General features: G+C 37.8%; 1 long non-coding RNA gene across 1 annotated transcript; it reads left to right on the plus strand.

Moving 5' to 3' along the window:
* The first annotated feature begins 284 nt into the window (after window positions 1-284).
* Window positions 285-89157, plus strand: LOC140608379 (uncharacterized). The gene is made up of 3 exons (XR_012010394.1): window positions 285-399; window positions 86224-86347; window positions 86467-89157. It is a non-coding gene; the product is annotated as an uncharacterized lncRNA (long non-coding RNA).
* Window positions 89158-144179: the final 55022 nt, after the last annotated feature.

A 144179-nucleotide genomic window follows, 5' to 3' on the forward strand; every position in this document is an offset into this window, starting at 1 on the left:
TCTAAGATGCTAACGCAGTATTCAATGATCGGCTTTATCCTTTCCTTTTTTTTCCTTTCTGATGTCAACGACTCCTTGACAAAAATCTAAGTAGTTTGTTTTTAGTTCAGAATAGAAAACCTGTCATTTTTGGGGAAAAGGTAATAAAAATTAGACCCATTCGTTGGTACTCAGTCCCATCACCTGCTCTTGTTGTTTGTGTGTTTTGCCACCAGATAGCAGAATTACTCTTGTTATAATCTTTTTTTGACTTAGTTGGGTTTGCTTTTTAGCAACTCTTTAACAGAGAAATGAGAGAGAGGAAGTCCTCCTTAACTTGTTACCTGAGAATAATTCGTACTGGAGGAAAAAGCTTCTGCAAGTGCATCCACTTAAAAATGCTGGCTGAAATGTGGTCAGGTAAAAATGGCTTGCGTGGGCTTTTATCATGACCAGTAAAATTAGGAATTATAAAAATATGTTCAGCTGCTCATACTTTTTTTTTCAGCTGCTCGTACTTTTAATCAAATTTAGATTTTATTTTCAACTATACCAAAAAATGTATCCGGTGTTTTTCTTTTGGGCAGAATCCAGTTCGTGCTCTTTCTGTTCAGCTCTGTCTCCTGGAGGAAGAGTTGCTGTCTTGGCTTATTTGCCTCGTATGATTATATAAGAAATCATTTTTTGGAATTATTTAAAGACTATCAATTTTTGCAAGGGTATCCCCTGATTCTTTGATACTTGAATCGATCTCTTTGAAAACATTTGTTGTGTCGTCACACTTGTTGATATTTCTCTTCTTTGTTGACTAGCTTAACACTTTCTGATTGTTTTGGTTGTTGGCTTTGCCTGTCGTATAGTCTTATGAGAGCACTTTCTTTGACTTCATGGAATCCTGGATTTTTTTGTCAAGTTTACAATTTCATTTTTTAAAGGCACATGAACCCAAAATACGGGGCAATGTAGTGTTAAGGAAAAAAGAATTGTTTTTCTAGGAGAAGCTTTATTCATGTTGCATTTACATAATCAGTCTAAAATTAATGTGTGTGTGTGTGTGTGTGTGTGTGTGTGTATGTGCGTGCGCACGCTTGGGGTTGTTACCATTTATCGAAAGCATACAAAAAGCCTGTGTCAGTGAGATTTTGCTATAAATATATTGTATAAGAAGCCAGTGCCAAACTCAGTGGTTTAAAGCAACCATCATTCATTCTCCTGGATTGGTAGGTTGTCTGAGTTTTGATTGATACAGTGAGTTTGACTAGGTTAAGGATTTTTGAATGAGGATTAGTTTTGTAAGAGGTCTATTCATTAGGGAATTTCTTGGTACAATAGATTTTCCTTTTATGAAGCAAACCTCAACATCTTCTGGTTCTGATCCTGGTTCTGCTCCATGCAAACTATGTTATCTTGGACAATTTACTTAACCTTTATTTGTTAAATGGGGGTAACAGTAATACCAGTTTCATTCATTTTTATGAGGACTGAATGTGATAATGAACCTAGTACGTATGGAGTAGTTACTAATCTTTAGCTTTCCTTGTTATTAAGAGAAAAAGTACCTCTGATTATGATTAAAAGGTCAATGAATTGGGCAGAGGGGGAGGGGAAAACGTGGAGTTGGAGCAAGAGGTAGGGTTTGAATTTATCCTCAGTTCTCTCATGCTATAAATCAAGGAAGCTGGTAGAACCAGGATTTCACTTTATTTAATAAGTACTTACACAGCGCCATTTATTATGTGCCAGACTCCTTCCAGGAGCTAATGAATATTAACTCATTTAAAGCTCATATCAACTCTAGGATACAGATATAATTATTTTCTCCCTTGTATAGATGAGAATATCCAGACCCAGAGAGGTTGTGTAGCTTCCCAAGGTCACACAGCTAGTAAATGGCAGAGCCGGGATTCAAATGCATGGCAATCTGGCTGCAGAGTTTGTGGTCTTTTTTTTTTTTTTTTTTTAAGATTTTATTTATTTATTTGACAGAGAGACAGAGATACAGAGAGAAAGACAGAGAGAGAGAGAGAGAAAGTGCAATCAGGGGAACGTCAGAGGAAGAGGGAGAAGCAGCAGACTCCCCACGGAGCAAGGAGCCTTATGCAGAGCTCGATCCCAGGACCCTGATATCATGACCTGAGCTGAAGGCAGACGCTTAACTGAGCCCCCCAGTTGCCCCTAGAGTCTGTGGTCTTAAGGCTGGAGGTGCTTTTCTGTCACAGGGAGCAACACAAAGGAAGCCAGGCTGAGGTGAGATATAGTCCTGAATATAGATATTTAATTTATATACTATGTTTTGAGGATTTGACTTCATTGTTTCCTTCTGAACTGAAGGATTTGAAGCAGAACTCTGTTCTGTGTCCATTTTGTCTTGTGGCCTCTCTGGAGCTTATTCCAGGATGGGAAGAGACCCCGAGCGCTAACTGCAGGCTGCTGGAGAATCACTTCCCGAAGACGTGAAGCCTTCCTGGGCTTGCCCACTTCTCATTCTCCTTCACATGAGGCAGAGAATCAGGATCACCCCATCAGGCTGCTTTTGCTCTTGAGTAATAGAATGTTTATTGCTAACTTAAAGGATATAGGATGAGTGAAAACAAACTGGGTTTTACATCTGGCTCTAGCCCGTGCAAAGATAAACACACCATGCTAATAAATCTCCCATACTAAAAATATATCCACACGGGGCAAAGGATGATGTTTGTAAATCTAATTGAATTGAATTTCACTTTTGTGCCTTTTGGGGGGCATAGTTCAAGCACGAGGAGTATGCAGCTCTGAAACACGATCCTGTGGGTCAGCATTACAGGTAATTGCCCATTTTAGCTCTAAGATGATGACTTATAATAAACTTAGTTGAGGCTCTGAAATGCTCAGTCATATAAAACTGCAATCGTCACGGGCAGGCTCGTCACCATGTGCAGTGATGCTCAGTATTTGGAATTATGTATTTTTATTTGGTTTTGTTTGTATCTCAGCTCAAGCGGCTCTCTGATCCAACAAAGATAGGGTGATTTTATTAAAAATTTAACATGTATCTCATAGCAATATTTACTTTAATGTGGTAAATCAAGAAATTCCTCCTTTTCTGAATGAGATATGTTGGTAAGATAAACTCAATGCTCTAAGATAAATATTAACTTTATAATGAAAACTAGAGAATGCCTTGTCGGGTACATTGTAGCTGTATTTCTCTAAGGAGATGGAAGCCATCCGTGCTTCTTGCTCTACCTTGTATGAGAGGGAATGGTTTAGATTTTAATCCTTAATTATCTGTCCGAGCTCCTTTTATAGTGACATCTCATCCTGTGTGTTCTTCAACTTCTCATTTTAAAAATATTGAATATGTTTGCTCATGCAAAAGACTAGCTGCTTCAAGAATTATAAAAAAGTACAACCAGTTACACACAGTAGTCCATGGAGGAAATGTTAACTTTTGTAGGTAAAATTCATTAGTGAAAAGGAGATTTTGAAAATCTCGAAGTTAAAAAAAAAAAAAAAAAAAAAGCTCTTATAGGGACTCTGGTGAACACAACCAAAAATCCAATTAGAGAATGTTTGAGTAGAGTTCAAAGGACACCTGTGATAGTTTTGATAAAGTTACTGCCCTGGAAAGAACTGAGATATACTACTTTTCACCACGGTGATTGTCCATGTATGGGTACCTTCACGCAGTGGCACCAGTCATGAATCCTGTAAGTGACCTATTAATAACCGCAATATGAATGAAATGTGCTGCCTAGAAAATGAGGTTGCCTGGCTCTCATAAAATACCATTTTCTTTTCATAATTTACGGGATGTGTTGTCCAAGGAGATGAAGTATTTCATGTTGGTCAGTTTGGGCTCTGCATAGGCCTAATACCATGTGGAATATTTTTAATGGTTGACTGATAAAACATTGTTTCCTGCAACTCAGCCCTTTTCTGATTACAAACATCAAGGCTACAAACACAATTTCTTACTCGGTTTATCTCTTGAAGAGTTACAAATACTATCAGAGACCTAAATAAAGCAACCAAGCAAGATTTTCGTTGGTGTTATTTAACCTGTGAACGATTCGGAATTAAAGGCGTGGTCCTTGCTTTCAAGAGGCTGATAGTCTTGAAAGCAGAAGGTTAATTCCCTGTAAACATTATTTTGATTAACCACTTTGAACAATTTTTCTCATACTTAATCATACTCAGAGATAGACAAGCTTCTAATCTTTCCATGAGGCTTATGCATGCTGAGTTATTACTAGTGGAATGCATGCAGTGGGAAGAGGGGAGGGGAGATGCTTGGATTACTTGGAGGTCATCCACTGTGCACAAGAGGGAAATTTTCCACCTTTTAAAGTATCATTTATATGTTGTCAAAAACACATGGATGCTCATATGATATCCATTCTTTGAGATTTGCAAGGTGCAGGACAGAACGTAAGTCATACACGCAAGTTTATAAGAAATCTATACGAAAGAATGTTGCAAAAATCCATTTGACATCCTGCCTGTGCTTGGCCTTCGTTTCTCCTTTGGCACACACCGGCTCCTCTCTGCCCATGCTGTTTGCTGCTTCTTCTATGGCGGGGCAAATATTGGCAAATCTTTTTGGCTTTTCAATCCCAAGCCTATTAAAGTTATGAGGAGAGTGGTTGGGGTCTCAGACAGGATGAGATACAGGAGGACTCAGAAGAGCGCATGATGTGCTCTCTTCTATCTGTGCTGGGTTTTGGGTAGACACAGGAAGTGAAGAGATTTGGGCTCACAGACAAGTGAAGAGATGTGGGCTTACAGAATTGTGACTGGCAAGGTTGGAAGGGGGCTGGGCACACTCACCTGGTGATGTGAGGACTCCCCGTATGGCAAATCTGTCTCTTAATTGGGGTTTATGTTTGTCTTTCAGTCTTCACGATCATACCCTGAGCTCTCCTTTGGAAAAACGTATTTGTCATTTTGTAGGTCAGACAATAGTCCAACATCAGCAATTTCAAATGGTTCCGGTGGAATATAATGTGCTGCTTGAGCTGGACAGAGGCTGAATTTTCCCCACCATCTCCACCCCTCTCCAGCAGTGTGAATTTGGATAAGTCTTGTAATCTCGATTAGTCTTACTTTTCATGGAAAGTGGGGGCAAAACATACACTTTCTCATAGGGCTGCTGGGAATATGAAATTATCGATAAATAACACATACGTATTTGTGCAATGTAGTAAATACACTTTAAGCGGTGTCTATGACATTTCTTATTTATTGCTTAGATTTCTGAGTCTAGCACCATCCATGCTTACACTAGTCACTCAATAATGTTTGTAGAATAAAAAAACACCAAGTTGAAGCCTATGTTATGGTAAATGCCCAACAAATACTTACTGCATGAGCGAGTGGTTCTTGTCCTAGATCAAATGGCCCAGAGAACCACCTGGGAGTTACTCATCTCAGAGTTAGCTCTGAGGATTCCAGCCTGCGGGAGCTCTACTTCAAACAGGGATTCTCATGAAAAGCAAATCAAAAGTGAATTTGAAGGAGAGGCAAAATACATTGTTTCTTATTAGGCTTGCTGTTTGATTTTCATTAGGCATCCTGCCTGATTCTTATTAGGACTGCCCTGATTTCTTTTAGGTCCTGGTCATTTAGGGTCAGTGCTCACGTGCTATATAATGATGTCATTATTTGACTTTATTACATACATGATGTAGGTAATGATTCAGGGTTTATTCCAGAAAATAATCCTAAGCACCTAATGCTGATTGGTTTAATGATACAAAAACTAATTTGGAAAGAATGGAAGGTTTCCTGGGGCACAGCTGATGATGTGAATGTGAAAAGGCTTCATTTCCCACATTTAAAGAATGGAAACAACATGCAATTACGTGTTCTTCGATGAGGTGTTTTCTTTGAAATGGTAGAACTTGGAAACTGTCCATATGAGAAAGGTGGAAAAATTTAAGCAACTGTGCCAAGGTCAGTTTTCCTTTTTTATTTCCTTTATTATTGTTATATTTATTCTTGGCTATAAACATATGCTTTCTCACTTTTTTTTTCTCTTTCTTTTAATATGAAAACCTAATGGGGAGACTGATGAGATTGGCCAAGTCTGTGAAATGAAAATGAACTTTGTAATTTTGTTTATCAGCTTGGGGTCAATGACATAGAAATTCTGTAAGTTATAAATGTAAATATGAACATGAATTCCATGTGCTGAATTCATTCATGCAGAAGGCGGGCCCATTCCACTCCTTGCCATCACCCACCTCCTACCAGTTAACAATTAGCTAGTTAAATAAGCCACGTTGGGGTTCTTTGTGTCTGTTTTACTCGGCACCCTGTGGTGCTTATCCAAGCTCTTTAAGAGAGATTTGTGCTTGGATCTGATCCTTGTGATGCATTAAGAAAGGTGAGAAACTGGCCATTTCTTCCTTTTAATGCTTTTCTTTGGGACGGGATGGAATAGGAGCGCACATCGAGTGACCCTAGTCACTCACTCCTAGACATCATTTCAAGTACCAACTGCACTGACTGAGCTTTTAAACTGGCCTTAATTAGGTGAGTAAATTCCCCACTCTCTATCATTTTAATTTTCTGAATCACCTTTATCTCACAATGCCTGATTTCTACCCACTCACTTATCCACTGCTTGCAGTTACGTACTCTTACGAGGTGTTGTTTAATAAACAGGAAAAAGACTAGCCCTTTTGACACTTAATCTCATTAGTTCCTTGTTCTTACTCGTTCTTCCATTTTTTTGCCATGGAAATTTCCCTCATCAAGGTTATGTTTATACTGGAAAGGGGAGATTATAAATATGACAGTTGAACATAAGGACATTGTGAGTTGTTTCTTCTATTCAATTATTTTCCTCCTCTGAGGAGGCATGATCTGCATCTCGTCTCGCATATCCTTTACCAGATGCCACAATGGCTTATTCCCCAAACTTGATCAATTCCCTTCTTACTGGTTTTTAAGCTTGATGTTCTGTCTCTGTTTGTGTTTGTCAAAAATTAGTTTTGCCCAATTTCTATGTCTGTTCTTAAGTGCTATAGGACAGAAAGCCAAGTGAGCCTAATGGAGAAAGGAGAACAGAATCAGGAAGGCTGAGTCCAAGCCCTGAACCTCATTGATTTGCTGGATGCCCTTGGGCCAGACTGGACCATTTATGTCCCAGGGTCCTCATATATACAATGAGAAGTGGGGCATCCAGGGTCATTTCTGTTGGAGCGTGGGTATTTCCTCACCTATACAATGGCCATACTAATAACATCGGCCTTATGGAGATTCAGGATTAAATCAGATTTTATGTATATGTTCTACATGGTGTCTGTCCTAGAATAAGAGCTCACTAACTCAACAATAGCGAACCTTGCAATGGAGCTAATTGGATCCACTCCTCTGTCTAGCTTATGTTCCCAACTAAAATTCTTTTCTTCTATGGAAAGAGTCAGGGGAGGGGACAATGAGGGCAGATGGGGAAAAGAGTTCTCAAGGAAGTAAGTCCCTGACGGGGTGGCCCCTGGATTCCCAGGATCCTTCTAGCCCAGTCACCTTGGATCAGACCAGCAAAAACAGCTTCCAACTAAGCAGCAGAGTCCTAGAATCACTGCTGCTTAATCTTGGGAGTTCCAACCAGCCAAAATGAGTAGAGTCAGTGTGTAAGACAAAGTGGGCCACTCCTTGCAGACAGCAGCCAGCAGCCTCTGAAACAGGATGGGTTTGGCTGCCAAACCTGGGATTACCCAGCTGGCTTTGTAGGCTCATCCCAGAGTCCCTTGGCTCATCGTGCAATGACATGACCCTGCATTTTGTAAATTTCAAGTTTTTAGACCACATTTATCATAGTTAGATTATTTCTGGGTGAAATATATTTACTAATATATTTAATATTGGTTTCTTTCTTTATGTCATGCCTTGTGTCTTAGATTTAGAATCACTTAAGACCGTTTTGGTTTCAAGTGATAGAAGTTTATCTCTGACTGACTTTAGCCTTAGAGGATTTATTATGTTAGATATTTGAAAATTCAGGCCTAGCTGCCTCCCAGGGACTCAGAAAAAGTTAATTAGAGCTTGGTTTTTTCTTCTTGTTTTTGCCACACCCCTTGTCAAACCTTTCTTGTCTGTGGATTAAAGTCTCAGACAAACTCTTACCTTGTTGTGGCCTTGGTAATTCTAGTCCTTTACTCAACCAACTACAAATCTGGCAGATATAGAATTTTTCTTTGGTAATTGTGTCTCACTCTACTGCCTAGGGCCACATGACCCCTCCCCCAATCAGTTCATCCAAGGGGATGGAATATGATTGTTCAATCCAGTCGCTGCCCCACTCCTAGTTTGAGGTCATCCCTACCTGAAGCCAGTGGACAAAAGTAGGGACAGACTCGTATTCCAAAAGGAAAGAGGATTCTTCTACCACAGTCCTCCAAAGAAGAGGGAGTCAATGCTGGACAGTCAGAAAGAACAGATGCTCGTCACAGATCTCTTTACTGGAATTTGGAGCTTCACAACAAGAAAAAAAAATGCATTCAATTGTTCACTCGAACATTTAGCATAAATCCTAGTTTCTAGATTGAATGCCCTGCAGATGCTGGCATTTAAAGTGGTAATTATAAACATGGAAACCTGCTTGTGGTATAATGATAGGTAGAAAAACAGAATATAAATCTTATGTTCATAGAGGTCACAGTTACATAGATAAAATCTGGAAGGGATGTTTAAAGTGAAAATAGTTTAGATTAGAATGTTTATGGATACTTTTTCCTTTAAAAATACTTTCAATTTGTTTCTATGACTTTTAGTTAAAGAAAAGAGAAAGTTCAGTGAATGAAAGTTGACCTCATTAGATAGGAATGTGGTACGTGTGTGTGTGTGTGTGTGTGTGTGTGTGTGTGTGTGTGTGCAGATCTTCTTGACAACATGACAACTGCCTTTAGCATATTAGTAGTAGTTTTGAGAAGGATTCCTGTGTCCTTCATACCATAGTGCCTGGGTCAAATGTTCCACTTTCTCTTTTACTCAAGACTGGCCCTGCATTTCACTGATTTTATACATTACCGAGATAATACACTTTTATTCAATCTTACTAGATATTACTAGATATTAATCCTTCACATTTTCTAAACTTGATATCCCTCACTTTGATTTCTGTTTTCTTCCATGACATTGAATGAAATTAGCCAATCGCTTCCCTCTACCTTTGCTTCAAGGTTGCATTACTCTGTGTGAGTCCTGCATTAGGGGCGGTTGGGGATAGGTGACCCAGGATCAGAATGGCTACTCCAGCAATGCCCCCAGGTTCCTGGGATCTTTACACTTTTTTCATTCTGCCATCTTAACTTAAGAGTTATACTTGAAGTCTTGCCTATTATTTTTTTTGGCTATAATATTTAGCTATTTATTTATATTTAGGGTAGCTAAACAGGTCATTACTTATTTTGAAGAAAAAAGAAGACAAGTCAACTGATTTTATGAGTAAGCCATTCCAATATTTAAGAACTAAATTGCTAGGAGATATATGCTTTTATATTATCCAAACTATTTTTGTGAAGTAGTCTATGCTATTTTTTTCTGGGAAAAGGAAGAGATCTTTTGCTAGAGGGAAGAGACCTAAAGAGACCTAAAGTTTGTTATTATCTGTGGTCTCTATATTATCATCTTCACGTTGAATCTTAGCCTATGTTTCTTACCCACAGTTAGTCTCATGAATTCCCCTCATCTGTCCTCAAAATCTATCTCTGCATGTATAGATGTGACAGTGGCACTTTGATAGTTGTGCTAAAACGGGGCTCCACTGCCTCCCCAGGTGTCTAACTGTGGCCTAATCACTCTGAGTCTTAGTTTTTTCAGCTAAAAAAGGGATCATTGTGTCTACTTTTCATGGCTGCTGAGTGCTGTTGAATGAAAAGTATTGGATTGATTATAGAGAATTGCTTGTGTCTGACTGATGAATTTAAAAGGAAGTTTCATGTGGTTCAAGCTAACATTTGTAAGGTCTAATCACCATGCCATAGGCGGTGGCTCCATAAACAGTATTTGTTATAGTGATAGTGGTAGGAGTTTCATACTTGGCAATAAGGAAAATAAGATGTTGACTTGGCAGTTGCAATACACAGAGCCTCTCTCTAGTTCAAATCAAGTTAAACAGGACAGTTCATCCTGGCTCTAGGCCAGACTGAGGCAATATTCAGTGGCAAGGAGCTCTTAGCTCCTTAGCAAGTTGGAGGGTGCAGGGGAAGCCTTGTCTTGAATGAAAGACATCCAAGCCTTCAGTCTTGGATGAAAGCTTTGAGCAGTAGGTAGATGAGGGCCTCTCATGAGTTATTCCTCATCATACTAAAGCTATAGAGTTCTCCCTAACTTTCTCACCCCAGCAATATCAGGGTCAAAGGCACTTTAGGGATCATTTATGTGTATTTGTGCTTTGAAGGAGTCAGGGGGTGTGTGTGAGAAACTTTTATGGTTCTTGCTCTACACAGATTCTTTTGATTGAATTATCACAGAGGTAGTGAAAGAGAATCAATTAGTAACTCTGTTCAGAGAGGAAAAATTGTGCTTACAGTTTGAATATTTGCAGACAGAAAGACTGAGACCTTTTCTATGTTAGAATGTTGAATCAACTTGGAAGGGAATTGGCTATCATGTGATGGAGAAAGGAACTGTGGCAGATAAAGTAGGGAGGACCGGATGTGGGATAAAAGCACCAGATCTAAAAACAGAGATGCAACCTGAGTGTCTGTTGATTAGTGCTTCCATAGCTCCCCAAGACAGAAGGGCTGGTCATTAACATCAAACCTACACTGCAGTGATGCTTGAGTTGGCTTGTAATTATATGCACATTTAAAATTAACTGTTGGGAAAGCTCTTTGTGGGTTTTTGTTCTAAATGACTTTACAGCTTTTTTTTTTTCCCTCAAGGTTCTGTTTTGAAAGAGGTATACTCTACAGATAAACTCAGCCCACATTTGAGGTTAATATCCAGGTGTATGCTCAATCTACACTCCTCTGTCTCTTCAAAAGACTTCTCAATTCATTGATTAATGTCAGTGATCAGAGGCTAAAGTCAAGAGTTATAACAATGATTGAGTGAAACCATAAAAACAATCATTAATAACAAGTTGACAGTCTAGTTGCAGGGGTGTATTGGGGCATACACTTAGGCACCCAAGAGGAAAAGGGATGGATGTTGGACATGGATAAGGAACAGAGGTGAGGGAAACTGGGAGTCCTTTTTCTTGCCACGTCTCTTTATCTATAAAGCTTTGTCAAGAAAAGACTGAAAATAGAAGAAGAGGAACCCAGAGAAAAATACCGTTTTCTCCCCACCTCGAGACCTTTGATCTGTTTGGTAAAGAGCTTTTTTTTACCGATACCTCATTTGACTCATATAACAACCTAAAAATGTAGACTGAATAAAAATAATTAATTTCATGTGACAGATGAATAACTAAGACTCAAGAATATTTAGTGATTTGCCTAGTTTGAGCTTAGATTGTAACTTAGGTCTTCCATCTCCCGGTATGCTTCTGCTTTTGCTAAGGCATTTATTCATTGTGCATTCTTTGACATTGAACTACTCTTTTTGTTACTTTGTGCTATTAATGTCTATTAAAAGGAAAATTGGAATCTGGGCAGTGGAGCAGTATAGGATTAGAAATCAAACAATATATGTCTAATTAATTCAATGAATACTTGATTAATATTTGGCAGTTGCATTTTCATTACAATATAATTAATTAGAATTTCTAGATAAACAACTTCACGCAGTTGCTGTGAGAATTAAATGTGATAATGTATGTGAAAGTGTCTACCACAGTGACTGGCAGTTAGAAGGGACTCAATTAGTTGAATTTGAATCTTATCAAGACTAATTTTCATGAGGATTTCTTTGAGGTAAAACTTTCCTTTAGGATAGAGCACTAAAAATGGAGAAATACCATTTAATGTTATCATTAGTTAACGAACTTCTGAAAAGTGAGCCTCAGGATTTCAATTTGGAATTTATATCTGTATACCTCATCAGAATCTCAAATTCAGCATCTCCAAATTGTCATGTCCCCCCCACCCCCCATGATTTGTTTTCTCTCTGAATCCTTCCTTTTGCTAGTGGTCAGCCAGGCTCAAAGTCATGAGTCTTCTCTTTTTTCAAAGCCAGCCACCAAATTCTTCCAAAATTTTATCTGAAATATTCTATTTTGTCTTTTTTTTCCCTCTATTTCTCCTAATATTAATTTACCTAGGTTTATGTCAACTCATAGGAAAATTGCTATCTCCGAAATGGTCTTCATCTCCTTGATCTTGTCCACATTAAAGACCTTTCTTGAATTAGTTTTCCTAATACCCCATTTTTGTTATATTAATCCTGTGATTAAGAAATTTCCAGGCAAAAAAAAAAAAAAAAAAAAAAGAAATTTCCAGGCTTCCCAATACCTCATGTACCAAGTCTAACATCCTTTTGATTTTCAATTACCTTTATAATGTAGCCTCTCTTAAGTTTTCTAAACACTATCTTAAGTCTCATTTCATCCAGAAGCATGAAAATCCAAGCCTACATTTGGTACCTATTTTCTTTTTCTTTTTCTTTTCTATTTTCTTTTAGTGTTTACTTAGGCACTGTTCTATATTGTTTAAGAATTGCCTGCCCAAGCTTTATTGAAGTATAATTGACAAATAAAGGTTGTATATAGTAAAAGTATACAATTTGATGTTTTGATATACATTTACATTATAAACTAATCATCAAGCTAATTAACATTTCCATCAACTCACATAGTTGTCATTTTCTTTTTTTGTGTGTTAAGAACACTTAAGATCTACTCTTTTAGTAAATTTCAAGTATAAAATACAGTATTAACTATAGTCACATTAATCTATAGAATTTATTCATCTTACATAATGGAAAGTTTGTACATTTTTGACCAATGTCTCCTCATTTCCCTATCTCCCCACCCCTGGCAACTACCATTCTACTCCCTGCTTCTATGAGTCTAACTACTTTAGATTTCACATATATGTGAGATCATACAGTATCTGTTTTTCTGTGTCTGGCTTATTTCACTTAGTAAAAAGTCCTCCAAGTTCATCCATATTGTTACAAATGGCAAGATTTCCTTCTTTTTTATGGCTGAATAATATTTCTATATGTATTGATTCCTATGTATATTTATATAAATATATATTGGATATATATCAGATATATATATTGGAGATATATATATATATCACATCTTCTTTATCCATCCATCTGTTGGTAGATATTTAGGTTGTTTCCATGTCTTGGCTATTGAGAATAATGCCTCCACAAACATGGAAGTGCAGATATCTCTTTAATATACTGAGTCCATTTCCTTTGAACATATACATAGAAGTGGGATTCCTAGACAACAAAGTCGTTCTATTTTTAATTTTTTGAGGAACCTCTATCCTGTTTTCCATAATGGTTGTACAAATTTACATCACCACCAACAGTATACAAAGGTAAACATCCACATTTTCTCCACATCCTCATCAACACCTGTTCTTTTCTTTTTGATAATAGCCACAAGAATTGCTTCTTTTGTTTACTTTTCCATCTCAATTGTAAGCATCTTTAAGATAGAGAGTCCTCGTGCTATATGTTTGTGTTCCTAACATAATTTAAACCAGTCCTAAAAATATAGTAGTAACTCAATAGATATTTATTGAATTAAATTGAACTAATCTTTACTAATGGGATTTGGGGGTGTTAATAGTAAACTTACACAAAGTTGTCACCAGGTGGCGGTAAACATGGAAAAACTGCCTAATGTCTGACTTGTTTAATTAAAGAAAAAGAATGCTCTTTACATAATTTGTATGCAGTTTTAAATTATGATTTTATACTGTTGTTTTTTAACCTCTCCAGTTTTTTTAAATTGAAGTATATTCTGAATGATATAAATGCATTAGTAATTGTGTAATTGTTATGGTGGGGAAAGGTATTATATAATCTTTTGAAAATTAGAGATCTCAAGGGCATGATGTTAGATAAACGTATTTTAGGTTTAAAATGGAAAAAGAATGCCAATTTTTGTTGATGTTTTAAAAGGGGGAATGTGCCTCAAATAGTCAAAACTTCTCTGAAATTGGGAGCCAAGTAAGTTTTGTCATACGATGTATAGAAACCTTACCATAGTGTGATTTTTGGTGAAATTTCTGTCATTGGTCTTTTTCATGAATATTTATTTAAATCCCAATGGAAATCATTGCTCATCTGAAAGGGAGTTAACAATGCTTAATAGCCTCTTCTGATTTGATTGATGTTTTTGTCACTTTCCTTGAAGTAAATAGGTTCCATTAGCATACCAAATATGCTATCTGTCCTTTTACCTCCACAGGCACTTAACTGACCACTCACTTAAGATTTAAATATCCCACCTAGGGTTTTGTTGTCAGTTCAGGGTCAATTTTTACAGGAAGAAAAGGAAAGAGCTTTAACTACTTAGCTAGTGAGTAGTTTCAAAATGGAGGAAAAATAGTTTTCCTCATAGTAAGATTTACTTCATTTGGACTACTTATTTATTCTGTCTTCAAAGTGTCTACAATCCTGAAATAGCTAAGATCATTGAAATCAGTGAGTATTGAGCAAAAAGTAAAAAAAAAAATATTTGGAACGATTAGGAAGTGGTTAAAATGTTCAAGAAAGAGTCTCAAATCAAAGAGATGAAGATACTTTTTGAAACTAAGGCATGGCATACAGAAATCAGTAAGTCTGAGTGAAGGATGAACTCATACATATTCTTCTAGTATGTAAATAAATTCCAGGGAGACATATGTGGGATTGTGGTTACTTTTTCAAGCCACTAAAGTTCATAGTTAATTGAACAATGCGGAGTGGCCCACAAGAGACTTGAGACGACCCCAATTCTTCCAAGGCACTTGGGTACCATCAGATGTGGTCAGGGTCAATAAGGAACCAGAAGTGTTTTACAATCTTAGTTTAACATATTACACTCTTTCCCTTCATACTTTCCTTTCTGATCAGATTGCATGGAGAATCTGAATATGTTTGCAATGGTCATCTATTTGTGATCCTGGGCCTTGGTACTGTGATCAGGAAGGGGCTGCGGAGGAGTGTGAGAAAAAGTCAGGGAGAGTCCAGAGGGGCCCAATCAAGTTAGCGAAAAAGAGAGACTTTTGATGGATCTGACACTCTTGGGTGTGGAGAAACAAGGTTAAGTTCATTTATTTGAACAATTATAAAAGTTCTTAGTAGCACAAAACTCTTAAAAGACCTCAAAGCAATGAGTAAGTTTTTAATTACAGAGAAGCAGAATGGTTTGTGGAACAAATAACTCTGTGCTTCAGGTTGGAAGCCTTTGACTCCCAGGTTCTGATGCCTTAATGATGTAGACAATTTCTGAGTTAGTTCCTTTTTTAGAGAAAAAAAAAAAAAAGAAAACCCAAAAGCTGTGAGGACAATTGAATGATATAATCTAATAACTTTATAAATCATAAATTACCAATCAAATAAAGACTGCTGTTGAAATAAGTTTCTGGGTCCAAATTAGAGTTGTTCCTGCCTGGGATGCCACATCAGCAAACAGAAAATTAGATCACTCCCATGTCCCTGTAAATGCTCCTCTTGACCAGAATTGCAGTATATCCATACAGTCAACCAATCTGCCAATGCCAAGCCAACTCTGGGTCCTGTATTTATTTCCTTATTCCTTCTCAACACAAAGTTGACTCTGTGGGGCCCCAGCCAATCAGATAATTTGTGTTTCTCTCCTCCATGTTCTTTATTCTTTAGCCTGTAAGAGCTCCCTGTCTTCTGCCCCATTTCACAGTTCTGTGAAAGGAGACTGCCTGCCTGCCTCATCAAGTGGTAAATAAATTTTGTTTGTGTCATCTAAATTGTCCTCTTTAATCATTATTTAATACTACCATTTAAAAAATTCTTTATTTTGAAATAATAACTTCAGATTGCATTAAAGTTGCATAAATTAGTACAAAGAATTCTCATGTACCTTTCACTCTGATTCCCCAAAATGTTAATATTTTACTACATTTGCTTAATCATTCTCTCTTGTCTCTGTCTCTGTTTCTCTCTGGATACTTTTTATCTCAACCATTTGAGAATAAGCTATAGACATAATGCCTCTTTCCTCCTAAATATTTCAGCATGTATTTCCTAAAATCAAGAACATTATCTTGCATAATCATAGTACACCATAAGGAAATTAACAGGTAGCACGGTACTATTATTGCATTTAAGGGGCTTATTTAAATTTCACCAATTGCTTTCTAATATCTGAGATTTACTACTATTAAATGGCCAAATTGTTGGATACATTTATAAATAGTTATAAATGTACATCGGAACACATTTGATTCCTAGGTGTCAGAGAAAATGGAAAGGAAAAATAATGAAGAAAACAAGTGTAGTAGTTTTACTCTGAATAAAAGCCAACTTTTTTTTTTTCAACATTGCTCCTATAAATACTGTCTCTATCTTTGCATAGGTTGCCAGCAATGGAGAAGTGATCATGAATTATTCACTAATTCATACTTCATGAATTCAGTGAATGTTTATTGAATAGCCAATCTAGGCCAGATACTCTGCTAAGTGTTAGAAAAACTAAAATATGGTTTTTGCCTGAAAAGAGCTCAGAATCTGAGAAGATACTGTTTTCAATATAGATGAATAACTGAGATTCAGGAGGTTATGAAGGGGACAGAAGAGAAGGCAAAAAGAAATCTCCCCGTCACATGATTTTAGATGCAAAAGAGAGAATGTAACTTCATAAATTGTGTTGTTGACACACAGTTGGGACATGAGTGAAGGATCTTTTGTTTCCCTGGCAGAAGGAACACATACTTTTGAAGTCTGTAAATCTAGAAGTCATGTATTAACTCACTTTCTATTTCTGTATTTATTATTGAGAATTATGTACTTATCTGAATCAGTAGATAAGGATCTTAAAAAATTTGGATAAATATTATTTAAAAAATCACAATAAACAACTTAATAGACACAGAAGGCAAATTTTTAAATAAATTTTCACAGTTCTCTTTTGTTGTTGAAGCTAAGATAATCATTTCTTCTAATTAATTTTTCTTAGTTCATATATTAATTTAGGTAGAATATAGCATAAAAGGAGAAACATGCAAAATAATTTTTGACAATATATGCATTTCCACTAGTGAAACCTACTCTGGGAAATAAAAACATTCTAAAATAATCCATTTTTGCAAAGAACAGGCAAGAAACATGATACTGAAATGAAAGTTGAAGTAAAAACAAAAACAAATTCAACTCACATACTTTATTAATGCTGATGTGGAAAACTGTAGATTTATTATAATAGTACAAGTGATACATGAAAATGGACAATTATTCTGTATCAGATTTGAGGGAATTATGGTTATCTTCCAGGTATGAAGTACATTTGTACCTGGCTAAGTGTCTATGGGGTGCTGATATACAGCAAATCACATACACAGGAGCAGAATGATAAATAAATAAAAAAGAAATATCTGGATAGGATTTAGGCCTAGAATACAGTATCAGACTTTAGGTACCTCAGAACAAATAATTGGAAGAAAATTGGAGCTGGGCCAGGAGAAATGATTAAGAGAAGGAAGAGATTAATTTATAAGAAAAGATCTAAGTAGATAAAGATATAGCTAGGCAGGTAATGACTACAGGGTAAATTATAAGATTCTACAAATATTTGAAAGTTAAAAAGGTGGGAGTAGAATTATTTAAAATGATACAAAAGAGTAAGTTACCAGGAGTAATTTAGTAAGAAGAACTCTTTGACATTGAAAATCATTCGTTTTTGGAAAATTCTTCTAATAGGAAAAGTAATCTATTCTTTTTGAAGATTTGAAACTATACAAGACATGATTCTTGATTGTGATTGGTTTCCAGCAAGTGGAAAAATTGATCAAGTTATTTGACCCTTCATCTTTTTCTCTGAACAAAAAGTCAAAGATATTAAATCTAAGGTTGGTTAATATAGTGTCTACCAACTGCTCACGAGTTCATGTTAGTCACTAGTGCCTCAATTACATTTGTAGATTGGACTGTGTAATTAAACTCTCTGTTATATACTAACTTCGGCAGCTTATTCTTATATTTCAGGGGGTTAATAATTATCTTAGGGCTTTATACTTTCATCCCAAACAGAGCCTGGCAGTGTTGGACACCAATCATGACCTCCACACTACTTATATTAAATAGAAAGTTGTATTTACTTTGCAAGCAGTGTTTATGTTTGAACTGATTCCAAAGAAAAGAAATCTGAGGTGTTTACTTGTCCCACTTCTTATTTGGAAGATTTGTTTACATGTGTAAAGAGACCTTTTCACTGCTCCACGCTCCACAGATTGGTTGCCACATAAAAAGGTCTATGTCCACCATCCCATCTTCTCAGTTCCTATTTCTGCTGTTTTCGTTCAGATCCTTTTCATTTCCCAGGAGACTGAGGCAAGCACTAACCATCATTCTAACCTCATTGTTTTCCTTTTTCCATTCTTCCTACACCTTGCTGCCAGAGACCTCTTTCTAACCCAAATCTGATAGAGCTACCAATATTTTGTTGGCCCAAAACTCAAAAATATTCAGTGGATCACAATTACCTACAGGATAAAGTTTAAACCTATTCATTCATCCTTCCAGGATCTGTCCTCAATTTACTTTTTCAGCCCCACCTCCAGCTACCTTCTGTGCTTCGGTTCCCACAGAGACTACAAAGCCCTTCCCCCACTCATTTCTGCTCATGCTGTTCTTTCTGCTAAATCCTTCTCATTGGCCACAGTGGCACTCAGATGTCACTTTTCTTTACGGAGCTTTTCTTTTCTTTTTCTTTTTCTTTTTTTAAAAAGATTTTATTCATTTATTCATGAGAGACACAGAGAGAGGCAGAAACACAGGCAGAGGGAGAAGCAGGCTCCATGCAGGGAGCCCAATGGGAGAGTGGATCCCAGGACCCCAGGATCATGCCCTGGGCCGAAGGCAGACGCTCAACCACTGAGCCACCACCCAGGCGTCCCTATGGAGCTTTTCTTAACGCTTTAGGTGAGATTAATTATTCAACTTTCTGTAGTTTGGGTAGCATTTATGTCACCAATATGGCTCAAATTCCTTTTGAGTCTCCTTTTACCATCACAGCACATTTCTTTGAGGACAAAACCTCGATCTTACCACATACATTCCTGAACATATGACCCTGTGTATAGTTAAGTCCTCAATAGATTTTTATGAAATGAATGAAAAGACAGTGCACCTCATCTTCATGTGGGATAAATCCCACAGACTACCAATGTGGCAAAGCAGATGTGTTTTTCCAACCATATTGGATTTTTCTGGGATTCTCTAATAGTGTAAGGTATTATACACATTTTTTTAAAAGGTTTTCTTAGTTTCCAGATTTGACTTAACTCAAGCAACATAAGATATAACGTTTGACTACACATTTCATCCTCCACTCTGACTCTTCAGCAGTTTGCTTTTTCCTTTTTTTAAGAGAGAGAGAGAGAGAGAGAAAGAGTGAGTGAGCCCATGAGTGGGAGAGGGGTGGCACAGAGGGAGAGGGAGAGAGAATCTTAAGCAGACTCTGTGCTCAGCTCAGAGCCCAATGCAGGGCTCAATCTCATGACCCTGAGATCATGAGCTGAGCTGAAATCAAGAGTCAGATACTTAACTTACTGCACCACCCAGGCGCCCCCGCAGTTTGCTTGTCTTTTCAGCCACTACCACCATGAGACATATTACATATTATAATTATTTTATTAACTATGAACTATTTTCTATCTTCTCACTCTGGAATGTAGACATCACGAAAGCAGTGCTTTGCTTTTGTTTGTTGCTTTATCCCCATTGCTCTCAACAATTTTTGAAACATAGCAAGTATTCAATAAATGTTTGTAACATAAATAGGCGAATGTGCATTGTGTTAATAAAAAGAACTGCTTTTTTTGGTGTCAATTTTGAGACTACTAGATTTGGCATTTTATGAAACATAAAGCATAATAGCAATAAATCAAGTCATTCAGAAAATTCTGATTATTCAGAATTTAAGGTTTTATTTGGGAAATGATTGACCATTGTTCACAAATGTTAATAGTTGTTAGTGGCAGTCTTGTGACACAGAAAAGCATCTTATAAAACATCTTACAAAGAAAAACATCTTATGTGGTAAAATATATATACAATGGAATATTACTCAGCCGTCAGAAATGATGAATACTTACCATTTACATTGATGTGGATGGAACTGGAGGATATAATGCTGAGCAAAATATGTTAATCAGAAGAAGGCAATTATCATATAGTTTCATTCATATGCGGAATATAAGGACCAACGCAGAGGATTATACATGAAGGGGGGGAAAACTGAATGGGAAGTCATCAGAGAGGGAGACAAACCATGAGAGATTCTTAACTATGGGAAACAAACTGAGGGTTGCTGGAGGGGAGGTTGGTGGGGGGATAGGGTAATTGGGTGATGGCATTAAAGAAGGCATGTGATGTGATGAGCACTGGGTGTTATACACAACTGATGAATTACTAAACTCTACATTTGAAACTAACAATGTACTATATGTTGGCTAATTCAATTTAAATAAAATTTAAAAAATTAAAATAAATTGAAAAACTTCACAGATTACCCCAATATTGAATGGCTTAAAGCAACAAGAAAAGAATCTTATGAGGCCTGATCTATGCTTTGGAAAATGGTATAAATGTGAACTACAACCTAGCTTCCCAAATTATTGTCTGACTTCGGGGCTAATGATGAATCCGATTTGATATAATTTTTGGCACATTGTTGTACATCATTTGTGTTTCACCATTTTTGTTCTTTCCGTGGATTGTCATTGAAAAAGCTGTTCCAGTTTCTTTTTTGCACTGGAATATCCTGCCAGACTGCTGTAGGATTTTTCAAAGGCTTTACACGTTTTAAGAGCAGAAAATGTGCAGCTGAAGGAAGAAAGGGGGAATGCACACCTGCCTTAAACTGTGTAAGCCAGTGACTGAGTCCGGGACCTTAGATTGTTTTACTGACTACAGTGCTGCTGTATCCTGTACTCTGCTCCACCCACCAGTGCACAGATGGATTTTGTTAAAAGACTCTAATAGTGACTATATTCAATTAGCCCTTTTTTTAAAAAAAATTAAGTCAACACGTTCTCTGCCTTTTCTCTCTCTTTTTAAAGACCTGAATGTCTAAGGATATGACTGTGAACTAATCTTGCATTGCATTTGTAGGAAAGTGAAATAAAATGAGATGGAAATTTTAGTTAATATAGAGAAGTGAAGAGTCACATAGGTTGAGTTTTAAGATATTTCTCAAGATTGAAGGGTATTATTGTTTGTCTTCTTAGTATTTAGAAGGAAGTACTGAATTTTCTTTAAGGAAATTGCTTGATTTTTTGCTGTTACTACCCCCCCGTGTGTATGTACATATGTATGTGCCTGTATGTGTGTATTGTCTTTTTTAAAAAATAATTTATTGATAACTTGAGGCTTCTATATACTAAAGTTTCTCCAGGTAAAGAACAGCATTTTCTCAGGATTCATAGGATTTACATAGTTATTAAAACTTTAGGGTTAAAGCCAAGCATAGTAAATGCCTAACTGAGGAGGACAGTTTTTATTTTTATTTTTTTAAAGAACAAAGCATTGATTTGTACCATTTTACAGATTTTCTCAATTAAAAAACACCCAATGCATGATGCACAATTCTCAGGAAATACTAGATTATAACCTGGTTCTCGGTACGCTAATTTATAGGTAAATTTGCCAAAAGTTTGGACAAATTTGAGACGTATTATTAAAAAGGGATTGGAGGAGATTTTGAACTAGAGAAAGTACAAGTTCTACTCTGAGTTTTGCTACTGGGGTTTCTATGATCTTGGCAAGTCACTAGCTCCATTTGTCTTAGTGTTCCCATCTGTAAAATTGTGGTCATTATACCTGACACTTCCTTTCTTAAAAGGGGATGTTATGAGGATGAATAAGGTAATGCTTTGTGGTAAAATGCTTTGAGCTCCTTAGAAGAAAGATGCTACATAAATACAGAGTATTATCTCATATGAAAAATAGCTGCAATGCTTTAAATATAGCTACTAAGAGGCACAATCAACTCCTCATCTATTTTTTTCTCATTGTGGAGAATTCCTTATATTAAAAGAAATGATGTTCATGTATTGATTGGCAAATACATCATCACCTCTCTCTATTATTGTGTCACTAATATACTTTTAAAACTTAAATAGTTATCAAACACATGATCAATCCTTCCTGTTTCTTATGCTGGAAACTTTGGATTCATCTTCTTTCCTTCTCTTTCTCTCTTTTTAAAAAGATTGTATTTATTTATTAATAAGAGACACAGAGAAAGAGGCAGAGACATAGGCAGAGGGAGAAGCAGGCTCCCTGCAGGGAGCCCGATGCAGGACTCCATCCCAGGACCCCGGGATCATGACCTGAGCGGAAGGCAGATGCTCAACCACTGAGCCACCCAGGTGCCCCACTTCCTTTCTCTCTTTGCCCCCTAAATCCTTGTAGCTCTTTCTTGGTAACTTTTATTATCTCTCTTTTCTTTGTCTTTATATCCCTAGACACCCCTAGTGAGTGACAGTGGCTGAGAGACCAAATTCAGGAGCCAAAGTCCTTGGGTTCAGATCTCAGGTTCTTTATATAAATTGCAAACGTGGTCATATAATGTAATCATCCTATACCTCAATGTCTTCATCTTTAAAATGGGGATGGTAATATCTATCTAGACAGGGAGATATAACTAAGTTAATACATGCTAATCTACTTATAATTATGCTCAGCACATAGTAAGCTTTCAGTAAACTTTAATTATTTTATTATATGAACACCTGCAATAATCATTGCAGGTCATTTATTATTCTTCGGACTTAACGAGGCACTTACATCTTCCAATAATCTGCCTTTACAACACTATTTGACTTTCTTTGCTAAGTAATTCCTTTTCCAATTTAAAATAAAATCCACCCTCCAAAGCTCTCAATGATCATCTTTAAATTCCTAATCATGAGCTTAAAATTAAACCTCTAACGTTCCTTATGAGCCACTGCATCCATCCAAACTATCTGACCTCACTGTCTATAACACACAGGAAGGCATGCTCTTCAATCAGGTAAATATTCCTGTCATTCCTCAACAATGTAGCATTAGTTTTCATGCTTAACATTTTCATTTCTCTTTTAAAATATACACCCATCCTTTCCTTGCTTCAAATCTCTGCTTCTCTGTAGAGCCCATTCCAACGATTCTCCTTTTCTTCTGATCTATCTAATCACTTCAAGAACAATAACACTTCTCCACTAATGTATAACTGAATTTGGTTATGTAGTCGGTGTGTTTATATTTTTATGTACAGTATACCTTTATATTGCTTTTTGAATCAGGGTGAGGTATTATTCATGCCAAAGAGAGGAGTCTGGAGACCTTTTCTCCCTTCAATGGGTACTGTAAATTAGGCTGTAATGGGTATTCTATGTATAGAGTTCTCTGACAAGCTTCTGAAATTATCCTTTGTTGATTTAGCAGTTCCATAGCAGACAGCTCCTCTGACTTCCTGTTTAGTCTCTTAGGTCCCAAAATTTTAAATGAACTGCTTACTACTGCAAGTTTCGAGCTGAGTGGATATCATATGTAAATACATTGTTTTAGGGAGCCTTAGAGAAAAGTTCTAAGCAAACAGTAATAACTACCCATAGAATCATTGAAGCTCAAGGATAGAAAGGTCCTAAAATGTCATCTATTTTTCGAGACCAGGAAATCACAGTCAACACGGTTTCTATTAACTTAATAAGGGAGAAAGAATTCTGGAGAATGATGTGATGTTTCAATGTCTCCACAAAACAGTTATTTTAAATATCCCTCATTTCTTCTTTACATACATTGCATCATATAATCATAGCAAAACTTAGAATCAGTAAAATTTCTGACTCGTGCATGAGAGTGGGGCATGTGATGCCCAATGCTGAATTTGAAGTTAACTGTATTTTACAACATCTATTCTTGTCTCAACTCTTCCTGGCAACTTTAGTAAAATCTATTCTATTTATTAATGTTGTGCGTGTGTGTGTGCGTGTGTGTGTGTGTAGGACAGATTGGTATGGGATAGAGGTTCACATCATTGTAAAAATTGTGCACAAAAGAAACAGTATCTATAGAAGCAGGTATCTGAGAGGCTGCCTTAAGAATTTAAGACTGAAAATTTGCCTTCCCAGAATATACAGAAATCTTTAAGATATTTTCAGACTTTAATATGGCCAGGTTTTGTAATTTGAGTCAACCTTTCTGGGTCTCAAGGGATAGGCCAACCTCACCTTATATATGGCTTAGACATATATCATTATAAATAAATAAGGATAATTTTCATTCAGTACATTTAAAAGTATCATTATTTAGAGCCACAGACTATCTTCAATAGAATAACATAGGATTTTGTTAAAATACTAGGCCCCTGGCCAGACTTACCAAAAGAATCCCTAGGGTTGAGTGCAGAGATTCGTACGCATATTAAAGTTTAAGAACCACTGCCTTCGAAGCATATCTCCTATTTTGTGTATATTTCCCCTTTAGACTATAGGTACCTTGAGAGCCATAATATTTTATATTTTTGCAAAATTTATGGGATTTCTATTTAATTTGTAAGTCCCTTGGCAATCGTCCCATCACAAATGCTCAATAAATATTGTTAAAATGGAATGGAATTACAACAAATGTATTTGCCATTTTATACACTTCCAGAAAATCCCACAAGATGTCAGAAAGAATGTAACTGTATAAAAATGCCTCTTTTCTTTTGAGGTTCCCAAGCACCAATGCCTTAGGTGACAGCTGCACTAGGACTTGACTTGACAAAGTCATTATATGGTTTAAGATGAGTATAGTTTCCTTCCACGTCTTCAAGATTTAAACAACTATAAGCTTTCTGACCCTAGGGAAGGACTTCTGCCCCAGGCACGGTAGTAAAATTTTAAGAAGAGTGAGACATCACAGAGCTTCATGTCTAATAATCTTCATGGTGTCTGGTGGTTCTCTCCACTCCAGACCCATATGTCCAGATGCCTTCTCCTTTACTTGAGGTCTAACAAGCACCTCAGACTCAACTCCGCTTTGTGTTCAGATCAAAGTCCTCAAACTCATTCTCAACTACTTTCTCTTTTGGATTTCATCTTCTCTGTGAGCAAGTGTTTTGGCTGTACCTTCAAAAAAAAGAGTGTGTGGAGGGGCGCCTGGGTGGTGCATTTGATTAAGCCTCTGACTCTTGGTTTTGACTCACGTCGTGATCTCAGGGTTGAGAGATGGAGTCCCTGGAGGGTTCCCACTTGGCGTGAAGTCTGCTTGAGAGTTTCTCTTCCTCTCCCTTTGCCCCTCCTGCTCGTGCTCTTCTTGTCTCTCTAAAATAAATAAATATATCTTTAAAAAATATGTGTGCTGAATACAGGCTCTTTTTAATTCCTTCACTCCATCTCTGGTCCATGTCTCCATCTATTTGCCCAAAATTCTCTCAGCCTCCCAGCTGATCTCTCCACTTCCACATGTATGTCCTTCAGTCTGTCCTCAAGGCAGCAGCCACAGTGAAAAACATTGACCAGATGATGTCATTACTTGGCTCAAACTCTCCAAGACTTCCTAATTCACTCAGAGTAAAAGCCGAAGTCCTTACAACAAAAACCGATTTTATTTTAGCAACATAGTTTAATTATATTAGAGGAAAGCAAATGCTGAATCTAGACAATGAATACCTGTTAACCCTCTTTCAGTCAGCTCTTGTGATGTGCGTTTTAAGAATAATTACTTGCTATATACAAGCTTTCACTGCACTCTATTAATATTTATCAGGCACAATACTTATTTATTAGTATTTATTTATCAAGCATGGGCTCAGTACTGGTCCAAGCACTATGAATATCCAAAAGGCTGTGAAAGACATGGTTTACTGTAGATCTATAGAAAACTTGGGTAGAATTGGCACAGCCAACCATTGTAATTGCAGAGATCTTTATTTCCTTTAGTGTATTTATTGCCCAGAGATTGCAATCTTTGATGATTTTTTCTTTAGAAAGAAAAGACATTTCTTTTTTAGTATAGCTTTAAATATTTCTCTTTTCCATAACGTAGCACCTTTTGAACTTGTTACAATTTTAATGATAGATACTGTGTAGCTAAGATTAGAGAAAGAGTTGAAATTTGGGCATTGTCTTCCTAGTTTTTGTATCACTTTGTGATTATTCCTAACCCCATACAGGAGGAGAATCTAAATTCTGAAATTAAAAGCATGCTGAAAAAAAAAAAAAAAAAAGAATGCCCAACAGATTGAATATTTGAAACTAAATAGAAAAAGTATATTTTTTTCTAAAAAAATAACTTCTCTGTTAGTTGAGTTACTGTTAAAAAGATAAAAACCAAAATTTCTCTCATAAAATTCATAGCCTCCTTGGAAATGACTACTAATTATAAATTTGGTGTACTTCTATATTGTAATATGCAATAAGGTAAAATAGTATGTGATCAATAACCAAAATACTGGCTTTAACAGATTTTTGCAACCTCACCACCCTTTGTTTAATGATGAGAAAATTCTTGATTCCCTGAATGAATTAGTACTAAAAAAAAAAAAAAAAAAAAAAAAAAAGCGCAAAACCAGAGCTGTGGGAAGTAAAAACTTTTACATCTTTTTTTTTTTTTTTTTTTTTAAATCCAGAAATCTCTCTGGGGCCTGATAGCCTAGAGAAAATGTTTCACTACTGTATGCCTTTCAATAACTAAAAGTACCACAGCCTGCCAGTTAGCCTCTGTTGTATTAGTGCTACGACTATGCAGCCATATTTTTTAGTATCTTATTTTCTTTTTGAGGGAAAAATTGGAAAGTGGTACTTAGACTAAAATATAATCCTATCAATTTTACATAAAATATTGATAAGAAATAAAAATTTAGCATCTCTGGTGTGAATTCACTAGACTGCACAAAATACAAATATATAGATTAAGGAAAGTTAACATAATCCTTTTATGGGAACTAAAATCAATTACATGTCAGCTTTGTAGTATTATAAATGTATTTAGTCAGCATAGAATTTTTCCAGCAGTGTTTCCTGCAGATTGAAATTGACTAACCAGATGTTAAATATTAAATAGAACTAATCAAAGCATGGTTCAAGAGACTTTAAAAACAATGATCAAAGGGAGCTATTTATTACCTGATTCATGTTACTGTTGAAATATTGGGCCTGTGATATTATATTTAAACTTAGTGTTTTCAGGATCCCATTTTCTAGCTTTTCATGAACAATAATTAATGTTAATAAATTAACTCATAAACTATGTAATTGGATCATTGTGCATAATCATGGTTAGAAACTTGACCGAGAGATTTAAAGCTCAATTCATAGAAATAAAATGTTAGTTGGATATTTAGTATATATATAACTTTTAGTAATAATATAAATATTTAAAAATACTAGGATTTGTTTGTTCCATCTCCATACACACACACACACACACACACACACACACACACACAAACAACACAAATAAAAACAAAAAAAAAAAGAAGATAGTAGATTCATTTCTGAGAGATCTTAGAACAATCATTTGGTCAGACCTTTTGCTTTCAGAAAAGTAATATCTAAATTTTAAAAAAATCGAGGAGAAGATATCCAGAAAAAGGCATTTCATAACCTCTTACAATTTCATTCCATTATTTTCCCATGGTGCCAACATTTTTTTGCCTATACTCAGCAGCATTCATTTTTTTTTGCCTGTTTTTCCCTTATATATTTGGGAAGGCAGAGTTGATACATGTCTCAGTACTTGATCTTATTAATTTTACTATTGTCACTATATTTTATATAAATCATTTATATAACTTAAGAAAACATCTCTCAAAGTTTAAATTCCAATAAACAATTAAATTCACGACTATTCACATACCAATAAATACTTTTTACCAATATACAAAGATTTGTGGTTGTTATTTTGTGTTGGAGGAAAAAAGGGAAATGAGATCATACTAGTAAAACTGTTTAAAATGTTCTGCTTTATTCTTAAATTTCTGTGCTTCTACTAAGTTGTTTTTGAACCAATTTTCGGTTGATTTGTTTGTGTTAATTAATTATAGTCTATTAGAAATAGCTAAGGTGCCGTTTTAAACAGATTTTCCAAGAAAAAGTTTATTTTGTTATAGATGGTATTGATTATTCTACAGAAATGAAGATTTACTGTATAGCATACTGACTTCTGTGCCTTGGACATGTTAAGTTTCATTATAGTATTAAAAACAAATCAGGAAAAATTTGTTAATTGGAGAAAAGAGTGTATATTCAAAAATTCAACCATACACGTCTTTGTCTTTAAGTTTCATTCAAACACTGTCAGATGGCTTTCTTTAGCTGATTCAGGATCTATCTTCTCCAAAAAGTCTCCTCCCAGACTGGTCATGTACCTCTCTTTAAGGTCCCTTAAATTTTTCCTCTTGATAATTTGGAATATATGATTATACATCTGTTTTTGTTCTCTGGTTGTTTCCTTTATGTTAGCTTCCAATCAGTATAAACATTGCTGAACAAAAAGTTTTCAAATGCCTTGATGTCATGATGGGATACTCCTTTGTACACACCCGTAAGTGCTTGCGCAGGTCATTATGGGATCCTGTATACTTAATTTCCTGCTATTTGGTGTTCTAGTCCCAACCACTTGCAGTTCTCAGGCTAGGTTATGCCTTCTTGGGCCACCTTGCCTTTATTTATGCTGTTTTTTTCTTAGAACATTCTTCTCTTGCTTCTTTACCTGTTTGACACACTCTCATCCTTTAAAAGGTACCAGCTTCCCTTGGAAGTTGCCTTTGGTCTGGATGGGATCTCTTTCCTGGGTGCTCTCAAGTCACTTCTCAAATTGCACTGCTCAAACTATTGTCTTTTCCTATATCTGTAGTCTAGAGCCTGTGAAAATAGGAATTCAATACATTTTGGGCTACCTTCAAGAAGTCCCTTAACTTCTTTTGCATGTCAATTTTCTCATCTATAAAATAGGGATGATAATAGATAAAATGAGATAATAGTCTGCTTGACCCAGGGTCTGATATGTGATAAAAAATTGCAAAATGTTAGCTATTGATGGTTCTGGCATGAATAAATGATCTAAACTTCTCAGGAGCCTCATTTGTTTTCATTTTGTTTTCCTTTCTTGGTGTAGGATTTCCCTGTTCAGTGTCTGCTGGGAGGGGGACTTACTTCAATTGGTAGGAAATACGCCTCCCCAAGTTTTGAGCTTTATCATTTGAACATCACAAGAAAGTTTAGTTTTGAAATAAATTTGGATCATAATTCCACTTGTATGTATCTATCTAAAATATTTCTGGTTTTTATCAGTGTTTCATAATGTATTTATCTTTCCTTCTTAATGTATAATCCATTTTTGATGTTTTTGAACCCATCAATTAACCAATCCATTTTTATTATTGATCACACTCATAGGTGTCACAGGATTGTGGTGGATACGCAAACATAAGAGAGATACTGACAGTCTCACTGTGGTGATAATACTAACGTATGTACAAAATCAGCAAATAAGCAATATTTTCCTATGTGTTAATTGTATGGTTTACTATAGAATTTTTGAGTGAGAGAGAAGTAATGTATAGATAAAAACTGAAATAATTATGAATGATTGCACAAAGGAAATGACATGTTAGCTGGAATTAAAAGACTTGAAAAGATATAGGAAGGAGTGGAACATGAAATATACACGAGATTAATAAGGTAAAAGCAAGAGTACAGAAAGAGTCATCAATAATTAGAGGATAAAAATTATCTTTGGTTCATAGATGTGCAATATCACAATCTAAAATTATAAGAGAATGTATTTATGAAAAGGGAATGCTGGCCTCTAAAGAAAGATTGTTAAAGTAGAAATCATTGCTTAAATAAAGCAACGTACAATTTTTTAACCTTGAGTATTTGTAAGTTTTGCTTCCATAATACTGGGTACAAAGGGTGCCTGGGGGGCTCACTTGGTTAAGCATCTTGCCTTCCGCTCAGGTCATGTTCTCAGGGCCCTGGAATCGAGCCCTGCCTAGGGCTCTGAGCTCAGTGGGGAGTCTGCTGCTTCTTCTCCTTCTGCCTCTCTCCCCACTCCTGCTCTCTCAGTCTCTCTCTTAAATAAATAGGGTCTTATAAAAAATGCTGGGTGCAAAAGGGTTAAATAGAAGCATCCCTCAAACATCTAGATCAGAGATTGAGGACAGAGTTGTAGGAAAAGTGGAAGATATATTTTACATTAGAATTTTCATTTCTCCCCATTGTGGGGTATCTAGACTTTTTTTTTTTTTCAGTTGGGACTTTCATAATTAGAATTCCTGCTACAAGGGTATTAAAACTGCCTATTAAAACTGCCTACTTTGCTTCAGAAGGCATTAAGGTGAAGAATGCAGAAAGTATGCATGGGGACACCAAGGCTCTAGAAAGCAGAAGTGTTGAATAGAAGGAATTTAGCGAAGCCTCTTTGAAGAGTGTGTTCAATTAAAACCTGAACATTGAGAAAGGGAACAAAGACTCAAGAGTAAATGTTCTGACATTATGATGATGTGACTTTGCTGGTGACACGTGAGAGACAGAAACAGCCTAGACACAAAGACCATCAGTAGAACTAGAATAATATAAGATAAATAAACTTAAAAAAAAAGAAGAAAATTAAAATAATAAAAAAAGATGTCCCTGGATGACTCAGTCAGTGAAGTGTCTGACTCTTGATTTCAGCTTAGGTCGTGATCTCAGGGTTGTGAGATCCAGTCCTACACCAGGCTCTGCACTCAGCATGGAGTCTGCTTGGGTTTCTCTCTCCCTCTCCTTCTGTGTCTCCTTCTGACCCCTCTCTTTCTTCCTATCTCTCTCAAGTAAGTAAATAAATAAATCTTAAAACAATAAAAATAAAAAAATAACACGAGATGACAAATCCAGATCAGACCTAAAGCAAGTTTATTTTATTATTCATTTTGGGTTAAGAGATTTACCAGGTCTTTAGTGGGGAGAAATTATAAGTACAATTAGAACCTCACATTTCAACATTTATAGTTTTATGCATATAATTAAGCTTTAATTAGCTGTATGGTAACGTATATATAATTCTCATGTTGAAAGGTTGTTACCATTCTTACTTAGCAAATCCTTTTTCTGTCTTCATGAAGTTGTCTCAGATTGGGAAAAAAATCATTTGAACTCTGCATAGGATTTATTTTCAAATTTTGGACTTTAGTTCATGAATAAGAAGGATCTTTCTTTCTTTCTTTCTTTCTTTTTTTTTTTTTTTTGAGAATGGCAATGATACTCAGTGAATATTTTTTGATTGTTATAAGTAAGATTCTCTTGCCCCGGGCAGGGAAAAACTGGGCAGGTGATACCACATGGAGAACTTTATGTTAGAAAGGCTTTTTCCTCACTGGATGTGCTACAAATGACGGAAGGAATCTAGGTGTCCTGAGTGGCAGTTTTCTATATAGTAGAGTTTGTGTGCTTAACGGATTAACTGCTTTTTATGTTATTCTTTCTCCCAGGATTCAGGAAAGAAAATGACATAATAGATTTTTTTTTCCCTAGGACCACAACAAACCTCCTTAGTCAAACTCAGTTGCTCCTTGGGAGGGAAAGAGCGTACTAGTCTATGTTTCTACAAGTTACAAAATCATTTACATTTATTACTCATGCACAGTGAGGCCCCAAAGCCTCAGAGCTATGATTCTCCAAATCACAGCATTCTAAGCTTGACTGATTGGTTTAAAAGCTTGTGAGAGATTTATAATGATTCACTGTGTAAGCCAATGATTTTATATTTAAGGCAGGAGACTGCTTATAAGTGACAGAAAACTTGAGATTCTTCTTGGACTCAGCAGGTGACCAACTGTTTTCATAGGTTCATATAGAAACAGCATTTTCTTTGCACTGTGTGAGCTCAAATTTTGTAAAGTGCACACACCTTAAAATGTATACAAGTGTTACAATATTAGCATCCCACTTACAGTGCTACCTTCGGATTATTTGGCTATATTAATATCTGTGTATATTTACCACAGGAACTTAGAAAATTCTACTGCTTTTTGAGAATAAACCTTAATTGCTTCCCCAAATTCCAGATTTGTTACTTAAACAGCAGATATTGCCGTACTTTACCTTTGGAACAATTACTAGGCTTAGTACACTGCGATGTTTGACGACAACGTGTAGTAACAGTACCTTCAACTGTTTAAAAGTTTATACAAATAAACTGCCATTATTTAAATATGGTACTGGTATAGATGAAAGAAATACAATTAATGGGGTACCCTTGTAAAAAACATTAAACTTTATATGATGTTTTGCCTTGTTTGATCAATGAAGGAAATTTGAAATTTGCGAGGAAGACCAAATATTTTAATTAGGAAGTTATTAAGAGTAATAAAGTTACTATGGGTAATTAAAGGAGATATTAGAGGACCACAGAAATATCTATTATATCAGCACTGGAAAGAGTCTCTATTAACCAGTTTGTTTATTTCCCACCAGGAACATTAACAGGCACCATTTGGATGGGGCACTACAGTGCATAGAGGTATACTTTCTAGGGTCTTCATTAGAAGAAAATTAAGTCACCCCTCCATTCTAGTTTGCTTCATTAGCCACAATTTGGAGTGCCCCATCCTCTCTCCATTTTCACAACCAAGTCCCTTGGGCTGGTCTCCCGGTCCTTTGCCCCTTTCAAACCTTCCACCATCCCTGCTGCCTAACACACAGAGGACTTTCTCTGGCCACCTGCCTCCCCTGCCTCCTGCCTGTTCACACCGGGCCTTCATTAGTCTCTCCACCTGGCCTGGGGCTGCTCTGTCTCATTTTAAATAAACGCCCAGCATTATCCCAGTGTAGTATTTAAGAGCACAACCCTTACACTCAGAACCCAGCTTCTAATCCCTGTTCTTTCACATGTTAGCTGTATGACTTTGGCCAGATTACTGAACTGCTCTGAGCCTCAGTTTCCTTGTTTGTAAAAGCGAAAATCACATCTATCTGAAAAGATTTGTGATGAAGACTAAAAAGGCTAATTTGTGGAAAGTGCTAAGTTTATACTTGGCATGTAGGAAGTGCTAAGGAAATCATTACTAGTATTATCAAGCTTATTCCAATAAACGTTGATTATTAGATTAAAAATAGGTGATTACGATTATTAGATTACCATTATTTTTTATTTTTATTTTTTTAATAATTTAAATATTTTATTTATTTATTCATGAGACAGAGAGAGAGAATGAGAGGCAGAGACACAGGCAGAGGGAGAAGCAGGCTCCATGCAGGGAGCCTGACGCGGGACTCGATCCTGGGTCTCCAGGATCAGGCCTTGGCCTGAAGGTGGCGCTAAACTGCTGAGCCACCCGGGCTGCCCTAGATTATCATTATTATGGTAAAATCAGACTGCACTCAATTTCTTACCCTAATTGAGTGACCTCTTCCCACATCAAAGTAATTTCCCTTGACATCTCTTTGTTATAGGGGCTACTCTTTCTCTCAAATTTCTATAGTCCTGTTTTCTGAAGTTCTTATTTTCCATTTATTTGGCTCATTTATCACCATATTGTGTACATGAATATCATGAAAGACTTGCTAAATTTCAAATATACCATGCCGATAGATTTTACTGACCTACTAACACATCTTATCCAAGAAAGAAATGAGGCAAGTCATTCATGGTTACCTCACATTGTCTCCTACGGATTCCAAAATACCCTTTTCGTTCTTCTGAGGTATTGCTGTGTTGACAGCTTTCTATTTTCTGTCAAGTCCAGCAATTCTAGGGACGAGCTCTGGGCTTGGTGCATAGTAGGTGCTCAATAAATGCTAACTGACTTGAATAAATAAAATTAACCCCAGGTTAAGGATTCTCCAACAGATAATGAACCTTTAAATGCAGAGACCAGGGCACCTGGGTGGCTCAGTGGTTGAGCTCAGGTCTCGATCCAGGGGTCCTGGGATGGAGTCCTGCATCAGGCTCCTTGCAGGGAGGCTGCTTCTCCCTCTGCCTATGTCTCTGCCTCTCTCTCTCTCTGGGTCTCTCATGAATACATAAATAAAATCTTAAAAAAAATAAATGCAGAGACCACCAATTATTAAGTCTGTGTCTCCACGTCCCGATAGAATCCGTGCTCCACGAGGGTTGAAGTGGAGTGAGTCAGCTCCTGGGAAATGTCTCATTTCCTGTTAAAGAATATTCTTTATAGTGTGCTCTGTTTGGGGAGAAGGCTTGTGCTTTCACCACCGTGTTCAGAGGGTATACTGTCCTCGCGAGGGTGGGTCACATGTAAACTCCACTGCGTCCACAGACCCCACCTCTGGGATCTCTGCGGTCTGGTTTCTTCTCTCATCGATCTGTTCTCTCCCCCACTTTTTAAAATGTCAAATGCATATAACATAACATTTGCCATTTTAAATATTTGAGAGTGTACAATTCAAGGTACTCGATGGCTTTAAGTACCTTCACTATGTTGTGCAACCATCAACACTATCTATCTGCAGAACTTTCCGTCATCCCACACAGAACTCAGCACCCATTAAACATTCCCTATTCTCCCTCTGCACCCAATCCTGCAGCCTCTAGTCTATATCCTGTCTCTGTGATTTGCCTGTTCTAGATACCTTGCATAAGTGAAAGAATACAATATTTGTCAAAAAATGTATCTGGCTTATTTCAGTGAACATAATGTCTGCAGTGTTCATCCACGTTATAGCACGTGCCAGAATTTCATTCCTTTCTAAGGCTAAATAATATTCCGCTGTGTGTGTGCTACATTTGGTTTATCCATTCATCTGTCGATGGACATTTGTTGTTTACACTTTCTGGCTATCATGAATAATGTTGCTACGAACATTGGTGTACAAATACTTGTTCAAATCTCCGCTTTCAGTTATTTTGGTTGTATACCTGGTAGTAGAATTGCTGGATCACATGGGAATTGTATGTTTTACATTCCTGCCAGCAGTGCAGAAGGGTTCCAGTTTCTCCACATCCTCTCCCATACTTGCTCTGGCCTGTTCTTTTTTCTTTTCTTCTTCTTCCCCTCCTCCTCCTCCATCCCTCCTCCTCCTCCTCCTTCTTCTTTGGATAATAGCCTTCTTAATGGGTGTGAAGTGGTATCTTGTGGTTTTGATTTTTCACTTTCCTAATGATTGCTCATGTTGAGGATCTTTTCATGTGCTTATTGGCCCTGTGTACTGTCTTTTTGGAGGGTCTGTTATTAAAGCCACTAGCATTGTCCTAGGTGTTTAGTGGTTGTCTCTTAGCTGCTAGCCTTCTTGGTACCTGTTGCTATTTATTTGTGCATCTATATGTTTTTTTTCTTAATTCAGTATCACCTCTCAGTACTTTGACACTACAGGTTACCAGACATTCCTCAACAATTACTTTTTATCCTCTTTGGCCTGTGTCTTTTCTTTTTCATCTTTACTGGATAGATACGAGCGACCAAACCTCAGCGTCCTATGGTTCCACTTCTGGTACGTTCTTACTGTATGTTTGAAGACAATCTTTTTAGAACTCTCGTGTTCTGGACAAATACCATCAGCTGCTTCAGGGTATCCGGCTCTTCTGTCCTGGGTACCTGACTGCTACTTCCAGCTCAGCACATGTGCTATTTATATTGTTAACCTGGTCTCCCCAGCTCTCTCCCAGCTCCCTCCCAGCTCCTGTCACTGTGTGGGTTTTTATCCTCACTTTGTCTTTGGTTTGGTCTTTGCTGTCTCCATCTTCATTCTCCATATTCAGCTTGTTGTCAGCTCTGGTTTATCCTTCCTTCATAGTTTTCAGCATTATCCCTAGAAGATACAAACTCAGACATTCCCATGATTGGTGGACACACTTTCTATTTACTGGGTAATTCTTTTGTGAAGGGATTGATTAAAGTGTTTATACCCGAAGTGAGCAGCGCTATTGTGTTGTTCAGCACAATGCCATGCACATGGGGCATTCAATAAATATTTGCTGAATGCTCTGAGTTCCCTTTGACTATTGAACCTTATTCAGCATACAAGTCTGTAGTAATTTATGGTTAAATTTCATCTTAACATATATCAGGCTTAGGAGAAAAAAAGTGTGGGTTTTGGAAAAATACAAAGAATGTACAATGAACTTTTCCTGGGATGTGCCACATACTAATGTCTTAAAAATGTAAATTACATTCTGTGCTTTTTAAATGTTATATTTAAAAGGTTTTTAAAATTTAAAATGTGTCTAGTAGTGCTTACATTTGGTATCAAATCTAAGTGATTAATAATTCCATGTTCTCGGAATTCTTGATTTGTTTCCCGTGTCAGAGATTTGAGACTATTAAGAGGCGATTAGGGAGGGTATCCTTGAAGTCTCCTTCACACCAAGAATCTCCCTTTTTTTTGGTTCACTTCACTTAATGTGGGAGTTGCTTGTGATATTTTCTACATTTCACCTTCCGAGGTTATGGGCCCCATTCATATGCCATATCTCCCTCTCAGATGAGTAAGTATGACTTTCATGAATTTTTCTTCACTTGTAGAATTTAATTTACATGAATAATTAGGAAAGAACCAAGCAAAATTTCCCTCTCCCTGGACAAACAATCTTGTTAAGAAAATCAACTGCAAACTTTTCTTTTAATATTTTTTTCTTTGCATCTTGAAATTTATTGCTTGCTACAAAGAAGCAAAATAAAAAGAAATATAGGGTACTACAACATACTGCTCTTTTGCATATTGATATCTGAATAATTACCTTAGGGCATATTGAGTTATAATATGACACACTATTCTCTCAGGACATTATCTTAAAATATTTTACTTATTTAGCATACAGTTCAATATTTTAGAATTATGTAAAGAGCATAGTTGTTAACCGACATGTAGTGTGCCAGCAGAAACAAAAAAATGAGAAGGACCTAACAGACGAAGGAGGCTGTTCTTATTACGTTACAGTATTTAAATACTGTGGCGATACAGCTGGTCAATTATAGCAGCCAACCTAGTAAAAGAGAAGAAGGCTGTAATTCTGTACAGATGGTTAATATGTGCATATTTTTCCCTTAAAGCATATTTCCCATGGAATTCTGTTTGATATTCATACCTGTGATCTTGTCTAAGTCCCATAAGCACACGGTCAGCAGTCAGTATTCTTGTGTGATATAACGGCCTCCAGTAGATACCAAAAGAATAGTGCCTGAAACTAAGAATTACAAATGCTCATAATATGAGTCAATGGCCAGCCAAGGAATTGAACACAACAAAGCCTGGATGTGCAATGCAGGCTGACACAGGCCAGGTTATTACTATTGGTGTAATGAGATCCAGTTACCTGATTCTTAGAATGTGCTCCAAGGTCTAGTTGGGATGTGTCTTGGTCCACTGGGGCTTCTGTAACACAATATACAGACTGGGTGTCCCGTAAACAACAAAAATTTACTTCTCACGGTTTGAGAGGCTTAGAAGTGAAAGATCAAGGCACTAGTATGGTTACTTTCTTGTGAAGGCTCTCCTTCTGGCTCATAGTCAGTGCCTTCTCACTCTATCTTCACATGGTGGAAGGATCTAGGGACCTCTCTGGAGCCATTTTTATAAGGCACTAATCCTACTGATGAACTTCCACCCTCATGGCTTAAGCACCTTGCAAAGGCCCCCATCTACAAATACCATTACATCAGGAATTATGATTTCAATGTATGAATTTTGAGGGACACAAAAATTTGGACCATGTGTGTTTCCTAACAATCCTAGGACAAAAGGAAAGCCCACCAATGCCAAAAATACTGTGTCAAAGAGGAACATAATGAAGCTTTGAATTTTGACATTCCATTGGCTGTGTGACTATAACCAAGTTATTTAAATTCTCTAACTCCCAGTTTGCTCACCTATAAAATTAACTGTGTGAATTAAATAAGATCATGCAAGCAAAGTATTTGTTTTATTTCCTGGTGTCATTACTATTGTTGTTGTAATGAAACCAGATCTTACATTCATAGAAGAAAATTGCCACCAGTTACAACTGTCAAAATCATAGCATGCATTTCACACAAAAGGGTAAAATGAAGGGAAACAAAAGGAAAAACAAACAACTGGGACTGCATTCAAATAAAAAGCTTCTGATAGCAAAGGAAATGATCAACAAAACTAAAAGGAAGCCTACTGAACAGGAGAAGATATTTGCAAATGATATAGTTGGTAAAAGGTTAGTATGCAAAATATATAAGGGATTGATACAATTCAACACCCCAAAACCAAATAATCCAAATAAAAATGGGCAGAAGACATGAGAAGCCATTTCCCCAAAGAAGACATACAGATGACCAATAGACACATGAAAAGATACCCATCATCACTTATTATCAGGGAAATGCAAATCAAAACCATAATGAAATATCACCTCATGCCAGTCAGAATGGCTAAAAAATCAAAACCACAAGAAACAAGTGTTGACAAAGATGTGGGGGAAGAAAGGGACCCTCATGCATCATTGATGGAAATGCAAATTTGGTGCAGCAACTGTGGAAAATGGTATGGAGGTCATAAAAAATAAAAATAGAACTACCTTACAATTCAGTAATCATGCTGCTGAAGAACACAAAAACACTAATTTGAAAGGATATGTGCACCCCCATGCTTAGCGCAGCATTATTTACAATAGGCAAATTATGGAAGCAGCTCAAGTGTCCATCTATAGATGAATGGATAAAAAAGAGGTAGTAGATATATACAATGGCATATTATTCACTATAAAAAACAACGAAATCTTGCTATTTGCAACAACATGGATAGAGTTAGAAAGTAAAATAAATATCATATGATTTCACTCGTATGTGGAATTTAAGAAACAAAACAAATAAACAAAGGATAAAAAAGAGAAAGAGATAAACCAAGAAACAGACTCAACTTTAGAGAACAAATTGATTGCTTACTAGAGGGAAGTGGGTAGGAGGAAGGGTGAAATAGGTGAAGGCGATTAAAAACATACTTAACATGATGAGCACTGAGTAATGATGTATAGGATTGTTGAATACCTATATTGTACACTTGAAATTAATATTACACTGTATGTTTACTGGAATTAAAATAAAAAACTTAATAAAATTTTGAAAAAGGGTAAAATGAAAAGAAACCTGTATTTTATATCTAAATTCATTAAGTATATGTGCATTTATTTATTTATTTATTTATTTTTGTATATTTGCTTTTAAAACTGTTCTTGATATGCCTTACGTGTATGAGAAATTAAAATGATGATATTTGCTTATAAAGTATTTGTTTAGAAAGTAATTTTCACTAGGAGGTCATTTTGTGACCAGGGGTATATTTCATTCCCCTTGTTTATTTAAAAATGGGTCAATTTCTTTTTTTTTTTAATTTCTTTTTTTAAAAGATTTTTATTTAACTTATTCATGAGAGACACAGAGGGAGAGGCAGAGACATAGGCAGAGGGAGAGGAAGGCTCCCTGTGGGGAGCCTGATTCAGGACTCGATCCCAGCACCCTGGGAACACAACCTGAGCCAAAGGCAGATGCTCAACCAACTGAGCCACCCAGGTGTCCCAAAATGGATCAATTTCTATGCTTAATGCATTGAAATAGTTAGTCCTCATTTTCTGCTATTTGGGGAAGAGTGGCATTATTTCCTTATTTTATAGATGTAAAAACCAACATGCATGTTATACAATGTGATTGCCATTACATTCCAGACTCAGTGGCAAAACAAAAATAGAGTTGAACTACTTTTTTCCCTTGATCTCACAAGCTTAGCTTATGTTGCTGCTATATATTAAAAAAAAAAAAAAAGAGCATTAAGCAGTTTGTCCCAATGGAAACTAAGTGATGGGTTTTTAGCATCTTCTGTGCCAACTAACCAAAACCTGAATTGACTTCTATTACATTATCAAATCGTTTTTACAAAATGGGTCTGTTGGACTTTTTCACCTATGAATGCTTCAGTCCGTGCCTTCTCAAAAGCAGCAGCAAGATGGCAAAAGGAAATGTAAGTTGTCATGTTTAAAAATCAATTGAAATAACATTTCAACCTTCAGTTGCAGCAAATAAAACAAAATCCTGGTGATATCAGTGATAGTAATGTCGATTGCTGCTTTTCTAATCAATTAAATGCATGATTCTTAAGGCCTGCCAAGTTTATATTTTGCTATCTGGATGTGCCCTTCCTCTGACCTTTCTTTTCTTTTCTATACTTCATTCTTATGCACCTGCTTCTTTCATGGCTTAGTTCCTCTTGTCACAGAGGAAATATATCCCAAATTAATTTACACTTAGGTTACTTAAACATTTTCATACTAATGGAAGGCCAAGTAATGCTGGACCCAAAGAAATAAACCCCCTCATGGTGTGGGGGCACTATTCAGGCACTGCAGGACCTGGGTGGGAAGAATGCTTTTCTGTTGGCACGGTCTCTAGCCACCCCTGTATCATATCCACTTTCTTTCTCTCCCAGCCCGTTTCTGCCCTTCCCTGTTTCTGGGTAGATGAGTCTAGCTGTGATTCTGCAGGAATGCTCATTTGGTGAATGCCAACAATGTCATGAGGAATGAGAACTGGTTACTGGTTGGCTACTATTCTAGAAGTGTCACTGAAGTGCTAAGTTGGACAGAGTAGGGGGTGATGAAACCTGTCTGTGGATAGATGGAGAAGACTTGATGGATGATAGAAATGCAATGGAGTATTTGAGAGTAATATAAAGAGAAGCATGAGATAGGTGATGTATTTGGAGGTTGTTCAAAGTCTGATGTGGTGAGATGTGAGGAGAAAGACAGGAATGACTGATTGGAATCAGATTGTGGAGAGCTTGGAATGCCACACCTAGAAATTTGGACTTGGGTCTGTAGGCAACGAGTCTCTGTAGAATTTCTCACCCTGTGTCTTCAGAGCCACCTGACTTCCTCATAGGAGCTCTGCACTGCCCCAATACTATGGGAAGAGCATAGTGGCTGGAATTAGAATACTTCTGTTCAAAACCTCGTAAGGATCTTGGGCAAATCCCTGAAATACAAAATTGGTGACCTAGTTCTTCTACTTAAAAAAAAATAGTGTTGTTGGGGATCCCTGGGTGGCTCAGTGTTTTAGCACCTGCCTTCAGCCCAGGGCGTGATCCTGGAGACCTGGGATGGAGTCCCACATCAGGCTCCCTGCATGGAGCCTGCTTCTCCCTCTGCCTCTCTCTCTCTCTCTGTCTCTCATAAATAAATAAATCTTAAAAAAAATAGTGTTGCATGTTAGAGTTCAAGCTGTTAAATAGAGTGTGACAGGCACACTAGGTCTGGGCTTGGAATTAAGCCTTTTCACTACGGTGAGACCTAAGCAGAGCATTGGTGCTAGGGGAAGCTCTTTTGGTGGTAGAAAGACTAGGTAATCTAGAAGATACGGCAGTAGGTACAAACCCAAATGTCATCTCTTCTGAAAGGCAATCTCAAAGTCAGTTATTTGTTGCTACCTCTTGTCTTTCAAAGCTTGTTCTGTATGGCTTTGCTATAGTAGTAGTCATTGTCTTATGCTGGTTTTAAATATATGAATATTGTACTTTTAAAATGTTCTTTTGTTTGGGAGTAATGAAAACCACAGTGGAGAGTGTTAGGAAAAAAGGTATCATTTTAAGTCTACTGGGGTGGGAAGAGAAGGAAGTTGAGGACCTTAAAATTTGGAAATGAACCTAAGCCCAGGCAGGGACTTGAAAAAAGTAATTGAAAATCTAGGTCTTTTTTTTTCTTGTCAGATTCACTCCTCTCATTCTACAGACTAGTGTCTCTGCTTCCCTGTCCCCATTGAGACACATGGCAATTTACATGGGTTGCAGTTCTAATCACCCACAGAGACTACCTGGCTGAAACTGAATCTGTTTGAAATTCTCTGGAGAAGCACATCTGGTGGCTTGATCTCATTTCAGATGTCTGTCCCTGTCCAATACCCCGTGTCCTGGGGCATGGAGCCACATGATCCGTGTCTATCTGTATAGGACCAGTTCTCAGGATAGGGAAACCCAGGGCCTGGGGTGGACAGACACTCAGAAGGATTTTCATTACATTGATTTTGTGCTTTTTCAAGGCTAGAGACCATGTTTCATTGATATTTTTGTCACTAGCACTTTGAATACCATTTACAAATATCTAATAAGCACTGATACATTTTTGTTGAACAAATAAGTCATTCCTAAGATCAGAATTCTTTCCAACAGTTAGGAATACTTGTAGCGTTCTATACTTTTAAGATTATTTTCATAATCAACTCATTCTATCTTTTCAATAATCTTGTGAGTGATTAGATTTACAATTCATTTTGAGAAGAGGAAACTGAGACTCTAGACCATGGACTCTTAAGGAACACTAATTTGTTTGGAATCCTCAGTGTGTGCACACACATGGTTGTGTATGTAGCAACAAGAACAACAGCATTAATATGTACTGGGTACTTCATAGATACCACACTCTGCACTAACCACTTATTTATCCTACCACCTTTCATCTTCACAACACACTCCGAGGCTGGTGCTTCTAGTATTCTCATTGTACAGACCAGGAAGCTGAGACTCAGAGAGGTTAAGTGATTTAATTGGTCTCACACAGCTAATAACTGGCATGGCCAGAATTTAAACCTAAGTTGATTTGACACCAGAACCCAAACTTTAAACTGCTATTTTATGTTAGTGAGGGTATATATCCTCCAACCCAAATCAGTGTTTATGGCTACTGTCATATGTTCACAACCCCACCTGAGGAATCTAGGTCATTCCAGATGAGGGTTGGACCAACCATGCTTTTTATCGTGTAAGTAATGATCATAAGCACGATAGTGTCTGAGATTTCAGAAATGCTAAATTCTATAAAAACAAGGGCAAATAATGTACTCAGACAATAAAAAAATCCTAATTTTGGTCTAAAATTACATTAATGACCTCTTTATTTTATTCGTCTGAACCCAAAATGCATGGATTTAGTTTCTGTTCATGACCAATTGGACGTATGTAGGCTATCTGTTAATAATAGTGAGATGTTTGCCATGGAGGCAGTGATGATGATTCCAAGTCTCCTTGAGTAAAGTTTTTGTTTTGTTTAGTTTGCTTTCTTTTGAAGTGATGGGGACAATTGGACTTTCTAGGTAATTCATTGAACTTCTAATTTCATTTATGAAATGCTAGCATACAGTAATAAAATAAATAATAAAGAATATGTTGTGATCTTTAGACACAAGTTTGGAACAAAGATTTTTAAAATCCTGCCCTTCTTTGCATACTTTGTATTCAAATAATTATTTGCAATCAACTTGTAAAGCCTTAAAAATAAGCAAAACATCTCATTTAGAGGTGAATACTAATATTATTTGTCAGCTGACTACTGATTATCCTTTGATGAAGAAGAAAAGATTACATTGCTATCTCATAATGATAATTAAATAAAGTCTGTGGAGTCCAGTCTTCAAAAGCTTCTGTGGAGTAAAGGTAGGAAAGTTTACAAGAAAATGCAAATATTTAAAAGGCGTTTTGACCATTTTCCCCAGGAAATAAGACAGTAACTATGGAGTAGAGAACATAAACAATGATAAAATAATCATTTGTTTGCCCTGATCACTTGTTTGCTTTTAGTAATTTTTAAAAGATTTATGAGTCTCTATCTTTGTACTTCAGTGACAAGTAGATTCATTATGATCATTAGTTTCCTGTGGTGTTGTTCTATCAGGTATAGTTTCATCAGGACTGCTGGCGAAATTATCAACCATAATATTAAGATTAGAATAAACAAGAGATTCTTTCCTTACATAATCAATTCAAATTTTCATTTCATTAACGTGTAAGACGGCAATGTCACTAAATTGCTATTTAGACTATTACCAGTCTGTGTTAATCATCTTAATTTATCAACATTTGTTTTAACCTTTGCTATAAAGCCTTACAAATAAAGATGATCATTATTAATTTTTAGGTAGAAACGAAACTAATACTTTGTGCCAGGGTTATTGTATCGCAGTCTGTTCGTAGCAAAAGGGGAAGTTCTTGAAGTCCCTTTTCGCGATGTGTGTCTTGGACCAAAGTCCAACCAACATATACATTTATATCTGTATGTAACTTTGTAATAAAAGCTCTGATAAAGTGCTATGCTATATAATGAAATCAAATTCTGGAAGGAACCTGGGCTTTGGATATAGAAGACTTGAGTTGAATACTGGCTCTGCCCATTACAAGTCAAATAACTTTGGCTAATTTAAGCTCTCTCAGTCACTTTTCTCATCTGTGCGATGGGATAACAACATCTGTCTTGTAGGTGCTCAAAAAATGGCAGCACATGTAACTTACCATTTAAATATAATAGCTAAAGGGAATATATACTGGAGTTTTTTTTTTTCTTTCTTTCTTTTTTTTTTTTTTGAAGTTTTTTTTCTATGTGGTTTTGAGGTCCATCAGACATTTTATTTCCCTACATGTGAGCAATCCAGTGCAAAGGCTCTGATTTTTTTGCAGGATTAGTATACTACTGTCATCCTGCCACCTTGGTTCATCAGTCAAAAAAGAAGAAAATTGAAATGTTAAGTTTTTTGATGCCATAATATTAATTATAAGTCTCCATTTCAGTGTACACTCAGCCATGAAAAATTGGAGGTGAGTTGTCATACAATATTTTCTTTGGTTTGTTGTTAGTACGAACCCTATTACCTTAACACACTATCAAATATTTTATGGAGAAATAAATGAATACATAAGGGTGTGGGTGGCAGAGTCTTAATGTAGGTACTGGGTCCATCTGGTGAAATGTTTCATCCAAACCTTCCTTGGAAGCCATTAAGCTCCATGGGGAGAGGGGCTTTCTAGCCAAAATGATTAATTAGTGTCCTGTGAAGCCTAAAGCTGTTTTACTGTTTCTCTGGGCTTCCTCCCACAATTTTACCCATGTCTTCTGATTGGTCAGTGGTTATAATGTGTCTTACTTTATGATAGTTAAGTAATCATGTTTAGAGATATGTGTAACAGATAAAAACTCTAAATGTCTTTACAAGGAAGGTCTCTTTAGTGGATCCTGCCTCCCTGTGCCTTTTTTTGGACAGAATGAAGAAGTTTTTTTTTTTTTTTTTTAAGATTTACCTATTTATTTCAGAGAGAGAGAGAGAGAGAGAGAGAAAGGAGAGGCAGAGGTAGAGAGAGAGAATCCTCAAGCAACTCCATCCTGAGCATGGAGTCCTCACATGGGGTTCAATCCCAGAACGCTGAGATCATGACCTGAGGTGAAATCAAGAGCTGGCCGCTTAACTGACTGAGCTACCCAGGTGTCCCTGGACAGGATGAAGTTTTGCATTCATCCTGCAGCCTGGCATTGAAATGTCTGTAAGCCAGGAAATCAGGCATAATAGTAGAGACAAAAGATAATGTTGATTTATAATCATATTTTTTCTCTTCACAACTATTTTAAATATGAATGTTTGTTGAAGGCATTCAAAAGAGATTTGAAAGTGTTCATTCATTAAAAAAAAATGAGTGTCTACTATATGCTAAGCCCCCAGGCTGGGCCATGTTAATGATATTGATTTTGTTCTCAAATGCAATAAAAATACATAATTATGTAATAATAATAATAATACACAATAAGGTATAGAGTTTTATATGTCATAAAAGAAGCAGAGAAAGTGCTCTAAGAGTTCATGGACAAAGTACTACACACCATGCTGGGCACATGGTTGGGGGACATTCAATAAAACTTAGTTTCTTTCTCTTACTAGTGAGAAGGATTACTTTGTGTGCATTATTCGTGCATGGTTGTGCACATGTATGTATACATATGTAAAGGAGCAATGAAATACTTTATAAAAAAAGTGATCTACTGGAGTTTAGAAGATGGTAGGTAGAAGACATTATAGGCAGAGTGCATAGCACATACCAAGACACAGAAGCAGGAGATTGCATGAGGGAAAATCTGCTTGTTTGGTTTCTTGGAGCACAGCATTTGTGGTGGGAGTTGTGAAGAATAAAGTCAGAAGGAAGTCTAAGGATTGTGGTAGTGTTAAGGGAAGTGCTCCCTGGATCACCTTACAACAGCATCTATTCTGGCAATATTTGTACGTTTGTATGTCTGAGAAAAGTTTCTATACAAGTTAAGGGCTTATGCATTAAAAAAAGGCAGTTTCTAATTTTTGTTTGCCAAAAATCCAGGGTCCCATATGTCTGGTGAAAACCTATAAAACATTTAACAAGCTTGATGTCAACATCACTGGGCAATTCCTTCTGAGACATGGATGCTGACCCTTGTATCAGTCAGGATAAGTTATGTTATGCTGCAGTGACAAACCTTCAATCTCCATGGCCTGATCTGCTATCGTTTCTTTCTCACTTACACAAAGTGTGTAGTCCTACAAGAGTGGACCTAACCTTCCAGATTGCTTTGACGTCATTTAAATATTCTCCCATGGCTTCCATAGCATGGAATGAGCAAGTTGGACAATGAAGCACCAGTAATTAACTGTCTCCATGTGGACACATGTCACAAGTCACTTCGACCTAAATTTGATTAGTGAAAGCAAATCATTTGGTCCTGTCTTTCTTTCATGCTGTTTATTTCTGGAAGGTATGGACTTCATTTTGTTTATAGTTTTCCCCCAATGCCTAGCAAATAGTAAGCATTCAATACATCCTTTTCTTTTTCTTTTCTTTTTACCATTCCATTACATAAATACTTCATAATCAATATGAGTATTAAAATAACACAAAGGTGAATAAAACGGAAAGTGAAAGTGGTCCTTCTCAAAATGTTTTAAGAATAAGTGAATGCAAGATCAATTTTGGATTCTTTAGAAAAACATATATGATCTTTTACTCTCTGGCCCCAATTTATCTTTTCAGCTCATTTTTCAACATTCACTCACGTGGATTCTTTTCTATTAAATACATTTTCAAATGTGTATTTTCACACTATTTGGCCCCTTGCTCTTTTCTTTCTTTTTTTTTTTTTATTGTAGTAAAACGCACACAACAGAAAATTAGCTATCTTACTCATTTTTAAGTGTATGGCTTGCTATTTTCTTTGCCTGAAATACTCATTCACTTTTTCTATACTTGTCAAACTTCCTTTGGGAAGAATCTGAAACTCTTCCTCTCTTTTTTCTCTAAGTTTTATTTATTTAAGTAATCTCTACTCCCAACGTGGGGCTTGAGCTCACGACCCTGAGACCAAGAGCCGCACCTCTCCCGACTAGCCAACAAGGCATCCCTAAAACTCTTCTTGATGGTCCTAATCCCCTCCATGCTCTTGTAACACTTCATACAGAACTCTGTTCTTATCTGTTGCAGTTCTCATCCCATGGGTTTCTACAAGACAGGGAGTGTCTCATTCATCTTAAATATCCAGTACCCATCCCACGGATTGGTGCAGAGGAAATGCTCCATCAACTGACCACCCTTTCCTTGTATCTTCAATATTTCTCTCTTTATTTACCTCTTCCCATTAGCTCATATAGACACTCAATGCTTGCCAGTTCTGCAAAAAGTCCTCCCTTGATTTTCTAGACAGTTTTGGCTCTTTCCTCTGCTATGCGCCCAAAGTTTTGTAAGAATTGCCCACATTTGTGGTCCCATTTCCTCATTTCTCATTCAAACTTTGACACCCTGTTACTTGGTTTATGCTGGAGGATTTCATAAATAATCTAAACCCCAAAATCAACTGTAATGTTTCTGTTCTTATTTTAAATGAGCCATCCATTATATTTTTTAAAAATTGAATTAAAGGAATATTTGTGCATGGTACCATAGTTCTCTATCCTATTCCTTCCTTTCCAGCTCTATTTCTTTTTTCAAAAGGGGACTTCAAATTTTTCCACAATTTTTTCTAGGGATAACTTCTGTATCTAAAAATAATATGCATAAAATGCTATTTCTTGTTGCATAATTTAGAAATATAATCAACTAAATTTCTCTAGTACATATGTATATTTAGCTCTTCTACTTTCCAATTCTTCTCATATTTCTCTCAAAGTAGTTATATTTTTATTTTTGGTTATGTTATTTTTTGGTTCTTTGTTACTTTTGTAACTTTAGGAAATATACATTTACTTGTTGTTCCATCCACAATAGTTATTCCTTACTCCTACTTTGTTGTATATTAATTTTTTTCTTAGTTTCCTTTCTACTTGCCAACTTTTGACACATATACTTTTAGTTTTTCTATGTCACATTGTGTGAAATGGACCTTTTCATTTATGCCTCCTTGTACACTTGTGAGACTAATGGAATTTCTTGCAGATATATATATATCATTTCTAGGTTTTCTTCTTATTTTGCATAAACACCTACCTCCAACTGTAGCCAATATTGTTCTCCAAAGTGATTAAACCATTTTTCACTTCCAACATAACATGAGAATTCTCATTTCTTTGTAGCCTTACCTTACTATTAATTTTTGCCATAATGAAGAGTGTATAATAATCTCATTGTCTCAATTAAATTTTGATTATTCTGATATTTGTAGGCATCCTTTGTCCTTTTTTTTCTCCTTTCCCATTCTCTTTGACCTTGTATTTTTATACCTTAAAAAAATAATTTTACTGTCATTTTTGGTAGTGATTTGGGAAGAAATTGAAATTATGTGTTAGATCTGCCATTTTTTACTGGAAATATTCTCGGTTAATTTTATTTCAATGTGATGTCAGCTCTCTAGATGCACGGGATTCTGTTTACCAAGGACTACTTGTCCATGACATAATCTCATCCACTTCATGCTTACATTGAATCTACTATGATCTAAAAATTGAGAATTCTCCATGAGTATGCTTGTTCCGCTGGTGTTTTCTCCTTTATAACACAAAAGATTAGATTTGATATTTTTTCTAATATTTTGCAGGTCAACAGATCTATTAATCTTTAATTCTCTCTGAAATTCAGGGGGAGCAAAATAAAAAACATAAACTATCTTTACTTTGACAAAGATCACTAATAATCACTAATGACTTCCATATCCAATGACTTTTTCTAAGTTTTCATAATTTCTGTCCCCTTCACAGCATTTGATAGTGTTTACTGTTTTATCTTTAAAATTCTCTCATCTTTTCTGTGATACAGAAAACACGGACAAATAACATACCTATTCATTCGGTTATTTATTCACTTCATGTATCAAGTGTCCTCTGCATGCCAGGAAAGCATCTTGATTTAGCTGAGGCAATATTTTGTCCCTCTGATTGCTCAGTATCCTTTTTGTTTTGGTGATTTGTTGAATTATTCAGAAATAGAGCAAAACTTTTTCTGAACCATACATACGATCTGTATACAGATTTCAGGATTGGTATTTAGAGCCACTTCCTTAACTTTCAAATCCTTGCTGCTTATGAAATGCTGGGATTTAGACAAAAGTCCAGCCTGAGGAAACATTGCTGGCAAGTTACAACACAAGAAGAAATAACATCTAAATGTAATGTTGAGCCTATAAAAACAAAAAAAATAAAAACAGAATAGACAAAAAGAAAACTAAGGTTTATGTGAAATCGGGAAAAATGAACAAATATGAACTGTTTGCAAGTGTATCTAATATTTAGATAACTTGATTGAGTTAAGTAATAGCTTACTATTGTAGTGGCTTACTATTTAGCTATTACTCGTAATAGCTGTATTCAGCTTTGTTTCTTTTGGAATGGAGAGTTTGGTAGTGAGAAAAGAGAATAATTAGGGTAGAGGGAACAGGCATTTGCATAGTAGAAGAATCTTATGGACAGTATTCAAAATAGAGCAGAAGACATTTGTGCTTTAGATGCCCAGGGGACCTGCAATTGCTCCAGGTGCCATTCCTGGACCGTGGGAATTCCCCATTGGTACTACAAGGAATAGCATTTATGAGGAAAATGGAGACAAAAAAATCTGCACTCTAAAGATTGAACCTCTGGCAATTGACAACTGAGAGCTGTCATGTTGTTGTGACAGACAAAATGGACTCGAGTCAGTCTTTGGACTGGGCACAATGTGATTGAAAAACAGGCAAGGTCAACTGAAGAAGATTCATCCTGACATTTCTGAATGCCTCCTGGAAGTCTGGTAGAACTTTCTAGTCTTATATTCCACTGCTCTTATGCTTCATTGCTCTGGCCAAACTGGGCAATAAAACTGGTAGCTTTCCTCTTGATGTGAAGTTCTGAAAATTTTAGATCCTTCTTTCTGTTAAATTTACCAGCATATTAATGTTTTTATATTTTTAGAAAATTAGAGTAAACTTAAAAGTAATTGTAGTTTCGTGTCTCTGTCATTTTCTGGATGATAATTTGTCTTTGTTTGCTAACTCTTCCTCTTGGATTTCAAGAATTAGTTACTTATTCATTATTATCATTGACATTTCCTGTGCTTTCATTTGTTTCTTTACCACTGACTGTTTCCTCAATTTCATTATTATCAAACAGCCCTTCTGTGATAGACTGCTGTTCCCCATCTTCATATTGATTAATTTCATTTTCACATGCATCATTCTGATTTCCAACATCTTCAGAGCAGTCTTCAGAAGATGAGTCATTTGCAAAGACAGATTTTCATTAGTGGAGTCATCCTCAGAGTCAGAATGTGATGGTCTGTTCGCAGGAATATTGTTTGCTCCTCTGTGTCTTTCATTATCTCTTGGAAGGGATGTGCCTGATGTACTTGCTTAGTCATTATCCAAGTAATTAAAATCAAATGTACTTATTTTGTAGATTAAACAAGAACATTCTTTATTATGATTGTTTGCAATTGAAGCTTCAGGGACACTTTAGGCTAGATATTACATTAAATATTATTTTCCATTTAAATTAAAACATTTAATCAGAAATTCTGAAAAGCAAGATATGTAAGCTAATGCCTCATATGTGAAATTCATGAAGATGCAGTTCCACTATAATATTCTTTTGTGAAGTTGACATGCAACAAATAAAAAGTTTAAGAGATTACCAACAGTGATTATAGATTCTGGTCATTGGCAATGTTACTCTTCTGTATGTGTGCGTGTGTGCATGTGCATGTGCACGTGCACATAAATTGTCAAATAGATTATAAACTGTTTAAAACTGGGATTCTTTAAATTTTTGATGAATTTCCCCCCACTATAAGAGGGGGCAGTAAGTAAGGACATTTTAATTAATTCATTAAAATTCCTATGTAAAAATGGGGCATTTGGTAACTAAGTTCATATGTTAGGTATCAGTATTGGAAGGAAACAAGAAGAGAAATTACCTTGTATACTCCAGAGCTAGGAAGTCTTATGAAGTCTACAATGTGTGTTTGACTTCTTGTATCAGGTGATCAGGGGAGTTCATGGCTGAGCACTCTGGAGATCATACAAAAATATATTTTAGGAGCAAGGAAAGTGTAGGGGTCTGTTAGAGAAAGCCAAAGGGGCCCGGTACTCTGCAGATAACATGAGGAAAGACTTGTCCATATTTAAAGTAGGTTGGCAGTGATCATTATCTGAAGAATTGGAAGAGCCAGAAGAAGTAAGATGATGAATTTGTATATGCAGGTCCTGCTGAGCTGTTCTCCTGCCACTGCCTTTGAGACAGTGAACCCCCTTGGCCGGACATAAAGAAAGTGGGACTACTAAGGATTCTGGCTTCTTAAGTGAATCAGAATAAGAGAGGACAAAGAGAGAGTTGAGAAAGTGTACGATTTCACTGGAATTGGCATAAAAGGAAACACTACAGAGATGTGTCTACTGCACTGTCATGCGGTGAGGTTTAGGCCAAGAACCCTTCAGGTCTGCCAGTTGCAAGGAAGGAAGGTAGTGTTGTTTCAGAGGAACTGCTGCAAGGTATCACTGCTTGGAGTTGAGACAACCTGAAGCAAGCCCAAATTTGAGCCTACTGAGAAGATGGGCAAACCCCGAGTCTCAGCCTTCAGCCCTATGAACACCAGAAGTCCTACAGGTCTGGCAGCTATGAGGAGGGGAGTTTCAGCTAGTGTTTGAAAAAGTGCTGTTAGAGGAGGATCTTGTAGATGCCTAAGAAACGAGCCCAGCACATATGTGTCAAGCCAAGTGTCCTGGGTTAAGCTGCTACAAAAAAATTCCCATAGACTAAGCAGTTTAAAGAATAGTCATTTCTCATAGATCTGAAGGCTAGAATTCCAAGGTAAGGATGTAGCACATTGACTTCCGGTCAGAGCTCTCCTCCTGGCTGGTAGACAACTACCTCCTCACTGTGTGCATCCTCACATGGCAGAGAGAGAGAGAGAGAGAGAGAGAGAGACAGCACAACACTCTCAGTTTCTTTTATAAGGGCCCTAATCCCATCATGAGGGCTTCACTCTCATGACCCATGACCTCCTAAAGGCTCTACCTTCAAATACCATCATGTTGGGGATCAGGGTTTCAACGTAGGAATTTTGAGGGGGGCACAAACATTCCTCCCTAGGTAATGTGCCTTTTGACTGGCAGTTGTGGAAGGATTTATTTAATGGAGAAGAGTTTCTGTAGCCCCCAGAAAGGAAACATATTCACTCTTTCCTCTCCTGGGGCAGATAGAAACAGTAGACCGTATTTCTAGAGCCTGGTTTGGTCATACAATGTCTGAGAAGTTGGGCTTGGCACCTCATGCCATGGGTGGGATGGGGTCCTGACACTGCTCAGATCTGGTGCTAACTAGGTAACAGAAAACCAGTGTAAACTTGAAACTCACAGTGCTTTGGTGGCCCTATTTGATGCTGATGACTCATTTCTGACTCATCTGTTGGATTTGTGTCCATATGATAGAACATTTTAAGATTTCATTTGCCTTTTGAAACTAATTCCTTTTTCTAGTTAATTTCCTTTTGTGCTATTCACTAGATTTATTCCTTCAGTCCTTGTGTGTCTCTCTGTGTGTGTCTGTGTATGTATGTGTGTCCATGTGCATGCGTGCATACTTGCAGCATAATACATATTTCAAAAGATGTTAAAAGTTCTTTTAGAACTATACTATCTGAGGTTTTGTATTTAGATTTTAAGGAAACCTCTTTAAACTATAATTCTCCTGTGCATAATAATTTCATGCCTATCACACAGCTCAGACCATGTATAAGTTTATTTGGGGTTATTTTACTTTAGTAGTAGACAAAAACAGAACAAATATTTTTGCCTTTACGTCAAGTTCGACATCAAGTTCTATACCCTTTCTCTTCTGTAAGCAAGTTAAATTTATCAGAATAATTTATGAGTGGCCATTGGAGGAACATGGGTTGCCTTGTTTCTATTGTTAATGTGCGATTCCATTGTTCATTAATGAGAAAAATGAAGTTCACAAGACAAAAGTCAATATCCAAGTTCTGCATGGAGACTATTAAAATAAGTAGGAAACGTTGAGAAATATCCCAAAGAATATTCTCCATATGACCCAGACATGAACTTAAAATCTTTTTAAGCTGATTTGCTTCAAATTATACTAATTTTGGAATATAAAAAGGGAAATTCAGGGAAAATTGGAAAAATTAAAATCAGCCACTGCTATAATATTCTTTCCTTACCCCCATTCTTACTCATTTTACAATAAAATTTCGAACATATATACTGGTAAAATACTACCTCTTTGTTTTTAAAAATTACACAGAACTGATAATAAAGCACTAGTTTTATCACCCGTCCCTCCTCACCATCTATTAAAGGCTGTGTTCTTTGTTTCAAGGTCTTGTTGAAATAAAACAGAATGAAATTAGTGACCTTCATACTGACTTCCCTAACCAGCTTCTGGCAACCAACCCAGCCCTCAGTCTGTCAATAGCTTGTGCAGTTTCAGGTTTCATTTGAAAAAAAAAGAAAAAGATTCTAGTTCCTTTCCATAAACATCATATTTCAGTTGTTTCTTTAAAAAAACACTGATTACAATTTACACATGTTACATACTAATAAAGACCTATTTTGTTGATAGGCTTTCTGCAAAAGTAGGACTCAATTGGGAATGTTTTATTTGAGGCATATGGAGAAAGCTGCAATAGTGAAGCAAAATATTTATAATACTTCCCTGTTTGGTTTTGATTTGTCAATCTTTTCTCTTCTTTACATAAAACAACATCTTGCATACAAACTGTTGGAAAGTTGAAATAGTGGCATTCCAAATGTAGTCAGAGGGAGGAAATTATAGTTAAATCCAGGGAAAAAAGTAGGTAAGAAAGAAAACTGCTCTCAGCTCAGACTTGGAAGTATGGGAAGAGCTTCAAAGCATTAAAAGATGAAGAACTGCAGTTCCTGCACGTGAGAACACCGAGACGTTACACACACAGTGTGATCTGTACCTTTCAATTTGTCCTAAATTTAAGCCAGTTTGTTCAGTACCTTATTGCATCTTTTCCTCCTTCTTGTTGTTCCCATCTTTTCATTACATTCTTCTTCTTTTTTTTTTTAAGGTTTTATTTATTTATTCATGGGAGACACAGAGAAAGAGAGAGAGGCAGAGACATAGGCAGAGGGAGAAGCAGGCTCCTTGAGGGAGCCCGACGTGGGACTCGATCCTGCGACTCCGGGATCACACCCTGAGCTGAAGGCAGACGCTCAACCGCTGAACTACCAGGCATCCCTCATTACATTCTTTTTAAAAAGAGTTCCCGTTCTCATGTTTCTCCTTGTTTCCTCTATCTATTTTCTGTCCAGATTCAACAGAAAACCACTGACACATTTGTCCATTTCAAAGATACATTCAGTTGTTCCTGCAGAACACTTGTCAGAAGTTCTTGCCGTCGCATCCCATGTAGGTCTTCCCCAGAATCAGAAGCTATTTCGTTTCAGCAAATACCAACAAATTGTGCCTACTTTCCAATTGTGGATTTTCTATTAGTGAAATCCTCAGGGTAGGACACATTTCCTCAAAGTCAGATTTCCTGAAGTCACAAACATTTTATTATTTCCTTTAATCTTTCATGACTTTGCATTTCAACCCCTGTAATATTTATTATCCCTGGATCCTAGATGTTTTCTCATTGTGACCTTAAAATTGCTTATCATCCAGGCTCATTTCTTTGTGTTTGGTCCAAAATAGTCTCATATTGCCATGGTTCTGTGCCCTCTCAAAGTCTGTGACATCAGAGGTTAGAATTTTAGTCCAAAGGAAAAATACATCTCCAGGATTATTTCTAATATTTCATATATGTATATATTTATATTATACTTGAAGGGATTCTTGAGTTTTAATTTGTTTCATGTAAAGAAAATTCTGTTTTAGGCCTGTCTACCATGGTAGGAGGGAGAGTGAAATATGTGTTTCTCAAAAACCAGTGACTATTACGTCTTTGAGAGAGTTTCTTCTGTATCGTAGGCAAACTATCATAGTTACTATTTTGAAAGGCAGTGTGAAGATAGAAAAAGATTGCTTTTATTTATTTATTTTCTAGATTCTACAGTCTGTCTGCTGTGTACACTGGTCTAATTTTTTCCAATCTTCTCTCAAAGTTGGAAATGTCTTTGCCATTTAAAATACACTACCAGGAAAAGGGTCATCCCAAGATATTTTTGATACTTTCAAAAATATTTTTCCACACATCCTTCCACCAGTTATCCCCCTGAGGCAAAGATAGTCTTAGTCTATGTAGAATAGTCCGTTTAGAAATACCCTCTCCAGGGGATCCCTGGGTAGCTCAGCGGTTTAGCACCTGCCTTCGGCCCAGGTCATGATCCTAGAGTCCAGGGATCGAGTCCTGTGTCGGGCTCCCTGTGTGGAACCTGCTTCTCCCTCGGCCTGTGTCTCTGCCTCTCTCTCTCTGTGTCTCTCATGAATAAATAAATAAAATCTTAAAAAAAAAAAAAAAAGAAATACCCTCTCGGGACTCTTTTTCCCCCAAAACTGATACATGCCAGAAGCCACGAGACCAAAGATCTTATTGAGGAACAGCAGTGAGAAAGAACTGGCTTTGGAATTTGAGAGTCCTGGGTTCAGAAGGTAGCTTGAGCTTGGCACCTTTGGGCAACTTGCTGAACTTTGTTGAGCTTCACTTTATTCATGTGATAAATGGGATAGTAACACCCATGGTGAGGATTACATAGTATATAATGTACATAAAGCTCTCATTGGACTTCAGTGGATGGTCACTGTGATGGTAATAAAATCGTTGTTTTTTATTTAAAGTCTTATTAGATGGTGCCCTTTGTGATTCACATTCTTGAAGTGTTAAAGAAAAACCATGTCCTGTGTCTTATCTCGAAGTCTCTTCTTATGATATCAGCATCACTGAGCAAGAATGGGAACCACAGTGTTTTCTGCCGCTTTTATTGAGAATAGGATGTGCCTGTTGAGGTTTACTCCATGGTAACTTAAAGTGACTTGAAATCTCAAAGATTCATAGACTGCCTGAGGATTTTGCACAGCAAATTGAATTGGCCTTAGGAACACTGACCTACTTCTTGAATAAATCTCCATAGGACTAAGGTCACGTGATAAAGTTGACTGATTATGCTCTTTGGAGCCGGTGATATTTGGGTTCTGATCCTGGTTCTGCCACTTATACCGCTGTGCTGTCTTGGGTAGTTTGTCTTGTCCTCCCAGAGCTCCTCTTTCCTTATCTGCAAAATGGTGCTAATCATATTTCCTGTCCAGGGTGCCACTGGGTGGAATTGTGTATGAGTAGCCCCCAGAGGAGGTTGCTGGGATTTGAAACATAAATGGCCTCAAAAAAGAGTGAAAAAAAACCCCACAAAAAACGTTGGGTTTGAGTTTTTTAGAACCTTAATTTTGCCACCACCTCACTAGGTGACAAGGAAGGTGATTTAACCTTGATCTCTAAATTGATGTGTTGGAATTAAGCCTTTTTTTTTTTTTTTTAAAGGCATCACCATTTCTTGGGAAACATATCACGGGTGTAGAGGAGTTCAGTGAAATTCCAGACAATTTTTTCACAAATTGTCTTTTGGTGCCACTTTCAGAGAAAGAGGAAGAGAGTTGCAAGTAAGATGCATCCTACTGTTTAGTGGTTCTTTTGTCCTTTTGACGTGTGAGGAACGTGGGGGCAATTGTTGGGTCTGTGCCCAAACTCCTGGAAGGCAGAGTGAAGGGTTAATGACAATTCCTTCCCCCTAAAGTTTTTTTTGTTTTGTTTTTTTTCCCCCCAAACCTAGGAATAATTCAAACTTGAAAGAAATATTCCCGACTGCTGCAGGCTGACGTGCATTCTGAGAGTTAAGTGGGGTGAGTCAGGGTCTCTGAAAACATAACTCCCCGGGCAGACGGCAGACAGCAACTGGCCGTTTGGGAGGTGCACCCCAAGCTGGGATTTAACCCCGAATCTTGTGTAAACGCTATTCAAGAAAAGGAAGGTTAAGACGTGTGTTTTACAACAGGAACGTGACACTCTTCTCTCTCTAAGAACGTTTGTTGTGTTTGACTCGCAGTTCCCTTTCGGAGCCCGAGAAGTGCATTTCCAGATTAATCTGCAGCATATTAATTGTATGGGGAGTTTGTGTCTCGCAAGGCTATAGGAAATAATGAGCAGATAAGAAAGACCTAATGGCAGCCTGGGCGCGTGGAAGTCCATGACACATTTATCTGCATAAGAATGCTCTCCTGACTTCTGAGGAGTCGTAAAGACAAATAAAGGGACACACTGGATTGAATGACAGAGGCAAGGTAGTGCCCCCTGAAGGCCCGCTGGACCGCCCCGGCCTGAAGGCTGTGACAGGCAGGAGCTGCATGCACTTGTGCTGTCACGGCCTCAGCCATTGTCACTGTCAAAATGGGGCACATTCATTATTCAGGTACAAAACTATAATTAAGAACATTGGCCAAGAAAGGGGGAGGGGAATGGGACGGTTCAGGGAGTTGGAAGCCGGATAAAGAGCAGTTCTCCTCTAGGTCACTGGTTCAAACTTGGCCCGTATTGGTAATGACCGACAGTCATTAATATGTGATGGCTGTTTGATGGCCTCGATGAGTGGGTGCCCATATCAGGAAAGTCACCATTGTAATTGGCATTAATTGGCACTTCTGTTGGCAGCGTCAGCGGAGAGGCTGCAGACTGAATGGGCTCCAGCGAGTGAATTATCCTCTGATCCTGAGAAGTGGGCCTCCCAGGGCCGCGCGGTGCAGGTGCAGGTGCACGGTGCACGGTGCACGGTGCTCGGGAAGGCGGCTGCCCTCCCCGCCGCTGGGCTCTGCGAGCAGGGGGCAGCAGTTCCGAGCGTGCTCGCTTTGGCACCTTGCTTGACGAGCCCCGAATCTGCTTAAAATCCAGCCTCACCGAAATGAACAACGGGCCTATGAAAAGCCCAGTGTGAGATAACGAGGGGGTACCTCCAGGGCATCATCCTTCCCCGGTTTGTTGCCTGCTAAGCCACACTTGGGTCAGAGAGCCAGGCAGCTCGCTCTGTGATCTGTGACAAGGACTGGTTGTGACTTATGTTTAAGCCCCACCCCCACCCCTCCAAAACCCAAACCCCAAACCATACTCTTTTTGGAAATGAAAAAGCAAAAGGCTCTCTTAATGGCCTGCAGTAAAACATTGTTGAACAAGCCACCATGTTGACTTTTTATAGTGGAAAATTAAAGGTCCCCTGTAATCATTTTTTGCTCTTCATTGATTTAAGGACCCAGTCGAATAATAATTTAGACTCAACTTTTCATCTCTGCATAGATTCATGATTTGTAAGCTGTTTCTGGCAACTGTCTCTGTAATACCAATGAAATTTCTTCTTATTCATCTCACTTTTTGGCTCAGCTCTCTCATAATTAGCTTCTAGGTCAAAGTAGCAAGTATTTAAGACTAAATTTCTGTGGATATCAACTCCTAAAGGACATTCCACAGCAATAGTACCAGTCCCAATTTCCTTCGTATTCTTCATTTATCTCCTATTTCTTCTGAAGGTATTTGGACAATGTGTTTTCTGAAAAATGAAATTCACTTATTTGTAATTTGAACGGCTATTGTTTTCAGGTTTCGAAAAAGCAGATTGCTAAAACTCCAGTGAACAAAAAATCAAAACAGAAGAATGTTTAAAGAAGAGCAAACAGTGTAATAGGTTTTTTTTTTTTTTGAGTTGTTATTTAATTAGAAGAAAAGCCATTTGTGTGGTTTAAAAATATCTGCAAACTCAGAGCACTTTTTCTTTCAAGAGAAAAAGTGATGTCTAAAAATACTCATATTTTTATTGGAATGAGTTTTACACGATTTAATTTTTGAGGTGGTTTGGACTTATAAATGAAAACATCTCATTTCCTCCACATTTTCTTTTCTAAGTTTTCTCCTGCAAAACCCAGTAATTTTCTGGCTTTTTATCGTTGCAGAATAAATGTGGACGTTTTCCTATAGGTGGCGCTCTTGCACACATCTTACTTAAGGAAACGTCCCTCTGTATAGAATGAGTTTGCCAGGCAAGTTTAATGGAAGCTGCTTAATAGTATACATTATATATCATAAATTCTACTTAATGATTCTGCCCAGATAAAGAGCCATGAGCCCATTCTTCAATGATTGATATGCTTGTTTCATCCAAATTACCACCATTTGGTATATTATGACTTTTATTAGCAATCCAAGAATTTTAACAAGTAGATCATGGCTCGTCCACATTAAAGTGTGAGAGAAATTTGGACCTTTCCGTTTTCTCCCCAACTGCAGAGATGGCACCATTTATGTTTCCCATTTTCAGAATAAAAATTTCAAGACATGATCAAAGGAAGGTGGACAGCACACTAAAAGAGCAAGTTCACTCTCTTGGAAGAAAGAGATGGATGCAAGGGTCCCATGCTGATCCAGAGTAAGGAAATGTTTACAATCAAAATGCTGCCCAATGATTTGACAAGAGTCAGTAAGTGAGAAAAACATTACACACTATACATACTATCATTTATTTTAGGTGGAGGAAAGATACCTTGAAATTTTCATTTTTGGTAAAGAGATGGATTGGATTAAGAAAGAGGAGGTCGTGGGGATCTGCATGGGTCTTTCAAGATGCGGCAGGAAGAAAAAGAGAAAAGTAAGGAGAGGAGGGTGTGGAAAGAGAAACAAGACTTTTTTCATAAGGAGTGAGTGGATTGGACTTTCGCTAGGATGGAAGACTCCTTCCTCGGTGTTAAAGATCTTCTCTAACTACAAGGGATTGCTGGTCTTCTTCCCAGAAAGACCTTGTAATCAGATTCACATCTAGTTTCCAGGACTGATATTTTGTTAATTGGTTAAATCTGTACTGTGGTTTAGCCACACACAAATATCCCACTTACAAAGTATCTCAAAGAAGATGCTTAGGAAAATACAGCATTCCCATTCTGTAAATCTTTTCATGCTATTTTGGAAAATTTTGGGAAAAATTAATTCTCTCTGATCCATACATATATCACTTTAGTACAGTAAGAATGTACAAAACCCTCTTTCTGTTTGACGTTTCGTACTCAGAGAGATCTCCTTGATTTTTTTTTCTAAAGCCTTTACATAACAAGTTAAAAATAACCTTCCTTGATGATTTAGTGGCATGAACTGAGATTAGAACTTCAAAGACAGTTGCACACAAGATGCGCTTATTGTTCTTGTGGTCCCTTTAAATATTCTAAAATGTCATGTTAAAAATGTCATTGCCATTTATTTACCTCTTCTTGTTCTATATTGGTTTGTATGGAATGAAAATTCTTTATTGTGTCATTTTTAAGACCTTCACATTTCCACTTAAAATAACAACTTACATTTACACAAAACCAAGCTTTCTGTGTACAGAGGGGAAGGTCATAGCTCACCAATCATAATTCCATAATTTTTTAAGAAGTGAAATTAGCAGTTTGATGTTAAATCTTGAGCGTGGCAGAAAATGCTCATTTAATAACTAATGGGATATATCTAAAATATGAAACTATTCTGAAATAGTTTTCTTTTTTAACATGTGAGTGGATTAACATGTCTTCGTTCTCCTGCTATCCAGTTTATAAAGACAAACTAAAAGTGATATATAGATTCAGAAAAAAATGTGCTATTCATGATCTACATATTTCCCTTTGTATTTTAGTAATAATGCAGTTAACATTGGCAATTCAGTGAGATGGTCCCCGCGTTAGCTAGGAAAGTCTATTCAGCAGCAAACCTTAATCAAACAAGTATGTGCTGGACCCCAAATCTTAAGAGGGAGATGTTATCACCCTCATCTTACAGATGAAAAGCTGAGACACAGGGAGCTCTAATAACCAAGGCAAGTTTCCATAGATAAGGAGCAGGACTTCCAGGATTGGATGGCCACCATCCCGCCAGCATATCCATGCTCACTCCCAGGTAGATGGCTTCTCCGGTGCTGCCAAGAGCTTTATGGGAATGTTGACTGTTTTATGTTTGATGGTGATTCTGGTTCTATGACTGGGGGGTCCCGAAGAATATCTCTGTTTTCTAAACATGTGGTCATAGAGGATTTTTAACCGGGACATGAGGCTCAGCGCTAAAGAGAAACAAAGGGAGTTTCTAGTGATTAGGAAATAAGGAAATAAATAAGGAAATAAGGAAATAAGGAAGGAAATAAGGAAGGAATAATTATGGATTTTGCATATAAGACAAATTTTGGAAATAAGACAAGGAATTTGGAATCTCACTTTTGTGTTCCTGTGGGACAATACATTTGCGAGTGGTCTTACCTGCCTTTTCTCACCTGTGGGAGGCCATTAACTCATTTTAAGAAGTGGAAGGGAGTGAAGGCAGGGAAGCGTGAACCAAATGCATTATTTTTTGGCTTTGTATCTGTCGACCTACAAGGATGGAGACAGAAACCAAATGACATCCGGTAGAAGTTCAAGCTGGGAAACATGCCCTATTCTTCATCAGTATTGTTATGTTATTTGCTTTGAGAGCTTACGAATTCTCAGAACACCAGATATGCAGATATTTGAAATCAGAACATCTTCTCTCTGGGTGTCTTTGTATTTCTGCACTTTTTGCGGGCAGAGGTACTGATATTTCATGCTCTGGGTGTCTTTCCAGGCATGTGTACATAGTCAACAGCCCTGGAAGCTAGAGCTAGTTTTTTTCCCTCTGGAGAAAAGAGCAGACATGCTTGCTGTCCGTTACAACAAACCATTAGGGATCCCCAAGGGCAGGCTTTCTCTCTTTCTGCCACCTACTGTGTGAGCACATGTCACCTGGCCCTCTGTGCATCACCTTGTGGGAACTATGGCTGGGGAAACCAAAGCAAAAATAATGATATTATCTGGCTGCTGCTATTGCTGATAGTAATAACATCCTTCCTCTCTGAGCTGGGAGTATTGTCTTCCCAGTAGTCTGCTAGTACCCATGACTCTATGAGGGCTAACTCGTTAGCTTGTCAATGGGATAAAATCTTAGGCCCTTTGTGATTCTTGATAAGTACATACTATTACTGAAAGCTATTTAGATTATTCCTTGGACGATAATTTCATTTCACTGATATGTATGATTCAACTTTGGCTATAATTTCTATATGTTAATATGGATTATACAGTTTATTCTCTGAAAATTTTCTATTGTAAATTTAATTATTTCTACTTCAGACTATCTCCTTGCTTTTTCTATGCACATTCTTTAGTACTCCCTTACTTTAGCAGATTCATATTTTGATATTCGTATCAGAACATATAGGGATATGTTAAGAAATGAGAGAAACCACCTGGAATATTATATGGGCCACAATTTGGAAATCATTGTTTTAAACCATTACATCTCTGCAAGATGATCAAACTACATCCCTCCCCCCCCCACGAGCACAGAATATTTTATTCATCAGAGACCTTCCATTTAGTTTAGTAGCAAAGTGGTTTAACAGAGTTCTTGATTAGTATCAGGACACCTAACTTCTTGTCTTTACTTGGTCAAGAGTGCTGTGTCAGCAGAGTGTCTCATTGTCTCTCTTTTTTTAAAAAATGGGGATAATAAACCTTGCCACCTGCCTGCCTCACAGCAATATTGAGAATACTAATGGGAGTCTCTTGAGAGATTTTGAAATCTGCAGAAGGAATATGCTATATAAATACACAGCACCAAATCATACCATTTTAGAACTAAAGAGCTCATAGAAAGCACTCGGGCTAATCCTCTCATTTTATAGGTGACAAAATGCAGGACCAGAAGGGTTCAATGGCTAGTGTAAGGTCATATAATTGATTAGTGAGTAACAAAGTACGAGAAGCTCACTCCCCTAGTTTTCCTTTTCAAAAGTGTTGCCTACTGGCAAAAAAGATGAATAAACCCAGATATTTCTGGATATACAGTGGTATTATTTCCCTAGTGGCTTGGCATAAGGCAGGTTGCTCCCCAGAGGCAAACCAATTTGATAATTGCAGTTTATCAAGGATTTTACTTGCATCAAATGCATATTTGGTTCTTGGCAGTTGAACTGACTCCACCTGGGTGAACAATATTCCTGAAGATACCTTTGGAATAGCTGAGACCTCAGGTAAGTGCAGAAGGAGTTGATGTGCTCTTTCAAACAACTGCAGTAATAACTTCGGCTCAACAGGAAACAAATTCATGCAAGTGTGTTGCCATATCTAGACTCCATATTTTTTTTCTTCAGGAGTTTGGTTGGTGCGATTGGATTTCTCCAACTGCTTTGAATGTTTATTAGTGTACACTTGCCAAGGAGTGTCAGCACCTTCCCTGGGCTCCGTAGTGCCAATGACAGCTGAGAGCTGTCAGAGAGCCAAGACTCACTAGAAACTGTTTACCCATATCCAGGTACAAACACTAGGGCCAGAACCTGCGTCGCTTATCGTGTTGATGCTCTTAATTAAGTACTAATTAAATATTGTGGCTGGAAACTTCCTCTTCCTGTGGTAGGGAAGACCAGTTTGAACAAATGTATGGCCCAAGACATCAGGAAATTTTAGGTGTCTTACACTCTTAAGGGACAGATCCTTATCCAATGTGTAGGATACGCAGGTTGCAGTAAGTTTGTTAACCTACCATATGGAACTATGTCCTTATTCTTGCTTCTCCATTTAGGTTACCAAAATTTTGATCTTTATTTATCTTTTAATTTAGGACATTTTGAAGAAGATCATAGGATTTGTTGAGACTGGCTGAAACCATGTTCTGAAACATAACACGTGTTTTTACTGAATATACAACATATACCAAAGGAAATAGGAAATAGTACGTTCTGATATCAATTTCTAGTCCCTCTACTATAAAGAACAGATACGATTCTTAATGCTTAGTTGGCATGGCACATGGATTAATATCTCTGTTCTGATCCACCCTAGAGTCTCTTTGCAGAGCCCAACAGGGCTCTTGCTTCATATCGGCCACCCCAGCTCACCAATTACTGCTCTACCTGGAGGAAGTTCCCTTTAAAATGGCAATTTTTCCCCCAAGTTGCTCTAAAACCCTTAGGTGCTTGACCCATCATTTGCTCGGTGATGCTGCCATGCTGTCTCTGCAACTTGAGTGTTTTTCTTCTCATTCTTGTGTTCAGCCTGTCTCACAACTAGCAATGCACTTGGTGTGAGAAAAAACAATTTAAATACACTTTGGTAAGAAGACCAGAGAACCACTCCCTCCCTGCTCCCACTCCTGATTACCCTGCACAGTCCCATGGCATTTTATTGTGAGACACCATTAATCATCTCCTGGAACCTATAGCTCAAAGCCATTATCTGTTTCCTCACTTGGGTTCCAATATCAGATAGATACATATGTACTGCTTACTTAATAGGACACATAGGCAATAGTCTTCTGCCTCCAAGGTCTTCCTGCCTTACTTGGACTAAATAATAATCATAATAGTGATATTGTAATAATGATAACAACTCACATTTATTGAACACTTAAATAGTGTGCTAAGACTGTTTTAAATGATAATTCATTTAACACTTGTAATAGAATAGATAGTCATCTAAGTTATTACCATACTGTCTTTCTGGCATGAAGAGGGGGATAAATATACAAAGAAATTATTTTAGGCTAAAGTATGATAATTCTGTTGAGCATCCTACATTATAATACAGGCAGTTTACAAAGTGTTTTCTGTTGAAATTATACATCAGTTGGTGATAACTACCACGGGGACCCTTGTACTTTAAGGAAGCTTATCTCAGGTAGGAGAAAGGAAATCTTTTTCCAATACTTCTTCAGAGACCAAAGGAATACCTTTTTAAGAAGTCAGGAATAAATATGTGTTTTGCTGGTGTGATAAAATAAGACTATACCTGGATATCTTGTGACCGAATAGGTTTACATTGCTATATAATTGTTAAAACAAAATTCATTATCTGTAGGCTACAGGTGGATGCTTATTTGCAAGTACTGAGAAAACAGAGCAGTTTTATTATTATTGTATTTTTATTTTTATTTTTTTTAAAGATTTTATTTATTTATTCTTGAGAGACAGAGAGAGAGAGAGAGAGAGAGAGGCAGAGACACAGGCAGAGGGAGAAGCAGGCTCCATGCAGGGAGCCCGACGTGGGACTTGATCCCAAGTCTCCAGGATCAGGCCCTGGGCTGAAGGCGGCACTAACCGCTGAGCCACCTGGGCTGCCCAACAGAGCAGTTTTAAAAAAATATCAGGTGTATGCATATTGTGGGGTCAAGGATCCATCCTGCATTGAGATATCTGAGGCACTATTAAGCAACATTTTAGGCAATGGTATTAAGTTAAAAACCTTCTTTCAAATGAAAGGAATGCTATGAAAATGGTACCAGAATGTGGTTTGACTTTCAACATTATGCACATTGTTTCATAAGAAAATCATAAAGAAAATGTAAATTTTACATGGTCAAATAGTTACTTTCATTGTTCTTATGATTTCCATTTGTTGTGACATATTTAAAAGATTTTTCCTATTTTAAAATTGTATTACAGCTCATCACAGTTTTTTTTCCTAAAAGTTTAATAGGTTTCTTCTAGAAATTCAAATATGTGATTCATCTGGAATTTGTTATAGTGTAAGGACTGAGGTCATTATCAAGTTTTTATATATATATATATAATATATATATATATTATATATATATATATATATATATTTTACAAACAATGACAATGTATCCTAGTGTTATTTATTGAGTAGTTCAGATTTGATTTAAAATGATACGCTATCATCTGAGAAATCACTTACATACTTCCTGGAATGTCCATTCTGTTTCATTGATCTCATCACATATCTCTCTGCTAGTTCCATGTTGTTTTAATCTCTATGGCTATATAATACCTTCCAATATCTTTTAATGCACCACCCTTCTCCTCTTCCTCCTTCTTGTTCTTCTCCTCCTCCCAGTGTCCTCCTATTTCCTTCTAGATTTCTCCCGATTATTCTTAATATTTTTGCATACTTATTAATTAGAAAACATTTAAAAACATTTAAAAAATCCTCTAGGATCTTAAATGGGATTGTACTAAATATACAAATTCATTTAGGGAGAACTACCTTTATTCCAATACTAAATCTTTATATCTAAGGCAAGGTTTATCTTTCTATTTATTCAAGGGTTTTTTTTTTGTTGTTGTTGTTATTGTTGTTGTTCTTTAGTGGAGTTTTACCGTTTTCTTATTTGAAGATCTACATATTCTTCCTTATCTATATGTTTTTTGAAAGAAAAACATTTTAAATATATATTAATATACAACATGTTAAATGTTTAAATGACTTATGCATGGGCATCTTGGTTTTTAGAAGTTCTGTATTTCTTAAAAAATGTTTTCCAGTTGGTTAGAAGGATTGCCAGAGGGAGAAGACACCCACGTTCCACAAAATGATTACATAAGAATGTTGTAAGTGTTCACATTGATGGACAAGGTAAAATTTGCTAATATGTATTAGTGAATACAATATGGCAATGAAAATGATGATATAGATCCACATTTACAGAGATAAAAAGGATGACCACAGCATATTGTTGAGAGAAAAACACATTAAGGAATGCCATTTGGCATGATGTAATTAATGTAACACCATATGTACATAATTCATGTGTGTATATAGGTTTGGAGAGAGGTCTAACATGATATTTTCCAAAGTATTAACAGAGATTATTTCTGAGTGGCAGGTTTTTGGATGATTTTTATCTTCTTTTGTACATTAATTTTTCAATAGCATTCACCATTTTACCGAAACAGTAATGCAGTAAACTCCAAATAGAAAACGTTAGAAATTTTATAAGGATTAAAAAGAAACAAATAAGGTTAATGCTTAGCATCTTTTTTTTCCCCTCCAAAGGCATTTTACACGTTTAGTATATATATGGGTAGCTTTGAAAAGAGTTTAAAATTTAATTTGGTTTACTGAAATCTATGCATCCCACAAAATTGCTAGTAATTCTGTTTACTTAAGTTGCACCAATCATACTGATTGACACCCACAAATGACACCCACAAAAACATCTTCACATCTGAAGGACAGGGTGACTTGCACTAGATTTCCATTGCAGTGCAATTCCAGCTGCCCATCCTTGTGTTATTACTAATGCGCTGCTTCCCTCAAGCTCAAAATTAAATTTTCTAATACTTTATTAGTTATTTAAGAAAATTCCATGTGAAAACTTCAAAGTTGTGGATATTTCAATAAAACCTTTTTAAGTGAAAGAGATACGTTTGGAGAATTATTTTTTACTAAATTAAATATAGTACACCCGACCACTAAAAGAAGGAATTAAGTTGAGCTAAGTCTCACACCATGCATTTAACATATTTGTAGTTTATAATAATTTTGTGAATTGATAGGAGAGTTAGCTATAAAATTGCTAAAGCTCCTTACCAACATCGTGTTCATCAGTAGCCCCATTGCCCCCAGAACACTCTTATTACATTCCCGCTTTGTGCCAAACGTGAGCTTTCTGTGCGTGGTGTCATTACTGACTACTTATGAAGTGGGCGTCTGCTATTAAACCATGATAGAGATAGGGATTGGGAGGCTCAGGGATGCTAAGGATGCCATCAGAGTCATACCAGTAAGGAGAAGCTGGGATCTGACCACAGTCCAACTGCCTCCAAAGTTCAAAGTCCAAAGCACTATGATCCCGTTTGCAGTGTCCTGGGATTTCATTCCCAAGGTGCCTATTCTTTTTTTTCCCTTTTGCTTTGCCTCTCTTCTTGTATTATGAACTTTCCTGTTCAAATTATCTCCGAAAGTGGGGGGACTGAAAATCCACCTATGCTGGAATCAAACCTTTAAAAAGTAGATATTGCATAGTTTTAAACATTTGATTCATCAAAGTTGAAAGTGGAGTTTGGAGGTTGTCAAATCACTTCATATTATAGGGCAAGTAGTCAAGACCCAGACCAGTGAAGCAAATTTGTTCAAATTCACACAGTTTGTTTCACTGACAAAAATTTATCCAGTATTTCCTTTGTGCCAGGCGTGGTTTTATGTGCTTTGTAAGTATTAATTTAATCAGATGATAACTCTATGAGGGATATGCCCTTATTATCATCCTTATTTAACAGATGAAGAAACTGTCAACAGGGCCACTGTCACCTCACTAGCAAGTGGTGGAGTCAGGATTAGAATGTGCACACTGGTGAAGCTCTTGTCCTTATCACTCTGACATGTTGCCTGAAACAAAGATCCAGGCCTCTCGGTTTTCATCCATTTTTCTCTCTACCACGTTGGCCAATTACTTCAATTTGTGAATAAGAAGAAAGTTCCCTGGAATCTGGCATTGAAAAATTGTTTCTTTTTTTCCCAAGGACTATATGTTTATTTATTTTTTCACCTATTCTCCCCTCCCGCAGCCATGAGTTTGTTCTTTCTACTTAATAGTCTGTTTCTTTGTGTGTCTTTTTATTTTAAAATTATTTTATAAGTTTTATTATTATTTATAATTTAATTTAAAAAGTTTTATACATTTTAGAAAAATGAACTTGATGAATACTGTTAAAAATAACTACAGTCTAGATAAGGGGCTGTGTATCTTTTTAAAACAATATTCTGAAGCTGTGTTTATTGTTATATGGGACTTTCTTATTGATGATGGCTTTTTCACCCTATACCTGCTGATCTTCCATAATGCTAATATACACCCAATGTTGACACTTGCTAGACTGTCTTTGCAAGCATAAATATTAGACATACTGAAATTTGATTTTGGCTCATCTTTTACTTTGAATAAAGAGATCTAAAAATCAATCCTTACAGCTGCCTTTCATTTTCTATGAATAGAGGTCAAATATATCAGGGCAAGGGTAGTATTAAAAGTAATCTATGATGTCAAGGTAAATATATTAGGTAAGCAGTTTTTAGGATTTTGAGTTTAATAGGATATACAAACCTTGTATATTTTGTTTATTTTTCATCATCTCTTGCACAGACCTATATGAAATTAACATTAGTTCCTCCAAGAGTAATTTCATGTCTCTTGTAAATGGAGGCATTAAGGAAAAAGATCTTGTGGTTCTGAGATCTGAGTTCAAGTTTAATACTTATTAACTGCACAACTTTGGGTAAATTCCTTTTTTCTATAAGCTTTAGTTTCCTCATCTGTAAAGTGGGAATCTTCTCCTCCTCCTCCTCCTCCTCCTCCTCCTCCTCCTCCTCCTCCTCCTCCTCCTCCTCCTCCTTCTTCTTCTTCTTCTTCTTCTTCTTCTTCTTCTTCTTCTTCTTCTTTCTTCTTCTTTCTTCTTCTCTTTTTTTTTTTTTGAGAGAGAGAGAGAGAGAGAGAGAGAAAACAAGCTGTGGGGGGAGGGGCAGAGGGAGAGGGAAAGAAAATCTTAAGCAGGCTCCATCCCCAGCACAGAGCAAATGCAGGCGACTGAGCCACCCAGGTGCCCCATGAATCTTATTTTTAATTCATGGAGTTGTGAAAATTGAATAAGATAGTACATTTAGTCTATTTTGTTCATAGAAAATGCAATTTATTTTCAGAGTATCAACAAAAGCTGACAATTCTACTACCTGATTTTTGCATGGGATGGTGAGACAGAGTGTGGCAGTGGGTCATATCCTCCATTAGGATTTACTCTTTTGGATTCTAATCTGGGTTCTGTTACTCCAGTCACTGTGCCAGCTAGGATGAAAATACCCAGAACTCAGATTTTTGTTCAATCAAAGGGTTAGAGTAGAACTTTTAGGTTCTTACTGGGTCAGCAGCTCAGTGTTCATGTTCTATAGCACATGTAGTCTAGTTATCAGAGCACATGGTGGGGTCACAAGGCTAGGAGTGAAAATTTGACACTGATTCTGTATAAGGATGAAAAATCATACACCTTTATAAGCTCAGTTTTCTCCTTTTAAAAATGAGAATTGGCATACTATGCAAAGACTCTTACTCAAACCCAGAAGTTTACAATCTGTTTTTAAAACAACAGGATAATTTTATAAATAAAGCTATAGTGGACCCCAATATGTAAAATAAATGTATCAAATATACAAAATATATAAAGTGCTGTTTCTTTCCTAAAAATAAAGGCCTAGCAATTGAACTGTCTTCTCGAAATTCACCCTTCCTTATACCTTATTACCTACTTGCTTAAGGCTGAATACCTGTGAATGATCTCGGACCCTCATTCATACATGATCTGATATGCCATGAGCACCAAGATAATTTTTACTTCTTAAATAATTCTTGATTCCTTTTTTCCACGCCCACTTCCACTGCTACTCTGCTCCATCAACCCTCTTACTTGGACTATTATGATAATCATCAAGTTGGTCTTCCTACGGATCCTTATATGGCTGCCAAGTGATCTTTCTGACCCATAAGCTTGAATGCACCTATTTTTCCTCCCACACACCTGCCACAGGTATTCCTAACGCACTCTGATAAAACACAAGGGCTCTGATTTAAAAAAAAAAAATGGAAAAAGACTTGGAGTCACAGTCATCTGCATACATTCCACTTCATTTTCACAGAGACTTCAGGTGGGAAGGAACATCAGAAGTCCACCCCCAGGACAAATTTCTACCATTGAAGCAGTCCAATTTAAGCATTTTTTTTTCTTCAGATAAACTTGAGTTTTGTCACCATTCCCCTTATTCTTTTGAAACTGCAGTCCAAATTTATGGGAGCTTTTTGTTGTCAGCCATATATTAACTTGTGTCATAGTGTGTGATTGTAGTCCATTGAACTCATGTAATTATTTTGCCTTTACAGTAGCTTTACAAAAATACATTTAGTATCTGCCAGGGCAAATTCCCATGCAGTTTTCTTTCTAAAAGTGTTCTTGGTTAGATGGGCACATCATTCTTCCAGATGAACTTTAGATTCATTTTGCAAAAAAACCCTCTTGGAGTTTTCAATTGAAAAATCTTGACTGTAGATTAAGAAAGAATTGACATTTATGCAGTATTAAATCATCTCTATAACTTGCTATAGTTAATATAGTTCTTTATTTGCTCAAAAACATTTTGTATTTTTCTGCCTATTGATCTATATACTTTGTCCTTAATTTATTCTTTGATATTTTGATATTCTGATGCAACCATGAGTTATATTTCTAGTTGAATATTGCTGATATTTAGGAAATATTCTGTTTTTAGTGTATTCCTTTATCTGATTGTTTGTAGAACACTATTATTAGTTCAAGTACACATGGGTCCTTGATTTTATATCAAAGGCTTGTTGATTAAAACATTTTTCCTTCTTTTTCAGGATCAATCGTTACTGTTGTGCAATGAAATAAATTTTATTTTTCAGAGTTTCTTCACTCTTAGTTTATTTCCCAGTCAGAATCTATGCCTGTTTGATCATAACTAGTTTTTTCCCTGAACTTTCTGAATGTAGGACTTAACATTTAGCGCTCTTAATTTTCTTTTTTTTTGAGTCTAGTGTACTCAGAGGATATATTTGATGCCTCTTTCATAGAGCAAAAATGTCAAATTCCATGACTGTTACTATAACAGTGAATTTGATCTTTTCCTCTTGATGTTTATCAGACTCCCAATGGATGTGACTTATACAACATATCTAAGCTTCTAAAAGTTTTTGTTGGATATTCCTTGAATATCCCTTTTCCTTCACCATAAAGGTACTTGTTCTCACACAAAATGAGCTGAACTTTATCATTTGTATATATCTAGCTAAATCATTTCTTTTTAAAAATTATTATTATTGTTATTATTGTTATTGTTATTGTTAGGGAGAGAAAGATAGAGCAGGAGTGGGGAATGAAGGGCATAGGGAGAGGGAGAGAGAGTCTCAAGCGGATTCCGTGTCTACAGGGTTCGATCCCATGACCTTGAGATCATGACCTGAGCTGAAATTGAGAGTCAAATGCTTAACTGAGTGAACCACCCACGCACCCCTAAATCATTTCTATAAATAGTATAATCTCGGTTATTCATCATTGTCAGGAAATGAGCTACTTGGGTAAGTAAATTTTCTGAGGACATTATCTTCTCAAGGGTTAGAACTTTACATTTATTTAAATTGACATCTTTCTAAAATATATGCAATACTATATATGATATTTATTTTCCAACCATTGTAGCTAACTTCTTTAAAAACACTGCGTCGGAGAAATGTAACCATTAAATGTAAAAGAAAATGATAGAGAACTGATGTGGGAAGTACATATATTGAGGCTCATACAAACACTTTTGCACTAGAAATGTGTTTTTAAACAGTGAGTGAATATACTCATTAAACTAGTAGAGGGTAATTAAATTAAAAGAATATTGATGATGTTTTAGAAAATGTTAAGTAACAAGGGTAATTTGTAGTAATTTTTATTTACTATCCTTTTGTTACTGGGGTATCTTCTTTCATTCGAAGAGAAGGTTAAATAACAATTTAGTTTTATTTTGTTGCAGCTAATATGCATTCCAGGTAGTGGCACTTATTTTTGTAGATAATTGTTATGGTTTGAATTGTGTCCATCTCCTCCACCCCCCACTTCCAACCTCATCCTAGCAAATTCATGTTGAAATCCTAAGCATCAGTATCTTAGAAAGGGTCTTTACAGGTGATAAAACTAAGATGAGGTCATTAGAGTAGGCTCTAACCCAATATGACTGGAGTCCTTATAAAAGGTAAAAATGTGGAGACAGACACACACACACACACACACACACACACACACAGAATGCCATATGAGCATTAAGGCAGAGATTAGGGTGACACATCTATCTACAAGCCAAGGACACTGATGATTGCCAACAAACCACCAGAAGAGGAGAGAGGCACATGGAAAAGAATCTTCACAGTCCTCAGAAGGAACCAACAGCCTGATCTTGGACTTATAGTTTCTGGAACTTTGAAACAATGAATTTCTGTTGTTTAAGCCACTCAGTTTGTGGCGCTTTGCTAGGCAGCCCTAGTGAATTATTATACAATCTTCTACCAACATTTAATGCTTTGCTGATTTCTACTAATTTTGAAGAGGATTACTAATTTCTGCTTTGAAGTTCCCCTTTTCCATAACTCACCATGATTTCAGAGACTTAGAACAGGTTGGCTTTTGAGATGGAAGAGGTCAGAATATTTGTAGGTATGTCTCTGTCTATACCTCAAAAACCTGGGACCATCCATTCATCTATCCAGGATTTATTGGGTGGTTACCATGTGCCAGGCTCTGTGCTAGGCTCAGGGGATACAATAGGTGAAGCAGACTTTGACTTTGCCATTGTGAAACTTGTTCCAATAGTTATATACAGAGTTCATGAAATTTTCCCAGATTATGTTAGTGTAGTTTATGAAAACTGCAAAAAGGACATAATAGTATCTGCATCTTTCCTTCCTGATATAGCTACTAGACTGCAATCACAATGCGCTTTTCTCATTATATTTTATTTTTTTAAGATGTTGGCTTGCAAAATCTTTTATTTACTATTCTATCATTGACTCTTCCATCATAGTTTAACCACTCCTGAAAGAAAATGATGTTGATTCCAGAGAAAGGACTATCTAGATAAACTCTCATATAATAGGGATCTCTCCATCCATTCAGCAAGCAGATATATTTTAACCTTTTCCGATTGATGGCAGCTATGGTGAAAATGGCCACATAGTGGACACATGGAACACAACCACAGCCGAGTACTGAGCCTAGCAGTGGTGCTTAAACATATTTTCTGGAAAAAGAACACCCTACCTTTAGTCTGCCTTTTAGGTCATTTGTTTCTTTCTCATAAAAAGATGGAGTGAAGCATATGCAGTTGCAGGACCTCTTGGGCAGCTGCCTTTCTACAAATTTAATTAGTGAACCAGAGGTGACTTCTGTCTCTCCCAGGTGTTTTCTTGCCCTCCAAGTCACCTCCTTCACTGCTCTCATCACTGCTCTGCCTCACCAGCGATAAACAAAGCATCAGGCATTCCTGCCAAGGGCACTCATCAGAGTTTCCCCACCCTCTCCTCTTCCTCTTTGCTTCGAAAAAGGTATGCTTGTGGAGAGCAAGGGGAGAGGTCTTCCCTCCCTGCTGAACTGGCTCGATCAATATTTCCTGGATTTGCCTGGTGATAGATACTGAGTCAAAATCTGCAGGAGGAGTCCTGGGAACTTTTTAATGCATACATCAGGTGATTTCTATAATCAGGCACATTTGGAAAGCTTCATAGTCTGGCATTTTGAGGTAAGCCAGTACCTCAGTTGACTTATCTTGCTCCATACAGGCTTAAATTTTCTAAACATTAAAAACAAAACAGACTAAAAACAGAGAGAGTCATAATGTGACATAGGAGAGAATTGAGGGATTCTGAGTTTTAGTTTTTGTTTGCTAGAAGTCCAGGACAAATTCTATAGATTTTGGGGAATCTTCTTTGTAAGATGAAGAGGTTGAGACAGATTCATTCATTTGTTCATTTATTAATTTATTTATCAAACATGGGCCAAGATCCTACTATCATAAGTATTGTCCAGTTCCTGGGAAAACAGTGGAGAATGAGTCACTCATTGACTGGCTCTATAGCAGTGGCCAATTTCTCAGTGCACCACATGTCTATTCAATATTATTACCCCCTGACATCCAGTACGTGGTGGAAGAGTGTTATTAACACCAAATTTTTATTATAGTGCCCTTTCTTCCTCCCAAAGGAACCTTGGAATTCCAGTCATGCTCTGGTTGTTAAATAAAATTCTGTAATTTATTCTCTTGAAAGGAATGTCTTCCTCACAGAGGTATGATCCACGTTATCCTAAATACCTCGGGGGAATTATCCTAACTCCAAGCAGTTTCTAACTGGCTTTTGGAACAGAATGAGTTGTGGACTTAATATTAGATAATTCCATTGTGAAGCCAAGATGGAAAGTTTACTGATGCTTATTCCAAAATCAGATCATAAGGTGGGTTTTACAAATACCATAGTTGAGGGTCCTACATTTTTCAGGTAAGACACCAAAGCATCCACAAAGGAATGAGTACCCGGTCTTAGTCTGGTAAGGCTGAAGCTAGGACAGGCGCTAAATTTATTTATCTCATTCACTTCAGTATTTTCTTCTCATTCAGCATGACTTCCTCCATTGAATCCCATCAAATTGGACCATTTTGCCTTCGAGATTAAGTCTATATCAAGATCACATGGAGGGGTTCTCCATGTCTGACCTTTCCTTGATGTCTCCTAAGGTTGTAATGCAGATTTTTTTAAAGATATTGGTTAACGTTAGAAAGTCCTAGTAGTTCAGGACTCTAGATTTTCAACGATTAACTTCTTTGAGGACTGAAAAGTCCTTGAGATGAGAAAGCAACATTTTCCCCTGTAGCTTTCCTAAACTGTCTTTGGATCTGGATTTATTGCTATTTTGTGGGAAACTTTAAATTCATAACTCGACTGAGTTATGAAGAGCAGTGGTTTTAGGTGTCTCACTCCCACAGAGCATCGTCTTTAAGGTCAAGAGGATAATTTAAAATTGGAATGGAGATCTGTTAGAAGGGGTCAGAATCAATTTTGAGGGCTAATTGTCCTTTGTTGGAGTGCCAGCTTATCTTTAGGCCCTTTAGCCATATGCTGTTGTCTTATTTGCTAAGGACTAAGAAAAGAAAATCTTGAAAATTATAAAATGTTGCAAATGAATAAAAGTAGGAAAATAACCCCATTTCCTATTGCCCTAACAAAGGACAAGTTCACTGTCTGAAATAAGGTAGAAAAAATGTTGCCAAAAGCTGATAGACTTGACCGAGAACTCCTGGATGTGAGATCCTGAATCAGAGCCCTGGGAGGCTCTGGGGCTCCAGGCTGGGGCAGAAAGCAAGCATACCACTGCCCCACTGCCCTGCAATCTTTCTGTGCTGCAGCTGCCATCATACCTACCATATTTGGGGAGAAAAAGCATCCTTCTGATATATGTCACTTTTGGAAGTCAACCTCTCTGATTCTTATTTTGTCACCTATGAAAAGGAGGTAATAGCACATACAGCAGAGCATGGCTGTGAGGATCGAATGGAAAACTGAGAGTGGTCTTGTGCAAGCCTGGCACAGAGTAGGTGGTTAAATAATATTTCCTGGATCTACGACCATGTACAATAGAACCTGTAAGGGCATATTTCTTAAACATAGAATATAAGGTCTGAATTTACAGGTTATTTAGACTTAAGATGTGTCTTGTTAGGACCAAAGAAATATTGTTGAAAATATGTTGGGTCCATCTCTGACGATACAGGAGTATATCACCCGAGCCTTGGCAGGCTTGGATTAGAGGTACTCAGAGGCTAGCCCATGGAATGATTTGAGGTTCCCACCTGTAGAAATGAAAATGCATAAATGTCGTAACTCTTCCTGTGTGCTACTGGGCAGGCAACTCCTGTTCCATACCTCACTCTGCCACCCGCTATCTGATGTGTTGTCACCTCCTCAATTATCTAATCCTTTGCTTTGATTCATTCCCTTACAGCATGTTTGTCCTCTTGTAAAAGCTACCTGTCGGCCACAGGGTTGGTTATAGACCTCATATCAGATTTCGAGGACTGCGAGATTTGATTCCTCCCTTCTCCTCAGTATTTTATGATGATTTGACATTGGTGAAAAAACAGGCAGCCGTCGTTTTATTACAGATGTTACCGTGCTGCAATCGCTCTCTGAGGTTAACATAGCAAACAATTGTCCTTTTGTCTTAGCAGTGCTTCCATCTTTGATAGATGTTTTTGGTGCCTGAGATCACAAAAAAAAAATTAGGAAAAATTGCAAAAGAGTGGCTAAGGGGGCTAGTTATTGTTTTTAATCTTTTTCCTGGTCTCTTGACCATGTTGTATCTGCATATCATGCATCTTCGTGGTAAATCTCTGAAAGTAAATAACTGGAAGTGAAAGCAAGAAGTTGGAGTGAATTATTTTGTTCTGGTAGCTATCAAATTAAGAATTTCCTACTTTTATGGTTCTTGCTAATTGATGCTTTTATCCTATTCATAGATGCTCTCATCCCTTCATCTATTATAGCAATAGTCAATGTTTATATTTTAGTCAGATGTGGTCTGAATTTTAATTTGTCTATATTCTTTATGTGTTCTTATTACATAACATTGAGGAGAATATTTCTGTCAATGGAGATGGAAAATATTATTTACTGAATACCTACTATTTGCCAGGTGCTTTATATAAATTCTTTCAATTAGTCTTTATGGCACGTTTCTAGTTATTGTCTTTATTCCACAGCCGATGCAACAGTGGCTCCCAGAATGGGTGGACTAGATGTCGAAGTCAGCTCTGTCCAAGTATAGCCTGTGGTCTTTGCAACATATCATGTGACTCTCTGATTCCAAGTCAGGTGTGGGCTCAAGTCAAATGTGCATGGAGGGAAGCTGCCCCTGCGTGGTTTCCAGTGCCCTCCTTTCTGTTAAAGTGATTTTGGAAAAAGTCTATTTTCTCACTTTTGCATATTGAATATTGGAGAATGTGACACCAAGAAGGTAATCTCTAGATTATATATATGTATTTTAAGGAAACTTTATGCTCCAGAGTGAGACATTGGCCTATAGAGTGATTGGTACACAGAAAGTGAGGGGATTCCTAGTATTTGTAGAGATTGGAAGGGATGTTGACATGGATTGGCTGTGATTGGCATGCAAAGGAGAGAGCAAGAGCTGAGGCTCTCTTCTTAGGTCCCTTACACATTTTACCAGGAAAGCACTTGGCTGGCCCTGTCTTAGAAAACAGGGGATCAACAGGCACCTTATGCTGTGGCAAGATCAACCAATAAAAAGAGATTGGCTAGGGATTATTATCGACCTGAGTTCAAAGTATAGCTCTTCATTGTGATAGCTGTCTAATCTTGGGAATGTTCTCTGCCCTCTCTGAATCTGTTTCATTATCCAAAAAATGGGTTGAGAATACTTTGTAGGACTATTATGAGACTTGATTGAAATATCACAGCTTCAAAATACACAATGCCCATAGTAAGTGCTCTATCAGTGTTAGCCTTCTTCCTTCACCTCATATCAGCCTCATTTTAGTCTGGAACAATAAAAATATAATTTCATGATGCTTTTGAAACTATTAGAGCAGTCCTGTTGCTATTCATATATGATGAGTTTTTAAAAATGCTTTAATCCATAGACAATGTTATATATTGATTATATATCAATTAAAAAAGAAGAAATGCTGTAATCCACATTAAGCTCAAGATTTACCTGTACAGGGTCCTTTATTTATTACTATGTCTGTTTATTTATTTTATTACTCCTGATTATCTTTTGTTCAGTTAACCATTCAAACAAGCACTTAATGCTGCCATTATATAGCTAGCCATGATGTTATGGAGAAGAAAGGACACATAAGATGCTTTTCTGTCCTCAAGGAAAAATTGAATACATGAAAAAAACTCAAGAACAAGTAATTGTTAAATGGTAATATTTATTGTAACTATAAAAGAAGTTCAGAGAAGTTTCAGAGTCAAGGATATGAGCTGGGCTTGAGAAAGGTATTTATGAGGGATGGATGTGGGGACAGTCTTAGATTGATCCATGATTAGAGGTAAGAATGAGCATTGAATGTAGGAGGACACTGAAGAAATTTTCTTCCCTGGGATGTTGGGGTAGGGGTAGGGCCATGGAGAATGGATGTTAAGTTGGATCCCTGAGGAGGAATGGATTCAGCACTTTTAGAGTCCCATCATTATAACTTCTCTCTTCTTGCCTTTTAACTATGGAAGAGCTGAGGCATCTGTGGACTGATCTGGATCCAGACAAATCTTGAACAAATTACTTATTTTCTGTTTCTCAATTCCCTGTAAAATTGGTATAACGGTATCTATCTCATCAGATTTCTCTGAGGTTTAAATAAGTTAATGCATACAGAGTACTTAGAACCTTTCACAAGAAACATTAATATACACTAGATATTACTTTTTAAACAAAGGAGAGATTAATAGACGTGTGTGCATATGTATATGTATGTATTTATTTATTTTTAAAGATTTTATTTTTTGAGAAACAATGATAGAAAGCAAAAGCAGGGGGGAGAGAAGGAGGGAGAAGCAGACTCCACACTGAGCATGTAGCCTTACTCCAGGCTCGATCCCAGGACTCTGGGACCTGAGCCAAAGGCAGATACTTAACTGACTGAGCTACCCTGGTGCTCCACTCTGAGCTTTCTGTAGTGGCACCGAATAACATGGGACTGTTAATTTTGGTAATATTTCTACAACTTGGTCTCTGGAATTCAAAGTGTATCCTGAAATGAAGCACAATGTTCTATGGGGATAGGAAAAGAATTATATTTTGATTTTAAATTTGGATTTTTGGATTCTTTTTTTAAATTTTTGAATTTTTTTTTTTGATTTTTGGATTCTTGAGCAAAGGAAAAATACCCTAGTAACAGAGAAAATCTTATACACGAGGAAGTCTCATTTACAGAATAAAACAAATGTCCCCTACAGGACTGAACTCACAGCCTTGTCTTTATGGGAACTATGCTTTACTTCACTGGTCCCCAAACCTTTTGCATCATGCACTCTAATCAATAAAATTTTTATTTATGCTTGTACCCACACACACTTATACACACACTTATTTATTAGATTTTTGTAGTAGTGTGCTATCTCCCTTCATCCTAATTGGAACATCTTGTATAACTCCTTGGCGTGTGTTCTTTGTTTTACACATGACCTCTCTGACTAACAGATCTGATTAATCTAGATGAAGCATGCTTTTAACTTTTTTGTGTCTTCCCTTTAAGAATATTTTGTAGCCTATTGACAGTTGTTCTATAAGTAGATGGTGTAAGCTGTTCCACAGGCAGTCTGATATAATGGTTCTGACTTTTTTTTTTTTGGTTTTATTTATTTATTCATGAGAGAGAGAGAGAGAGAGAGAGAGAGAGAAAGAGAGAGGCAGAGACACAGGCAGAGGGAGAAGCAGGCTCCATGCAGGGAGCCAGACATGGGACTCGATCCTCGGTCTCCAGGATCACGCCCTGGGCTGAAGGCAGCGCTAAACTGCTGAGCCACCAGGCCTGCCCCTGGTTCTGACTTTGGAGGGAGGTCTGGACTGGAGACTGATGGGGAATGGTGATGGGGTGGTGATGGCCATGAGAATGATGACTCACCCCAAAGGAAAGTATATACAGTGAATAAAGAACTTTTAGGAACTCAACCTTTAGAGGTAGGTAAAGAAGCAGAGTCCACAAAAAAAGCCTGAGAGATAGGAGAAGGTGTACAAGTAAATTTGAATGTGTATCAAAGTCAAGGAAATAAAGAACTTTTTAAAATGAGGGCATACACAAAAGTCTTCAATGTAAGAGTGGTCCAGTGAGATAAGGATGCAAAAGGATAGTTTGATTTGACATCTTGGAGGTCACTTATCTTTTAAGTGGTGAAAAGCATCTCAGTGGAGTGGTAGGCTGAGAAGGAAGAGGAAAGGCAAAAACACAGACTAGTATTTCAAGGAATTGGTGAGAGATGAGATGGGAGAGAGGGGAAGAGGGTCAGGTAGTCAGGAGAAGATCCTCCCTCCCTCTGTATCTAGTTAGCTAGCTAGCTCTATCTATCCATCTGTCTATCTACCTGTCATCTATCTATAATCTAGCCGTCTGTCTACCCATCTGAAAGAAAGGGTGATTCTGCCTGTTTACTTCATTATTTGCTCTGTCTGGATGGCCTTTTCTTTCCTGGTAAGATTTGGCAGGGTTCAGTCCTCATGTCTTCTTAGAAGGTGTTAATAACAACTTCAACTGAGTACCCACTACAGTTTGACTACGTACGTGCAGATTTGTTATAACACTTACCACTCTGCTAACTAGTTATTTTTGTGCCTGTCTTTCTGGATAGAACTGTGCTATTTAAATGAAGACACCATATTTCTTCATCTCTAAATTCCCAGTCCCTACCATGGTGCCCAGCATGTATTAATTGTTCGGACGTGCTCCTTGAATGTGCAAATGAACTAAAAAGGCAAACAGGCAGGCAAAGAATCCTGTGGGAAGGTCTTGTGGGCTGGTTAGTCTGGCAGCAGCATTGCAGAGGTGTAAGGGGGTGGTCCATGTGAAGCTGGGGCAGTGAAGCCCACTCAAGGGGCTGAGATGACCTAGTTAGAAGGGCTTACTGCCCTAAAGCAGGGAAAAAGAAGGAGCCATCCTAAGAAATGATTCAAAGGGAGACATACCAAAGTTTGGATAAAAAAAGAAGAAAGAATTAAAGATAATAACAGATGACTCATCTTTAAAACAGGAAGAATAATGAGGAAAGCAAAATCTGAATCATGGTGGTTGGAGGAAGGGAAAGGGCGCAGTAATGGGAAATGAGTTTGAGTTTTGGTTTGTTGGGTGGTCTCCTGAGAAGTCTTTTATTTTTGTCTCTGTGTCTTGTTCTTGGATCTTTCCCAGAAGCATGCAGTCTCCTTTTTTTTTTTTTTTTTTTTTTTGTATGTGTGTCAAGCAGCCACCTCTTCTTCAGTCACTTCCTTCTGAAAGAAAAAACAAACAAACAAACAAACAACAACCACATTTCTTCCATAAAGACTTTCAGCAGTGATCCTCCACTTATATCACAAACATGTCAGAACAAAGTGAAACTTCCAGCTACGGAGATTTAACAAGCATGGTACAATGTGACCAAAATTGGAACATCTGCCTTTGGAATACTTAGTGTTTTCAGAGAAGCTATCATCTGTTGGTCAGAAATGATAAACTACATGGAATATCAAATGTATCCATCTTCATTTATATATTTATTTTTAAACAAACGTCCATGTCTGGGTCGTCACCATCCCTCAGTGGTAGAAAGCGAATTCTTCTTTCTAGGTTTAGATTAACTTCACTTTTTAAAAATCAGCACTTGAATTTATAGAAATATTTTGATAAGGTTTAAAAACTACTCTGAGGCCTCTGTTGATTTTAAAAATAAAAAATATGGAAAGAAAGGTATTCTGAGGAAGGCAGCGGCTCATTATTTGGAAGGAAGGGTGAACGATTGTTCAGCGTTCCTCGCCATCCATTTCCTGAACCAATCCTCTGTCTGAAGGCCACCTTCACTTCTTTTTTCTCTTTCCTTGCTATGCCAATAAAATCAGTCATCCCCTCAGCAATAAGCATGTAAAATGACTTCTTTTGTAGAACAAACCCTTTGTGTGTAAATAATTTGTTAGCCCCCTCCTCCCTCCAAGCATTGTGTTGGAAAAAATATCCAACATAAATTGATTGTATAGATAGCCTGATTGTAAAGCAAGATTAATATGAAAACACAAGGAGTCTGCAATAAAACCTACTAACTTAAATCATTCACATTTGTGTACAAGCATTCATATTTAGCAACAGTCCCAAGGCTGAGATTAAAGCTGTTTGGTAGGTTACTTCAAGGCCTTTTTATTGCTAAATCTTATTATGTCTCTAAAATGTAGAAATTAATCACCTGTCATCAAAGCTGCAGTGGATTATTGACTTCTAAATGTCTCTACAAATTGATTCATGACAGAATGAAACAGGAGACTGAACTAGCATTGAAATTCTTTTGCATGTGATAAAAAAGGTCTATTAAAAGCATTTCAACAAATGCTGCCTATTAGGTAATCATCACAAAGTACTTTCCTATCAAAATGAGGTGCTTCTGGAATAGTTTTGATGAGATACATTTTTTTCTTGCCTACATTGATATGGCAACATGAAATTATTCTGAAACCCCAGGAAGCTGATTTGGAAATCCATTTAATTTTTATATTACAGAATGCACAACTTATTTCTTACTATTAACACAATATAAAGATGGTTAGGAAAAACCCACTCCGTGTCTGGGTGTATGTGTGTGTGTTTGTGTATGTGTATGTGTGTCAAACAGGCCCTAAAGATTATTCAGTTTAGGAATTTTGCGGAACATTTACAATCTGAAATAATGGGATTACAATAATATTTGGCTTAAGGATCCCTTCCATTATCTCATTAAATTCTTTTGACTATGTTCTGCTTTCTCTTCCATTAGTTTAAGTCAGTGGTTCTTGAAGCAAGTCAGCTTTGCTCTCCATGGGACATTAGGCAATGTTTGGAGACATTTTTGTTTGTCACAACTGGAGTGTTTTTGTGGGGAGGGTGCTCCTGGCTTCAGTGGATAGAAGCCAAGGATGCTGTTAAATGTTCTACGATGCACAGAACATTCCCCACAACACTTATTCAGCCATAAATGTAAATTGTGCCAAAGTTGAGAAACTTTGATTAAAAATAAGATTTCAGGGTACCTGGGTGGCTCAGTCAGTTAACTTTCTGACTATTGATTTTGGCTCAGATCCTGATCTCAGTGTTATGAGAACAAACCCTGCATTGGCTCTGCACTCAGTGCAGAGTCTGCTTGAGATTCTCTCCCTCTGCCCCTGCCCACTGTGCATGCGCTCGAACTCTCTCTTTCTCTCTCCCTCTAAAATAAATAAATAAATCTCAAAATACATAAAATAAGAAGATTTCCAGAAAATATTCCTTGAATAAGGGCTAGGAGAAGTTTTCAGTAGAATCCAGAACATTTCTCTTTGGTCAAATTTGCCTCCTGACTATTGTCCACTAGTTTTTCCTTCTTGGTAAATATTTAATTGCCAGAGATGATTTCCTTCCTTTTCAGAATTTTCTCACAGGCAGTTTATTACAACAGTCCATTCCTTGCCAGGTCCACGCTCTACCCACATCAGTCTTCCCTTCAACTCCATTCAGTTCTTTATCTTTTAAGCTCTGTAGAGACTCTTAATGGTCAACAGAAGGAGCGGTCATTGAGCTAATCACTGACCAAAATATATTTTGGCTTTCAATTAACATTCAAGGATAGGGATCACTATTTTTGATTACTATTACTATTTTTGATTAAGAGGAGAAAGAACGTTACAAGTAGAAGATTATATTTTGGGTTTCTGTCTCATAAGATTATTTTCTCAACCCAATTACTCAAAAATAATTTTAAAACTTTTCACTTAACTAAATAACCAGTGTTACTATTTGATCATGTTGCTTTGGATAACATGCAAGTTTTAAAAAATAGTGCCTCCATCAGACTATGAGTCCCACAAAGCCACAACTAACCTTTTATCATCTTCATATCTCAGTGCTTACATCACTCAATAAGTGAGCACATTTTATTTTAATCTTTAATATTCAAGTATACCTTAAACATGAGCACATAGTCTTATGTAGATACAACATCATACACATGTCCTATATGCAGCGGATATTAACAAATTTGTTCCTACTCACCTTATGCTGTGTGTGGATCCAGAAATATATCCTCACTTTGGTCTTCTTTAAAGCTATTTCCTTTGCTTGAGAGGCATTCTGTTGTTGCCCGCTTACTTGCCTATTGCTTGGTTCTCTCTGACATCAGATCCTCAAGACCCCCTTTACAGGATTGGAGCCTTTTTTTCTGAGCTCTTGTCCAATAAGGATGCATTATTACACTTGCCTGTTTACTCATTGAGGTTTTACTCTAGACAATCCGCTCCTGGAAGAGAGGTGTTGTATCTTAATCACCATAGATGCCCCTGAACTTAGCATAGAACATGAAACTGGCATATAATAGTCACCCACCAAATGCATGTGAAATGAAGAGAGGATAAGTGGAACGCATAATTTGGATTACATTTAAAAACCTCTTGCATCAGTAGAAGTAGCACAATTGACATGTGCGAAACCTGCAGAGAGACACACAGGGATGTGCTACTACCAAGCCGTGCCACAGGGTCCCCAGACCAGGGCACCCAGGCAGGGGCAGCTGCTTGCATCCTGGATACTGTCTTTTCTTCTAGCCTGGAAAGAATGGAGAGGAGAAGGCTCCCAAAGTCACACACAACTACTCGCTCTCTCCTGACTGCAGCTTCATATTTTTGGAAGAGGGGATTGCATTTCTTCTTTAGGATATCAGGAAATAAAAATCTCCTTATTAGGAAATAAAACTAATGCCAAGGGTTATTCAGAAAAGTCAGTTTGGCAGATTTAGAGCTGTCCAACCGTGTTAGGGCTGCTTTGGGGCCAGGATGTTCCCTGTGTCCATCTGTGTAGGCTGCATGAGACTTGATGAACACATTGGAGACGGGATATGTGCATTCAGGAGGATGTTGAATCAGTTCCTGGAGAAGGCCACCAGCCATGTGAGATTCTGTGGTGGTGTGATATGTGCCTGCACATGCGTTGTAGGAGAACCAAGTCATTGGTCTTAGAAGTCTTTAGCAAACCCTTCTTGGATGTCAGGAAGTGTATTTATAACTCTCTACCTAAAGAAAGAGGTGGGATCCCTGGATAACACTAGAAACCCTGCCCAGCCCCTTCTCACAGGAGGCAGTCATGCCTCTCCTGTCCCTAGAGCTCTCCACACAAGAAGGGCTTCCTGTCACCTTGGAGACCTGGGAGCTACTCCCTACCATCAGCTTTATTGTTGATGCCAGGCGTGTGTGAACATTAAGGGAATTCCTTACCTAAGTATACCCAGCAGCATTCATGAAGAACTCTCGCTCCTAGCTGAGTATCTAGTACAATGTACGAAACTGTGAAGAGAGGTAATGAAACGAACACTGTCTCTAAGGAAGAGTCAGATACAGTAATTAATTGTTAGGCAACTGAGGCAAAAGATTTGAAATGGAATCTATAGAGATTACCCTGATATATAAAGAGGGTTTCAGACTGTGAACCTGATTTTTCAAAGAGCCTGGGATAAGCCTCAATTCAGGCATAACAGCTTATGGTAGATTTTTACCTGCACCGTTATACGGGCAGCGAGCACTTATCATCGCTTCGTGCATAATCATTCTATTACATCCCTCTTAGAGTCTTCTGGAAATCTCTCTGGAGACATTCTTGGGAAAGTGGTGGCAGTAACCTTGAACTCTTCGCCCCGTGCAGTCCGCTTGCCACCAACCATTTCTGGGTTGTTTTCTCTGCGTATTTATGCCATGAAGCTTTCTCCAGTCCTAGTTTTTTTCTTTTCAAACTCAAGATTATTTCTGGCACTCACATAACATTTACAGGGAACTAGTTAAAATTTAACTGATACTGGGGGAAAACTCTTGTTAGCAAAGATTGTTTATGCGAAACTACATCTCATAAAGAATCTCCAGTCTTTTTGAAGACAGAGAACTAAAAGTCAGCTTTGGGGCTGAATTTATATATCTTTGTCTCTCTTTCAGTTGATCTTGGCAACACCTCACATATAACCCAAGACCAAAATAAAGTTACATTCGGAAGGCAGTCACGACTCAGTGATCTTATCCTGCAGAACGCCTTCTCTTGGCGTTTACATCATATAATTTGGTAAGCGGTTTACACATTTTCTCCTGTGATTTTCAAGGGGCTTTTATGATCTGCCAAGTGGACAAATGTCAACAGGCTTTAAGGATTGATTTACCAGGATTTCTGTCTCTTGTGAACAGATTACTGTAGCTCAGAATAAAACACATGTAAACAAGCCCAGCAATCTTCGAGGAAAATGCAGTTCCCACCGGACGGTGCGGCTTGATCAGGGAGCCTGGTGGAGTTGCTTCTGTCACTGTTCAGTCTTGGAGGAGTAACAGCTTTCCCTTGCACACAGCTGCCCTGGAAAGGTTCCCTGAGCCTGCCTTGCTGGTGTGCAGCCAGAGGATCCAAGTGGCAAAGGTGTCAGCACCCAGGAACCGGACGGCCCACACCTGCAGGTCTCGCTAGGAGCTCCAGCTCTGCTGTCTCCTGACACTCACCCAATGGGCCTGACCCTCAGGACCTTGAACCTGTCCGTGTCATCAGAGATGATGCCCTCCTGTGGTCAAGACTCAGTACCAGGGCAGCAGAAATGGAGCTTTCAACTACAAGTGGGAACTGAGTTGAACGGCTCCACGAAGCTGTTGGAATTTCCACTATATTATTCTTTGTAAAAGAAAATGTAATGTCAAATCATGGCACTTAGGTCTTTTAATTACCATGCTTGAAAGTCTTTGAGCCTTTATTCTGATCATTTTCTTTCTTTTTTTTTTTTTAACTTTATCCATGATGAAGATTGAAAGGAAGACAAGGAGAAAGACAAAGCCCCTTGTTTCTCCAGCCTTGCTTTGTCATGTTCCTCACCACTTGGTCATAGGACGTAGGACCATGTTCTCCATGGTCTCGGAGGACCATGACTATTTTGCAGGGACTGGCGGGGAGGAACTGGAGGAGCAATTCGTGGGGACTCCCTAGAACTAATACTTCGGTTGTTTTGAGCATCTCCACAGCTGTCCCAAGAATGTGAGAACAACAAGGAGAGCCTAATTAGCTTCTTCCTTGCCATCTTGGTTCCTGAGTCAAGACAGGCCGGGAAGCCCACAATTCTCAAGGGTGAGTGGACTGTAGATCTCCCCAGAATTTCCATTTGCTTCAGATTTGCATACAATATTTATACCTTCCACTTAACTGACTTTTTAATCTTAAGGAAATGGCTTAATGTCTTTTTGAAAGAGGGATAGCCAATACTAAAATCTATCCCACAAGCTTATTGTGAACATGAATTAAGAAACAGACATAAAAATCCTTGCACAGTACCTGGCACACGGGAGATACCGAAAACCCCTTCAACCTCGCTTCCCATTCAAGTGAACCTGAGGCATCAACAGTTCCTGCCTGTGTGGGCCACCGGCAACGCACATTTGGCTCTTTTACATTCGAGGCTCGCTGGACTGGCCCCAGACATATGACATGCGCTGATTGGATTGAATTGGAACTTTCAGTTCTGCCTTGAATTGGTTCCCCTGTGTAGACAGTCTGTGTGATATCAACCCTCTAGTTCAGGGAGAAAGAGGCTGTTTGGGCATGGGTATTATTTTCTTAAATGCAGAATGAAACGGGATCAGCAGGATGTTTCAGTGAAATATCTCGTTTGAACTTTCCTATTCATTTGCTCTTTTATGCATTCGCAGCTAGGGGTTTCCAGCTGATCCATTTGATTGCTCTCATGTACAGAGTGTAGAGACAGCAAAGAGGGGATTCCTGTAGATTCTTAACTTGTTAACAAAGGCTGCTATGACTGTGGCAAGCCCCAGAGCTGACAGCCAGTTTCAGTCCTTTGTAGGGGTTAAGAGAGGGAGACAAGGCAGGGAAAGAGGAGTAGGAAGTTTTAATAGAGATACTGAGTCTAAAAAAGCACCAGGGCATAGAGAAGGGCCAGGAGGAGGGAAGCCGTGAGGCCTGGAAACGCCACCAGCAGGACTCTGGACTTGGAGCCCCTTAGCTGGGTCCTGCTGTAGACTCCCGTCGAGCAGATATTCTGTGAATCGGCTGCCTCCCTTGTGACCAGAGTGCCGGACCAAGCCCCAGGACACCTCAGGGCTCGGCTCAGGACTGTCACCATGTGGCCCTGCGTGGGCCCATGTCACTGCTTTCCTGTGGCCGTTTTTTAAATTTGTAGAAGTCGCTTACTCATAGCCATAAACAGGGTTGCCTTGAGGTTCAACTGCAAAAAGATACCCTGTAAATGAAGTGCTATTAAATAAACGGTGGCGTCATCGATTATTTTCATTCAGAATCTATAGTGTGAAGACTCTTACCATTAGTTTCTTATTGGGGAACAGACTGGGCCTGGGATAAGGGGGGGACGGTGGAGGGGATGTCCATGAGGAAGTGTTGGAGCTAACCGAATAGGACTTCTAACTTAAAAATAGGCAGTGGAGTCGGCGGGGTTATCACTGACATGTGTTCGATCTCAAATGCTCGTGTGAGGTGGACATAGCAGAATGTTCCAGCCCATCTGCCCTTTGTGGCTGGGCCGCAGAGCTACAAGAGGGCACCCTGGTTCCTCTCAGCCCCTCAGCCTCTCTGCAGCAGCACCAGCTACTTACCAGGGCTTTGTTTGCAGGTTTGAAAGGCTTTCACCCCGGGTGGCGGGTGGCGTATGGGTTTTTGACGGATTGAACCTACAGCTTGCGGAAATCACCAGTGGCCTTTGGTTCTTTTTTGTGGCTGTGAACCTACTTAAAATGCCTGACGTCTGCTTTTCTCTTTACTTACCCCGAAGCCATTTCTTAACAGCGAATCTCTCCGTCTGCAAGCAAACCAGAGTCTTTGATAAGTGTGGATAACTGGGAAAGGTAAACCAGCAACACGAGTGAGCTCTCCAAACGCACTTTTTGGGGGGGTGGGGGGTGGGGGGAAGGGGTCTACCCTTAGGACTTCCCAGTCGGCAGTCTCTAGGCTGTTTTATAGTTTGCTTTAATTTATCTAACTAATGACATGAAAGATGTAAAATTGGTGAAACTATAGTGTTTGGCTTGCTTAAATTAAGTTTATGAGTTTTGCTTAAGCCTGCCAAACAAGTTAAATATTTCATGGCTTTCACAGGCTACAGTTCTAATATTTATAACTCTTGTGTACAGATTTCAAAAAATTATAATTACAACTCCCAGGATCCCAGATATAGCAGATGTTCAATATTTTCTACAATGTTGGCAGAAATGCTTCTCATGCTCTTTTCGATCCCCAACCCATGTATTGTATCTGTTGAAACAAGCTGTTGATAAGAAAGTCTACTGTCATTCTTTCATTTTAACGACCTTGGAAAAAAAGCTAATGTGAAATAGGAAGAGAGATGGAAAAGGTGATTTCTACTCTCCTAAAAATATATTACTGCGTGGAAATAATGTTCTACCTAAAGGAGGATGACATAAAAGTGCATTTTGCCATGAGCTGCTTTTTATTTACTTTACGACCACAATGTTTTTCTGTATAATTTCCATCTTTCTTTAATTAAAAATGCAAATTCCCTTTTTGGCTGAGACTGACTTTCCTTGACCCCTTTAACAAAATATCTTCCTCATTTGCCCTCTGGAAAATTTTGAAAACTCTCTATCAGTCACTTTTAAAGATTTTGAAGGTCTCTGTTAAAGGGAATTGTGTTATCAGCCCTGGTCATCGTTAATTCTGGTACGAAAATGTATTAATCCTTTTTTTTTTAAATTTTTGGTGTTACAGATGGAGAGAAATTAATGGGCACAGGAGAAATTAATTTTGCGTTTGGGAAGTTTCTGGCCTATGGGTTCTAGAATACCTTCTGGCAGGAGGCAGGTTTGAAGAGCTCTGAAATATTCAACTTCCTCTACTTCCCAATTTGCCTAAGGCCTGCCTTGGATACGAGGAAGACATGCTAATTCCAAAGTGAAATAGAACTGATTCTATCCCTCACCCAGCTTAGGCATGCAATTAATAATCAAGAGAGACATACAAAATGCGATTTACCTTTTAGTTGATTTTCTTAGTGGTTATATTTAAATATTTAAAAGACTTCAAAACTTACACTCTCCATAACATTATTTGTACACATAATCTATGAAATATATTCTAAAATATAAACATTTTCTTGAACCTCAAAACCTCAAATTCAGATTCGTGTATTTCTCTTCCCAAAGCACAGATGACTTCTCTGTCTTCAACATCAGAATCAAACTTTAAAAATACCCTGTGAGGAAATGAAATATGACTTCCAGGAGCTTCTAGCCTGAGAAGATGCAGGAGAACTATGCCCAAGACAGGCCTAACTACTGGAAATGGATGTTTGAGCAGTTATGCTTTTAAGTAACCAGGAATAGTCAAATGCCCCCAATATGATACTGTGCTACTCAGGGATGTGAGCAAGTTTTCAGTCGGCCTGCAGGTAGGGAACAAATGTCTTCTGAATGGTACGAGACAACACAACACGGTCATGGCCAGGCCATTCAGGCACATGGAGGCTCCTCATTACATAGTTGTCAAGCGCACATGGGAACATTTGAGGTGACAGAGCAAAGCTGAAGTTGAAGGGTGCAGGCTGAGGTCTCCATCAGCTTTCTCCTACCTCTTCCCACTCTCCAAGGTATGTTCTCCTCGGTTCTCATTTCATTCCTCCCTGGACCTCTTTCAGTGATGTTGAAGGGATAATGTGAAAAAGTGTCACCTCTGTCTGTTGCTGTTGAGGATGGGGAAACTTCAAGAAACTTTCTAGACGCTGTAAGTTTTCCTTAGGGTTGCCCTGAGGAATGCTCAAAGCCAGCTGAGGACGTGTGTTAATGCCCCAGCTGCTCTGTAGGTACAAGTGTAGAAAAAGTGCCAGGGACCACCCGCCTAGAGGGGGGTGCATTTGAAGCCTCAGGGGGTTACATAAGGGATTTTAGAGATTTTATCTATGAAACAAGGAAATTAATCATTCTGCAGAGCTATAGGATTCCAACGAATACACAAAATACCAGGCAATTAGCAGAAGCTCAACACTTACTTCCCAGAATTCTCTTCTCCAGTGTTTAAGACCACGAGAGACATCTGGAGTAACATTTGGAAGGTGTGAGTGAAACTGCAGCCATATTTCTTGGACTTGGAAAATCTGTACAGGGCGTGTGGTGCCACTGCAGCTCAGGTATGTTGTCACCTATCTGGTGGCTCACCTGGTTGGTGTGGGGAGGCATCTGGGCCTGCTGGATCTCCTCCTTCAGCTGCTCATACCCCTGAGCCAGGTGTGTGTTTAGCTCCCTGATGAAGAACATAAGTTTCACTTGTAGAACATCCTCATTGTTAGAGGTGGGGTCTCAGAGAGGGTGAGGTAGTGATGCAGGTTCTGGTCCACCTTTGCAGATCCTAATTATCCTTGTGGTTCCATCTTATCCTTGTTTCTCCTCTTCATGGTCATCTTTTCCTTCTGACCCCCTGCCCTGCTGACTTGGGGCTGCAGCATCAAACACAAAAGCAACAGCCTTCATGTACTTTTAACCAGCTCCCACAATTGAGAGAGCCAAAGCCCTATAATAAATCCCTTCATATGTATGTATTTCCTGGTGGTTCTGCTTCTCTGTTTGAACTCGGACTCATATATTTGTCAAAATGCTTAACATAGTCCTCTGCCCATAGCAGACATCTCATTCATTTCACTCTACTCACAGGTATTTGGTGAGAGTTAACTCTGCTGGATGCTTGGGATACAGAAATGAACAAAGCAGGATCTGGGCCCACATTGCACACAATCTGGTGAAAGACAGTAAAGCTTCTATATTAATGTGATTAGTTCCTGGCAACTTTGCTCTTGTGGACTTCTTTGCAAAGAAATTGGATTGGATAATTCTCCCGAGCTGCCGGAGGAGCTTGTGTATCCAGATTCTGGCCATGAGGTGATTTCGACACAGAGGAAATCCTGAGTGGTCATGATGATTTCCCAGGTGTTAATAATGCTAATATGTTACATGTCTAAAGCGCTCACACTTCAAAATCTGTTCCCAGTGTGTTATCTCATTGAACCTCCTGAAGAATTATGAAGGGGCAAGGCAGGTATTATCATACTATTTTATAGATAAAGAAACTGGGATCTGGATCAGATTTTGAATCCCAAATTTCTGACTCCTAGGATAGAGCTCTTTCCATGATTGTACAGATTTTTCTCCTTGATAATCCCAAATTAGGATCTTGTGTAGTAAAATGAAAAGCCCAAAGGCTTTGAGGACTTATGGATTATCTTATAAAATGTGTGGTTATCTGTAGGATCACATACATGCCATATTTTCAGTTCTGAGTAATGCCTAGAGCCAAGTCCAGGGCCTGGAGAGACGAGTGTTTAAATCCTTAAATATATTTCTTTTAGATACCACCTAGAATTCATAAATAATAGCCCATTTCTCAAAACCCAGCACCCTGCACTCTCATTAGGCATGCCTTCTGTGTGCTTTCCATAACAAAATCCACTTAATAGCCCACAGAGATTTGTCACATTGGATTTATCTTGCTGCCAGCTTCCAGAAATGTGTAAATGCTACTATCTCTCTTTTTCCTTTTTGGATTAAATCTGATTCACTTTCTCAAAGTTGAAATAATTTATAAAACATTTTTAGGCTAGGAAACCTGAAGCAAAGATCACTGCTGTTGGAGAGAAAGAAGAAAAAGAGACATCCTCAGGGGAACATTAAGGGCTGTGTGTCTTACCTTCTAATATACAGTATGCGTTATCACGCATTTTGGAAAAATCAGCGTTAGGCATGTGCTTGCAAGTTTTAGTAGGTGATTGTTCAAATTATGTATCACTTTACGCCAACTGCTCAGAGAACAAAACAGCACCCTGAGTTGTAGAACTGATTTGCAGGCTTAGGGTGCCTGAGATGATCTGCTCGTAGTATTCTCTCATTTAAATTTAGCATGAAGTATTACCTGAGAAATCTCAGGTCCTTTAAAAATATCCGAAGACAACTGAATGCTCATCGAATGCCTACATGATAGTTACCGCTGGTCGAAGCCGGTGTTAGGGATCGGCGTCAAAGAGGCAGATATAATATGAAATGCTTCTTAATTCTTCACAGGATACGTTTGTCATTGTCTCCAACATGCATTTTTTAGGGTTAACTCTTTTCCTTTCTGTCTTCCTTCCTTAAAATCTTTTAGAGTAAAGGTTGCTCAACTTATCAAAGGATGTTATAGAATGTCTCCAAAGTCACCAGCACATAATGGAAAATTGCAAAGGACGATAGTAAGGTTACTGTTTTCCTAGAGGGCCAAAATGCATTTCTCGTTTGTGTTTATTTAGTACACAAGAACATACGCTTTCTTCCGCGCTGTAGTGAAGTTGCTGTGCTCCTATATATAGGTGAAAATCCATGTCACCTCACAAAACAAAGCAAAGCAAAGCAACGCAAGACAAACAGAAAACAAGAGCAGGAGATTTGACACATCAGGAAATGCTGTAGTATAAGTGCTCTGTTGATCTTAATCCTCAATCTTTATTCTCACTCTGAGTGGTTTATCTCTACCCGCTGGATGAGAAAGAGCTGCAAACTACTCAGAGCTTTCTTAAAACTACTGCTTGACTGTCGGAATATCTTTGAGAAATAACCTTGGAAATGCAGGAAGCTGTCGATGAAGACTTCTGGTCACAGCTGAGTCGTATGTGGCACGTGGTTGTTACAGGTAAGAGCTGCCCTCCACGGTGCTATTGGCAATGTGACTCTGGGGCCAGCAGACGGGGGCACACGGGGGGGCCATTTGGTCTCAGGTGGATGGCTTCTCGACTGGCTACTGCCAGCCTTACTAATACCGTGTGCAGATTTCAGGTGGTGTACTAGGTTTTATTTATCTTACAAAAGAAATTATTTTCCAGATCTGGAAAGGCCAAGAACAAGTTAAGGATTAAAGTGCCAAAGGGAAAAGCCTGAGTTTTCCAGTGGTACTTAAAAACAACAGGCATCACCAAATACTTCTTCTAAAAAGGTCAGTTTTCAGCTTTTGCCTCCCACCATGAGTGGTGAGTACTTGGGGGTCAGAGCAGGAGGCCTCCTCCTCACTGGATGGCCTTTTCTACCTTTTTGAAGTTTGTATCATCTGCACCTAGACAAAAACTTAATATATGATTCAAAGGAAGGTTTAAAATAGGATGATTCTGGGGATCCCTGGGTGGCTCAGCTGTTTGGCATCTGCCTTCAGCCCAGGGCTTGATCCTGGAGTCCCAGAATCAAGTCCCACGTCAGGCTCCCTGCATGGAGCCTGCTTCTCCCTCTGCCTCTGTCTCTGCCCTCTGCCCCGTGTCTCTCATGAATAAATGAGCAAAATCAGAAAAAAAAAAAAAAAAAAGATGATTCTAATGAGTAAGATTTAGAGCAGTGCATTAATGTTATTTATTTTTGACAACACTAAATGACATTTACTAAGTCAATTCAACTTAATTTAACAAACAACTACCATGTGCCCAACTCTGGGTGAGGACTGGTGGGGTTTACAAACAACCTGCCTTCAAAAAGCTAAACATCCTAGCCCACGTTAACAGAAGCAAAAGGCAAGAGAATCAAAGCTCAAAATCTCTTTCTGCGTGGACCAGGGTCTCATCCAGTGTTCATTTTGTACATTACTAGCAAGAAGCTGCTCTTTCCTTTGTAGAACAAAGTGGTTTATAGACCGGGGAGAAGGTTATACCCAGTGGTTATTACAAGTGGAGGATGTTCTGTGCTTCCATCCCATCCAAGCAACAAGCAGAGTGTCTGCTATTGCAGGCCTGGGCTGCTGACCGATGGCAAGCACATGGGGTTCCTGCCCTCAAGATATTACCATTGAGTTGGGGTGTAGACTCAGTTCTGAACCTCAGTTGTTTCTAGATGTCTGGGAAAAGGCACTTGGGCTACTGTATTTTTTTTTTTTTTTTAATTGTGGCCTAGGTAGGAGATTTTGTTTGTTAGGGCAACACAAATTCAACAACATTTAACATTCCTAAATTCAGGGCATCTGGGTGGTTCAGTGGTTGAGTGTCTGCCTTTGGCTCAGGTCATGATCCTGGGGTCCTGGGATTGAGTCCCACAACAGGCTCCTTGGGAGGAGCCTGCTTCTCCCTCTGCCTATGTCTCTGCCTCTCCCTCTGTGTCTCTCATGAATAAATAAATAAAATCTTAAAAAAGAAAAAAACAACAAACATTCCTAAATTCCTCCTGGAAGACTTCCTAGGGGACACACCAGTGCATCACTCCTAAAGCCTTGGTGTAATGCACAAATAGGAATATTTCAAATACATATGGTATCTTTTAGATAAATCATCCCTTTATGCAGGGATAAATATGTAAAATACAAATCGGGTAACTGAGCTGCTTTGGTTCTACACATAGCTCAATTGGAAGAATCACAGTTTTTTCCACAGGTAGGTGGTGGATTATGCAATGCGATTTGTTAATAAAGTCTTGCCCAAGAGGGGATAGCAGAAAGATTTCCATCACTTGCAATGAAGAAAAATGAATTCTTTAAGTCCTCTAAAGCTAAGAGAAATCTAAATGCAGCTGCAAACTAGCTTCAGGAGAAAAAAAAAAAAAGACATATACAGAAATGTTTTATTAGAAAGGCAGCACTATTTGAAAATAGGCATTCTCCTGCAAGGGAGACAGTGCTTTGAGTTCTGATTTATTTGTGTGAGAAAGATACTATCTCTTCTCTTTTTAAAGTTGATAAGAAGGAAGACAGACTGGAAGGCTGAAAAATAATTCTGTCCAAAACGTCTCCTAGATTCTAATGGTTTACTTAGTTGCTTTTCACCACATCTTGGCCCTTAAGAAGGAAATCACATATGAGAACTTAAAAAGCCCGTGTGTTTTTATGTTTACATTGTTAATATAATATATATATGTATATCATTGCCTAATAGTTACATTATTAATACCACTTGTGAGGGGTAGTTCTGAAAATCAGAATATTTTCTCATTGATTTTTACTGCAAAGCTTATCATTGAAATGCTATCTGCTGCCTTGCTTAGCTGCAGACTAAAATAAAGTCGTAATTCTAAGTCTCCAGCAAGGTTAGGCCTTATACGGGAGAATAGACACATTGAATCTTAAAAGATTTAATCTTCATTGCCTTTTTCTTTTGGTAGCTATTCTTTTTCAAAAGCTAATATAAGGCTTTTGGAGCTTGAATTGTTTTATGTTGTATATTTGTCTTTGTTTTTATAAATTTAATAGTCTGTAAGTTCATCCTCAAACACTAAACCACTACATAGTAGAGATGAAATCTGATTTGAACCATTCAGCTTTGTATTGCCAGTGATGTTATCAGAGGAGCTACAAGAAGAATTTCTCTAAATGGTCATATAAATCTCACAAATGTGAAGCTGGCGCTCCGATTTGTATTCCACGTAATGGGAAGCCTTCTTTGAATGAAGGGGTTGTTGTGATGCTGGGTTGATATTAGATCATTGACACTTAACCCACTGACTCTTTAGCCTAAAGGAACTCCCTAATGGAAACGCACTTGGGGTTTTCAGCTTGCTTTGCTTCTGACCAAAATTCATATCCCCACCAAGTTCACAGATAGGAAACAAGCATATCCGTGGGAAATACAAGGCACGTCTTCTTGGAATGATGGGAAAGAGAACAAGGAAGGGCCAAAGAGATCATCCTGTAAGGAAACAAAATTCACATAAATGGTGGAAAGAAACCGCAGCGATTGCTCACCTTTCAGCGGGCACCTACAGCTGTGAGAGTAAACCCCTCGTTTGATGAGAAGAGCTGTTTCCAAGTGGTGTATGCTGTCAGTTTCACAATCAGGACTTCTTGGAGGAGGGAGAGGGAAATGCCAAAGCCAAGAACCTGGATTTTTGTTGTTTCGATTGCAGGGCTCTTCTTAAAGCACTCTATGGCACCCTATGGCACAGTCTTTCATTGGATCTATCACCTTTGAAGATGCTCTAGAGCAGAGCTTCTCAAACTTTACTAGGCATACAAATTACCTGGTGATCTTATGAAATGCCAGATCTGGTTTATCAGGATGGCCCAGCATTGCCACCAAAGTCTCAGCGGGCTTCTAGGACTAATATGCTCTGGGGTGCTGCTGACCCAGTTGGTCTGTGGACCACAAGATCACTAGGCTTGATGGAAGTTCTCAAGTGTGACCCCCATACCAGCTGCATCAGAATTACCTGGTTATCTGTTAGAAATACAAATTCTTGGGCAGCCTGGGTGGTTCAGCGGTTTAGCACCACCTTCAGCCCAGGGTGTGATCCTGGGGACCTAGGATTGAGTCCCACGTAGGGCTCCCTGCATGGAGCCTGCTTCTTCCTCTGCCTGTGTCTCTGTCTCTCTCTCTGTCTCTGTCTCTCTCTGTGTGTCTCTCATGAATAAATAAATAAAATCTTAGAAAAGAAAAGAAAAGAAAAGAAATACAAATTCTTCTCCTCTATCCCAGATCTAGTGAATCACAAACTCTACAGGCAGAGATCAGCTGTTGGGGTTTGGACAAACTCTTCCAGGAGAATCAGACGCACCCTCAAGTTTGAGAACCAGTGCTCTCGACCAATGGTTTTGAACCATACCAATAAGGGTCTTTAAAAACACCAAGGCTGGGGTCTCACTCCAACTTAGGAAGCTAAGGCAGCATTATTGTTGTCTGCATCTTGCAAATGAAGAAAAGCAGGGCAGGCGAAGTACTTGTCCAAGTGTACACAGTTAACGAGTAGGGGGTGCTTGGACTGAAATCTCAGACTTTTTATTCCAGAGTCGCTCTTCCCTTTGCTCCCCTACCCTGCCTGCTGAGGGCATTTACAGGATGAGTCCAAAAGTGGAGACTGCTGTCGTTTGTACTGTTCTGCCTACAGTCTGGGCTGAAAAGCCCATCAATCTAACTTCTTTCAAGAGAACTCTATTCTATGAGGTCCTTCACATCACTTGGCATTTCTCCCAATCAGTCACCAAGTATACACTTAATTTCTTTTTAAAAGCCACCTGGTTTTGTTTTTTGTTCCTGCGTATGCCTTTTTGTTAAGTGGGTGAGGGATGTGTAATCTATCTCATGCATAATTTGTTTAAGACAAGTCATTAAAAATGCACTAACGTTTAATATGCTGTATATGTTCCTGCTAGAATTCTTTTTCCCCATGTAAATGATTTTTGAAAGTTTTAAAAATAGTTTTTCAGGTTTTATTGCATGCCATTGTTTGCAATCCCTCGTTTTAAAGCTCTAAAATTAACATTTCTTTCCTATCAATTTTATCTTCTGTTTGCCTGTTATTGATTTTTTTTTTCTTGCCCTCTGCGTGTCTAATGGAAACAGAGCTAATGGGTCTTTGCTTTGTTTATTCCCTTGCTTATGCAGCAGCATTGTTTTGATGCGGTCAGCACAGCTCGAGGAATAGGGCTTTGAGTGGCAGCCGAGGGAGTTCACCAACACACTCCATTTTATTTGCGTAGACTCTCAGAGAATCCTCTCTGTTGTCCTCTTCTACTATCTCTGCTTTTTGTTTGTCTCATTTGGTTGTGGTCTGGTGAGGCGGCCTTATTTTCCTTCAAGGATATCCTTGTGAGTGATAATCACAAAAGATATACAACCTCCCAGAGTGGCCAGGAAGATCAAACCAATGGGCACCTGTGAGAAGCTTCACCCTGATTCATGAGGCAATCACGACTCCTTACTAATCTGCCACCACCAGCATTGGCTCTTTAAGCACAGAGAATCCTTGAGGGGGGAGTGGTGGCAGGGTGCTGATTGCTATATTTTATCTACCAACCCGCAGAGAACACGGAACAAGCACACCTTTCATTTATTCCTTAATACATGTAAGCTGTATTTATGGAGGTTTCTTTACGAGGGGTGGGAAATGCAGAGTTTAAAGACGTGAATATTGCCAAAATCCATCACACAGATGATTGTGTCTTTTGTCAGATTTCAATTATCTGTGATAATAAGCATCAGGTATAGAATTAGAGAAAAGTAGATGTGCAGAGTCGAAGACAAAAAGGAGTGGACCTTCCCCTGACAAATGAACGACGGTATCATTTGTTACTGAGTTCAACCACCTGGTCTAGTATGGCTGGATTACACCTTAAGAGAATCACTAAGTCTTACACAAAATTCCATGGTTTCTCTCCCTTTGCCCACCAAACCTCTCACTAGACTCACCAGCATAGCGAAGCAGCCGATCTAGCCTCTGATGCAAATATTAATGAGCAGTGAAATGGCCCAAAGGCAGGAAGCAGGGAGAAGAAAGGGGCCTTGATGAGCCACAAATGGATAATTATTCTCTGGATTATTAAGAGCTGACGCCACACGAGGGATACAACTCAAAATACTGATAGTATGACAAAAAACATTTCTTGTGGAATTCTCTTCTGAACTCTGCAGACATTTCACTTGTGGAGTTCTCTGCTGAACATTCGAGAAACGATCAGAATGGGGTTCTTTTATCAAGTGATTTGCAGCTCCCAAGCATCAGCTTATTGCTCTTCTCCAGAGCCTGGGCAGTAGAGGCGCACGCGGCCCAGGGCAGGGGTGGGAACTTGAGCTCCGGCTCTTTCCCTGATTTGTTGCAAAGCTTTAAACAAGTCACCTTATCACCAGCTCTCTGTTTTCTTATCTGTTTAGGCAGGATGATGTTGGCTGCTCACCCAGCAAATATATTTAAAAGATTAATGGAAGAGTGCTTGCATAGTAACTTTGAACTCTTTATGTCAAAATGATACACCATTCTTGTTATACCATTAAAATTAATAAAGAAATATTGAACTCACTTTTTATCTAAACGCAGAACACCACGAACCTAAGGGCTGTATTTAAAAGACCTAAGCATTTGGTTTCAATATTTGCTAGAGGTAAGAAACAAGGATGGCTAAGCATAGCTTCCGGCCAGTATTTTCTCTCAGATGCTTATTGCACACACCACACATCTTTAGGATTTTTCTCCAAATCAGTTGATTGGACCTTTTTTTTTTTTTAAGATTTTATTTATTTATTCATGAGAGACACACAGAGAGAGGCAGAGACACAGGCAGAGGGAGAAGCAGGCTCCCTGTGGGGATCCTGATGCGGGACTTGATCCCAGGACCCTGGGATCATGACCTGAGCTGAAGGCAGACACTCAATCACTGAGCGACCCAGGCGTCCTTGATTGGACTTTAAAAATGTTTCTTTTACTCTCTTTCCTCCATCCAACTCAGCACCCTTTTTCCTGGCTGTTCAGACCTGAGAATTTAGAGGATCTTCCTCAGCCCATCAACTGTCTCTGGCTTCTGGCAGCTTCCCTTTTGGTAATTTCAGTGACCAATGACAAGCCAGCACAGTTGCATTAATTTGGGTCCCCTAGGGTCTGTAAGGAGTTAACTAAATACAGGAAATAAAAGACTAAGAGGGAAAATAGATCAAATGGTTGTGATCATGGATGACTAATATTGTTTATTAGGGCTAAAAAAATAATTCAACTGTGCTGGTGGCTTTTCAAGGTTCTTCAAATATGAAAACATATAACCACCATTCGTCGTACTACAAGTTAGTAAATATAAATTGGGAACTTACAGTATAACAGTATTGACTGGGTCCTGGACAAGATGCAAAATGGCTAGGAGACATTATCATCAGGAGGATTACATCAGTCTCATGGAATAGATGAAACTACCTGGAATTTAGAAATATACTGCTTTCTTTAGCAATTAAGATGTCAACTAAAAACCATGGCAAAAGGAGATTTAAAGTAAAAATATATAATTTGTAAGTTCTTGTTAATTAATGCTTGCCTTCTCATATTTAAAGTATTTTTAAAGCCTGATTTATTCCAAATGTGGTATAAACCTCACTAATTATATGTATATACTGCGTATCAGACCATATTAAGTTAGCACTAAGGTGCAGCTAGCTCAGAAAGAGAATGGGACAAGTATTTAAGAGTTCTTCATATTTTGAAAGAGCCTTTTAGGTCAGGAAATGAGGACTATAACATCTGGTTAAAACTAAAAGAGAATTTTAACTAATTGTTCAAGCTGGACAATAGCCAAGACCCTGGAGTTAGCACACCTGGATAATATCCATATAATGTTTCTAGAGAAATATATTCTGGTAAGGAAGCAAATAATGAAACTTTAAAGACTAATGAAGGGAATGGAGAAATTTTAGGAAACAAATTTATGGAATGATATTGTATAATCATTTTGAAGCTTTAGAAGACAACTAGGGTTATACACAGGAAAAAAGAAAAAAGAAACACTAGGGAATCTGTGTGTGTTTTTTTTTTTTAATCTTTAAAGGTCTGTTTACACAAACAGACTAAGGAGGTTTGATACTTCAGTTTTTTTTTCACATATGACATATAGTTGCCATCTAGCAAGTTAGATTTAGGTTTATCTTTCATTTCAATTTTGATAAATATTTCAATTCCCCTAAAAACCAAAGAGAGTGCACTACATTTGAGGGAGTCACAGTTAGTGAAGACAAAAGAGAAATGGGAGAAATTTCAAGTTTTAGATTACAAGTAAGAAAAATGAAAATCCTTAGGAAATGTTTAGTAACCCTTTGGTGCCCTTGTTGCTCAGCCATCCACCCTCCCCATCCCTTCAGAAAAAAGCTAGAGTATTTAAAAATAAACTACTAAGTGATTGAATTAATAAATTATAACTTTCATGGCACAATGCACAAATGGGTTTCATATTCTTGTATGGTATTAAGAGGTCCAATGTTGCTAATGGTATGGATCACGATCTTGTTGATAAGACGGTCTCTGGTTCTTTGGTTCCATTCTCATCAGTATGTATAATGATCTGCTCAGACTGAATGCTCTGGTTTCATATTGGAAATTTGGGGACAGAACCAAGATTTTGATATATAGTAGTGAATTGGAAAGGAAGACTGACACTCTAGGAGCAGTAAACCAAAGCCCACCATTGCCACCACTGAAATCACAGTGTTAATGAAGGGAGGTATGACACAGCTCTAACTATAGATACTAACTCTCCCATCTGTAGAAAATGCCCAAGAAGTGGAACTATTGAGCCAATACAGATTGGATTTTAAGGAATCAGTATGAAACTATAGATTTCTAAATATAAATTAAAAAGCAACGTCTTGTGGGTTTAAAAGATGAAAAAGTCAAGTAATTCTAGGTGCTAGATACAATTAGTTTAATTTCAACTAGCACGTTGAAATAAATATGAACGGGGAAAATTACTAATCAACTTCTAGATAATAATAGCAGAATGATGAGTAGTGAGTATTTAAAAAGAATAAATAATGATAAGAAAATCTGATTACTTTCTTGATAGGATCCTGGAAGATTAAGTCAATGAAATTGCTATATTATACTTTGATTTTGGTTTTACAGATCATGAAATTATATTTGCAAATTTTATGCAAATTTACTAAGAGATTAATGTTGTCATGTTCTATAGACTTAGGACAAAGAAAATCCTGCTAAGATCATTGGTTCAAAAGCGTATAAAGAGATTCCAAGGTCATGGATTCTGTGTCTAGAAGAGCTGGATAGTTTCATTCTCTTTTTATAGTCACATTTCTCACCTTTTTTTGGTTTGCATATATCCTGTAAATGGCGATAGTCAATCACAAGAATGGGCCAGAGAAGTTAACATACCTAATAACAAAGTTTTATGTGGTATCATCATTATATCATTCATTCTTTCAATGAGTACTATTTTGAGCACTTACCGAATCACCTAGGCACGGTTTGAAGTCCGTGGGTTATTATCACTGAACAAAACAAATGAAATCCTTTTCCTAGTTGAGTTTACATTATGGTGGCTGGAGGCAAACAATAAACATGATAAATATGCAAATTATGTAGTATGTTAGAAAGTGATTTGTGTCATAGAAAAAAGGAAAAATTAGAACAAAGTAAGTGTATTGAGTATGAGGAGAAGAGGTACAGTTTTAAATAGAATGGTCAGGGTAGGTCTAATTGGGAAGATGACATTTGAACAGACCTGAATGCCAACAGTGAGTTAGCCACATCAGGCAGAAAAATGTTCCAGGTGGAGAGAACAGACAACACGGAAATCCCAAGGAGGGAATGTGGAACTGGAGAACTCAGTAACAGATAAGGTCAGAGAGTTAACAGTGGACCCAATCATATTAAGTCCTTTTGGCCTTTGTAAGCACTTTAGCTTTTAATCTGAGTGACGGGGGAGTCATCAGACAGATTTGCATAGAGGAGTGAAATGATCTGACTTATTATAATGAAAGGATCATTCGGGCAGATGTTGAAAATAGACTCTAAGTGGACAAGGATAGAAGCAGCATGACCTATAAGGAGGCTCTTACTATTATACAGGGTTAGTTTTATAGAATTTAATTATTTTAGGAATTGGCCTTGAATTTTATAGCCTAAATTCCATGAATACAAATATTTTTTAGTTATATATTTAAGATGAAATTATTTCCAAGAGTCATTTATTGAAACAATATTTGATCCTCAAATTTTCAAGAACATAAATCAAATGCATAATTTAATTAGTGTAATGATTTATGTGTGCAATATTTTACAGCATTCTATATGCTTTCATAGGCAAGAACTTATTTCAACCCTTATAAAGACCCTGTGAGATTGGAGAGCTGATTGTCATCATCTCATCTCATCCAAGTCAAAGATAGTTCATTCAACTAGTTAGTGGCAGAACCAGGAAGGGAATGCAGGCATTCTTATTCCAAGCCCAAAGCTCTTTCCACTCTATCACTTTGTCCAGACAAGTCTTTGGAATTTGTTATAATAGGACATGACCTACATTAAAATTACTGTTAATGACCTACAACTGAAGGAAATTTTCAGAAAGTATTAAATCGGAGGGGAAGGGGTAGTGCACAGGCAATTAACAAAAAATAAATAATAAAAATCAATCCTGATAATTCAGGTACTTTATTTCCTGACCTCTTACTTTCACCTAAAAGTCACTTATTCAAATACTACCAGAAATTGGAGCACACTCAAGGTCAAAACTTATGGTGGTGTGGCTACTAGCCAAAGCTAACTTTCTGTCAAAAGTATCTTTAAGAGAGGCTAAGCTGAAGGGGCCTTCTAGGTCAAATATAAAGATATTTAAAAAACCTTGGGTCAAACACACTTTTTAAAAAATCAAATGATGTGAGATTTGTCAAAATTTAGTAAGGTCTGTGAAATCCCATTTAAGAAGTTAAACTACCATAGATCATCATGATCCTTGCCAACCTTTTAAGCTTTAAAACTCTTTTTCCAAATCAGGTTGAAAAAACAGTCAAATTGTTACTTTACATTTCTCTGCCAGTGGCTTTTCTTTCCCTATCCTCTTGGCATTTCAAAAGCTCTGAACAACCTTCCCTATATTTGTTGAACATGAAATATTTCTTGATATATGACTTCAAACTCTAACAAATTTGACCCTGAGTAAGGTTTTTTTTTTTTTTTTTTGAGTAAGGGTTTTGAACTTTGCCCCGCATCTCTGGGATCCTACCACCATCATGCAACACTAATCAGTATTAGAAGCTGCACTTTTTTTAAAAAAAGATTTTATTTATTTATTCGTGAGAGTCACACACACACAGAGAGAAAGGCAGAGACATAGGCAGAGAAAGAAGCAGGCCCCATGCAGGGAGCCTGATGTGGGACCCCATCCCTGGGACTTGGGGATCACGACCTGAGCAGAAGACAGACACTCAACCGCTGAGCCACCCAGGCGTCCCGAAGCTGCACTTCTGTACCAGTTCACATTCCCACCAACAGTGTAAGAGGATTCCCTTTCTCCACATCCTCTCTAACGTTTGTTGTTTCCTGTCTTGTTACAAATTTTCCCCATTCTCACTAGTGTGAGGTGGTATCTCATTGTGGTTTTGATTTGTATTTCCCTAATGGCAAGCCACTCTGGAAAACTGTGTGGAAGTTCCTCAAAGAGTTAAAAATAGAAGTACCCTACGACCCAGCAATTGCACTGCTGGGGATTTACCCCAAAGATACAGATGCAGTGAAATGGCAGGACACTTGCACCCCAATGTTTCTAGCAGCAATGTCCACAATAGCCACACTGTGGAAGGAGCCTCGGTGTCCATCCAAAGATGATGGATAAAGAAGCTGTGGTCTATGTATACAATGGAATATTCCTCAGCCATTAGAAACGACGAATACCCACCATTTGCTTCAACGTGGATGGAACTGGAGGGTATTACGCTGAGTGAAGTAAGTTAATCGGAGAAGGACAAACATTATATGGTCTCGTTCATTCGGGGAATATAAAAATAGTGAAAGGAATAAAGGGGAAAGGAGAGAAAAAGAGTGGGAAATATCAGAGAGGGTGAGAGAACATGAGAGACTCCTAATTCTGAGAAATGAACAAGGGGTAGTGGAAAAGGAGGTGGGCAGGGGGTTGGGGTGACTGGGTGACGGGCATTGAGGGGGGCACTTGATGGGATGAGCACTAGGTGTTATGCTATATGTTGGCAAATTGAACTCCAATTAAAAAAAAAAAAAAAAAAAAAAGAAGAAGCTGCACTTCTTAGGTTAACCAGTAGGCTCACTTTGTTGGGCTCTGGTATGATTCCAGAGAATTCAATTTCTTTGTTTTCACTTGAGAGGGAAAAGCAGTGTGAAGAACAAAGTTAAGAAAGTTGGGGTGCAAAATCTTTCCTTAAATAAAGTAAACTAACAAAACTAGATTGGATGTAAAAAAAACTTTTATTAAGCTCTACAGTGTGTCAGACACTGGGTTAGATGCTTTCACATTCATTATTTTGGTTATTTCCTCTCAATCCTGTGAGAGAAATGTAAAATGTATTTATATTATATTGATACAGAAATTGGGTCTGGAGTTTGAGTGACTCTCTGAGAAAGAAGATGCCAACCAAAGGTTGTTTGACTCCAAATCTCAGAGTAATTTTTGGTTTTTGGCCATACTGACTCTCAAAATTAATCTAAGCCCAGATCTTAAACACAATCCCCTGAGCCCCACTGCTTGCATATTTTTCACCTTGTGTAGAGATGTGAATGCCTTCAGGTGTCTGGAGATGTCATGTTCACATGTACTGTGACTATGTATCAAATTCATTCAATCATTGGGAAAATATTCATTAGCTTGAGGACAACTCAGTCAATAAAAATTGTAGTGAAAATTAAAGTTAATTAGCTGAGATAGGTATACATCTTAGGACCAAACACTATTCAATGACATCAATAAGTGTTCTTTGTACAAAATCAAAGAATTCACTTACTATCAAGAGTGATGACATAGCTAAAAGTCAGAATCCAAGTTCGGAGAGCCTCTTTTTTCAATTTCTGAGTTGGTTAAATATAATTATGAAAATGCAATATTATTAAAACCGGAATAAAGTCACAAGAGAAAGTAAAAAGATTATGATGTATTCATCCACAGAAAATATTGATGATTTCTGAAAGGAATGCTGACAGACTATAGGTGAAATCTGATTAGAAAATTAATGTCAGATATATTAGCCAGAGATGATCTCTCCATATTGATTTAAATCACATCACTCAAAAGAAGGACCCCTCCTAAGGCTCGGCATTCTTTCAGTTAAACTGACCTAGATTCAGAGCAATAATACTCCATTTTCGTCTTCATTGTCCTCGGGAAGATATCCAGGAACTTATTTGTCTTTCCTTCCCTTGAAGTCCAAGAGTTTGCTCCCTCAAGATCATTATGCTTTCTTCAAATTAAAAAGAAAACAACTTAGTTTTTTTCCCCACTGATAAAAATCATACCATAACATGTGTCATTTACATTGTCTTAGAGATACATGATCAATTCTTGAGATGTGCCTGGCTGTCAGTAAGACTCCGCTTTATAGAAGTTACACAAAGTGAATTTATGAGGAATATTATAACATAAAACCTTCCCAGTTTTTTTTTCTGTTTGTTTCTACTTGTTTAATATTTGGACTTAATTTCATGATAGAAAGACATTCCTCTTACCCACAAACTATCAGACGGAGGCAATCTTTTCTGGGTTTGCGAGCTAAAATTCGGAAGAATAATGAGAAAAAAATTAAAATGGGACCAAATGACCATGCACTTCTCCCCCCACTTAATTTTCCTTTCCTCTTGCCTTTTTCTTCCCCTTCAGCTCCCTCCCCTCTGATCTATTTAATAACTTCCTAGGCAGTAACTTCAATAGGTACAGCAGAATAGACACATATGACCCCTTAGTACCATAGCGTAAAAGAGATATCAACACCGATAAATACATATGTTGTGATCCACAAAGATACTTCAGCAATTCTCTGTAACAACTGAGTATTATTTTCTGAGAAATATGCACTGCTCATGATTTTAAACAAAGATGTTTTAACTAAATACAAATAGGTGTTTATCATTGTTCTTTCTACTGCTTTCCTAAATCCAAAGGATTATACCCTTTGTTATTCAAATGAATCAAAATTCTGGGAATCAGTTTCTTTATATGTGAAATGTTGGGGTTGGACAGATGAGGTCTAAAGTTGTTTTCTGTTTTAAAATACTGTGACAATAGAAGATCTTATGAAACATCAGGTTTGGTTATCTATATATGCTGCTTTTCTTCTTTTTTTTTACATTGTGACTCCATCTTTCAGCTCACAAAAGAATTTCCTTTATCCCCAAATTTTAGGGTTTTCTATTTCTGTTTCCTCAGGGATGACAAGGTGAAGAATCTCACAGCTTTAGGTCATCCAGACTTAAGAATATACAAAATGCCTGATTCTTGATGGATATTTAGATTTTACTGATGGATAACCATAAGCCTGAACTCTACTACTGGAGAATCAGTGCCACATTTCCCTCCACTAAGGACTGCTCATGGAGTGGTGTGAATTTGGTGAGCAATTGGGCAACTTTATCTGGTATTAGATTTTGGGTAGCTTCGGGCCACCTTGCATTTACTCAATGGAAAATAAAACAGAGAAACAGGCTTACCACAGTAGAAAAGGCTACCTCAAAAGAGACTTAAGACACAGAGTTGTGTTTTCCTTCTGTACTATGTTTATGAATTTCTTTAAACTTCTAGGCAAGTGGCATATAGCATGGATAATAAAACCTAACCCTCCCTGTTTCAAAAAGGCTCAGGATCCTCTACAAAATTTTAGATTCAGCAAAACAAAAGACATTTCAGTAAGCATTTTTCTCTTAATCGTTGAGCATATATATCCACAGAATTTTTTGTTCACTTTAGACTAAGTCATCAAAATTCGCTTAGCAGGACCCCTTTACAATCTGAGAAGCTTTGTGAGTTTGTTTTCCCAATACAAATGAAATGTTTTCACTTAGAAGCTGAAACACAATATTTTTCCAAGAAATTAACTCTAAACTTAGAAAGTTCCGCTGAAAACACACTATGGTTTTAATAAGGGTCCTGAAATTCAATGACATGCGAATGTTCCCATATTAGACTACAGCTTACATTCATTAGGTGTGTGAGTGAATTTCCTGTTTAATTTTAGGTTAATGAAATAAATACTTTAATATAGCTCTCTCTCTATTTTTTTCTAATCCTAATATTTTATGAATGAATAGGGCAATCATCCAAGTTCTGAGCTTAGTTTGTGCCACTCACACAGGGTCAGAAGGCTAGAAGGACTTAGCGGGCTATCTCTCCCACTCGAGGACAAAGGAAGTTGCAGGAAATCTTTTTGATAATAACAGAAACGCAATGAAGAGTTCTTGAAGACGATCTCAGCGTTTTTCTCTGGTGAAGGGATATTTTACCATAAAACCTGAGAAGAGGCTGCAAGTTGGGTGTAGTGATCTTTTTTGGGCACTTGAGAATTAGTGGCCTCACTAAGCTCCCAGGGCAAACCAGAGTTACAGTTTCCAACAGCTCCGAAAACTCCACTGACATTTCATTTTACCTTGGCAAACAACTGCAATGAAAAATAGCCCAGACACATTATAGGATATGCCCTTATGCATGATATTTTGTATCAGATATATCAGTCACATTGCAAAGGACTTAGATCAACTTAAAAAAATAAAACCCAATAGAATGATTACAGCCGCTGCCTAGAATGACAAGTATTATCAACAAAAATTAATCAGGCGCATCTTTTAGTGAACTCAATTAATAATGTGCAACAACAGGGTCTCTTTTCTTAAGATGAAAATTAATTAGTGGAGGGAAGGTCACTTGGAGATGCTGACATCACTCATCAGAATGCTCTGGCAGCTCTAATTATTTGTCTTCCAGGCTTGGGTGATCAGAAATTATTGCAATACCTGAGCAACATTTTGAAAAAGCTTTGTGCATGGCTCTTTTAATTAGACCTGGTATTTGATTAATGCAGTGGAAGCGTTTAGATCAGCCTCTTATCATTGAGTGACTTAGAAGTTTTAGGGAATTATACTGTGTGAGACAGGGTCACTGAAGAGGTTTTGAATCTATATATTTTTATTATTAAAAGAGTTATAATGTTAAATTAGATTTATCCTTCTCTTATAAGCACTCCGTTCATTGCCAAGCAGGATAATGTATGGGATGGAATTTTATTAATTCATCTTTCAAGCATTTTTTGCCTCTCAAGTAAAATAATCATGCTTGGAGTTTTAGAATTGAACAAGTTAATTTGAAAATCTTTAAGGACTCCGTGTAGGACAACATCTCAAAAGATGAATATAATCATTATGTCAAAATTCCAATGTTAAAAAACGCAATTAGGCTTTTTATGTACAGACACTGCAAGCTCATAATGTGAATATAGAGGCAAATTATCTTGGAAAACTAGACCAGGAAAAAAGACAGTGGAATTGACAATGTTGATATAAATGTATTTATTTCATAAGTTGAATAATTGCATGTTTAATTTTTTGAGGATTAAAAAAAGCTACCTGTGATAAAATTTGTCTATATTAAACGTGCAATAGTTCATACATAGTTTTTTATTTTTAATGCAATTTACATGGTGTTCTTATCAGCAGTACCTTTTTAGCCTGATGTTCAGGTACTAAATTAAATGTCAACTAGGGTTTAGCTATAGGTTTCTTCAAAGACCATGGGATGAAGTGGACTTAGGGTGAATTCTGTAATAACTTTTTTATCTGCAGTGGAACATGTTCCAGTCTTTAAAACTGTGATCTAGAAAACACATGTAATATTGTAACTGACTTTCGGTGACTGAGGATCAGTTTACCTGCAATCTTCTCTTTTGTTCTGGGATCGAGGAGCAGAAGTAAGGCTCAGCAGTGTTGATGCCTCTGCAGGGATCCTGTGTGGGAGTCACAGGCAGAGCAGCAACTTTGGCCTGGAGCTCCCAGCTTAAGACAGTGAAGGAGAAGTACACCTTTCTCCTTTCCTCCTTCCCTGACCCAGGGGAGGCACACCTGTGCCTGAGACTTACAAAGGGTGAAATGTGTTTTCAGAACTCTCATAACAATGGAAAGTGGTATTTCATACTACAAGAGGAAACCTCTCCAATATTCTGTGTCTTCTATTTGTCCCCCTGTATTTACTTATTGCAAATCTCTGGATGTTTGTGATTCCTCTGGATGCCTGGGATTGCAAGAGACAATCTAAGGCAGATAAAAGACTTTAAGGCAAAACTCCCTCCACCCACCATCTCACTGAACCCCCAAATGCCAAGAGCCCTTCTGGCTGAAGGAGAGAATTGTAAAGTAGTAAATGTTTGCAAGGGGCTGGATGAACTTGCAGAACAAAGAAGGAGTGAGTAGCTGTCACTAGATGTCAGATTTAGGCTTTACCGTTTTGCTGCCCTTTTAGTCACTGACCTACTAGCCTGGAGCATGGGTATATATACACATGAAACTCTTTTTGAATAGATGGCTTATTTTATATACAATTGTTAACTTGACTAGAGAAGTAGCATGGAGTAGACAAAGGAATTAGATTTTAGATCCAAGAAATGTGGGATGAAACCTAGACCCTACCATTCAATATCTGTATGATCATGGGTGAGTTACTCCATTGCTCTGGACCTCACTGCCTTCTCCTGTGAATGAAGTAAACAGCGTAATCTCATGGATGACTGGGAAGATTAAATGAGATAGTGCTTACTATAGTGATCAACATATTGTGGAAGCTCAGTAAATGTTAATTCCCATTGCTAATCTTTGGCACCAATATTTTGATTATCTTCCAGCTAACTGATTTGTATTAGTTAAAACTGGACAGACTATACTTAAGCCAATAAATATATCCTAAAATCAACAACTTGTTGATATTTCTTTCTCTTAAATATATAGCTTATATAGTCCCCATTATCTATATTGGGATTGTCTGGGGTAGAGCTACGATTCAGATATTAATGAAAAATAAAGTAACTTGTCCTACACTCGCTGGTAAAACATTTTGGATACTTATTTCTATTGATGAATTATGCATGCAAAGGCCGAATGGGGCGCACTGATTTATTTTCCCTCTTTTATGCCTTGATTTTCAGGCTGTGTGCAAAGCAGTGTATATTTTTTCTGTCCTGCACTCCCACTGACTATATTATGCTCATGGGGCTCTTCAAGTGGAGGAGACACGCAGCTATGCTCACGGATGGCAGGTCGGCCTATAAAGCCAAGGTAGTGAGCAGGCATTTGGGAGAAAAGATTTTAAAATTAGTGTCAGATGTGGAATTGTTACGCTGAAGTAGAACATCTCCACTTAGATGTCAATTCCATTCATATTTCTATTTCTCAAAATCCTACCATTTCAGAGATCTATGCACAAAAATCTTAAAAACCCCAAATCATGGCCATTGAGTAGACATGTAAAATAACGAACCTGTATAACTTTTAAAACTTAACAAATATTTATGTAGCACTTATTATGTGCCAGGCTCAATTCTAGGTCATTATAAGCATTAACAATAAAGAAGACCAGAAATTGAGAAGAGTGTGCCATTCCCCGAAGACGATGGAGAGCAATAAATAAGAAAAAAATTCTTAAAAACATGTATTTGACTGCCTTATGTATGAATTGTTTTCACACCTCCGAAAGATGAGAAACACCTAGTCATTAGTCACCACCCCCTTTCAGGTTTTCTGCTTAGAGGAACGCAATCCATGGTGAAACTGACTGTAACTAGTGCTGTTTGATGCTCATGCATAGATTTATAGGGTACCCAGCTACACTGGAGATTGTCTCTGGCCTGTCCCTCTGGACTGTCCTTCCTCTCTGGTTCCCATTCACTTCCAAAGCAGAGGATCCAGGCAGGATGTGGGTTGCACAATGGTGGAGAAGCCATGGCACAGAATGAGGAGTCTGGAGAAGGGGCTTCTCATCCTGCTCCACCCACAAATCTGCTGAGAACTCTTTAAAGACACATCTAGCTCTGTGGTACTAGAATGTGTCCCCCAATAGATTGGGAGTTTACCAACATCAGCTGCTATATTTAATTTATGCTTATATCTTTAGTAACAAAGGAAGAAATGTTCAGAGATAACATTTTTCACAAGGGGTGTAGTTTCTTCCTTCCTTTTCTCACCCTGCTTACTTGATGTAGAACCAGCTTCATCTTCAAATGGCAGATAATCCCCTGAATTATGGCAACTGATTTATTTTATTGTTAGAGAAATTAATACAAAGAGATCATCAGCCTAGGGTACCATGACTAACAGCCCATTTAAATATGGTGATTGAAACTTTTTTCAACATTCTGTTAAGCAATTTTCCTAAAATAGGACCTCCATTTCTTAAAAAGGGTGAACGTATTTTGTTAGCCAGCATTTTAGTTATTTCATAGTAGAAATCACTTCTGATGATTGCTAATTGTATGAAAATATATACGATACTCTTTTAACTGCCAGCAACTGATTGGCTCCTTAGAGTATGAGCTGAAAGTTCTAAGTACTATTAAAGGGAGAAAAGTTTGAAAAGTTTTTGTGGTGACTAAAAACATCCTACTGTATTTACAGATAAGTAACCCTCTTTTCCGTTCCCTCCCTACTCATGTGAACGACAGTTAGGAATAACTAGTCCCCTAGGATTATTTACCTAACAGACCTACATTCATCCAGGTAACGTGCCTGCTAAGTTTTAAATACATTACTTGAAGTTGGATAGACTTGAAGTGTTTTCAGATTTGAAGTAAAATATCATACTTTTGAAAAGATTCTATTATCAATTGGCCGCCGGAATTTGTATTAATTTATAACATTTGGAGCAAATTATAATAAATAAGCCCTTTACTGCTTAGCATCATACATCTTCTAGGCTACATGATCTGATGAGTAACTGGTTAAATTAGCACAACCTTCCTCTGCATTGAGACACCGGGTGTTATTGGCAATAGTATATATCATTTCTTAACAAATTCCTCTGTGTTTTTCTTAAGCCTGTTAGTTTGATTCTAGTCAATCAATAAAAAATGTTCATAAGAAAAATATTGCTAGTAAATTCTTATTCTTTCTCAGGACACATCATAGTTTAACTTGTCAGAAATATTTCCATGTATACACAATAAAACCTTTCTGCTTGATAAATATAAGGATGCCGAAGTTGTCACTGTCAAATGCATCACCTGAAGCTATATAGCTAATGATACGCATTTGATCAACTTGCCAACTGTTTTATATCTGAGAAACAAAGGAAACTACACATGTATATTAAAACTGATTAGCATTGTACCCTAAAGCAATTAAATAAATATTAGAAGAAACTCCCACAGCCCTTTGTTTTGCTATAAGGGGCTCAGCTGTGCTCCTTCTAACCCTAACTACATCACTTCAAATTACCAGTAAATTAACAGAGGAACACTTTCAACCTCAGAGCAGATTTGATCCAAATAGTCTTTAAATGCCATTTCTGTTCCTATTAACCTAAAGATCGGCATAGCAGATATTTTCGCGAGGCTGCCCAGCAGTCCAGGGCATTAACGGTGAAGTTGTGACAGCACTTTTCATGATGATTTATGATTCCGTGTTTAACTTGATTACGCCAATGCTGACTCTGAATACTATTTCAATTAGTGCACAGAAGGTCACATCACAAATATTCCTCTATAATCTATTCCTATTAACACTAATACACAGAGTAACCAAATCTTTTCACCCTTGTTGATTCACATCATCCATAGCCCTAACTGCGGGCTTGTTTACCAGTTTACTGCTTTGGACACTTCCGAAATGGTAATTTTCACTCCTTTGAGTATCATTAATAGCGGTACTATGACATGGGGAATAAAGCATCTCTCTGCCGGCATTTGTGCATTAATAATTATCAAAGCCTCAGATTTATTAAACAGGAGGTATGCTTTCTAAAATGCCTGTCTAAAGCATTATTTCATGACCAATTACTAAATAAATATACAAAAGATTTTTTAGGGAAATGAAATTGGCTTCCACCTAAAATCAATTTTAGCAACAACTTTCTCTCATTATTGCTCCCTTAACGACTTTGGGGAGTTGCTCCTATATATGTGTAACCAATCATAATCCAGTTCCCTTCTTTTTCTTTTTTCTTTCTTTTTCTTTTTTTTTCTTCTTCTTCTCCTTCTTCTTGCTAATTTCTACATCTAATCATTGGGGAAAACAGAATATTGGGTCATCAGGTCTTTCTTTTCTACCTGAAAACTGCTTATTAAACAGTCCCCGTGGTGCAAAATTAAGACTACAAAGAGGAATGGAGTTTTACGGAAAAAAAAAAGTTTTCAATTTGTCCAAAGGTTAAAGTGAAACCAACTGCTAGAGACAAAATCCACACGTCATTTAAACAATTAGTGAAGAACGTTCAAAGACTATGTTCAAAGTGCACACAATTTGTATTTTAAGTTGTACGTGGATGGGATCTAGACTTCAAGTTAATTAACAATAAACCAAGAGGGCTGCATCGCAGACATTTAACTGTGCACGGAGAGGCTGGCGTCCAGCGGGGACCGTGGTGGGAAGTAGGAGTGGGAAACTGGAATGTCACCGTGCTCAGTGGGTCCCCAATAAATGCCTTATTAACGATGATGATGTCAGCCTTGCAAAATATTAAAGGGGCCTTGTCTCTGTGGCTTGATTTTTTCTTATTTTTAGAGACATGAAAAAATAAAAACTTTTATAACAAGGTATTTAGAGAAGGAAAAAAACAAGCAAAAATAGTAGAGTATTGTTTCACAAGCCACTGTTGCCCACTCTTTGGCAATCTTGCTTTGAGGGATTCTCCAGCAAGCAAAAAATCATATTCATATTCCTTTCACAGCTGATTTTACTGATTTTTCATGAAATAGTTGGTACAAGATTAGTGCCTATTGGAGCAAGAAACAGCGTTCCTTTTTTTGGTGGGAGAGACTGAATCTGCATGCATGATTAAGGTACTTTTAAAAAGTCAAGATAGCCAATAGAATTTATACAAATATCTATCGACATGGCCTTATTTCTTTTCAGTGTTTTTATGCAATTGTTCCATATGCCACTTCAGCAAAATGTAGACAACTAGCTAATACCGATTATGTATCAATGCATGCCTTCGTCCCCACACATCAGCACGCTTACTTCTCTTTGGAGTTCCTTTCTGGCCAACCACCCTTTTCCTAGAGTGGATTCCTCCCTCATCTCTCAGACTCTTCTCCCATACTTGAAAGGAATCTGTTATCTCCCTCTAACCCTTGCTAGACTATTAACTGACTCATAAGGTAGCAACCAGTACTGAATCAACACTCGAGTCCGTCTATAGATTTGAAAAGAGAATCTTGGAGAATATAAAAACAAGACTACAGTGGTAAAGTGATGTGTGCTGGGGCTATTTGTGGACGACAGTGCTGCTAAATAAATGTTTTTTTGAACACAGCAGAGAAAGTGTCTCTTTGATTTGTAAAGTGATGTAGTTGATTTTTCTGCTCACTGGGATGCTAGAGAACATGGGCTTTGGCCCCCACTAGGGGAGCTAAAACGTCTAGGGAGATCATCCCTGTCTCTGAGATGTGCATATTTGGCCTTACGCATAGAGAATCCTGAAGCTGAAGAGAAATTTAACTTCAAACTCATAAATTTCCAACTGTCTTTTGCTTTCATGTTACAAAGCAAGCTCCCAAACCCGAGAAACTGGGAGGAAGTCATCCCTTATTAATATACATGAATGTACTGTATACAGTGCCTGGCACATAGTAGGTGCTCAGGGAGAAGGAGCTTCCTCCGTTGCTTCCTACTTTCCCTCTCTCCCTCGCCCTACGCTGGACTCAACTTTCAAAGGTGCATTGGCCAAAAGATGAAGGTCAGTTATTCTGTATGTGTGCATTGTATACCCTACCCCCAACCCCAACCATAACTGATGTCAAAGAGTTGGAACAAACAGCGATTTGCAAAGATTTTCAAATAAATAAAGGATTAACTTTCCATTCCAATACTGGAATGCTGATTGAAAATTTATTTAGTAGAGGAAGAATCCAGAATGGGGAGAGTGGGGAGAGAATTTCATGCCGGGCTAGCAAAGGCAGAGGGAGAATCATGTAATTTCTCTTAGTTGCCTGAAGACACACTTAAGGGGGCTTAAATATGGACTGACAAAGATGAATGAATCTCCTTATTGTTGCATTAATAGGATAGTCAGAGTTAAGCATCAGTGAACATTTATTCTTATAATAAAAGCTTTCTTTAGTTTTCCATATAAATGTACTTCTTTGTATAATAGTATCTGTGTAGTAATCATAAGTGATGCTTAGCCTACACGTCTGAGTGATTAGGGAATAGTTATAAATTTTTATATGCATATATCTATATCTCCACGTGGATATAGCCTTCCTTCCTTTTACAGGTGGTTCATAAAAGGGTTGTAATAGAAAAGATCCACTTCAAGTGAAAGGTTGAGCTGTTACGTCTAGATTGAGAGCGATCACAGAGATTAGCCCCTTGCCCTGAGTAATTTATAAAAAGCAAATGAGGGACTGGTGGCCATGAAAATAAATATAATTAACCCACTTAGAAAAACCTTCACCCTTGTTACGGATAGTTTCTGCTTGATCGAGCTGACTAGAGTAACACACAAATAAATTAAGAAAAAGATTCCAAGATTTTCAAGTTTCTTTCTAATTTCTTTATGAATAATTGGGCTGTAGAAGAATAGGTCCATTTTTCAAACTCTGAATAAGCACCTCATGTATATGAGTCAGTTCATAATTTTTGCACAGATGTCACACTCCACAGGATATAAAAACAAACTAAAGATAGCTGGCCATATAATGTGTAGATATATCATTGTTACAGATGCTCAGTAGAGCTTTGTGCATTTTTTTTCCAAAACAAATCTCGAATCTACATATTTTGAAGATATAAATTTCTCATTTGTTATTCTTGGACATGCTCTTTTTTTTTTTTGAAGTGAATATTTAAAAAGTTGCAGGCCCACCAAGCTGGCACGAAACTGACATGGCTGGAAAAGCGTCCTGTTCCTAAACAAAGAAGATACAACAAAGACAGTGTGTTTTTCTGACACTGCCTAGACATCCTGCTTCTTGAAAACGAACAGCGTCCTCTCCAATTAATTCAGGCTTTTGGCTCAGTCATTTGGGGTCCTGTGCCCTGACAAAGAGCCCACAAATATTACTGACACATGTAATTTACTGCAAATCTTTTAAAGCGTGGAACACATAATAGTGTGTCCCTTAGAACTGAGGGAAAGGAGGAAAAAGTCTTTCCTGGATGATTCTTCCAGTCTGTGCCCACCACTGGTTCATTCGAACAGAACCACTCTGTCAGTGGGCTGATGAAATTGTGTGACTGTGCCTCCCTCTGTTTCTACAACCCCCTAAACAGAGTCAAATAAGATGAGGGTGGTTGTCTGGGGATGCTGGGGACAGCTGCTTTGTGAAAGGGAGTATGCCAAATATCGATCATAATGATGTCTTCAGTCAACACCCTCAGAGGGAAAAGCCCAGGTGGAGGTTTCATTTTGGTGGTGGAATATTGTTCTTATGGGCAGGAGGGAATGTTGATAGTCTGAGTTTGAATCTCACTCTGCTGTATCTCTATGTGTGGTCTTAGTTGAGTTAGTTAACTTGCCATGTCTCGGTTTTCATATCTATAAAATCCAACAAAAACAGTACCTAGCTTATTGTGAGGATTTTTCCTCCTCCTCCTCCTTCTCCTCCTCCTCCCTCTCCTCCTCCTCCTCCCTCTCCTCCTCCTTCTCCTCCTCCTCCTCCTTCTTCTTCTCCTCCTCCTCCTTCTCCTCCTCCTCCTCCTTCTCCTCCTCCTCCTCCTTTTCTTCTTCCTCCTCTTCCTCCTCTTCCTCCTCCTCCTCCTTTTCCTCCTCCTTCTTCACTGTGAGGATTAAATAAAATAATGTGTTAAAAGTGCCTGACACATAGATCTTAATCTTTGTATTATCTGTTGCCCTTCTATGTGTTATATGAGAAGAATCTCTGCCATCCTCCTCTGTAGCTGGCTGGCTGAAGTGTTCTCAATATGTGTGAGAGTTGAGGGATTTAGCTTTGATCTCTGAGAATGTTCTTTCCTGTCATGGTAGCCTGAGGGATAAGAAAAGGTGAGTAGTAAAGTCTATTATAAGCAATTTTTCTCCTCAAATTTTGCTACCCTCTTCTAACTTTTCCCTTCTCTTTTCCTCTTTTGGATAAAACTATCAAGTGTCTATCCCTGCAGTATAAATGTACCTCAAAAACTATGTACCTACATTAGAAAGAAAGCCCTGATAAGGTAGTGACAATGATCGATGTGGTATGTGGGCAGAGGGCAAAGGAGCGCCATCTGAAGACAGACCAAGATGATTGAAACTATTCTAGAGCCTGGCAAAGGTAAAAGCTCCTTCCACTGAATGTGGGATGGACAGAGACGGGAATTCAGATGACACCTGAATGGAAGGGGTGTGGCCTGGGCCAGGAGGACCTGCATCTCAGTTAATCCTCTACATTCTGGTGATATGACCTTAGACAGGTCATTTATCCTTTGTGATGTTTAATCCTCTCATGTATATGACCATAAAACCTGCTAACAGGCTTGTTGTGATTGTCTAAGAAATGTTTTTATTCTGCATGAAAATCTTTGAAGGTTATGAACACCACCCACATGACACTTATCAGTAATAATTATTTAATAATGTATATTAAAGGCTTCCTAAATTGTGGAAGAATGGTAAGGTGATGATGGATGAGAATGAGAGAGCATCTTTTGAAACTTGAAATGATATAAATATCGAAGCAGCCAACTAACTTAACAATTTGGGTTTAGAATCACTATTCTACAAGGTCTGTAGGAAATACATGAAGCAATAAAGGGAAACACGATTTCAAATGGAAGGAAGCGAACCCAGGAGCTCGTTCTTCCAGGGGTGATATAGTTCGAAGAAAATACTTAGTAAATTTCTTGGCAATAACAATAATAATCATGACAACAGTGAACAATAGATATGTCATGGCATTAGTAGTAGCTAACGTCTTCAGAATCTTGTTTGTTTATTAAACTAAAGTAGAATTTTGTGGAATGATACCACTATTGAAATGAAAAATTAACACTTTAGTTATGAAAAATCTTTACAAGCATCCTTGTCTGACATCGATCTTGGTGGAGTCAGGAGAGATAGGGAGAACTATAGAATGAACACCTTTGGAACAACTGAGTTTCATCTTCTAGACAATTAATGTTTGCAAGTTAAATCCAGAGTAGGGAGAGGGAGTGGCAGGGGGAGGGAGGAGGGAGGAGCTAGCATGGAAGGGAGGGAGAGACCAGTATTTCTTAGGCACCTATTATGTGCAAGTACTATACGGAGTATGCTATGTGTGCATGTATATTGCAAAGGATGAAGAGATATTTTTTTTCCCTCTAAAAAAAAAACTTCTAAAAATTTTATTGAAATTCAATTTGTTAACATATAGTATAATACCCAGTGCTCATCTCATCACGTGCCCTCCTTATTACTGGTCACTCAGTCACCCTATCCCTTCACCCACCTCTCCTTCTGCAACCTTTTGTTCGTTTCCCAGAGTCAGGAGTGTCTCATGGTTTGTCTTCCTCTCTAACTTTTCCCCACTCGGTTCCCTCCCCTTCCCTTATGGTCCCTTTCACTATTTCTTATATTCCACATATGAGTGAAACCATATTTTACTCAGCCATCAGAAAGGATGAATACCTACCATTTACACTGACATGGATGGAACTGGAGGGTGTTATGCTGAGTGAAATAAGTCAATGGAGAAAGGCAATTATAAAGAGATTTCTTAGGTCTTTGTGGTCCAGTTTGCAACATGAAAGTAATAGAAATTGAAGGCAAATAGGGACCCTGGGTTGCCCAGTCGGTTAGGCACCCAACTCTTGATTTTTGGCTTAGGTCATGATCTCAGGGTTGTGAGATTGAACCTCTGCCAGGGGCTCCAGCTGGGGGTGGAAATTGCTTAAGATTCTCTCTCACCCTCTCCCTCTGCTCCTCTCACACTCTCTCCCTCTGTAAAAAAAAAAAAAAAAAGAAAAAAGAAAAAAGAGAGAGAGAGAGAGAAATTAAGGACAAATAGAACGAGAATTTCCTAATACAAATCCTAAACTACTTCCATAATTTCAAATATTGGGCTGGGGAGATGAGAAATCCAACCCATTATGGTAATTCTTTTGTTCTTTCTTCCCATTCTGCAATTCTCACAGAAGTTAGTGAATAAATTGACCTCTTTACCACCTATGTTCAGGAGCATACTGTCTCTGGTGTTAAGAGTTCTGGTTTACTATGTTCTTATAAATGATGGATTGGGAGGAACATCATGAAACATGGTTGTGTTAAAACGAATCGTCATGTATTCTGGTGCACCAGGCACTGAATCTGGTGCTGTATCTTCCGTGTCTTCTTTCTTTCTCCTCTCCTCTTTTTCCTCTTTTCCTTCCTTCCTCCCCTTTCCCTTCCTCCCTTTCCTTCTTTCCTCCCTCCATCCATCCCTTCCTCCCTTCTTTTTCCTTTCTTTTTTCCTTCTTCTTTCCTTTCCTTCCTCTGAGTTCTTTTTTCTCTGTTCACAGCAATTACAAACTCGATAAAATGTTTTACTTGTCCCATCCTTCACTGTGTTTATCACACGTCCCACAAAATTTGATCTTTTGTAACTATTCATTAGATCTTATTATCATACTAGAAATATTCTTTCCTAATCAGATTAAATTCAAGGAGCCTGGAACTGCATTAGCAGAAACAGAATTATGAATGTGATGTCCACATTAATAGTTTCCCGTGCAGCCTCCTTCCTCTGGTACATTCTGGAAAGACACATACACAAAATGACTGTCGTGGTATCTGATTTCTGAGGTGAAGTTAATTTCTAATAACTGTATCACTACAAGATATAGATTCTTGTTTAAATTAAAAACTCCCCAAAGTGAATTATTTCTTTCAAACAAGCCTCGTCCATGATCTTCCTGCTAGACTTGTTAGCTGGACATATTTTCCCCTTAATATTATAAGTTCCTTGGACACAGATGAGTTAAGCTTAATAATTAATTTTAAACCTTGAATTTGGAAAAACAACTCTAGATTTCTTTGGCCTAAACTGACTTTCCCATTGTTGAATACTTCCCATAAAGAGTGACAGTGCCTATGGTGTCGACAGCTAGAGAGCCTCTTGGGGTTCACCAGGCTGCAATAAATGAAAAGCTCTTTTCAGATTGAATTTTAGTTGTGTATTGTTATTTGTCTTAGAATCCATTTATTAGGCCAGAGATAATGTGACAGTTGACTCTTACAGTAACACAGTACTCATTAGCTAGCTTGACAGGGAGGTGCCAACATCGGCTGGAGATTGTATTTTATTAATCTTCATGGCTCATTTGGAAGCCTGGCTGGCTATCTTGTAACGTGCCCTCGTGCTGACTGGGGCAGGGATGTGTAGCCATCCTTATAACTAAAGAATATCAACTTGCATGATAGGATCTTTCCCTTTCTTTGACCTGAAGTGCAGAAATCTAGGAAAGCCCAAGTGGGTTGCTACAGTTTCCAGTGAAAATTTCCCTCCTAGGAATCTGTGACATTCCTTCTAGATGCTAACTAAGAACCATTCAAATTTAAAACTGCTCAGTACTTGGTTGGTATAGATGCTAAAAATCAGAGAATAGATTTAATTTTAAGTTTAAGGTGAGTGTTGAAATGCCTCGAAATAGTGTAGTTTGCCATCAGATCTTTGTTTCCTTGATTCATTTTTGTGTGGTAATAAAGTCTTTGGGTCTGATCCGATTTGTTTCCAGCTTCTTGAATTTGCATATATCGTGCTCTTTGGGTCTGAAAAATCTTAGCTTGTGTTTGAACAAGCTAAACTAAGCATCATGACTCATAGCTTCCAATACTCTGATTCCATTGACTTTTTGTTTTCTGTTGGATTTTTGTTAGAAGCATGTTTGTTTGGGATTTTATTGAGTCCTTTTCCAATCACACAGAAATTTCTTAAAAGGTAGTTGCTTAGTTTAAAAATAGATGATTCTGATAATACCTATTTTGCAAGAAGGTAGAAGATTCTCCAAGTCATCACACTTTTCGGGACTTTCCGGACAAGTTAGCTATTATTTGATTTCTAAACCTCTACATATAATGTTCCGACTATATTTCTAAAAGATTTTTTTCACTTATTTCTTACCAATTCAAACATGTTTTATTCCAGATAAACTGAAAATAGACTTGATTTGGATGTGTTTTCTTTGGCATTACCCTAATAAGGCTAATCAAGATGAGATTCCAAGCCTTAAAAAAAATGAAATCAACATGTGGTTTAATTCTCACTACTAATACTACCCTGAAAGACTGTTAAGCTTCTGATAGAAAACAATAAAAAACAAGGAAATTCACTGTTAAAACGGCAACATACCATATGTCCTTTAATACCTAATTACAACAGGGGCACAATAAGAAAGTCATTAAACCTGCACCCTATTGTGCATAGGTATCAGAGGACATATGGTGCGTTTCAACCATTAGTATGAATTTGATTGCATCTGTGATTTTCTGTTACAACTTTGACTGTATTTTCCAGAAGAAAATGTTGGGAGACATATTGGTCATTGAGAAGAATTGCCAACAATGAGAAACGGGACCATTTTTACCCCTCCAGAGGTAGGTGATTATAAATTGCATAAAGGCCTACTAATAACCTTGTTTTCTCTTCTGACTTTCAATGTCTTTTGGTGCATTATTCCCCTCACTGAAAATTTCTCATTCAAGCAAATTATTTTTACTTGCCAGATAAGGAAATTTGACCCAGGTCCTTGTAAAATGTGTTTTTCCCTATTCCATGTAATATTGTAAGTTTATATAACTATATACCAACAATTATAGATGATGAAAGGGAGTAGTATGTCTGTGCTTTTTCTTCTTTTCCTTATGGAGATGGAATTAATATTCAAAACTGGTAATATTTTCTCTGAAGCTTGGCTTCTGTGTAGAAACACACATACATATATATAGAGAAAGAGAAAGAGAGAGAGAGAGAAATACACACACACACACACACACACACACATACACACATATTAAGGCAATGACAGGAATGAAGGATATGGAAAAAAAGGCACCAGTACTCACCCTTAATCTTTCTATCTCTCATCCTTAACTTATCGTAACCTTAACTTATAGTCATACAAGTGCCTGATACCCTTAAAAGCATGGTAAATATAACTTGATTTAAATTCAATTTATAGGGTTTCTCTTATTTCATTCATTTATTCACTCCCGTATTTATTGAACACCTGTTATTGGCTATGAGGTATTTTAAGTGCTTAGACTACAGCAATGTAAAAAACCAACAAGCCCTCATTAACCACACGTTCTAGTGGAGAGATACAGTGAGACAAATATAAAGGTAGGTTTTCAGATAATGCTAAATGCTATGAAGAAAAACAAAGTAGTGAAGGGGAGTATACCATGGAGCAAGGATAGGGGTTTTGTTGCTTCTCTACTCCCGAACCATATAGTGGTTGGAATGCAGGGGGCAAGGGACTAACTGGGAGCCCTGGGCTTCATATAACCAATATCAGCAATAATAAAGGGCAGAGACTCATCCCGATGATCTCAGGAAGATAGGTGGGGAGCTGGTGGATGTTAGGAGGCAAAGTGTAGGGTCTTGATATGGGACCCTGCAGCTCTGAGTCCCTTCTCTCTTCCATTCCTGTGAGAGGATGAGTTTACCTGGAGCTCCTGGAGCACCTGGGCTCTCATTCCCCACCACTGCCCCCAGAGTTGTTGGGGCTGAGGCAGGCTTGGGGACTCTTCTATTTAGAACATGTTATTTAACTCTCTTAATTGCCCCAGAACTAGATTAGAGATTTAACAATTGATGACAAAAATATGAGGATATTTACTATTGCTCAGGTTTGTTTTCAAGTATATTTTTCGTATAGCTGGGAAATCTTCATTTACTGCGAAAACTTGAAAAAATCCTAAAAGTAAAGTTTCATGTTCCATCAAATTTTAGTAATTAAGAATACTATCATGTGTTAAAAATTTATCTTAGAACCCTGCAATGAATTGTTTACATTGTAAATATTACATATTGTCTTTGCCATAAAATAGTAGTTTTATCACTACTTACACATTTTGGCCTTAATGAGAACACATGCTTTTTTCAAAGGAGTGCTACCATTTTGGTTTAAGGAATTTTATCTATGAAGCTTGTTGGAAACTAGGGACTAGAATGAGATTAGATCTTGGTCCTAACCCAGAATAACTAGAATTTAACTCCTGGAGTTTAGGAAATGACTACAATAAATAGTATGCAAAGAAGTGAATACAGTAAACACAAGACTCTTTGAAGATTGAGGTTTCATTGTTAGGCGATTAACAGGAAATCTTGTCAACCTAAGTTTAGCTACTTCATATAGAACTTTCCAAATTTAGAATTTTTTTTAAAAGATTTTATTTATTTGTGAGAGAGAGAGAGAGAGAGAGAGAGAGAGGCAGAGGCAAAGGGAGAAGCAGGATCCCTGTGGGGAGCCCCGATGGGGGACTCCATCTGAGGACCGTGGGATCACGACTTGAGCCAAAGGCAGATGCTCAACCTGTGAGCCACCCAGGTCTCTTAAACTTAGAATTTTTAGAAGAGGAGAGAGAAATGGAGGGGAAACTTTCTTAAAAACTGACCTTCTTGGGTAAAAAAGAGAGGATGATATGGTGGGAAAGGGTCACTATTCATCCTAATGGATACGTAAAATAGTAGCCTAATTAGCGATATTTAAATATCGTTTCATTTTTCTTGATCCTCATCTCACCAAAAGCATTAAAGGCCAACCCACTGGGACATAATTACAAGTTTAAGATGTACGAAGTCAAATACCATTCTCATCACTAAAATAGAGTTACATTATTATTTTAAGTTTTTAAGAGACTGACTTTTAACAAGCATTAAAAGGGACCTATTTTACTAAATTTTTGGTGTGATTATAAACTAAGAAGTTTTCTAGTGTTTATCACTGGATGTAGGTCTTTATTTTTCACATTTGTTTAAACCTGAGTAAATTCCCCTAACTGGCCATTACATCTGGGGCCATCACGCCAAGATGTTAATGAGTCTGGTGATAATGTACTGAAGTTCTTTTTCTTAGGTTTAAGCATTTCCACAAGTAGAGTAGAACTTAATAAATTACGAGTTGAGATTTAACATTTGCAACTGAATTGGAGGGCCTGACCCAGCCATTTTTCCCTCTGCACTAATTTTCTATCTATAGCATTGTGAATATAATTTTTGCTGCCTATTTCCCAAGGCAGTAGTCAATTGGTTGTGGATAGCTTTCAGTGAACAGAATGAAAAATACAAAAATATTGTTAACATAATTAACATAACTGAGACATTACATTTAATCTACCTTGCACTGATCACTTAACCACTCATGGTGATTCCTTAGCATCTAATGGACATAATCCTATGCCACTTAAAGTATGATAGATTATCCATCTGTTGCTGTACTGTAGAGCCCTTCTATTATAAATACTACTTCCCTCAACTTGACTGTGAATGCTCCAATGACAGGAGCTGTGGTAACTGCATCTGGCTTGTAGTAGGTTCTCAATAAATGTTTGTGATTCATTGGAGTGAGGACAGCAAATAGTCAGTGCTGTTATGATTGATCTGTTAGGATAATTATTCACTAAGAAATTACATTTTAATGCCCCCTTCTTTTTTTGGAAGTATTTATTTTATTTTATTATTATTTAAATTAAATTAATCAATATATAGCGTATTATTAATTTTAGAGGTAGAGGTCAGTAATTCATCAGTCTTATATAACACTCAGTGCTCATTACATCATGTGCCCTTCTTAATGCTCATCTCCTAGTTGCCCCATCTCCCCAGGCCTCTCCCCTCCAGCAACCCTTGTATCCTATGATTAAGAGTCTCTTATGGTTTGTCTCCTTCTCTGATTTCATCTTGTTTTATTTTTTCCTCTTTTCCCTTGTGATCTTCTGCTTTGTTTCTTAAATTCCACATGAGTGAGATCATATGATAATTATCTTTTTCTGATTGACTTATTTTGCTTAGCATAATATTCTGTAGATCCAACCACGTCATTGCAAATGGCAAGGTTTCATTTATTCTGATGGCTGAGTAGTAGCCTGTTGTATATATATACCACATCTTCTTTATCTATTTATCTGTTGATGGACATCCGGGCTCTTTCCATAGTTTGGCTATTGTGGAAATTGCTGCTATAAACATTGGAGTACAGGTGCCCCTTTGGATCACTACATTTGTAACTTTGGGGTAAATACCCAGTAGTGCAGTTGCTGGGTCATAAGGTAGCTCTATTTTCAACTTTTTGAGGAACCTCCATGCTGTTTTCCAGAGTGGCTGCACTAGTTTGCATTCCCACCAACAGTGTAAAGAGGGTTTCCCTTTCTCCATATCCTTGTCAACATCTTGTTGTTTCCTGACTTGTTAATTTTAGCCATTCTGACTGGTATAAGGTGGTATCTCATTGTGGTTTTGATTTGTATTTCCCTCATGCCAAGTGATGTGGAATATTTTTTTGATGTGTCTGTTGGCCATTTGTGTGTTTTCTTTGGAGAAATGTCTGTTCATGTCTTCTGCCCATTTCTTGATTGGATTATTTGTTCTTTGGGTGTTGAGTTTGATAAGTTCTTTATAGATTTTGGATACTAGCCTTTTATCCGATAAGACATTTACAAGTATCTTTTCCTATTCTGTCTGTTGGTCTGTTGTCTTTCGGTTTTGTCAATTGTTTCCTTTGCTGTGCAAAAGCCTTTTATCTTGATGAAGTCCCAATAGTTAATTTTTTCCTTTTTTCCCTTGCCTTTGGAGACATGTCTAACAAGAAGTTTCTGTGACCAGGTCACAGAGGTTGCTGCTTGTGTTCTTCTCTAAGATTTTGATGGATTCCTGTCTCACATTTAGGTCTTTCATCCATTTTGAGTCTATTTTTGTGCACGGTGTGAGGAAATGGTCCAGTTTCATTCTTCTGTATGTGGCTGTTTTTCTCTTTTATGCCAAGAAATTAACCAGAACTTTTGTTCACTTAACTTAAGGCTATTGATTTGCAGAGGAAAAAATGGAATTTGGTTGAAGGTACTGCCAAACTGCTTCTCCTGTATCCAACTCATATTTACTAATGCTCTAGGAGGACTTTATGGCAGATTTTAGAAGGCACAAGGGAAGAGAAACATGCTTGGAGATAGATGAATGTGGCTGCATCTGGGTTATGGAGTAGATCCTCAAGACTAAGAAAGAATGTATTGTACTCCTGGGGCTGTCTAGAAGATGTAGGACTTGGCAGGAAGGTTCATGATACCCTTCAAAGGATGGGCTTTTGCTAGGGCTCCAGGTTCTGTAAGAATTCCTGTGCCCTGGCAGTCAAGCATGAAGCCCTCTGACTCCCCACTAGGAACCATTCAGATAGAGATAATAGCAAAGAGTGCCCAAGGGTCTTGAAGACCAGAAGACATCTCTCACAATGATTCTCCTTGCTGAAGATCTTCAGAAGCCTTGGAATAAGTGGGTGATGAAGAAGACCCTGGAGTAAAACAAGGAAAGTGTTTTTTAAAGGCTTATCTAAAACATGGCACCAAGACTGGAGCTGCACAGACCATGTAATATAGAAAAACTAGGTGCTATGGAAATAGGATCAAAAAAGACATTCCCATAGGGAGATGTTGGGACCAAAGTCCAGATCCTTTCCAGACTTTCTCAACATTTTTCCTGAAGTATATTCCACATTTTTTTCTTTAGGGCACTGTTTGGTTGCTATAATCTGACCCTAATCTCCTTTGAAACTTTATTTTCAGTTATACTCTTCCCACATTTGAACACAATGAAATTTGGGTGTTTTCCAGCATCTTCCCATCTAAGTTCAGATCTTTGAGTGACCATATTGGAATTGTGCAGCCTTGAGGGCTTTTGTACGTTGATGATGTTGTGATAAATCTGAATCAACTGTCTTAACTACATAGATGTGAAGCAGAAGAGTAATTGTTTTTATTTTTGAGATTATTAGTACTTCTGAAAAACTTAGTACCATTAGTATAAAATTTAAGCATTTGGCTGACTGGCTAGAAATAGGAGGAAGCAATGGGAAGAAGTTGGGACAAAGAGAACACTAGGCTGGCCTGCTATGTACTGCTTAACAAGCCCATTTCTTCTGTCTTCTTATTCACATGTGCTCATACTCAAGCATGAATCCTTCCAAAGGAGACAGCAGCTGAAGCCCAAACAAGGAAAAAACAACAGCAGAGCCTGGACATAGATGATTAAAACACCCTAAGCTGCTAGCTCCCCTGGGCATATGACAACCACTGCCCCAGCTGGGCAATGCACATCAGGGAACCTCTGGACAGTGTCTCTAGTGACTTTTGTGACTTCTTCTACCTGAGAAGAAGAGGATTTTATTTTATTTTTTAAAGGTTGATTTCTTTGAGAGAGAGAGAGAGAGTGAAAGATAGAGAGAACACAAGAGTGGTGGGGAGAGGCAGTGAGAGAGGGAGAGGGAATCCTGAGCAGATTTCACATTGAGCTCAGAGCCCAATGCAGAGCTTGATCTCACGCCCCTGAGATGATGGTCTGAGCTGAAATCAAGAATCAGATGCTTAACCAACTGAGCCACCCAGGCACCCTGAAAAGAGGGAATTTGAAAAGCTCTCTTCCCACATCCTAAGCTTATCAATATAAATACAGGAACAAGACACGCTATGCTTCCTGATGCACAGAAACAAGTCTTGAAGTGGCTGTTCTATTTTTCTATTTTAGTCCTTAGGCAATTGAGGTCTCAGTGTAAATTTAGGGAGATTGGACCCCATACTTCTTTGTGACTTTAAAGTCCATATAGTTTATTGTTTATATTGAAAACATGGGTCTATTTAAATTAGGTACTTGATTTCTCTGCAACTTTTCTCAGGTTTTGTGTTGTTGTTTCTTTTTTTTTTTTTTTAACATGCATTATTCAGCATGCATAGGAAATAAATTCTACATCATCTTTGGGTGTAGCCCTTTGAATAACATTTGCTTAGGTCAAGGAACTACTTTTAAAATTATACTTTACTCCCCATACAGACTGTAAAAAATTCAGTTTCAGTGTACCTTATGAACTTACTATTGTTAATATGCTTGTTAGAACTACGTTTTTTAAACCATAATTTAATACAGGGTGAATCAGGTCACTACTGCAGACATGCTTATCAATGATGCAGAGGAGCTGAAATATAAAACATAAAATCAGAAATTTATTTTGCAGATGTAACAAGAATATACCAGTATGTTATTCTTCAATTTTAAAGGGAACAGAGGGGGAGAGTAGTTGGGGTCCAGGAACATGCATTTATTTCTTGACAACACAGAACAGCTACATAACTGTGGCCTCAGAACTGTAAGCTCTTTTAGCCTCAGTTTCCTTTTCTGACAAAAAATGAGCACTAAGTGAATTCCAGTTGTAGGGTCTACTGCCATTCATATCGGTAACGAATGTATCTTTTTGAGGCCAAAATGTTATTTTAAGGGAAAGTTCTGACTAATGATTTGATATGGCATAGATGAACTGTAGTTGGAATTTTAATTCGATTTCACTTAGAATGTTAAATTTTATTTCCTTGGAAGAAAAAGCATAATTGTTGAAGGCCATGGACTTTTATCAAATGAAAGAGATGAGAGAGGGATACCATAACCACTGTTTCTCTTCTGCATTCATAATCTGTCCTGGTAATGAAAGGTAGGTTATAAAGTAATTTAGTTTATGAATGGTAAGATGAATATATAGCATCAAAGATAATAAAACCATATAAAAGTTTGCAATTATTTATGAGATCTTTGAGTCGAGCAAACTTGACACTGAAAGAGTTTAAGGTGGTTTAAGGTGTTGCTGGTCACTTTCATTCTTAGGGTCATTTAAATATTATGCTAATGAAAAGAAAATGGAATAAAGTATTATTCTGTTAATGAACTTAAAGTAGACCCTAGCAGAAATATATGATAAATAAATACAATGTCAAGTTAGAAAAAATGTTGTAGTTTCATGTTGTTGGTTTGCAAATTGAATTTTTACATAAAATTTACACTAAATGGAACCTCATTATATAGTGATGAGGTCCAGTATGATCCAAATCATTAAAATCACTGTACTGCTTAATGATTCACTAAGTGGTACTGCAGTGCCATAAATTTAGCACTAGTTTCATGATTCAAAACACCAGACTGAGACACCAGCAAATCGTATGTGGATCATTAAATTTACAATGAATGTCAGAGATGAAATAAGGGGGAAAAAACACTTTGAGAGATAGGGATAATATGTGCTCTAAGGTGACATACATCAAGATAAATGATCTTATACCACTTGTGCTTGGATAATAATGGGGGGTAGTTTTTTTTTGTTATTCCTCATTTCATAATTTCCAGAGGGGCTGGAAGTCTAAACTCCTACGAATTAAAGCAGCTGTCAGTTTTTGACTACCCTGTGATCTGTTTCATTTATATTTATAATATATACATTTATATATGCCATTACATTTTAAACTTAGCTGATTTTGCCCAGACATTATGGCTCATCTAATTTCCTATCAGATTAGTTCAAAATGATTTTTATGGTTGGATGAAATTTGGACTAGAATTACATGAAAGCTACTAAGAATATAAGGTTTAATTCTGAAATCCTTAATGATGTTTTAAGTCACACCCTCACTGAATTCTTAGCATTATCTTAGAACTTATTCTCCAGTATTCATTTGTGTGAAAATCTGTGTGCTGTAACTTACAAAATTAAACATGTTAAATATATGCTAGATTCTCACAATCCACAAGTTTTGCTGTTTAGAGAACTGAGGAATTCACACTTGAGAGTACCTTGCTTATGCATATGATTTGGAATGTGAAAGGCAAATATTTCCTTGGGTCACAAGTAAATCCTCTCGCAGGCCTTTCATACAGAGTGGGATATGCAAGATATTATGACTTTTAATAGTCAGCTTAACACTACAAAGCATGACAAATAGCTACATGGTATCTCAAACAAACTGTGTTATCCAATGGTGCTATTTCTTTGTCAGGAAGACCCTGCCTATCACATGATGGACATGCTGGCTTGAAGTTCTCAGACATGTTATACTACCGGGTCTGGGGCAATTTATCAATCTTGGGATGTACCCCAGTCTATTTTCCTCAGTCCTTCAGTCAAACCCTGTGGATTTGCAGACAAGAACTCTGCCCACATGCTATCTTCATTATTTAAGGTGTATCAAATAAGTTCTGTGGGTCAGGAAGTTTTGTTTGTTTTTTGGCTGTGTATGTCTATCAAAAGAAGGGCATGAACAACAGCAATAAAAATCTGGAGAGGATGCAAAACAGAGTTGCAGACTTAGTGGCCCGCAGACTTTATTTCAGTATCTGTTGAAAAGTCATGTGGAAGCAAATCTATGTGCCGGTGAAAACAATTCATGGAAGGGATGCAGCAAAAATGGCTGTCTTTTTCTAGTCCAGCATGGAGGGGGATAGACTTTTTCCTTAAGAGACAAGGATAGTTTGATTCTGGCTTTTGAGCCCTAGAGTGGAACACTGAGAAGAGATTATTTATTCCTTCCTATAAAAATAAAAGTGCTTTTTAAACTCTGGGTTTGTTTGGGGGTCCAATGGAAAGATCAAAAAAGAGGAAATGTGTTCAATGAAAGCATGTTAAGATTGATTAGTCTACTTAACCTTTGGGGTTTTCCCCCACTTACCTCAGGGATATGGAGTTTTATTCTAGTTGGCCAAATACTTAAGATAATTTCTTCTTTTGGAAAGAGTACTATTATTAGTAACCGTAAACATGGTTTTGTACAGCTTCCCCCCTCGCCCAACATTTATGAAGGTCTTGGACTATCCAAGTCAAACACGGGACAACAAACAAATCAAACACCAAGAGACCAAAGGGAACCATAAAAAAGAAATGTATTCACTTTGTCCTTGAAACTATGAAAACAATTTCTAGAATAAACAGGTTATGAAAACAGGATAGGGTACTCTGTCAACCCATGCAGGGCCTGTTATCTAGAAATTGCTTATAGCAGAGGGGTACAGATTGTTAGAAGAAGAGATAAAAGTGCTATTGTAGTCTTCCATAATAAGCCTTAGGACAAGACTGTAAAATGTGGCAGTCTCGTAAGGTTCTGAGACAAAACAAATGGTATATAGCATTTTGCTGCTTGTTTGAAGATCCACCTCTGGTAAAACGCTTGGCTCTGAAAGAATTTACCCTCATTCTTCTCTGCCTCTGAGATTTCTGTTAAATCTGTGTAAGAAAGACAGTATTTCATAAGTTTTCTTGATTTATATGCCCTTAATAATAAACAAATTTCCCTCTATCAGGACTGGGTCCAGCGAAGAGGGAAAAGAGGCTATCATTTTGTTAAAGAGAGAGGATATAAGGGAATGTTCTATTCAGTTAGGCAGAGAAAAGGAATCCCCCTCACTCTCCCAACTCTGCTAATCTCAGATCTGGGGATTTGGTGGGGAGATGATGAGAGGCTAGGGAAGTGAAGTTATCAGAAATGTGTTCTGACTTTCTCTTCTTATGGCCTCAAAGATCTGAGTGGAGAGGAGGCGAGTTAGCCAGGCTGAGATGCAAACAGACTGCAGAAAGGCTTTTGTTCCATTGTTTTTTGCTTTTTGATTGGTGTGTATGTGTGTGTGTATGTGTGTGTGTGTGTGTGTTGCGGGGGTAGGGGGGACTATAAAGAATGCAGGGTGCCTGTGCACTCATATGGGGCAGCCCATGTATTATAAGGTAGCAGAACAGAGGGCTCAGGCAGATAGAAGGCTCAGTTTGCATCCCTGAACTTCCAATGACACAGTGTGACATGCATAATGAAATGAGAGGCAGAGGGTGGCCCTGGAACTTGACATTCCAGGGGCTGTGAGGGAGCCTAAAGGGTAGGAGTTGGATAGAGGATGTGACAGAGACTCAAGGGTGGGGGGCAGTCTGTAGCATCAGCAAGAGTGGAGGAGTTAAGCACAGGTCAGGTCAATAAGATAGGCTACCAGGTGATGACCAAGCCAAGAAAGAATCAACCACCAGTTCATCAGCTGCAGTTATTAACTGTAGAGTATAAAAGAATGCCCAGCAATGCCTGGGTGATTCAGTTGGTTAAGCATGTGCCTTTGGCTCAGGTCATGATCCCAGGGTCCTGTGATCGAGCCCCACATCAAGCTCCCTGCTCAGCAAGGAGTCTGCTTTTCCCTCTGTCCCTCCCCCCCACTCATGCTTACTCATTCTATTTCTAGAATAAACAAATAAAATCATATATATATAGGGATCCCTGGGTGGCGCAGCGGTTTGGCGCCTGCCTTTGGCCCAGGGCGCGATCCTGGGGACCCGGGATCGAATCCCACATCGGGCTCCCTGCATGGAGCCCGCTTCTCCCTCTGCCTGTGTCTCTGCCTCTCTCTCTCTCTCTCTCTGTGACTATCATGAATAAATAAATAAAATCTTTAAAAAAAAATAAAATAAAATCATATATATATATAAAGAATGCCTATATGTGGGAATGAACCAGCCATTCCACAGAAGATATCAGTAGACAGTGCATAATCAAGAGCCAGTGCAAGGCCAAAGGTTCCCCATCAATCCCAATACCTTCAAGTTTTATGTCTCTTACCATACACCAAGACACTGTTTTGGAACGTAGCAAGGGAGGCAGGGAACAATGACTGAGTATCTACCAAAGATTGATTTAAACCAATAGAGAGACTTCTTTTTTTTTTTTTTTTTTTTCAAAAGAGAGACTTCTAATTATTTGGTTTAGACTTCATTTTAATACAGATTGGATTAAATTTAATTTTCCCTCCATTACTTGATTGGTTGGAGCCTTTATGAGGAAGATCAAATCAGTTACACAGGAGCCATGTTTTCCTTGCATATTTGAGTTGTAATGTGATAAACATATGTAATGGGGCAGAAAATTTAATCATCTCAAAAGTTGTTGGTTCACCATGGGTTGAAACTAGGAGGAGCTGTCCTTCCTTGAGCCGGAACAAAGCTAGAGAGACCAGGGGGATGGAGTCTCTACAACTAGGTCATTAGGCTAGGGGCCAACTCAATGTGCTGCCCAGACAAGGCCTCGAGGTCCCATAAAGGAACACATATGTCTAGCTTGCAGAGTATATGCAACAGCATAATTATTGAGCCACTGGTGGAAAATTTCAATCTGAAAATAAGAGCATCTGGGATGAATGACTTCTCTGTAAATGTCTGGCATGCGTCTGAACGATCTGTTTCTTCACCATTGTGAACATTGACTATCCATAAAAAGCTCATCATAGTCAGAAACAATGTTCATTCAGCTGTTGGTCAACAATATAAACAGCCTTGTTTGAATTAGGTCTTCCATCTCTTTAATGTGATTCCAGTACTTAATATATTTTGCATACTAATGCCCTTTGACTAGAGAAATATCTTTGTTATGATCTCTCTTTTGAATTGTGAGCTGTTTCTTTGGCTTAACACAAGATGCCTGCTATTTCTCTAGTTTGGGGATACGAGGTTGTGCTTCAATCATTTTATGAGGAATTTTAACTTAATCTGATGTTAAGTGGGTTAGTTTTCTCTCTTTCGTGAGTACAGATGAGGAATCAAGAAGAGAATGAGGTAAAATGGAGAGAAAAGGCAAAGAAATGTGTAATTATTTTCCCTTTTTATCATTGCATATACTACGTTATGCAGGTATCTATTTTTACTCATACTACCACATTTCTGAACCTCATAGAACCTTGAAACTTTATGTAAAACTTTATGTAAGACACAGAAATTCCCTTTAAGGATGTCATCTAAATAGCTGCATTCTATCTAATTCCCTTTAACATGGGAGTTCTGCAAATATCTGTGCTTTTTCAGGTCCCTTTTTAGATAACCCCTATTGTAAATCATTAATCAATGTGTTCTGAATATCTGTGATGTACTAAACCTACACAGAGATTCCATCTCCTGCCTCATGGAAGCTTCAGGCAATGACGAAAAGCAAAAATAGTTTTTTGGAGTTAGTCCAGTGTTGGTTGTTGGGAGGAATGTGTGGAAAATGGTGGAGAAATCAGACATGCAAAAATATTCCTTTCCACACATATGTATTGGGGTTTGAACAAGAAGTTGCCTGTGTTTCCAGCCCTACTCTGTCTTTAATGCTGTGAGTGACTTTGGCCATCTCCACTCTAAAGTAATCAGTGATTTCACAGAGTTGGTGTGGGCATAAAAAGAGCTAAAACCTGTGAAAATACTTAAGTCATTATAAAATACCACACAATCATGAAATATTAAACATATTCTAATTACTGAAATTATCTAATGTTTTTGCATTTTTTTCTCAGATAATCTGCATAATATGACCCTTTTCTTACTCTTGTTCTTTGTTCAAAATCATAGAGCCTCTGTTTCTAGGGTGTCTTCCTTACTAGGATGAGAACTTGTGGTTTCCCCATCTTTTCTAAGTACAAGGAAACCCATATCCCCATCTATGTTGAGCATGTGACAGTTGATTGACTGTTAATAACCTTGACAATGTTATTTTTCTTAGAGAAAAAGGAGATTTGATGACTTCTTTGTTCAATTTCACCTAAAGAGTAGTCTTGCCCGGTGCACACTAAGTGTCATTGGTAGGGAATTGTCCAGGAGGCATTCAGTATGTAAATGTTCTAATTAGATCAATGTAAAAGAGCAGTCGTACATTCTGTTATAGCAGTGTGTCTGGTTCCATTAATAAAACCTCCCGAAGGCATGCACTACTAGTTTTCTCAATTAGTTTGTCCCAGATCATTTCATCTTAGGGTAGGGAGGGGAGGAAGGGTGAAATGAGAGGGTGAAGGGAGGTGGCAAATTACAGGTATTTTCTCCAGCTCACAGAGCTGTCCCAATTTGTCCCAAATTCCACCTGGTCACTATATTGGTCTTCAGAAAAACACATCCCTACAGAGTATTTGGGGAAAATGAAAACGCAAAACAACTCTCCTTCTTTCTCTAATGAAACAAATGCCACCACCACCAGCACCACCTTTTCCTTCTCCTTTTCTTCCTCCTTGTCTTCTTCCTCTTCCTCCTCCATTTCCTTACCTTTACTTTCCAGAGAGTATATCTCTATATGAAATTTCTAGCACAATGCCTGGCACATAATAGTGATTTAATTAAGTATTTACTCCTTTCCTTGTCTCGAGCATACAGCATGTTCCAGGCCTCTGAAAATGCAGAATGCATATCGTAACTATATTATGCATAATCAGGTTCTTCAATTTATCATTTCTGAAAGGAGTGCAGTTTTTTCTCTTTATATATGGCCAAACTTATGGGTTTGTAGAGCTCTTTGTTTAAGAAAGATCTGAAAATTTTTAATGAGAGTTGTGTGCAAGAGCTTTTTTAACCTCTAGGACTCTGGAGGAATAGAATAAGATAGATGTGCATAAACTCCTAGCAGAGAACAAGCACTATGTTGGGTTACTGGCTGTTATATTGTGCTCTTCATCTTCCCATTATCTTGTTCTTTTTGCAATTATTTGCCTCTCTATTTGGGAGTAAAGTTTGACCCAGCATCATTTCCAAATTCCTCCCTTCCACTTGCTCACTCAGGAGTTAAGTCATTAAGGAATACAGAGAGTAGTAAGAGGTTGAAGTGGAGTAGAGAGCCAGGGCAAGAGCAGTGATGTTAGAAAGGCTGGTAACAGGGAACAGGTATCAATGTCTATGGACTCTGAGTAGCCCTAGTTTCCCTAGCCTACCTATCCTACTGGAGAAACTCAAGGAATTTGTTTTCATAAGGTGTCCCAACTCTTCACTTGTCTCTCCCAATCCTCCTGAAAGATATAGACCAAAAGGAATGAGGTGGCATGGGACGATCACAGAATTAAAATCAGAAGTGAGCACTAATGTGACTTTACCACTTCCTAATTGTCTATATTACAGTCATGTAAATCTGAAACTCAGTTTTACCAACTATGAAATGGAATTGTGCCTCAAGTGTGATAAAGTATGTGAAAATCTTATGTAGATTTTATTACCTTATACACCTTTTTATTTATTTTTTTAAAGATTTTATTTATTTATTCATGAGAGAGAGAGAGAGAGAGAGGCTCCCTGACGTGGGACTCGATCCTGGGTCTTCAGAATCACACCCTGGGCTGAAGGCGGAGCTAAACCACTGAGCCACCCAGGCTGCCCCACTTACACACCTTTTTAAAAAAATATTTATTTATTGGAGAGAGAGAGTGCATGTGCATGAGTGGAGATCGCATATGTGGAGGGACAGAGGGGGAGACAGAGAGAATCTCAAGCAGATTCCCCACTGAGCATGGAGCTTAATGAGGGGCTCCATATCACCACCCATGAGATCATGACTTAACCTTATATTCTTCTTTGCTCATTTTGTGCAGAAATCACAAATATGGTACTAGTGGGGTCTTTTCAGAGAAATTGTTTTGAGGAGAATGACAGAGAAAAATAAATAATAGTTTATCATGATTTGTAGGGCTATTCTACAGTAGAGAAGGGAACTTCTTGTTATATTGTTTTTTGAGGAGAACTAGAGAGGAACAGGTTATATATAAAAAAAGAATTTGCTCATCATAAAGCTGTGGGATAGATGACTATTTTGATTATAAAAGCTTTTTCCCTGGAAATCTTAATGACCAAGAAGGTTCCATTCAGCACAGGGTTTCAATAAACATTTAAAGGGAGATACACTATCTAGAAGTGGCTATAATTACCAAGTAGGTTTATTCAGTAATGAATTTGCTTAAACCATACAAAATTTCTGGTATCTCCCAGCCCATGATCTACAAAGATGGTGATTACATATAACTCAGCCCTTTTTAGAGCAAGAGCTAAGAGAATGAATTGTGGTGGTGATATATAGTATGTAACTGAGAATGGCTGAATGGGTTTGGAAAAGGTAAAGGGATCTAGGTTGCTCAAGAAGCCATATTAAAATACCTAACTATGGATCCAGGATGGAAAAGGTCCAGAGCAGCTGTAAGGGATGTTGAGATATTAGGAAAATTGGGATGGATTGAGTGTTAGATTCTGCTCAGAATGTGCTTCTCCCACCTTTCCTTTTGGCTCATCTCCACTCATCTCAGGTCATATCTCAAAGGAGCCATTCTTGCAGAGTCAGTTTTAGCTCTTTCTCTTACATGCTTTTGTGGTACACTGTGATTTTTCTTAACAACAAGTAGGAGAATTGCTTGTGTGACAGTGTGTTTAAATTTCTGTCATCTCCATTAGACTGTGGAGCTCCATAAGGACAGGGGCCATGTTTTTCTTATTTATTACTGTATCTCCAGTGTTTGGCACAGCATCTGGTATTCAGGAGTTTCAAAATGTTTAAGAGGATAAGGCTGAATAATACCAAAGAGTTTGAAGGGTAATCAGTAAGAATGGTGATTTGTTAAGTATAAAACTGGATGGTACAATGGAGAGGAAGAATGTGAGTCAGAGGCCAAGGAGGACAGAAGAAACAAATCTGGTGATATGAGGTAGCGGCGAAGAGGCAACCAACAACAAGTGAGCTTTGGAGAATTTGGAATAGACAAATTGACTTTAAGTCATTAGAATTATGAGAAAAGGGTAGGTCTGTGATGTAGTTGGGGAAGTGTTAGGAAACGAGAAAAGCTACTCCCCCTTCCCTTAAGGCCCTACTGTTTGAGCTGATAGATATTTTTTTAAAAAATATTTATTTATTTGAGAGAGAGAACAAGTGCATATGTGAGAGGGAGAGAATATCTGAAGTAGACTCTGTACTGAGCACAGAGCCCGATGTCGGGCTCGACCCACAACTGCAAGATCATGACTTGAGCCGAAAACAAGAGTTGGATGCTTAACCAGCTGAGCCACCCAGGTGTCCCTGAGCTGGCAGATATTGAGAGAAGTTGGTCTTCATGACAAAAGCCATTGGAAGGCATTGTGACTTCAAGGAGTCAAGTTCTTAAAGGGACAAAATATGAAAAGTGAGGTCAGATAAAAGACAATGAACCCACAATCGAGTTGTGATCTCAAAGGACAAGAGACAGGAGCTGAGGGACAGTGGGGTGAGGGAGAGGGTAGATAAGTGAGAAACCAGCTCTAGAGTGGCAGAAGTGGATAGTGGGAAATGAATAAATCCCTGAGGAAAGAGGTGAAATGAATGAAGTAGAGGGAAAATGCTCACTGTGATGACTCTACCCACGCAGGGCTATGGAGCTGTTGCTAGAAGTCCCAGGCTGTTAAGCAGACCCATCCGCCAAGATGGCTAGTCAGGCAGTGTTTCCACAGCCTTCTTCCCCAACTAATTTAAGATGGAAAAGGTAGAGAGGTGAAGTCCCTGCCCTAAAGTTTAGTAGTGAATCAGAAGAACAAGCAAATCTCTGTCTAATTATTCAAGTTGTTTAATGATATGCTTTAACAGTTATTTTGCTGCATGGCAATTAGATTCAAATGGTAAGTCAGTGACATAAATGAATATAATTAGAAGTGTTTTTGCATAGTTAAATCAAGCATTTAGAGGCCTGTTAGGCAAATGGTGGTCCAGGGAGAAGGAGAATTTGTGGCTTTTAGCACTTCCCCTGCTGAAGGGAAGGATTGCTGCTTGCTCCAAAATTCCTTCCTTTACGTGGTCCTTAGGAGGCGGCTGTCTACCTTCCAGCCACAGTCTCTTTTGACTCTATAGTTATCCTGGTCCTTCTCCCCAAACTGGGCCACAGAGGAAGGAGGAGGGATGGAGAACAGTGGGGGCTGGGCAGGTAAACACCTTTCCTCCAGGAGAGGATAGAAAATTTCTGACTTTGGGAAAATATTTTGTCATGTCTTGCCTCAGTTTATTTTCCTATTTTATATTTTGTTATTTTGCAATATTTGCAACACAGAGAAATGGAAAGGGAAAGACTGTAAGTGCCCCCATCTATTATGAACTTTAACATATTTTAATATTTCGCATATTTACTTCAAGATTTAAAAAAATGAAATAAACATTACATTGCAAGTAGAGATGAATCTCCTTTTGTACAACTCTGATCTATTTTTCTTCAACCTACAGGAGCCACCAGGTGAAGTAGGTATGTATCACTCTTATGTGTATTATTATACTTTTACTATATATGGATGTTTTCTTAAGTAAATATAAAATTTTTGAGTGTTTTTACATCTGAAATGAATGATCTACTGTACCCATGAGCTTTCAAGGTTTTATTCGGGAGTAAATTAGAGAATGCTCAAATATCAAACTTCAACCACACGATTTCAGCATTAAGAGCATTAAGAACATGTACTTATCTTATAGATCAAGAATTCTATGGGTGGAGATGGGTGATTCCAGGTCAGGCACTGTAGTTCGATATCATCAAAGGCCGGGCTATTTATATCCTTCTGTTCGGCCCTGCTCAGAAAGTTGCTTTTCTTTTTTTTTTTTTAATTTATTTTTTATTGGTGTTCAATTTACTAACATACAGAATAACCCCCAGTGCCCGTCACCCATTCACTCCCACCCCCCACCCTCCTCCCCTTCTACCACCCCTAGTTGCTTTTCTTCCTTAAGCTTGTTGCCTCAGGGTAGCAAGATGACTGCAACCAAGAATCATAGTCCCACATGACTACGTTTAAGGGAGGAGAAAAAGGGCAGAGAGGAAAATATTTTCCAGATTAACTACCCCCCCCCAACCCTTGTATACATTCTGCATAGTCCCGGGACTACGAATATAATGAATCTAACTCCCATGAATAGGTTACATTTTATGGCACAGTTAACCTTAAAATAGATTATCTAGGTGGTTCAGAACTAATCCCAAGAGCTCTTTTAAAGGAGAGTTTTTTCTAGCTCGTCACAGAGTAGGAAGTCAGAGATTCAAAGCAGAGAACCATTCAATCAATGCCTTTTTGCTTGTGTTAAGATGGAGGGCATCACGTGGCAAGGAATGCAGGTGGTCTTTCAGAGCTGAGATAGACCCCTGGCTGAGAGCAAGCAGGAAAATGAGTACCTCAATCCCAAAGTTGTAAAGGAACTGAATTCTGACAACGAGAATAAGCTTGGAAGCAGATTTTCCCCCAGAGCTTCCAGATGGTAGCTCAGTCTAGTCAACATCTTGAATTCAACCTTGAGATACCCTAAGCACAGACCCACCCAAACCATGCCAGATTTCTAACCTATAGATGGTGAACTAATTAATGGGTATTGTTTTAAGTTGCAATAAATTTGTGGCAATTTGTTACACAGCAATAGAAAACTAATACAACCTAGCCAATAATATTAGGAGTTAAATTAAAACATATCCAATGAATAAAATACTATACTACTATTAGAAACTACATTATCAAAGCATATCTAATGACACATAAAATACTCATGATTTATTACGCAAAAAAACCCACAAGATACAAAACTTATAACTACGTGTAATGGTATATAACTATATGTATGATTCCAAATGTGTATTTGAAATCTTATTAGCCAGGGACCTTGGTAAAGTTGCTTAACTTCACTGTACTTCAGGGTGTTCATTTGTAAAGTGAAGATTTCACATTGCACATGTAAGATAAAAATTTTATATCCCCCAAATCCCCTATTTATTAACTATTTGGCTTCCCTAAAATATGATCAGGAAAAGCAGATGAATGATTGTTTCTTCTTTTTTAATTTACCAAGTTTTAGAATAATAAATTGGTGCCCTATCAAACTGCAATATTGACCAATGAGGTTACCAAAAAAAACCACATTGTTGTGAACTCATGGATTTTAAAATTTTGATTCATTTTAACATTTTAATTCATTGTAATTATTTTTTTTATTTTTTTAGATTTTATTTATTTATTCATGAGAGACACACACAGAGAGAGAGGCAGAGACAGGCAGAGAGGGAGAAACAGTTTCCATGCAGGGAGCCCGAAATGGGATTCGATCCCAGGTCTCCAGGATGACACCCTGGGCCGAAGGTGGCACTAAACCGCTAAGCCACCAGGGCTACCCAATTCATTGTAATTATTATTGTTGTTTGATGCTCACATTGTTCCATCTTTGGCTAGTGTGAGCACTCTCAAGAAGGCTTTTGTGTTTTTAAACATGACTTCATTGGTCTTTGATAACTTACTTTCTTTTAAGCACAGTCACATATTCCAGATGTAGTTAATAGTGTCCTGCCCTAGAATGGCAACAACCAACCATTTCTCCAAGAAGCTCTGGCTTATTTTAGTAGGAAATGGTATAGAGACACCAAAATCTAAGTGATTGAGATATTCTATGCTACTTAGTTCATGTGATTTCTAGGCTTTTCTAGTGTATACACCTAGAAGAAAATCTTGTTTGAATGACATGAAGATAAAATTTATTTGCTCAATTCTTCCATCAATGTAATAGTTTATTTTTTTTAATGTAATAGTTTAAATAACAATATTGCCAGTAACAACAAGATTACTGAGTATCATTTAAGATTTTCTATGCCTTTTTATGTCCTTAAGATATATTCATCTTAGAATGTATAGTCATAATCCCATGTTTTAAAATCTTGTGATATACTTTTCTCTGTGTGATTATGATTCTAATTCAATATATAATTACTTAATATTTTCTTTTTTTTTTTTTTTAGATTTTATTTATTTATTCATGACAGACAAAGAGAGAGTGAGAGGCAGAGACAGGAAGAAGGAGAAGCAGGCTCCATGCAGGGAGCCCAACATGGGACTCGAACCTGGGACTCTAGGATCATGTCCCGGGCTGAAGGCGGTGCCAAACTGCTGGGCCATTGGGGCTGCCCTAATTAACATTCTTTTGTTTTGTTTTGCTTTTTGATCATTAGGGATTTTTAAATTTCCTTCCCTATTTTAAAAATTTGTATATTACTTACTCTTTTCCAAAGTCAAGATCATAAACCAAGGTGTATTCAAAGGGGTTTAGCTACTTGGTGCTACAATGATTACAATGGACCTCTTTCAATGTAAAGGATGGCAGCAATTCCTTCTCATCAGAAAGTTGTTGTAGACATGAGTTTCCCTTCCCTGCATAGGATCCCCCAGAACCACCAAACTTTAAGAAAGCTTACAGAGGGATGGCTGGGTGGCTCAGCAGTTGAGCATCTGCCTTTGGCTCAGGGTGTCATCCTGGGTCCAGGGAGCTGAGTCCTGCATCGGGCTCTCCGTGGAAGCCTGCTGCATCTCCCTCTACCTATGTCTCTGCCTCTCTGTGTGTCTGTCATGAATAAATAAATAAATAAATCTTAAAAAAAAAGAGACTTACACAATACCTGATACAAATAAATTATATTCCGTACAAAAATATTTCAGACTAAAGAGCCCATTTTGTAGCAATAAAGGCATGTGAAATTAGGCACAGGAATGACCAGCCTGAACTAAACTTCATCAACCTGGCAAGATGGTGGAATGGCGTGGTAAGTGGTTGGTGAAGGCAATAGCTTGGGGACAATGTTGCTGAGTTGGAACGCTATCCTCCAAGAGGTGATAAGTGTGTTGATTTCCTAACTTGGTTCTGAGTCCAAAGGTTAGAATGTAAGAGTCTGGAAGCCAACAGGTAAAAAGTAAGATTTGCTCTTCTCCCAATTACGACCAGTGACCCATTGTGGGATTTGTAGTTTCTATCCTAGTAAATTGGTTCTACTGGATTAGAAGTTCTGGTTTATGATAGGGATGGGGAACACTTCCTT

This window comes from Canis lupus, chromosome 17 (assembly GCF_048164855.1).
Source record: "Canis lupus baileyi chromosome 17, mCanLup2.hap1, whole genome shotgun sequence".
Taxonomy (NCBI): Eukaryota; Metazoa; Chordata; class Mammalia; order Carnivora; family Canidae; genus Canis; species Canis lupus.